Genomic DNA, 144,179 nt, shown 5'->3' on the forward strand with positions numbered 1-144,179 from the left:
TCCCCTATTGCACGACAACTTTCTCACGAATGCATTTACGTAGTTTTAATAAAATATCACATCCTCACTTTCGTATGTCCTCCATTCACTCTCTCAGCCTCTCCAAAACACTCACACAAGCAAAACACGATGAAACAACGATTTTCGAATGTACCGGTACTATTAATTAATCAGATAACTGTGGTAATGAAACTAAAGAAAATTCCAGAAAATTAGATTATGTGAAACTATCCTCTTGGCTGTAGTTTCAGTTGATACTAAAGATGAATACATTACAAGCCCTAACTCCGTTTCACAATGCCAGATTGGTTATTATGTGTTTTAGGTAAAAATTTATATTACTGACAGTATTGAAATTATTGATTTGAAATTTTAACAGTAGGGTTGTGTTATCCATAAAAATTTGGTATGTAAAGTATGAAAAAGATTGAATGTGAAGAAATACTGTTAAATATGAATCATTGAGAGTACGTGTAATGTACTGCATGCAGCATTAGTCAAGCACACCGTTCGCCCTGGCCAGTAGTCAGCGTCAGCTGTGAGAGAGTGAGAACAAAAATTTGCTCTCCTATTGGCTCCTCAGCAAGCTACGCTTCAATGGAAATGACAACTCGTAATCACTCTCTGTGTTACACCTTGTTTGATATGGAGAGAGTCTTAGTGGGAGCAAGACCTTCTGGGGATGACCAGCACCGAAACAGTGGTCGTGTACATGGCTGCAATACGAGGTGTGACGGTAAAGTAATGAGACTGATTTTCTTTGCAAGATGTGGCAACCCTGCAGGCTTGCGTAGGCACAATAGCTTTGACCTTGGTCTATAAGTTGCTTCTAGTCCAACTGGCACATCATCAATGCAACCGCTCAGTCGTGAGTTGTGCTGTAATAAGTTAACACGTGTTTGTGTCTCTCATCAGGGAAATGGAACCGCATAATATTGAGCAACGGTATGCCATTTCTTTTTGCGTTAAATTGGGTGAAAACGTGACAACAGCTTACGGTAAGCTTCAGAAGGCTTTTGGAGAGGAGGTTATGTCAAGAGTTCTTCGTTGGCTTAAAATGTTCAGTGAAGGCAGAACGAATGTTGAAGATGAAGACCGCAGTGGACGACCATCAACCTCACGGAGAGATGTCAACTTGGCCAGGGTGCATGAACTCGTACGATCTGATCGAAGATTATCCGTGAAAATGATTGCAGAAGAACTGAACATCAATCGAGAAACGGTTCGTCTAATAATAACTGAAGATCTAGGTATGAGAAAGATTTGTGTAACGGAAAAATGTGGCAGCCGATCTGTTAGATCAAACGGAAATCAATCCAGAATTGTCGAGCCGTGTTACCAGTTGGTCTTTTCAGTACGATCCAGAGACAAAACGCCAAAGTTCGAAATGGTGCTCAAAGGGATCACCCAGACCAAAAAAAGCTCGCATGTCAAAGTCAAAAGTGAAATGCATGCTTGTATGTATCTTTGATTCCAAGAGAACGGTTCATAAAGAGTGGATGCCTCCTGGGCAAACAGTTAACCAATATTACTACAAAGAAATTTTAGGAAGACTTTGTAAAAGACTTCTTCGTGTCCGTGCCAACATTGCTGATAATTGGATTGTGCATCACGATAATGCGCCATCCCATACTGCTCTGTCACTACAGCAATTTTTAACGTCAAAACAAATTTCAGTACTGTCATAGCCACCTTATTCACCAGATATCTCTGCGTGTGACTTTTTTCTATTGCCAAGAGTCAAAACGGCGGTCAAGGGACACCATTTTCAAACAACACAAGATGTCCAAAAAGCTGTGACGAGGGTCTTGGAAGATATTACAGGAGATGAGTTCCAGAAATGTTAGCATCAATGGCAGAAGCGCTGGAAAAAGTGTGTGCAATTAGAAGGGAACTACTTTGAAGGAGACAACGCTAAACTTGACTAAAACGGTAAGCAACTTTTTTTTTCACATCAGTCTCATTACTTTATTGTCGCACCTCGTACAACGAATCAAAGCTCTCGGTCTCTTCGTAATGGAACGCCTAGACATATGTTACGGCAGTTGTGTGGAAACACTCCACAATGCCAAGAACTTTTCCAGTTTTCATATGTTGAGATGTCTCCACATTTTTGTCAATAAGAAACAGTGGCTCTGTCTTTTATTTCAGTCATCCTGTGTATTGTGGGAGCAGCATAGTTTACACCATGTGATGTCCAGCATTCTGTGACAACCAACTAATCGAAAGGTCTTAATGCTGGATTAGCACCTGACACAGTCCTTGAAGTCGAGGTAGAGAAAGAAAACGTATGGTGGTGTACAGAGCTATAGTCATACACTTCTTGGATGAATTACAGCAGAAAAAACAATGTATCAAACTGCTTACGTAAAAACAATGCAGGGACCCTTTCTTGTGATTGATAGTGTGTGGGATATGGTCCTCCTACAGTACGGGTGATGAAACTTTACACTGGTTTGTGCAAGCAATATGGATCACTGGCCACCTGTTCCACTGGACCAATACCTGCATTAGAAACGCCACTTATGCTCGATATCAGAAACCAGAGGGTATTTGTTTTCGATAAATCAGGGAGAGGGATGCGGTAATATCTTACCAAGTTCTCTGCCGGGTAATGTAGCAAGTTTTTATAGTTTTTAGTTTTTCTCTATTGGATGGTACAAGATAAAGAGCATAAACGGAATGTTTGAGTGACACATGAATGTACCCTGAGGGACACAGACCTCTTTTGGACTGCAGTAGCGGTATGTAGTTCGCAGACGCACCGCAATGCAATAGCAGAATCCTCGTCCTTCCTGTATCATGTGGAGTCTTCCCACTTTTCACCATAAGAAATATCACCGTAATTGCTGGTACTGTCTTTTCTACTACCTTGTGTTGCAGGAGAAAGCTTCGTTTGGCGCTGGCTCAAATGGTTCAAATGGCTCCGAGCACTATGGGACTTAACTTCTGAAGTGATCAGTCCCCTGCAACTTAGAACTACTTAAGCCCAACTAACCTAAGGACATCACACACATCCATGCCCGAGGCAGGATTGGAACCGCACGACCGCTATGGTCGCAGGTTGGAGACTGTAGCGCCTAGAACCGCTCGCCCACTTCGGCCGGCTTCTCGCTGGCCTTACACGTTGTATTCAGTTGGTGGAGCTATGCTGATTTCCACCAAGTGGTCAAAACATCGTCATGTTGCATTACCTCAGCTCACCCTGTTTCTCCACAGAAAGCAGAAGGTATTAGATATTGTGCTCTCGGACTTCTGCACAATTCTGACTTAAATTGGACCAATAACTTGGACAAAGCTGCAGGGAGAGCAGGGCAGACATTGAGGAACAGTTGCAAGATGCAGAGAGACTGTGAAAAACCACGCTGGAGTTTTTCGAGTCTGTCTGCTAAGGATCCCATACAGCAAAAGGCGACTCAATTCGAGACATGAGAATGCCAAGACATGATTCATCAGTGGCTATAATCATTAAAAGATATCTCCATAGGATTCAATGCAAGTATGTCATTCAGTGACGAGACTCGATTCCATATCGCTGGCAGCATTTCTCCTAGAAAACATAACACTGCAGATCTGAAAAGCCAGTGCATTGGTCATACGATTTTATACATTTCTAACGACTTCAATTTAGCGTTGCATTTTTTAAGTGATTCCTAACATAGCATACCATCAACTGTGTGTGATCATTCTCAATCAACCATCATCATCCCGCGCCTATAGGCCCGTGGATATATCACAGAACCTTTGTTAGACTGTCTACATGGTATCGAGATAGAATGTGTTACAAATACTGTTTTTACAAATACTGTAGTGTGGGAAACACCTAGCAGCAACAACAGGGAGTTACAAACATCGGCTTAATGGCATGTTCCTTAGCCGAATCACTTTCTAAATTTAGTGATACAAGTGAATTTATTATGAGCTTACACTGTTGAGGACATGCACCCACCTTTTCGGTCTGTTAAATACACATCTCGTGATCACCGTCTGTATTCAAAGTTGTGGTATTTGTGTGGAAGACAACTTTATTAAGAAACAATACTATTGCCCGATTTATAAAACATGTATAGTTTTTAACATGGATGTTGTTAGTGATACTTGTGTGTGCCTGTAGAAACAAGACCGCATTTTACACAAAGTGACAGTGACATGGTCGTTGTGATCATGTTTTTAATAGCTCGTCGCTTATAAGGCGATTGATCTCTCTTCCTAAGGCACGCTGGTACCAATCGCAAGAAAAACAGATAACACATGTCGATCAGTTGCGGATATGCGCTAAGTATTCATTGGTGCCACCAGAGTTCAGTTATTGACAAAGTATTATATTTAGTAGGGGATGTGTGATAGATTTGCTGTGATCGGCATGCTTGTAAAGTTTGTGTTGGGGCGTAACGTTACTGTGGTCATTGTTACGACATGTGCGAAGAAAATGACTATGTCTGGTCTTAAAGGGAGGTATGGATTTGACTTGGGAAATGGTGACAGCCGTAAGAGGGATGAAGGATATTATGTTGAAAGTTATGTCCACTCACAGGAGGGATACAGATATTGATATTTTCAGTTAAAATGGAGAGAAAATATTTCCAGATTTTTATTTAAATGGAAATATGATTGATTCTCGAAAGAAACATAATTTCATTATTTCTGAGAGTGTGACAATTTTAAAATGAATTGTTACCTTGGTATGCAAGTTATGGAATGATATTTTAGCGTGGTAGCGATGTAGGGAAGTTACCTCTGATTAACGTCGTCAATTAAACAAGAGTGTAAACATTATATCTCTGAAAGTGTGACGTAAAATAAATATTATTTAAAAATACAGACAAGCCCAATGCAGTTTGCTGGTTCTGCGCAGTCCGATTGTGGTTTCCAATTGGAGAGACATGTGGTATAATTCATAACGGCGACTGGTATTTATTTTTCAATAAAAGTTTCAATATTGTTGTTAGGCCGTTGTTTAACGAGGTTCACTGTTGTGTAATAGAGATATATACTGGAAGATTTAATTTGTGGCAGTGAGTTGTGAGATAGAGTCTCTGATTTTCTGTCCAACGTATACTATAGTTTATAGTACACCGCTGGCCACCGTAAATGCAACACCAAGGAAGACAAGAGGTAGCACAACAAAATTTATTCTGTAGATAATATGTTGACCAAGTATCAAATGATTACGTTAACAGACGTCTGTGACATGTGGTTCCTGCCAGAATCACCGCTGCCACATTGAGTCAAAGAGACGTTGGATGTGTTCCTGGGGTACAGCAGTCCAAGCAGCTTCCACACGTTGCCAAAGATCATCTGGTGTGGCAGCTGGGGATGTAATCTGGGTCACTCGTTGAGCAACCATGGACCACATGTTTTCTATCGACGAAAGATCCGGAGAGCGAGCCGGCCAGGGAAGCACTTCAATCTGGTTATTGACGAAGAACCTTTGGACAATGCGTGCCACGTGTGGTCGCGCATTATTCTGTTGAAATATGGCTGTGGCCGAGCCCTGAAGGTAAGGAAGGACAACTGGCTCCAGCGCCTCGGATATGTAGCGCCGGCTATTTAAAGTACCGGCAATGCGTACTAGAGGCGTGCGAGAGTAATATCCAATACCGCCCCATACCATAATACCCGGTGCAAGACCAGTGTGGCGGTGCATAATGCAGCTGTCCAGCATCCTCTCTCCACGGTGTCTCCACACTCGAATCCGACCATCGTGGTGCTGCAGACAGAAGCGTGCGTCGTCAGTAAAGACAACGTCATTCCATTCTGCCGTCCACATCCGTCTGTCATCACACCATTGGCGACGGAGACGTCTGTGGTTCTGCGTCAATGGTAGACGAAGCAATGGACGTCTTGCGGACAGACCACTCTGCTGTAAACGGCGTCGAATGGTACGCGCAGACACTGGATGATGCGTTACAGACGCAATGTCCTGTGCCTATGGTTCGGGATGTCACTGAGCGATCCGTCACTGCCATGCGCACAATTTGCCTGTCAGCACGTGCAGTGGTGCACCGAGGTGAATGCGATCGACCACGTCGGTCCGTCGTACCCTCCTGCATCCAACGGTCACATATCCGCATTACAGTTGTTTGGTTTCGTCCAACACGACTAGCGATTTCTCTGTATGATAATCCACAATCTCGGTAAGCTACTATCCTTCCTCTGTCCAACTCGGATACTTGATCAAAAGATGTTCGCTGTGTTCCACGAGGCATAACTGATCGTCTTGTGAAACAACCACAAGGTAAACACACGTGCCGAACGTACACTCGTCGAAATCGCCAAGCCTTAAATGGCGCTATGAGGTGGCGCCACAGGCGCGCGTGATGTGCGTCTGCGCTGAAATTCTAATCAGTTGCATATCTCATCGCTGCAAACGCATGGTGTAAATTTCACTTGATCCGGATGCTTCCTTCAGAGTGTTGCATTTACGGTGGCCAGCAGTGTATTTTCCACTGATGCTGAGATCTTCTTCGGTGGTAGTGATACGTACGCACTGTGTTGCCAGATGCATTATTAATTCATTCTCATCATATTCCAGTTGCTACCACTAGCCCGTCAAACCGCAAATAGTGTCCGTGGAAATTCTGTAGCTCACATTTTCGTAGTGGTACGTAGCGTGGCCTGTATCGTGGGAATTTCAACATACAAGTTAAAGTACCGACGTTGTAAGTAGACAGACGCTATATCCAATACAGAAGTTAAGGTCCGTTGGTTATCTTAAGCGAAGTCTTACCTGTTAAGTCGAGTGACGTACTTCCGCAATAGAGCTGACAGCAGATTCTTGTGTTGTGCTTTCTTAGTACAACTGAGCGAAACTGAGGTGCTGGTTGCTGCTGTGCGTCGTCGTTCTCCCCTTACTTGCCACTGCGCATGTGTAGTGTCTAATCGTTTTGTTATTTCTATTAGGGTGGTCGTGTCTATAGGGTGGCGTAGTACAAGTTGCGTCTCTTCTCCGAAGAGATGAGCTTGTACTATTCCCTCTCTAGACAGGCAATAACATTATTGCCACGTAGTTAATGCCAGTGGTTGTAAATACGTATTTCATAATTTACATAGCAGCGGCAAGCGTCCACAGAAAATACCCCTACCATAATTATTACTGAGTGGCTGGTTATTAATACGACTGAGTATAAAGTCTTTTTGGTTTATTGAGTTATGTCTTACCTTCTCTCAAAACAGGATAGAGCACTATTCACTCTTTTGTGAAAATTGTGTAGGTAGTTCCTTTTTCTAGCAAATCATTCCACTCTAAAATCTTCCATATTTTATATCTGACATATCTTCTTCCGTAATTTCATTCTTTCTTTCTAAATTTCGTAATATTTGGAATAAACTATCCATACACGATCCACGAGATTGTATAGTTCTGTATCCAAATATCGCAACTCTGATAAGGCTCCCAGTTACTTAGCGAGAGTTAAGCAGTCTGTGCGATTTTGAGTGAAGTTACGGATTGTTCAGACTCTTCGTTACGTGTGAGGCAAACATAAAGCGGTAGCTTTAGATGGCCAGAACTCTTTTTTTATCGCAGTTCAGTTAAAATAATACAGAGTAACTGAAATTCACGTGAACATTAGTTAATCCGAACGTCGGCTACGTTTTACTACCACAGGTGACCCATTTCCTTCCAAAGAGGGTAATGGTGACTGAATGAGGCGGATATTATTGACGACTATTAATACATCCGGAAACGGGCGTTATCGTGTATTTTACTGCCTGTGCGCATGACGCACCCACTGTTTCCTTGCTTTTGTCACTTGACGCCTTTGGGCGATCAGCGGTAGCCGGTCCTGCGCGAAGAGAAGTTCGTAATGTAGTAAAGTGAGGCAGCTGCAGCCGTCGTTTTGATGTCATTTTATTACACTGCAGCCAGTTCGGTGACTCCGTACACCACCTTCAGACCTTAACTGAAGGTGAGGCGTTGAACTTCAGTAGTTTAAGCGATCCCATCAGTGGCGAACATCTATGAACTGGCTTCCGTACAATACTGTAAAAGCGATGTTGTATCTCTAGCCGTCATCTATCAGGTCAACTTGAATTGTTCGTTGACGGTTGCAGATACAACATCGGTTTTACAGTGTTGTACGGAAGCCAGTTCATAGATGTTTGTCACTGATGAGGTCGCTTAAACTACTGAAGTTCAACGCCTCAGCTTCAGTTAAGGCCTGAAGATAGTGTAATGAGTCACCGAACTGGCTGCAGTTTGATAAAATAACGTCAAATCGATGGCTGCAAGTGTTTTATTTCATAATATAAGTGAACGACTAAAGTACCGCATATCGTCAATCGCAAGGAGATACACACAAGAACTAGAAGTTCGTAAGGTTGTAATACTTCCAGGCGCCAAAGCTGCGCGTGTAAACTGAGTGGTTTTGGATAAGCTGGCGGAGGGTGATGTAGCTCAACGTTTGTGTCGATTATAGATAGTCAGTGAAACATTTGAAAAAGGTTTGCTCCTATTTTATGGAACCTTGTTTCATGATAATAGTGAAAAAACACAATGGGTTAATACCAACAATAGCTTTATTTCACCATCTATCTCATATATTTAGCAGGAAGAGTTTTTGTTCTGAATATCTCCTCTAAAAATCTACTAGATGCCTTGGGAGTCCTCTTCCGATCCGGATCAGTGATATCCACGTAGTGAAGTCCAAATCTCGTCCTTGAAACACAAAAAAACACAGTTTCAGTACATTATACAAAATTTGTCTTTCTGATCAAATAGTTTGTTCTGTGTGTTAGTGAATTTACCAGTTTCAAATTTACTAAAACAGCACAATCCTCTCACCGCTATGTAAACTTTTAGCGCTATTTAGGTAACAATGTTCCTTAATATTTAGAAATTAATTAACTTATATAAATCCCGATGAGGATCACGCTGAACATAATGTTAGTTGCAATCAGTAGTCTAAGATAGCTTACGTGAAACCGGTGCCCCACTCGAAGTTGTCCAGAAGACTCCAGGCGGTGTAGCCTATTACAGGGACGCCGTCCTCATTCATAGCGTTCAGCATCTCCGCCAAGTAGGCCTGGCGAAAAGAGAAACAGTTAAATGTAGGTGATTTGCCCCGCTTGGCTAACGAATGTTTGCTGTATAGTTTGGAAGTGCGAGAGAATCTACATCTGATGTAATTTATATTCCAAGCTCTTGACATCAAGTGTGAGGAGAGAATCGTAAATTTTTCCTGGTGTCTTATAAATGTTTACTGGGCTATCCAAGCCATCCATCCTCACAGCTTGGCCAGTACCTCATCTGCTTGCTTCCAGGAATGTTGATTCTGGAGTTACGCAGGAGAACGTCTGTGAAATTTGGAATTAAAGAGAGAGGTAACGGTCGAACTGAAGCTTTGGGGGAGTATTGTGGGTTGTGCTTGGATAGCAGAGCCGCTGAAGCCATTGAGGTCTCCGGTTCGAGTTCCACCCCGGTACACAGCTTTGGCCTGCCCTTAAGTTTGAGATCAGCGCACACTCCGCTGCAGGATGGAAATTCATTCCGTCACGCACTATGATGCGTTTACTGCAGTTGGGACATGCGTTATCAGCGAATAATTATCCACAACATACTACCATTCACGTATCATCACTGATGGAGTAGCCATCATAAAGTTGGTAGATGAACAAGCTGCAGCAAGAGAGCTTTCCTTAATGTAACAGACGAAAACTGTTTTTGCAGTTATCAGTAGGTCTCTCTGCGATGCAACGTCAGCAGCCGCTACAGTATGGGACTATTCTGAGTCACCTTAAGAAAAGAAAGGAATGAAATTTTCACTCTACAGCGGAGTGTGCGCTGATATGAAACTTCCTGGCAGATTAAAACTGTGTGCCGGAACGAGACTCGAACTCGGGATCTTTGCCTGGTGGAATTAAAGCTGTAAGGACGGGGCGTGAGTTGTGCTTGGGTAGCTTAGTCGGTAGAGCACTTGCCCGCGAAAGGTAAAGGTCCCGAGTATGAGTCTCGGTCGGGCACACAGTTTTAATCTGCCAGGAAGTTTCAAAAGAAAGGAAGTTGCTCACCGTCTCTCTTTATGAGGATTGGATCACTCATCAGGTTTATAGTGCTTTCCTGATGTTGGAGTATTTGTAAAAGACATAAACATATATTCATTCGATCGAAACAAGTGTTTGGCTTCCACAGTACAACAGGGTTTGGTGCAGTTGAGAATTAGAGTTCAGATCGTTCTGAATACTCGTATGGGGTGTAAAGAACGCTGCATGGAACAATTTCCGATGCAGTTGCATACATCAAGCCGAAACAAAAATGCTGGCATAAAACTGGTGTCGACGCAATGATTCAAAAAGCTCCACCATGCCGCAAATATACAATTTTCGCTTAGCAAGATAACAAAAAAATAACATACAGTGTATTTCACAATTCATGTCACACACTTCTAAAGGCTGTAGAGGGCAGTTACTAGATTAAGTTTTACATGGGAACCCATGTTCACAAACGCCCTCCAGCCTGGTTACAATGGCTCTGAGCACTATGGGACTTAACATCTGAGGTCATCAGTCCCCTAGAACTTAGGACTACTTAAACCTAACTAACCTAAGGACATCACACACATCCATGCCCGTGGCAGGATTCGAACCTGCGACCGTAGCAGCAGCGCGGTTCCGGACTGAAGCACCTAGAACCGCTCGGCCACAGCGGCCGGCGGCAGGCTGGTAAAACAGGACAGGCGGCGAACTGTGTCGGAACTAACATCAAACTTGAATACTGGTCAGAGCACAAGTCTGTCTGTACACACAGTGCACCGAATACTCCTAATTATGGGCCTACGCAGACGACGACCAGTGCATGTGCCAATGTTGACACCATGACGTCGGCAACTACGACAGAAATGGGCACGTGACCATCGGCACTGGATGTTGGCGCACAGGCAAAGCGTTGCATGGTCTGGTGAATCCCGATCTCCTTGACACCTGTACAGCGGGACGGAGACAAGTTGGTGGGGGCTCCATTATGCTCTGGGGAAAACTGACGTGGGCATCCAGGGTCCAGTGGCACTCACAAGGTATCGTGACGACCTAAGAGTATCGTACACTGGTTGCAGACAACTTATATCCCTTAATGACGATGTTGTTTCCCGACGGCAGTGGTATTTTTCAACAAGATAATGCCACAAGGCCGAGAGTGTGATGGAGTGGTTCGAAAAACAAACTAGCGCGTTCCAATTGATATGCTGGCACCACATCTCCCTAGTTATGAACCCGATCGAACCCACCTGGCACGTGGTTGAACGTGGCGTCAGAGCTGATCGGCCGGCCGGTGTGGCCGAGCGGTTCTAGGCGCTCCAGTCTGGAACCGCGCGACCGCTACGGTCGCAGGTTCGAATCCTGCCTCGGGCATGGATGTGTGTGATGTCCTTAGGTTAGTTAGGTTTAAGTAGTTCTAAGTCCTACGGGACTGATGACCTCAGAAGTTAAGTCCCATAGTGCTCAGAGGCATTTGAACCATTTGAAGAGCTGATCGACTCCCTCCCTGGAGTTCACGGGAATTATGTGACTTGCGTGTGCACATGTGGTGCGAGCTCCCTCCAGCGAGCTACCAAGGCCTCACCCCTTCCATGCCAAGACGCGTCGCCGCTGTCATCTGTGCCAAAGAAGGACGTAGCGGCTATTAGGTAGGTGGGCATAATGTTCTCGTTGATGAGTTTATAGACAGGGCAATTCCTTGATGACCTCATAAACTTTGAAGGACGATGGAGACGGATAAATTCATCACTTAGAAGTAAGAGTCCCTGGTTCGGAAAGTTGCAAGTGAAAATCATTGTGATACCTCTAACAGTGGAATACTTGTACGGGTACTGTAGTGCTGAGAATGTAGGGTAGACAGCTTTTAGAGGTGTGGCTAGGGCCTCCCGACGGTTGGACCGTTAGGCGGGTGCAAGTCTCTCGATTTGACGCCACTTCGGCGCCTTGTGCGTCGATGGGTTGTAAATGATGATGATTAGGACAACACAACACCTAGTCACTGAGCGGAGAAAATCTCCGACCCAGCCGGGAATCGAACTCGGGCCCTTAGGATTGACATTCTGTCGCGCTGACCACTCACCTACCGGGGGTGGATACTTTTAGAGGTGGTATCACGGACCAAGACAAGGAAAAACGTCTAGTAGACATGGGCACTAAAATGCATGCATGAGTAGCTATGAGCACTCGTTCATCTGCGCTAGTGTGAAACACGTCTCCTCCATTGAACAAGGGCTCATAGCTCCTCAGGTAGGCATTTTAGGGTCCATGTTACCAGACGTTTCTTCTTGTCTTAGTCCATACTACCACTTCTGAAATTTGCCTACCCTACGTACATTCTTAGCAACAACAATACCGGTACATGTATTCCACTGTAGGAGGTACCACAATGATTTCCGCTTGTCACTTTCACCTCGTTTGTTTCCGAACCAAGGACTCTCACCTCAAATTGATATATTTATCCTTGAGAGTTTTTAGCGTCATCACGGAATAACCCCTATATACATACATTTACAGGCGCTGACGTCTGTAAGTTCTGCGCTCTGTAGCGTCGCTGGATCACGTTTCTGGACTTGGGTTCCTATGTGAAACTTGATGTACTAAGTCCCCTCTACAACCTCTAAAAGTATGTAACATGAGCCGGCCGCGGTGGCCGTGCGGTTCTAGGCGTTTCAGTCTGGAACCGCGGGACTGCTACGATCGCAGGTTCGAATCCTGCCTCGGGCATGGATGTGTGTGATGTCCTTAGGTTAGTTAGGTTTAAGTAGTTTTAAGTTCTAGGGGACTGATGACCTAAGATGTTAAGTCCCATTGAGCTCAGAGCCATTTTTTTGTAACATGAATTGTGAAAAGCCCTGTGGAATGTGTGCGGAATCTCTACCTATTTTCATGATTTTTTTTTCTATGGAAATATGAATATAGTCTCCCCCGTTTTTCTTCGGCCTAGTACATCGATTGTGCATCTTTCTCGTGTGGATGGTTAGAGATCTGAAAGAAAAACTGACGGTAAAATCTGGTGACCTGCAGTTGCCTCCTCCTGTCGAAAAGCAAAAAACTGAGCTTATCATCTCCGTCGGGCTAGGCTATCGCTTGTACTCCTCATTATTCGGGACACTGCAGAGAGATTTGGGGCAACGCCGACTAATAGTTTGCTGGACGACACCATCTCTCAATTCCCTTCCGACCAAGAACTGAGGATTAAATTTGTTTCCACAAGAAAGAATCGAACCGGCTTCTCTCGAGTCACCCACCACTGCTTCCTTCACGGAGCTTTCCTTCAGAAGTGACTATTTCTGTACTTGCTGGTTGCAAGGAGGATATACTCGTCGTGACATAACTGTTAACTGTACTTCAGCGAGACCTACAACGAATACGTATCTGCAGGTTTCAATCTATACACAATTCGCAGAATCATCGCTGTTACCCACTGATATTCTGAAAAATTACGTAACTCCGAAAAAATGATAATGCAAACCATTATCTAATTAAAAAAAATGCTCTTTAGCGGCCATTGAATGGGGTACGTTGATAGTACTTTTTGCGAGTTATGGACAAATACGTCGAGAAACATAGACAACAGTACAAAATTGTTAAGGCTTTCGTGGCCACTTGTTGACAAACTGCCTATTGGCTCTTGTCTCGGGTTCTTCGGCCGACGTTCATCTAATGATTTTTCTGACGTTTCACCAGCACGAGTGGCTGGCATTGTCAAAGCTTCACACTCCATTGCCGGTGGTGAACTGGAGCCGAGCTCGCGGCCGCAGACTATATGTACCTGGCGCGCCAACGTCCGAGGGCTTCTCCGCGGTCATTTCCGGTGCGGTTCTCCTCTTGCTACCTGCGACGGTCGTTAGCTGCAGTACGGGAAGCCAGGATCCGTTTACCTTAAGGCTTTCCTCTTTCTTGTTCAAACTGTTCGCGTGTTTTTGTATTTCTACAGCTTCTCTGAACAAGCGCGTGTGATAGTGCTTTTCTACAGCCAGAGCCAAACACTCGGCGAAGTAACGAACGAGAAAAAGAAATGTCGTGTACGGCCTTTCTGCCATACATTCCCAGAGTGACGGACAGAATCGGCCGTATATTGCGCAAACATGGCGTAAAGACGATTTTCAAACCGACAAGGAAGATCAAAGAGAGTCTTAGATGGGCGAAGGAGAAAAGAGACCCACTTGCAATGTCGGGAATATACCGTATACCACGCACATGCGGAAACGTTTATGTCGGAATGACTGGACGATCAGTTAACACCGGGATCAAAGAGCATAAACAACATTGCAGGTTGGGGCAGGTGGAGAAATCGGCCATGGCAGAGCACGCACTGAATGAGACCGACCACGTAATAAAATTCGCCGACACGTAAGTTCTGGCTGTAGAGAAGCACTATCACAAGCGCTTGTTCAGAGAAGCTGTAGAAATACAAAAACACGCGAACAGTTTGAACAAGAAAGAGGAAAGCCTTAAGGTAAACGGATCCTGGCTTCCCGTACTGCAGCGAACGACCGTCGCAGGTAGCAAGAGGAGAACCGCAACGGAAATGACCGCGGAGAAGCCCTCGGACGTTGGCGCGCCAGGTACATATAGTCTGCGGCCGCGAGCTCGGCTCCAGTTCACCACCGGCAATGGAGGGTGAAGCTTTGACAATGCCAGCCACTCGTGCTGGCGAAACGTCAGAAAAATCATTAGATGAACGTCGGCCGAAGAACCCGAGACAGAAGCCAATAGGCAGTTTGTCATAGACAAAAGTGCCTGCTGATGATATCATCAAGCAGCCACTGTGGTCCATGCCGCCGAAAGTTGCATCATTTTGTCAAAAGTGATCACATCGCCAGCGAATACAGCAGCTGAACCAGCTAGGAGAAGCATTCTGCAGAGGAGGCGACTAGCAGCACCGCAAGAGATAGCGATAAGGCTCAGCGATTTTTCTGTTTTCAACAACAAAAGATTCAGGAACGGCGAATTGGAAATCGATGAAACACGCAACAACACACGGGGTGTTAATTTTCTCCAAAAAAGCCTTCCTCCATGCGAGAACACGTATCAATGGAAAGAGACATGGTTTTCTAAGATTACTCAGTATACAAGGCGAAAGGTATCAGCGTCTCCGCTCTCAGAAGAGGCCTGGAGTACGGTTGAGATATTACAGTCACCTCCCAGTTCCAAAAAGAATTTGTGGTAGTACTAGATTGCCGTGCAACTCATAAACCACTGCATTGAACTCATCCATCTGTAGCTTTTACCACCTCCAAAGGACTACATATGACATTTTGCCCCGTTGCTGATAAGCTATCCACCTCCATGTACCTCAGATCTACACTGTGCTGTGACATCTTCTTTCTGTGCTATACGTAGAGGTTTTATACGACATGAAGCCTCGTACTATGAGTTTAGGAGAAGAACCTCCCGTCATTTTGACCCACAAGGGTCCACTGCTGTAAGTAGCGTTCCGCAGCTGTCGGTCGCTTCTGTCACGGTGGGCGACAAAAGTGACTAAGATCCACTGGTCATTCCAGTGATGTGAAACGTGTCGTTGTGGCGCCTGTAACAACGTAATGCGTGTTAACCTTACACACGTACCGCATTTTTTTTATGTGACGAACCGAGAATTACGGTTTCTTCAGTGAGTTATCATTCACCTCTCAGTATTAGTTTCTCGAATTATGAATTCTGTAAACTGAGAGCGCTGGCCAAGTTCCTGTAAGCCATGCCGTTCTAACAAGCTGAAAGTGATCAATATCTCGCATGATGAGATATTACAACGAAGTGAAGCTCCTATCTCAGTCATGTTCGAAATGAAGCGAGAGAAGGTATTAATGTATCAAATGCCACGGTCTCAATGAACTTAGTATTTTTTGTATGAATTACTGATAACCATGCAATACGTAAATTATTGCATTGAAGTTCGTCACGATGAGTGAGGAGAGGAATAACATGAAAAATTAACAACACTGTCGCAGAAAGTAGGGCGTGTGTCGCCGAAGATCGACGCCACGTCGTTATGTCGCCACGAAACTAGAGGCAAGTGGTTTCGCGTGTACGTCGAAATGCGCGTCAGCTTGAGGCACTTACACCGTAGTAGTCTATCCGCCCCTGGTCGTCCAGCTCTCCCGTGTCGGACCAGCCGTTCTCCATGACGAAGATGGGGTACCCTGGGTACTGCTGGACCAGCCAGTTGAGCGTCTTGCGGAAGCCCCACGGCACGCTCTGCAAAAAGACAAACCACACCTAAGTACACAGGCTAGTGATTGGCTGTCATCATCATTTGGCGTGGAAATTCAACGTATATTGTCAGTTACAGTCTACACAAATTAAGGGGCTCCGGAAAGGCTCAAAATCATGAAAAATTCAATTTTTACGTTTTTGCGTTTTCTGAATCTGCAGACTATTACCTTTTAATAGATATATAATTTATTCAATTCCGAAGACAACTATTTTTAAATTTTTTTTGAAATGTGTTCTACATGGGCGTGACCCACTGTGGCGCTGTGCGATATGTTAATTACCTTTGTGACGGTGATTCTAAAAGTTTCGAACATGTTCAAGGACTGAAGCCCTATGGTGATGATGTTGTAGTGCAGAAATTTGAGTGTATTGGACACGTACAGAAGCGAATGGGAACAAGAATTCGGCTACTGAAAGCTTCGTACAAAAAACTAAACTCAGTGATGGTAAAGGGTTGGACGGGAAGGGAAGGTTAACTGGCAGTGTAATTGACAAAATACAGAACTATTATGGAATGGCTATTAGGCAAAATACACAAAGTGTCGACGAAATGAAGAAGGCTGTTTGGGCTCTTTTTTTTTCATACTTCTTCAACCGATGAAAATCCCCAACATAGCTTGTGTCCCAAAGAAGAAGATGTGATGATGACGATGTTTGGTTTGTGGGGCGCTCAACAGCGCGGTTATCAGCGCCCGTACAATTTCCCAACCTTTGCTCAGTCCAATTTCGCCACTTTCCTGGATGATGATGAAATGATGAGGACAACACAAACACCCAGTCATCTCGAGGCAGGTGAAAATCCCTGACCCCGCCGGGAATCGAACCCGGGACCCCGTGCTCGGGAAGCGAGAAGGCTACCGCGAGACCACGAGCGGCGGACCCAAAGAAGAAGACAGTTGCTGTAAATATAACAAAGGATTGCTAACTGGTGAAGTGTACACTCATAAGCATAGTCTGCCTCATGCAATAATGGAGGTGATAATACCTATTTTCAGAGACTTAGCAGCACCTGAACTGTTGAAAAAGTGTATTCACGGAAAAACTCAAACCCCCAATGAAAGTGTAAATAGTGTTATATGGTCGTGAATCCCCAAGACGGTATTTGTTGGAATAGAAACACCTCACTTTGGTGTGTATGCTGCTGGTGCGACTTTCAATGATGGCAACATTGTAAGGTGCATGGTATTTAGAAATATGGGAATGAAGATGGGTTCTAACATGGTACGAGCGATGCTTGCTTTAGACAAGGAACGCCTTCGGGCTGCAGACAGGGCTGTAAAGAGTCTTGAAATACAAGCAAGAGTAAAGAGGAGGAGGAACAAGAGGAAGCTGGAGGAGGAGTTTGCAGAGGATGAAGATAATCCATCCTATGGACCTGGAATGCACTAAAAAGTTAATCCAATCTTTGTCGCTCGATTCCCAAAACTTTTATTTTCTCATACTAATTACATGTTTTCTAAGGATCTTCCAAACATATTTGTTTCAAACTTTCAGTAAATGTTACGCAGTACCTTCTGCATAATTTAACACAGCCTTTTTCCAAAAAACTGTGCATTTTTGAATATATAAATAAAAATTGAAAAAAAAAATTTGTGAATTTTCATTACAATTGAAAAAAAAATCATATTTAATAACTGAACTAAAATTTTGTAAAATTCCTGTGTTAAGTTGTAGCCCATATTCCAATAAATAATCTGTAGAAAGTTCAACTTCCTACCTCAAATACTTTGTGAGGAAAGATGTAATTTATAAGCGTTATTTTAACATTGCAAGTATAGGGCGTTCCGGAGCCCCTTAATAAGTAGCTGAAGAGAACGTGCTACAAATAATTTCCAGTAAAAGATCTACTGAAACAAAGCTTCAATTTTAAATGGCTACAGAAATGTTTAACGCTTTCGACTCTGACGCTCTTCCGAGAGAGATCACCAGCGCATGCGACTATTCTTCCTCACTGCATTCGTGAGGCGTAGTTCACTTTCAAGAAAGGCAGCGAATTGTTGCGCACTGTGGGTCAAAGTCGCCCAGAGGACAGAATTCCAGGATACAAAGAAACACAGAAGAAGAAAGAAAGTACTAACCTGACTGTAGGAGATGAAAGTGACCACCTGACGCTCTTGGGAGCTGGTCAGAAAATTGCCGAAGGCGGATGGACGCTGGACTGCTGGCATTGCTGCAGTCTCATCCGAAATGTCCTGCTGCAGGCCTTGAAGACTATGAGGGTTGTTCCGATACAACTTAGACTTGGGGGCTCCCGGCAGAAAGTAGTCGCACGCTGACGTGACCTGTGTGGCCACCGGACTGACCTTTGACACAGTCTTCACGCCTGACACAGTTAGCAAAGTGCTACAAGGTTCGGCCGGTTGTATGGGCAGTTGCTCCATCCTGTTGCAGATAACTGTAGGTCTTTTCCTTCTCCGTTAATGCTGCCACAAATGATCGTCCAATCGTATCCTGGCCACTTTTATTTGCCCCACCCTGCATTTTCTAAATTGGGGGGACGGGGTACTAGTTCATTAATGTTTTCATGAAAGACTATCACGATCACTACATGAAAGACTATTCACTGTCACTGTGAAGAATACCTTAGACCGTTTTATAACCACAGGCGATTGGAGCTTTCTCACATTTCTAACAGACTGCCGGATCTCGGTGCTCTTCGTGTTGTCCATTAATCTTGTGGCGCTGCCGAAGCATAAAAACGTAAGTCGAGATTGAACAGGTCGCTAGTTTTCAACCGAAAGAAAGTAGTCTTAAGTCACGTGGCCGAGCGGTTAAAGGCGCTACAGTCTGGAACCGCACGACCGTTACGGTCGCAGGTTCGAATCCTGCCTCGGGCATGGATGTGTGTGATGTCCTTAGGTTTGTTAGGTTTAAGTAGTTCTAAGTTCTAGGGGACTTATGACCGCAGCAGTTGAGTCCCATAGTGCTCAGAGCCATTTGAACCATTTTTTTCGTAAGTCACGTATGTGAAGCGTTTAAACTTTGGCTGACTTTAATTACCGCATAACAGCATTAGGCACATACAGGGCTTTCATAAGTATCGACTGTGCTGATGAAGAGATGAAGACTTTCTAGTCGGTTTCAGAAGTAGCAGGTCTCATATAACGTTGATGCTTACTTGAATCACTTGACGCGAACGGCAAAATGTCTTTTAAAACGCTTAACGCCCATCTTCCTTATCACTGTCCAATGGGGCCAGAGCGCTGGTTCCAGTCTTCCCAGCAACGCGTTAGACTACAGTGGTGTGTTGAACATCGTGACCGCGACCATCGGCCGGTGTACATGGTGATTCTGTGACATCAGTGCCGAGCGACGGGATGCTCAGCGAATGCTACTACAGTAAAACTTAAACTCCGCCCAAACAGGTCCAACGGTACCGACCGGCCGCCATGTCATCCTCAGGGGCCCTATTCTGTATCGCTCATGCCGATCGGTGTAGCAGGTTAGTCTCGGTAGTGACGTCATTTTCGGTTCTTTATCGAAATATCCTATTCAGTAAGCTTCTCAGACTTGTTACCGGACAGTCCTCCCACCGATTTTAAGACAATTGTACCGAGAGGTTTTGAATTTCGGTCTGGCACTGTCGATCAGTGAGCTGTGGTTTATGTACACCTATAATTTGTTATTTTGAACATATTTAGCGGTTTTAGCTTTGGATTTAGTGATTGTGTTACTTTCCAACCGGATGCGTCCTCTGGTGATTCTTTAGTGAGTTCATAATTGACTATTTTCCTTTGTTAGAAATATGGTTAGGTTAGGTTGTTACTGTGAATGATTACAGCCAAAAAAACAAAACTTTTCGGTCAATATTTTCTCAAAATACGTGTTATCTTTATGCAAATAAGAGTTTAAACATAATTAAATATCAAGACATCGGCTCTGCTTACGTATATTACATGAGTGTGAACTGACGTTACTAGTGCCTTTGTGTACTTTTCCCCACAATTGGGTTAGTTAGTAATTATCGAAACGTGTTTACAACTTTCAAGTAACAATAGAAAGCAAATATGTGAAGCCTGATATTGGAAACCTTCCAAACTATCACGCATTTATGACTTACGCAGCACCGTTTGGCAACGAAGTCAGCCTACGTTCTTCTACACAATACAACATGAATTGACCACTACGTGTCTGTTGGTTGGCGTGGCCAAGTGGTTAGCGCGCGGGACTGCGATACGAAAGGACATGGGTTCGTAGATGCAAAAGTTTTTTGTTTTTTTTTTCCTCTTCATATATGCGACAAGTTCTGAGGCATTGTCATTCGAGTAAGTTAAGATTTTTCTGCAGTATTCGTTATTACGTACATGTAAGAGCGCACTTCTTCTACATCTACATCTACATCTACATTTATACTCCGCAAGCCACCCAACGGTGTGTGGCGGAGGGCACTTTACGTGCCACTGTCATTACCTCCCTTTCCTGTTCCAGTCGCGTATGGTTCGCGGGAAGAACGACTGTCTGAAAGCCTCTGTGCGCGCTCTAATCTCTCTAATTTTACATTCGTGATCTCCTCGGGAGGTATAAGTAGGGGGAAGCAATATATTCGATACCTCATCCAGAAACGCACCCTTTCGAAACCTGGCGAGCAAGCTACACCGCGATGCAGAGCGCCTCTCTTGCAGAGTCTGCCACTTGAGTTTGTTAAACATCTCCGTAACGCTATCACGGTTACCAAATAACCCTGTGACGAAACGCGCCGCTCTTCTTTGGATCTTCTCTATCTCCTCCGTCAACCCGATCTGGTGCGGATCCCACACTGATGAGCAATACTCAAGTATAAGTCGAACGAGTGTTTTGTAAGCCACCTCCTTTGTTGATGGACTACATTTTCTAAGCACTCTCCCAATGAATCTCAACCTGGTACCCGCCTTACCAACAATTAATTTTATATGATCATTCCACTTCAAATCGTTCCGCACGCATACTCCCAGATATTTTACAGAAGTAACTGCTACCAGTGTTTGTTCCGCTATCATATAATCATACAATAAAGGATCCTTCTTTCTATGTATTCGCAATACATTACATTTGTCTATGTTAAGGGTCAGTTGCCATTCCCTGCACCAAGTGCCTATCCGCTGCAGATCTTCCTGCATTTCGCTACAATTTTCTAATGCTGCAACTTCTCTGTATACTACAGCATCATCCGCGAAAAGCCGCATGGAACTTCCGACACTATCTACTAGATCATTTATATATATTGTGAAAAGCAATGGTCCCATAACACTCCCCTGTGGCACGCCAGAGGTTACTTTAACGTCTGTAGACGTCTCTCCGTTGATAACAACATGCTGTGTTCTGTTTGCTAAAAACTCTTCAATCGAGCCACACAGCTGGTCTGATATTCCGTAGGCTCTTACTTTGTTTATCAGGCGACAGTGCGGAACTGTATCGAACGTCTTCCGGAAGTCAAGAAAAATAGCATCTACCTGGGAGCCTGTATCTAATATTTTCTGGGTCTCATGAACAAATAGAGCGAGTTGGGTCTCACACGATCGCTGTTTCCGGAATCCATGTTGATTCCTACATAGTAGATTCTGAGTTTCCAAAAACGACATGATACTCGAGCAACTTCAGTAATGATTGCGTGATTTCTGTATGTTTAAAATACGAAATATGAAATTGTTGGAGATGAAATTTCTGTGAGTGAAGCAGCCGACAGTGACCTTTATATTTTTTCTTGTCAGAAATAATTCACCATTTTTTCCGAATATGTAGCGATTTCCGAGTATGCGGTTAGACTAAGAGCACAACTTAAATTACTGGGAAAGTAACTAGAAGCAGTCATCTTCATAATCTTGCTTGTAACAAGTATTTATCTGCGATCGAATCCTCAACCACTGTAGACGGAGATGAAAGATCTCTGCCGTAATATTGTCAGACTGTAGCACTATATACGAAACATTTTCATTCATGAGATGCATGTTATAAAGTTCAACGAACTGCAGGAACTCTCGAAAATGCGTTTTTTTTTTCAATTTTGTTTTTAAGACCCAAACAGTCGACGCATCATATAGGGAAGTGGGCTGCTTAATCATTTGGATATCTAGGAGCGTGTTATAACCACATTGTTTATCTTCCTATTCTTTGAAACTCTCAGAATCAGTTTTTCGGGTGTTTTTATAGATGTATTAGTACAATGTGGTACTACACACTATTCCTAACTCATTCACACTGACATCGTGTTTTGAATTTTACGTTTCAGAAAATAAGATGATATAATGCTGCATTTACGACAATCTGCAGAATACAGTCAAGTACGCTATCGTTATTATGCATGCATGGAAACATACGGTCAGAGAAACTGTAAAAATTTTTATGCATTTCAGCTGAGAATCATGGAAATGGATATACTGCGCCTGATACTGTTAAGGAGGAGGCAAGGGCGATGATGGCGGGCACGTGAGCTCGATGTAATGCGGCGTCATGCGTTATGGGAACGTAAACGCAATTTTCAGTACTTGGAAGAATAGCGCGCCTGTGTCGTCTGCTAACCGCTTTGTGGTGGTGGCGCTGTGCGCGCTGCAGTGCGCATGCGCGGATCTGCCGCCGCCTGCTTTTGATTGGCTTGCGCGACACGAACCGACAACAGCGCTTCGGTTCTCTAGGCCCGAACGGTATCGCTACCGAAATGCATACTGAATAACGCAGAGACTTTAATTCGAGTACTAGACCGTTCGGTGGTATTGAGTACCGAAATGGGCACAATGGCGGAAAGATACAGAATAGGCACCCAATTCACAGGCGTCACTGGAAGTGGATATGGAGGGGCATGTGGTCAGTACACCTCTCTCCCGGCCATATGTCAGTTTATGAGACCGGAGCTGCTACTTCTCAACCAAGCGGCTCCTCAGTTTGTCTCACAAGGGCTGAGTGCACTGCTCTTACCAACAGCGCTCGGCATACTGGATGGCCACCCATTCAAGTGCCAGCCCAGCCCGACAGCGCTTAACTTCCGTGAAATGACGGGAACCGGTGTTACCAGTGCGGCAAAGCCGTTATGCTATTACCGTACTGTGCTTTTTTTCTGTATTACTTAAATTATCTGAGCGATACCTTTAGCAAGAATTCGTATGTCCAGGAGAGAATCTCACTTACAGTTTGTCAGGAAGTCGCATTACGCTAAGAAGTATGTTGAAGAGTAACAATACTTATTCTTTAATGATATGACGTAGGTGAAGTTTTGCTATTCGTTCTCAATATAACGAATTTTGCTTTTGATTTTTCTAATATTTACGTCGTCGGAAAATCTCCTTTGAAGTAAAAGAGACCAAAGTTATACATTTACAAGCACTATAATGAGTCTCCAAAAAAATTGGGAACTGCATTTTATTGCTGTGTAATTTATCTTGCGCAAAAAGAGGTAAATTACTTTAACACCGGAGTTCAGCTGACAATTTCATGTTAGCCTGTATTCTTGCTTTTCTTCTGCAACTTTTAGTAATTTTCATCCAGTACTCAAATTTTTTAAGTGGAGTAATTCTTCTCTAATATTATTTGTCTGCAAGGTCGATAAATAATTCGTCTGTATTCCTTACCTAACTGCTGTAGATTGTGAACTGAAGAGACAGTAACTAGTATAAAAGAAGCAAGGGATGCTGATCTGGGTGCCTTTAGTCAATGTAAACTTCTTTGATTTTCCAAATATCTTATTTACTGAAACGTTTCTGTATATTAAGCAATGAAAGCTGCATAAGACTCATAGATACCGTTGTTGTTGTTGTTGTTGTTGTTGTGGTCTTCAGTCCAGAGATTGGTTTGATGCAGCTCTCCATGCTACTCTATCCTGTGCAAGCTTCTTCATCTCCAAGTTACTACTGCACCCTACATCTTTCTGAATCTGCTTAGTGTTTCATCTCTTGGTCTCCCTCTACGATTTTTACCCTCCACGCTGCCCTTCAGTACTAAATTGGTGATCCCTTCATGCCTCAGAACATGTCATACCAACCTATCCTTTCTTCTAGTCAAGTTGTGCCACAAATTCCTTTTCTCCTCAATTCTACTCAGCACCTCCTCATTAGTTATGTGATGTATTCCTCTAATATTCAGCATTCTTCTGTAGCACCACCTATTCTCTTCTGGTCTAAGCTGTTTATCGTCCATGTTTCACATGCATACATCGCTACACTAATTTTAGAAAAGACTTCTTCAGAAACGCTTTTCTTGCCATAGCCAGTCTACATTTCATATCCTCTCTACTGCGACCATCATCAGTTATTTTGCTCTTCAAATAGAAAAACTCCTCTATTACTTTAATTGTCTCATTTCCTAATCTAATTCCCTCTGCATCACCTGATTTAATCAGACTACACTCCATTATCCTTGTTTTGTTTACGTTGATGTTCATCTTATATCCTTTCAACATACTGCCTGTTCCTTTCAACTGCTCTTCCTGGTCCTCTGCTGTCTCTGACAGAATTACAGTATCAATGGCAAACTTCAAAGTTTTTATTTCTCCTCCAGGGTTTTTAATTTCTAGCCCAATTTTTTTTTTATTTCCTTCACTGCTTGCTCAGTATATAGATTGAATAACATCGGGGATAGGCTACAACCCTGTCTCACTCCCTTCCCAACTACTACTTCCCTTTCATGCCCCTCGAGTTTTATAACTGTTACCTGGTTTGTGTACAAATTGTAAATAGCCCTTCGTTCCCTGTATTTGACCCCTTGCCACCTTCAGAATTTGAAAGAGAGTCTGCCAGTCAAAATTGTCAAAAGTTTTCTCTGAGTCTGCAAATGCTAGAAACATATGTTTACCTATCTTCTAAGAGGAGACGTAGTGTCGGTATTGCCTCACGTGTTCCTACATTTCTACTGAATACAAACTAAAGTCGGTTTCTACCACTTTTTTCCATTCGTCTGTGAAGAATTCGTGATACTATTTTGCAACCGTGACTTATTAAGCTGATAGGTGTTGGCAGGTGTGAAAATTACCGAACTGTTTTCTTTGAAATTTGAATTATTATGTTCTTCTTGAAGTCTGAGGGTATTTCGCCTGTCTCATACATCTTGCTCACCACATGGTAGAATTTTGTCAGGGTTGGCTCTCAGAATGCTATCAGTAGTTGTAATGGAATGTTGTCTACTCCCGGGGCCTTGTTTCGACTTAGGTCTTTCAGTGCTCTGTCTCATTCTTCACGCAGTATCATATCTCCCATATCATCTTTACTTACGTCCTCTTCGATTTCCGTAATATCCGTACATCTCCCTTGTATAGAGCTTCTATATACTCCTTCCATCTTTCTGCTTTCCCTTCTTTGCTTAGAACTGATTTTCCACCTGAGCTCTTGATATTCATACAAATGGTTCTCTTTTCTCCAAAGGTCTCTTCAATTTTCCTGTAGGCATTATCTGTCGTACACCTAGTAATATATGCCTCTACATCCTTACATTTGCCTTCTAGCCATTCCTGCTTAGCCATTTTGCACTTCCTGTCGATCTCATTTTTGAGACGTTTGTATTGCTTTTTGCCTGCTTCAGATACTGTTAGAAAAACTTAAATCGCCCGAGAGATCTGTGTCTCGCTGCTATTCAACATTTATTTTGCGTTATCTCCGTCGGAAGCGACCTAAGGAGTCCAAAGCGGACACAACGTCGACACCTGACACAATGGAGAGACAGTAAGGAAAGATTTCGGCGGGGGTGTAGGTGTAGACTTATGGTAGAGTACGGACCCTGAGCCAGGAAGAGGCAGCGAGCGGATAGTCCGTGTAGTCGCCGGCCACGGCGCCAGCGTCTAGGTCCATGGACGGGTTGGAGCCGCTGACGCCCTCGGTGGTGGGGTAGCTGGTGTAGTGGTTCAGCCCGAAGAAGTCCGCCGTCCCTGCGACAGGGTGAGAAACATTCAGGAGGGACTAGCGAGCATTTGGCTGAAGCGTAAGTGCAAGATTACAATAAATAAAATTACTGTGTGATACAATGCTAAGAAACTCACCGCATTTTCATACGTCTTAGGCAACAAAATTCAGTTCTGAAGCTACATAAGATACATTTTCCACCACTACACAAAATTACCTGATACTGTCTGTCCTTTTTCATATCACGCCCTTTTCTTACATTTACTTTATCAGTTTTCTCCCTATGGTTAAAGTTTTTTGTATTTGGTTCCTGTCTTAGAAATTATACCCAGCTTTAATAATGTGTGTTGTAAGTAAGAAACATCTTTTATCCGCAAAGGCTTATAGGAAACAATTACAGTTTTGTAATCCTCTGATAGAACGGCGTCCTTTGGTGTACATCCCAATAATATACACTACTGGCCATTAAAATAGCTACACTTCGAACATGACGTGCTACAGACGCGAAATTTAACCGACAGGAGGAAGATGCTGTGATATGCAAATGATTAGCTTTTGAGAGCATTCACACAATGTTGGCGCCGGTGGCGACACCTACAACGTGCTGACATGAGGAAAGTTTCCAGCCGTCTTCTCATACACAAACAGCAGTTGACCGGCGTTCCGTGGTAAAATGTTGTTGTGATGCCTCGTGTAAGGAGGAGAAATGCGAACCATCACGTTTCCGACTTTGATAAAGGTCGGATTGTAGCCTATCGCGATTGTGCTGGATCCCAAGAGGCTCGTATCACTAGCAGTCGAGATGATAGTCATTTTATCCGCATGCTGTAACGGATCGTGCCGCCACGTCTCTATCCCTGATTCAACAGATTGGTACGTTTGCAAGACAACAACCATCTGCATGAACAGTTCGACGACGTTTGCAGCAGCATGGAGTATCAGCTCGGAGACCATGCCTGCGGTTACCCTTGACGCTGCATGACACACAGGAGCGCCTGCGGTGGCGCACTCAACGACGAACCTGATTGCACGAATGGCAAAACGTCATTTTTTCAGATGAATCCAGGTTCGTTCTGTTTACAGCATCATGATGGTCGCATCCGTGTTTGGCGACATCGCGTTGAACGCATGTCTGAAGCGTTTATTCGTCATCGCCATACTGGCGTATCACCCAGCGTGATGGTATGGGGTGCCATTGGTTACACGTCTCGGTCACCTCTTGTTCGCATTGACGGCACTTTGAGCAGTGGACGTTACATTGCAGATGTGTTACGGCCCGTGGCTCTACCCTTCATTCGATCCCTACGAAACCGTACATTTCTGCAGGATAATGCACGACCACATGTTGCAGGTCCTGTACGGGCCTTTCTGGATACAGAAAATGTTCGACTGCTGCCCTGGCCAGCACATTCTCCAGATCTCTCACCAATTGAAAACGTCTGGTCAATGGTGGCCGAGCAACTAGCTCGTCACAATACGCCAGTCACTACTCTTGATGAATTGTGGTATGGTGTTGAAGCTGCATGGGCAGCCATCCAAGCTCTGTTTGATTCAATGCCCAGGCGTATCAAGGTCGTTATTGCGGCCAGAGGTGGTTGTTCTGGGTACTGATGGCTCAGGATCTATGCAGCCAAATTGCGTGAATATGTAATCACATGTCAGTTCTAGTGTAATATATTTGTCCAATGAATGCCCGTTTATATCTGTATTTCTTCTTGGTGTAGCAATTTTAATGGCCAGTAGTGTACTTAGATTTTTATTCTGGCACTTTTTTAATGTGATTCGTTTTAGCCTCTTTCCATTCCGTTCAACCCTGTTCAGTCACAGCGTTCGAAATTAACGACGATACGAAACTGCAGTGTCTGTTTTGTTAAGAAGAACGATGCAGTGTTTCTTCGGACATGCGTGCATCTCGGAAGGAACGTTGCAACTCTGTTCTTAACAACACAGGTATTGAAATATCATATTTATCCGCCGTTGTCGGGCAGCGACTTTCAATTAAAGTGTCCTCTCCTGTATGGGACTTCATAATGTGTCCACGAGTGCAGCTAAGTCGTGCTCGGGTAGCCAACAGGCCACACTTAGCAGCGTTGGGGAGCGGACGTCAGTTTGCGTGCGGTCAGCGGAGCTGCGCGCGGACACCTGTTTACTTCGAGTGGCCGTCGCGAGTCTTTAGGCACACGTCCTAAATACTGCACAACGATCCAAGTCACTTTTCAACAGGATGACGCCAGACCACGCGCGCATGACGTCGAACGATTCCTTCGAGACGATCTCCTCCTGGATCCTATGCCCATCGTGGGCATCCACCTCTCAGTTACGGCTAGCGTCGTTTACATCAAGATGACAAATGCCGAGTTGTGCACACCTGTGGTGAACCAATGCGCGAACTCATTTGAGTTGTAACACTCCATTCGTCACACGAGCGCGGCCACAGCGGACGACGCGGGCCTGGCCTCGCGCACATTCAGAGTCTTTCAACTCCCCTTTGAGGTGCCAACCGACGTCGTAAGTGCAGCTTCCCGACCGTACGGCAGCGTCATCAGCAATGTGCCCGAGAAACGTTTGGGTTTTGTAGGGTGTATGATGGTACCGTCAACTAAAAATCGAACTGAAGAAACACGTCCCGTTCCTACCTGAGCATCGGTGTTTGCCACGCGTTAGTAATGTACGATGGCCAATCGCGCAAGTGTTCTGACTGTGGTCAGTGTATTCGACGCCGGCCGACGCGAACACCGACCGGAGCATCGGCGCCACCGGCGGAGGAGACAGTCGTCCTCGTCTACTGAATCAAAGTGGCGAAGGCGTCCCCTGTGGACGAAGAAGCCACTGATCATCTGCGGCCTGCCGCGGTGGCCGAGCTGTTCTAGGCTCTTCAGCCTGGAACCGCGCGACTGCTACGGTCGCAGGTTCGAATCCTGCCTCGGGCATGGATGTGTGTGATGTCCTTAGGCCTAAGTAGTTCTAAGTTGTAGGGGACTGATGACCTCAGATGTTAAGTCCCATAGTGCTCAGAGCCATCGAGCCATTGATCATCTGCGGCTGCAGACGTCCTCTGAGGCCCTCCAGCGAGGACACGACCCAGCTCACGACACCACCCCATGCTACAAAAATACTGCTACGTCCAGAACCGCCGTCAACGGGCGAACTTCAAGAAAATGGTGGACGTCGACAACAGGTTCGCGCCGGTCTCGGCCGTCCTTAGTGTAGTGGACTGACAAGACAGCCAGTCCACAGTGACGGGTAACAGAAAGGCACGCGTACACACACGCCGACTGGCGTGAAGTCTGGAACAGGATATGTTATGAATGCACTAAAGAAAAGTACGTAGCGTCTGTTTACTTAACTTTAATTCATCCTTGTGGTACATCGCTCTTGACTATACAAATGAGACTCTCTCCAGATATGGTTAATGGCGCCTTGCTAGGTCGTAGCCATGGACTTAGCTGAAGGCTATTCTAACTGTCTCTCGGCAAATGAGAGAAAGGCTTCGTCAGTGTAGTCGCTAGCAAAGTCGTCGTACAACTGGGGCGAGTGCTAGTACGTCTTTCTAGACCTGCCATGTGGTGGCGCTAGGTCTGCAAATACTGACTGTGGCGACACGCGGGCCCGACATGTACTAACGGACCGCGGCCGATTTAAAGCTACCACCTAGCAAATGTGGTGTCTGGCGGTGACACCACACTTAGTGAGGGAGCGATGGCGGCCGATCAGCATTCATACTCTGACACGGAAACTCAAGCCTGTAAGCAGCGATCGCCTCGCAAACGTAAAAGGCGATGGCACGCACCTTCCGAAGATTGCCTCCTCTGGACAACGGAACAGGAAAGTGACAGCACTGCGGAGGGCACCGAGGACGCGCGCGTGCACACGAGCGCTTGCCCACAGAGTGTACCAAATACTCACGGAGCAGAAAAGGTCGTGACGAGCCCTGGGGCACGCTGTCCACACGGAGGGTGGTAGACGTCTCAACGAACAATGGGATTTATCCAAGGCCTTTCATGACGATTATGCTCAACTGTATTCGGCGTGGTAAACCAGATCCGGCGGTCGTTACAGACGTCTCAGGGTTGATCCACGCCCCCGTACCTTACGCACTGGAAGCAGCTTGATTGGGGACGTGTCTGAAAACGGGGTGCCTGCTGCCATCGCCATAGGAGCTGCCAACAAGAGCTCGGGACCAGACGGCCTCCCGTTGCAGTTTTATTGGGCCTTCAAGCAGCTGTTGGTGCCATGCTGGACAGAGATTTGCCAAGATTTGATGTCTACAGATGTACCACTTCCTCTAAACTTCTTAGAAGGAGTAATACTGCCTGTTCATAAACCGAATGGGGAGTCCCGTATCCACGGTTACCGGCGCTTGAATCTGCTGAAGAGTAACATGAAAATTTTCACCAGGCTAACGGCTAAGCGTTTCAGGAATACAACACAGTATGTAATTTCGCAGGATCAAGCTATGTGTCGATACAGGGAGTTGACACCACTGGCGACTTTGGTCAAGCATCTGACCGAGTTGACCACTCATTCTTGACCGCAGTTCTCTGGAGCATGGGCACCCACACTGCTTTATCGGAGTGGTGTGCGCCTACTGCGCAATGCGTCATCAAAGATGCTCGTTAACGGACGTTTAACAGCAGCCATCCAGATTCACCGCTTGGTGCGCCAAAGCTGCCCATTATCGACGATATTATAAGCGTTGGCCACAGAATCCTTGTTATGCGGCCTACCGGCTCGAAGAATGTTCGATGCTGCGACGTTCCGATGCACGGCATATGTGAACGTCTTGATGCTGGTACTTTGCAGCGGTGATGATATGAGAGACGCCATGGAATGGATGACGACATACGGGGCTGCCCCTGGTGGTCTATTTAACGTCGAAAGTCACTAGCCATGCGAATATGGACGGGATTACCACCCGACAGCGTCACCCCCTTACGTATCAGCGACCAGATGAGGTGCTTGGGTTTAGATGAACGATAAACGCCGCACGACGACCCGAAATTATAGGCGCTTCCTGCGAAAATGGTTCAAATGGCTCTGAGCACTATGGGACTTAACTTCTAAGGTAATCAGTCCCCTATAACTCAGAACTACTTAAACCTAACTAAACTAAGGACATCAGACACATACATGCCCGACGCAGGATTCGAACGTGCGACCGTAGCGGTCGCGCGGTTCGACTGTAGTGCCTAGAACTGCTCGGCCACTCCGGCAGGTAACGCTTCCTGCACCAAATTAGAGCAGGGATAGCAAATCACCACCTGCAGACTTCGAACATCCTCCAGAAAACACAGTATGCCAATGTTTACCTAGCGCCGCCCACCCTGCATGTCGCACAAGCACTTCAAGCATTATGGCGACTCTCGGCTACTTCACCCTCCCCCCAAGGACAGGGGAAGAGTAGGGCTGGTAAACGTTTACAATAGAGCGGTGGTCATGTTCGTTAGTTCACATTTAGGGTTCTGGCATTGCTGTCCCACCAGCCTTAGGAGCTTTGGCGCCAGCCTCCCTCGCGTCCCCAGTGTCACTGCAAAACATCCCAGCACCGTTCTTCTACCTTGGCGGTTATTATTTGGAACTTACTTTGGCAACGGCGATGGAGATCTACTGCGTCATGCAATGCATACGGCATCCGAATGTGGTGGAAACGATACACCCCATCATGCAATGGCGTATCGTGTGGCGGACAGTTCACACAGCCTTACTCGCCTCTAATGTCCGGTCCAATTGATACGTGACAGTCAACATGAAACACATCACACAGGTACAGCTACATAAGATCCACATGGCAGAATCCCCCAACAATGTGCAGTGCAATGTGACTGACACAGACGAATGCCGCCTTATCTGAGCAGAGGCTGTGCTTCGTCAAACCAGTGTTGGGTTTCCTACTGACGGCAACACTGACACATGTCACCAGTCAAAGTCTTCTTCATCCAGACGAAACATACTATCTGAGGACCAGAAGCAACGCCGTCTCGTTGATCCGAGGCCATGCAGTCCATTACTTATTCAGTGATGGCCCAAACGATGTACTCGATTTCTGGAACTACACTCCTGGAAATTGAAATAAGAACACCGTGAATTCATTGTCCCAGGAAGGAGAAACTTTATTGACACATTCCTGGGGTCAGATACATCACATGATCACACTGACAGAACCACAGGCACATAGACACAGGCAACAGAGCATGCACAATGTCGGCACTAGTACAGTGTATATCCACCTTTCGCAGCAATGCAGGCTGCTATTCTCCCATGGAGACGATCGTAGAGATGCTGGATGTAGTCCTGCGGAACGGCTTGCCATGCCATTTCCACCTGGCGCCTCAGTTGGACCAGCGTTCGTGCTGGACGTGCAGACCGCGTGAGACGACGCTTCATCCAGTCCCAAACATGCTCAATGGGGGACAGATCCGGAGATCTTGCTGGCCAGGGTAGTTGACTTACACCTTCTAGAGCACGTTGGGTGGCACGGGATACATGCGGACGTGCATTGTCCTGTTGGAACAGCAAGTTCCCTTGCCGGTCTAGGAATGGTAGAACGATGGGTTCGATGACGGTTTGGATGTACCGTGCACTATTCAGTATCCCCTCGACGATCACCAGTGGTGTACGGCCAGTGTAGGAGATCGCTCCCCACACCATGATGCCGGGTGTTGGCCCTGTGTGCCTCGGTCGTATGCAGTCCTGATTGTGGCGCTCACCTGCACGGCGCCAAACACGCATACGACCATCATTGGCACCAAGGCAGAAGCGACTCTCATCGCTGAAGACGACACGTCTCCATTCGTCCCTCCATTCACGCCTGTCGCGACACCACTGGAGGCGGGCTGCACGATGTTGGGGCGTGAGCGGAAGACGGCCTAACGGTGTGCGGGACCGTAGCCCAGCTTCATGGAGACGGTTGCGAATGGTCCTCGCCGATACCCCAGGAGCAACAGTGTCCCTAATTTGCTGGGAAGTGGCGGTGCGGTCCCCTACGGCACTGCATAGGATCCTACGGTCTTGGCGTGCATCCGTGCGTCGCTGCGGTCCGGTACCAGGTCGACGGGCACGTGTACCTTCCGCCGACCACTGGCGACAACATCGATGTACTGTGGAGACCTCACGCCCCACGTGTTGAGCAATTCGGCGGTACGTCCACCCGGCCTCCCGCATGCCCACTATACGCCCTCGCTCAAAGTCCGTCAACTGCACATACGGTTCACGTCCACGCTGTCACGGCATGCTACCAGTGTTAAAGACTGCGATGGAGCTCCGTATGCCACGGCAAACTGGCTGACACTGACGGCGGCGGTGCACAAATGCTGCGCAGCTAGCGCCATTCGACAGCCAACACCGCGGTTCCTGGTGTGTCCGCTGTGCCGTGCGTGTGATCATTGCTTGTACAGCCCTCTCGCAGTGTCCGGAGCAAGTATGGTGGGTCTGACACACCGGTGTCAATGTGTTCTTTTTTACATTTCCAGGGGTATATATTATTAGGAACTCCAACTATAGACATTAGTTTTCGAACTACTGTACGTCTGGAGTGCACTACACAGTCTGCCGTGTAGCTGGATCATTCATTGCGAGAGACGATGAACATGTTGAAATGCAGGTGACTTTGAAACAAACAACGATACCCAACAAAAGATATGAGAAGACATGCTGCGATGACCAGGCAAACACGAGGGTCGTAGTTGCAACTAGTAGTGGAGTGACTGCTCGCTTTTTTTCAATCGGAGTGTGGACCTCCCTTTTCTTTTCCATTACAATAATAATAAAAAACCATTTAAGAAAAGCGGATAAGATGGCCGCTCGTGTAAAGCGGGAAATCCGGTTCGAGTCTCGATCCGGCACGAATACAGCTCACAGTTATTCGTATTGGTAACTGCGAATAAGTTTCATGGGTTTCGTAAGGGCTGTAGTCGCCGCAGTGGCCGTTCCTTTGGGCGTGTATGCGTGTTGGAAGGGACACTGCATCGCTCTTCTTAGCAACACAGGCACTGCAATATCGTATTTACCCGCTGCTACCAAGCAGTGATTTTCAATTAAAATGTCCTCCCCTGCATGGGAATTACGTAATGTGTCTATTGTAAGTAGGCTGTTTAGTTTTTTATGTTGGTAACGCCACGTAGCGCTCTGTATGAAAATCACCGACTGTGCTATGTGCAGTCTGTGGCTGGTTCGCATTGTTGGAATATTTGCTATTGCAGTGTTGGGCAGTTGGATGTGAACAGCGCGTAGCGTTGCGCAGTTGGAGGTGAGCCGCCAGCAGTGGTGGATGTGGGGAGAGAGACGGCAGAATTTTGAGAGCGGACGACCTAGACGTGTGTCTATCAGAAAGAGTAAATTTGTAATATTGGACTTTTGAACATTATTAAGGTAAATACATTGTTTGTTCTCTATCAAAATATTTCATTTGCTAACTATACCTATCAGTAGTTAGGGCCTTCAGTAGTTAGAATCTTTTATTCAGCTGGCAGTGTTGGCGCACGCTGTGTTGCAGTAGTTTGAGTAACGAAGATTTTTGTGAGGTAAGTGTTTCATGAAAGGTATAGGTTATAGTTAGTCAGGGCCATTCTTTTGTAGCGATTATTTAAAGTCAGATTGCGTTGCGCTAAAAAAATATTGTGTGTCAGTTTAGTGATGATCAGAATAAGTAAAGAGAGAAATGTCTGAGTACGTTCAGCTTTGCTCAGCTGTTTGAAAATCAAATGACGTGGAGGTTTTCCAGCACTGTCATTTATAAAATTTTTCTAAGGGGATGTTTCATTATGAGAACAGTTCGTGACACAGGGAACGACAACACGTGGGCCTTTGAGTCTGGCTGTGAGTCGTGCATGGATAGCCAAAGTAGTTAGCCGACGGTTCGCCTAATGCGGGTTATCCGTGTTCGAGTCCCGGTCTGGCAGAAATTTTCACTGTCGTGCGTCCATACACAGATGACGGTTGTTCGTATTCGCCGCTGTGAATACATTTCACGGGTTTCGTAACAGCTTTAGTCGGCGTAGTGTCTATTGCTTTGGGCACGCATGCATGTAAACTCAGGCAGCCTCTAGTGCAGTTTTCATTTCTTATGAACAGTCAGCTACATAGCTCCATGCGCATCAGCGTCAATTGCTGTCACATCAGAAGGGTAGCAAGTTGCATGTCTAGCATTATGTCTGATTTTAAAGTTTACTTCTTCGGTTAGCCTTGCTATGATGGGCAGGATGTATCAAAGCTGTGCGCAGACGCAAGAGAAACTCGCCGCTGTTCACGAACAGCCGAATGCTCATTTGGCTACGGTCAGCCACCTTCCGACTGCTTCCTTGGGACGTAGCGGTGGCAGGTAATCTGGCGCATTGCAGGGGCACAAAGCTGTCGTTTGTTTCGCTCGTGGACTCTGCTGCCGAGGCACCTCATAAAGTACCCGACACGGTGGATCTGCCCTCACAGCAGAAAGAGTGGCGGGTGGTAACGCATTTGCGTCACTTGATGCGGCCGGCCCATTTAGAGACTGGACGGGTGACCTCGCCAATTCACCATGTGATTGGACAGGTAGCTGCTCCTCCAGCAGGGTTCGGGAAGGCAGGGATTTACAGGTACTAGCTATTAGGAGCTCCACTTTAGGTGCGTTATAAAGTCCCTTTGGGAGATAGCGTTCAGGGCTGGAAAGAAAGCCAATGTGCAGTCGGTATGTGTGCCGAAAGTGAGGGGAAGGGGGGGGGCGGGGGTGGCTCATCCGAGATGTGCGACGTCTCCTGCAGCTATCGGGCGCGCAGGGTGCAGTCATCTGCAATGTGTGACTCACGTTGCACCTACGACACCTGGGCTGTCGACAGGTCATACAGCGACTGGTGGAAGTGGTGAAGACTGCTGGCCTCAGATGTAAGGTGCAAGCAGAGCTCGCAGAATGCAGCGTTGTTACCAGAGTAGAGCGGCGATCCTGTGGTTTGGAGCCAAAGCACTTATCAACTCTGGATGGTCGGCTGCAAAAGTCTAGACCTGTATTATCGGGCGAGGATTTGTAGAAATCCCTTTGATAGATTATGGGTGCGCTACATAAAACGAGCAGCTACTCAGATAGCAGAGTACTTGTGAAGTGCACATGGTTTTTTTTTTAGTCTAGGCGATAATTTAAGGTACTCTGATGAACACTTGCCAGTCATTACGCAACGGAGGAAGTCACACCATACTCGAGACTAAAGACACTTAAACTGTAAAAAATTTATCAGTAAATTGTCGAAATATTCGTAACAGTTCCTGAATTTACTACCTTCCGGAAATGTTCTCACGCTCAAATTATTCTCGGGACTGAAAGCTGGCTGATACACGAAGTGGAAAGCTCTGAGATATTTAGCAAGTCATGGAACGTATTTCGGAAAGACAGCTTAGGGGTCATAGGAGGGGGAGTGTCCATTGCTGTTGACAAAAGTGTTGTCTCGGAGTTGTGTCGGAGGCGAGTGTGACAGTAAAGTTATCCTGTCAAGTATAACAGGGCTTAGAGAAACCATGTTAATGGGTGGATGTTCTTACGAGGCACGCAATTCTGCTGGGACAGTTCTAGAGTTATTCAAAGACTGGCTGACTGGGTGACTGGCTGACCGATGTGGCAGCTCATAAATACCCAGCTCATGCAATGGTAGTTGGAGGCGACTTTAAGCTATCGAGTATAGACTGGGATGTCTACGGGTTCATTGCAGGGGTACAGACAGGCAATCGTACGAAGTACTTTTGAACATTTTTTTCTGAAAACTGTCTTGAGCAGCTAGTTCGGCAGCCCACAAGCAGTGAAAATATCTTATACCTTGTACAAACAGGCCGGACCTTATCGACAATGCCAGTATACAAACGGGGATCAGTGATCATGATGTCATTATAGCAACTATGGTTACGAAACTTAGTCGAGAAGGCATGGAGAGTGTTTCCGCTAAAAAGAGCAGATAAGCAGTTGTCAGCATCTCAATTAGACAGTCAACTGACTTCACTTAGTTACAGTGGAATGGACGTAGAGGAATTATGGACAAAGTTTAAGCAGATTGTAAATCGTGATCTGGAGAATGGTGTACCCAGTAAGTGGATAAAGGATGGAAAAGACCCACCATGGTTTCATAACGAGATTCGGAAAATGCAGAGGGAGCAGAGGCTGTTGCTCTCTCGTTTCAAGAGAGAACGCACAAAGGACGAAAAGCAAGGGTTAGCAGAGATTCGTGGGTCTGTGAAAAGTTCTGTGCGCGAGACACACAAGTCACCACCGCCATACCTTAGCGAAACATATGGCAGAGAACCCGAGGAAATTCTGGTCCTATGTGAAATCGCTAGGTGGGTCTAAGGCTTCCATCCAGTCACTTGTTGACCAGTCTGGTGTGACAGTTGAAGACTTAAAACGAAAACAAAAGTTTTAAATTTCACATTCAAGAAAACGTTCAAGCGGGAGGAAAGCGCAAACATACCGTTGTTTGACCATCGAACAGACTCCAGTGTGGACGGCATAGCAATAAGTATCCCTGGCGTACAGAACGAAGTGATAGGTTTGAAAACAAATAAGTCAACAGGTCCGCATGGAATTCCAGTTCGGTTTTTCAACGAAAGCTCTACGACATTGTCCCCTTACCTAGCAGCAAAAAAAAAAAAAAAAAAAAAACGTAACATCAGTTTGCTGCAGATTCATTGAACTCATTCGCAGATCGAATATAAATTTTCTTGAGACCGAGAAGTTTATGTTCATGAGACAAGCTTATCCTCAGGAGTGCTCCCAGGGAAGTGTTTTAGGACCACTCTTATTGTGTATATACATAAATGATTTGGCGGGCAAGGTGGACAGCAATCAGCGGTTGTTTGCTGATGATGTTGTGGTGTAGGGGATGGTATCAAAGTTGAGTGACTGTAGGAGGAGACATGATGACTTAGACAAAATATGAAGTTGATGTGACTCATGGCAGCTAGCTCTAAGTGTAGAAAATTTTAGTTAATGTGGATGAGTAGGAAAAACAAATACATAATGTTTTTACACCATTAGTAGTGTCCTGCTGGACACTGTTCAAATGTGTGTGAAATCTTATGGGACTTAACTGCTAAGGTCATCAGTCCCTAAGCTTACACACTACTTAACCTAAATTAACCTAAGGGCAAACACACACACCCATGCCCGAGGGAGAACTCGAACCTCCGCCGGGACCAGCCGCACAGTCCATGACTGCAGGCTGGACACAGTCCTGTCGTTCAAATATATGGGTGTAACGTTTCAAAATGATATGAAATTAAACGTGCATGTGATGATTTTGGGAGAGGAGGCGAATGGTCGACTCCGGTTTATTGGAAGATTTGTAGGGCAATGTGGTTAGACTGTAAAGAAACTCGCATGCCAATGCCACCTGTTCGTGAGTACTGCTCGAGTGCTTGGCATCCGTACCAGGTCTGATTGAAGAAAGACATCGGAGCAATTCAGAGGCGGGCTGCTAGATTTGTTCAAATAGCTCTGAGCACTATGGGACTTAACATCTGAGGTCATCAGTCCCCTAGAAGTTAGAACTACTTAAACCTAACTAACCTAAGGACATCACACACATCCATACCCGAGGCAGGATTCGAACCTGCGACCGTAGCAGTCGCTCGGTTCCGGGCTGAAGCGCCTAGAACCGCTCGGTCACTGCGGCCGGCGCTAGATTTGTTACTGATACGTTCCCTGGAGGGAAGGCGACATTCTTTTTGAGGAACACTACTGAGAAAATTTAGAGAACGGCATTTGGAACTGACTGCACAACAGTTGTACTGCCTCCACCATTCATTGTGTGTAAGGGCCACGAAGATATGATACGAGAAATTAGGAATCATACGGAGGCGTGTAGACAGTCGTTTTTCCCTCGCTCAGTTTGCGAGTAGAACAGAAAAAGAAACGGCTAATAGTGGTACGGAACACCCTCCGTCACGCACCGATCATGGATTGTAGAATATCTATGTAGAAGTAGATGTAGATGCATGTCGGAAGGAACACTGCATCGTTCTTCTTAACAATACAGGCACTGCAATGTGGTACTTATTCGCCGTTAGCAGGTAACCACTTTAAATGAAAATGTCCTCTCCTGTACTGGAATTGCGTGATGTGTGTACGGGTACAGTCTGTGACGCAGGGACGACGGCATTGGCAGTTTTCATGTGGCCGAGAGTTGTACAGCAGTTACCAAATGTAAGGAAGGCTTTTGGCTGTTACTTACCTCGTAGCATATGAAAAGGGTAGTTGCTACTTACGAAATGGCGGAGGTGCTGTGTTGCAGACAGGCACAACAAAAAGATTGTCAGACAACGAGCTTTCGATCAACAAGGCCTTCGTCTGAGACAGAACACACACACACACACACACACACACACACACACACACACACACACATAACACCTCACACACACATGACAGCAGCCAGGGACTACGGTCACGTGAGTGTTCGTTGCTTTTGAGTGAGTGTGAATGTGTATGTTCTGTCTTCGACGAAGCTTTGTCGGCTAAAAGTTAGTTTTCTGACAATCTCTTTGTTGTGCCTATCTGCGACTCGGCATCTCCGCTATGTGATAAGTAACAACTATCCGTTTCATAATATTGTTATTCCCGAACACCAAAAGCAATGTTGTCAATTTGCTCATGGGACACCCAGTCCATTACATCCACGCAGCAGTTACCAAATGTAAGGAATACTTTTGGCTATATCTTACCTCATAGTATCACAAATTATCGAAGATAAAAAATATAAGCAGACATAAGCTAATTATTTGAAATATACATGTAATATTGAATCACCACTTGTGTTGCACCTGGTCTGGCACACATTTTAGCTTATCGCTGCTGATTCCGCATTATGTCACGGTGCAGTAGACATCAATAGTTCCTTTCCTTTCATTTCTCCCCCTCCACCTACAATTTACGTAAGAATTTACTTGTATTGCAGTATATGCTGCCTGTGATTAGGTATGAAATATGATATTAGTCGGATGCCCATCACCACGGCGCAGTCACAGTCTAGTTCTTTTGATACTGTCATCCGCAACTTTTCGGTATACTCGCACCATTAGTTCTGAAATTACATGCTACATTTCGCTCTGCAGCTCTGAGTGTGATCGTAGCTTGTTGGCGTGCACACGAGATTTTTTTAAATACTCCCTCAGAAAGAAATCACGTGGTATCAAATCACAAGATCTAAGTCGCCATTTCACGTCACTATTGCGAGGAGTCACCTCGCTGGGGAATCTCTCTTGTAATAGGTCGACTGTCGCAACCTTGTAGAAATCAGACCTCTCCAGCATTCGGAAGGTCCATCTCAGGCCACAATAACTCCTTTAACATATTGCGGTAGTGTTCGCCGTCCTCTGTTAATGCATATCCGTCACCATCTTCGAAGAAGAAGTACGGTCCAGTGACGCCCTCGGACCAAATTCACACTACCCGGTTCTAGGCGCTTCAGTCCGGAACCGCGCGACTGCTACGGTCGCAGGTTCGAATCCTGCCTCGGATATGGATATGTGTGATGTCCTTAGGTTAGTTAGGTTTAAGTAGTTCTAAGTTCTAGGGGACTGATGACCTCAGATGTTAAGTCCCATAGTGCTCAGAGCCATTTGAACCATTTTTCACACTACCAGCTTAGTCGATATGGATGTAATGGCTGTTCCATATTTACTCGAGTATTTTCTGCGCCCTAAGTCCTGCAAATCTGCTTGTGTGCGAAGTCATTCTACAGAAAGTTTGCATTGTGTTGAACATTATTTTCTTGATGAAATTCTTGTCCTCTCTTTGATTAGTAAGCATCCAATGGGCAAATGCTCAGCGTTTTTCATGGTCGTTTGGCTTCCGTTCTTACGTCAGTTGGGTTTTGTAGGCTCAAAAGTGCAGACCGCGTTTCAGAATTCGTTGCTTTCTGGTTCTGGGAATATCTAGTTTTTGGGATATTCAGCGAATGGGTTTCACCAGACTTGCATTAATGCTATTACTTACGATGGCGCTTTTTCCGCGTATGACACCCCGAGGTTTTATTGTCCACAACCTGAATGGATTTCTCAGATTTAGCAACCAGTCCCATAACAGTGGACTTATACGGTACATTACGTTGGCAATACTTTCCACGGAGTTTGTGAACGGTCTCTGGACAAAATTGACCACGAGTGTAATACATTTTCACTAGGGCAACACACTGTTCCGTCGTGAAGCGCTCTGTTGCTAACCACTAAGGAAAGAGATGAAAATCGTGCAATCGCCTGCGCTGCCGACTTACTAGAACAGGAATGACCGGCATTTCAAAAGTTTCTCCGTTCATAGGACACCTTTTAGTTTGAGTCTGTATGTAAGAAACCACGTTCCTGAGTGGTGTGCGGTACTCAGATAGAGGCGGATGGGACGGGCGTTGCGAGAAGAGTTTCGTGTTAGAGAGAAGGGTAGGTCAGTCCAGGTGTAAGTTTCCCACTTATTACATACTAACCTTCCTTCCTTGGATTACTCAGCAAGTGGTTTCCCTACCAATTCCCGCCACCACTCGATATTGTCAGCAACATTGTTTGCTAAGATGTGTGTGTATTTTCAGCAGCAACTGCCACCTGTTCTTGTTGCTGAGCCACAAGCCACACGTATTTAGCAGCAAGCGATGCCGCTATACTCTTGTCGTCTTAAGTTTCGCAATTTCTCACATCAATTTGACAGTAAAATTTTCATAATGTGCCTGTCGGAATCACATATCGCATGTTGCTCTCCATCGGGATGTTCAAAGAGGAATTAGTAGTCCTCACGAGTTGATGGACGTCGACGACTTCTGCTGTGAAGAGCGCTACTACAACAACAGGGGTAAGAAGGGATGAGGCAGAGTATGTAATACACAGTTTCCACTCTGCGCTAAAGTAACTGTTCCAACCTTTCTACAGTACTATCAGAGACTTGGCAACGGAACCTCACACAAAATCTAGCACGTGATAGCGGGAATCTTACGTTCGCCTGTCACTTTCGATGTTGTGACTCATTGTCATGGATGTCACCTACATCTAATACACCGAAACAGTGAGGTTGCGACCCCCTTTGTTACCTTAGTATAGAGAGTGCAGCTGGTATCCGCGTCATGTTGACGCGTTGCACCTCACATTTTAGCTTGAGTTTTAGTTATTTTTATAACCATCTTGAAGATCAACGCTTCACTGTGAGATAGGTAACCATCAAATTACTGAACATGGGACCACCGTCTGAGATAGGTAAATACCGACAGCATCATTATTAGGAGACGAATGATGGCATCCTTTGCTTGGAATGATTGCAAAATAAATTAAAATGATCGGGCTGTTATCTCATGGTTGCTGACTGCTATGGACAAGTACAAAGTCTGTTGACAACGATCTGTCGACTTCACCTGAATCCTTTGGGAGGAGAAAAAAAAAACAATTCGGAGGAGGTAAATTTAAAATAATTACAAAAGTTCTTAACAGATACATCTAATTACTCTAAAACCAGCAAACAAAAACATTGTAACGCAACGTACACAGCATGTCTTCAAGCTATGACAAACTAGGAAAGAGAGGCACGGTAACTGAGTCTGACTCGCGCTCCTTTTCAGATACATGAAACATTTTTCCCTACTCTATTATGTTTCGGGAACAGGCCATTTCAGTATCGCTGATTATCGATAAATCTCCACTACGGTGTCACAGAATAGAGTTATTATTACACACAGACTGTTACAGACAAAAAAACGCATGTAAGGGAGCCTGGCTGTTTACAAACATGAACGAAAATATGTGGTTCATCCAATAAGTAACATTTTAATGTGCATTACGGAATTGAGGAATGAACGTTAGTACGCAATGTTTCTTTGGAGTTAAACGTATTAGAGGATATGCTGGTGCTGGACAAGCATTGGGGAGTTTTACGTAAATGATCATATCTACAATTCCGTGTAGTGATCTTTAGATAGCCCGGAATGTAATTTGCGTGACCAAATGCGGATATGTACCGTTATTAACCAGAAGTAGTTATCGTTTCCTATTTGATTATTTGTTGAAGAGTACGTGCAGCCGACTGAACAGTTTACGAAATAATTAAAAAAATTGTTTTTGCCACGAACAGATTTTCACATTACGGAATTTGTCGTAAGAAACTATTTCCTTAATTATCACTACGCGTCGAATAAGTCTTAACCTGGATGCAGTGCTGTGATACGGCAAATAGTACAGTGCAGCGTGCAGTGGTGGGTGCGTTTAGCACAAGTCTCGTTCCAGCACGAGATTCATTCCACAACTAAGTTTACAGTTTCTTTTCAAATGGAAAGATAAGGTGAAGTACTGAGCCGACAACTTTAAATTACAGTCATTTTAAAGTAATAGTATCGGATTTTACACCCTGACTGTTTTATGTTGCCAGCATTGTCTGTAAGTTACCTAAGTTCAGCAGATATTGTCCCGGTTTTATGCAGTTCCAACTATAAGATTTTTTTTTAAGTCAGCACTGACACTAAAGCAGGAATACCTCTGTGCAATGATTATTAAAAATACTGCAAAAATATTTTACGTATTTCTAGGACAAACTGTGAGGAGTTTTGACTACTGTTTGGGAATCGCATGGGCGGATCGTGACAACCCACTCATTAAGGGAGCTATGAACACGAACCCGGATGATTTCAACATTCTCGGTGACTGCAATGCTGCCATTTCTTCTACATCTTCATGATGAGTGTTCTATAGACACTCTTGTCTTCCAAGATGACAACAGTCATTTGACATGGCTGCATCCGTACGTCCTGGTATGGCGAACACTCAAGCACCCTATTCCATCCCGACTGATGCTTTAAATCACCTCATCACCTAGCCTAAGGTCTCATAGAAAATGTTTGGCAGCATTTGCGACTGGAGCTCCATGCGATCTGATATCGTCAGCGAGTGGCTCTGGCCGGTTGTAGTGTACCTGAACAAACTTGAGGACTGTTTTGCTCGTCATATTGGGTTCGTAATCAAGGCTGGTCACACGATGTTACCGTTATTTCTCCTGGGACGACAAAAGTATTTTTTTCCGTTGTGTTGGTTACACTTTCATTAACACGACATTGTCATTGTTGTTTTTACAGTTTTATTACGCCCATTAACCTTGTAGAACTGAAGTGTCAGAAGCAGTTTTTCTTCACTTAACTAATACATGGAATAAGTCCGCTGCTGAAAGGAATTCACGTTATTCACGGACGTTGTAACTTAAGTGTTTCGTAGAATGCTGCGAAAGCGCACACTACTCACCTTTGATGTACTCGACTTCCTCCGGCGTGAACTCAATGAGGCGGGACCTGGGGTACCCCTCAGCCTGACTGTTCTCCGCCACCCTCTGCTTCACGACAGCTGGGTAGTCACCCTCTGACGTGAAGATTGGGTGACCGTACAGCCCGGCCTAAAACACGATTAAATTATCACAGATGACTAATGATTAGACGTCGGATTATAGGCAAAAACCTATTTTGTTTCTCATTAAATAAAGACAACAGAAGTTGTACATACACAAATTACGCCAATTTATGATCGAAAACGCTAGTTTTATAGCACCTAAAAATACCTAATTTCAGGTGAGTTCCTGATTGTATCTAAATTTTAAAAATCCAATAAAATGAAATTTTTTATGACTAACATTCTCTCGTGGTGTTCCCAGCTAATAATTAATGCAAATATTTTATCGAAAATTGTAATTTTATAGTTCCTTAAATACCTAATATCATGTTAGAACCTGATTGTACCTCATTTTTATAAAATGTTCTACCAATGTTACTACAAGATGTTTCACTGCATGACAGAATGGCGATGTACTTCCAACATCATGGATGTCCGGCAAATAGCTCGCGTGCGGTTGAAACGATATTGAATAGCATATTTCATGGCAGCTGGACTGGTCGTCGAAGCACCATACCATGGCCCGCACGTTCACCGGATCTGACGCCCCCGGATTTCTTTCCGTGGGGAAAGTTGAAGGATATTTGCTATCGTGATCCACCGACAACGTCTGGCAACATGTGTCAGCGCATTGTCAATGCATGTCTGAACTTTACGGAAGGCGAACTACTCGCTGTTGAGAGGAATGTCGTTACACGTATTGCCAAATGCATTGATGTTGAGGGACATCATTTTGAGCATTTATTGCCTTAATGTGGTATTTATAGGTAATCACGCTGTAACAGCATGCGTTCTCAGAAATGATAAGTTCACAAAGGTACATGTATCACATTGGAACAACCGAAGTAAAATGTTCAAACATACCTACCTTCTGTATTTTAATTTAAAAAAACTACCTGTTACCAATTGTTCGTCTAAAATTGTGAGCCATATGTTTGTGACTATTACAGCGGCATCTATCACAAAGCGAAAAAAGTGGTCCAACTAAAACATTCATATTTCTTTACATACTACACGAATATGTAATAAAAAATTGGGGTTCCTATTTAAAAAAACGCAGTTGATATCCGTTTGACCTTTGGCAGCGCCATCTAGCGGGCCAACCATAGCGCCATCTGAAACTTCCTGGCAGATTAAAACTGTGTGCCCGACCGAGGCTCGAACTCGGGACCTTTGCCTTTCGCGGGCAAGTGCTCTACCATCTGAGCTACCGAAGCACGACTCATGCCCGGTCCTCACAGCTTTACTTGTGCCAGTATCTCGTCTCCTACCTTTCAAACTTTACAGCTCTCCTGCGAACCTTGCAGAACTAGCACTCCTGAAAGAAAGGATACTGCGGAGACATGGCTTAGCCACAGCCTGGGGGATGTTTCCAGAAAAAAAAATATGTCGAAGCGAGCAAAGGCAACGATTGATAACACTCTAATCACAGTCTACTATCTCCATGAGCGAGGCTACCCGCTAAAGGAAAAACTTGTAATAGACGTCGCTGATATTTCTCCCTCAGCCGCACAGGATGGTAAAGTCCGCAGAAGACCATCATAACTGCAAACAAATGACGCGATCCACTTGGACTTCCACCGATTACGGTGTCGTCGAGCGTTTCGATCTAATTTAGATCGTCATCTAGCAGCCGCAGCGCACTGCAAGCTGCGTGAAACGTTGAATGTTCAGCGTCATTTTCAGTCCTCCGAAACATGCGCCTTTTACTACACACTGTTCGGAGAGCCACAAGTAAAACAGCATTCACTGTGTACACTCTACCTAATGCAGCGTCCTGATAAACGCCTAGAAAACCCTTCCATTCACTGACCGCGTCGGCGTCTGCTGAATACGCATCATTGTTTGTCATAAATATAGTAGGATGGCAATCGTTGTACATAAGAGCTGGAGCAATACTATCTTCCTGACAGAGATTAGTGTGGCACGGAGAGGATTTTCTAAAGGTTCCTGTAGTGAAATGAAATAGTTGACTGTTTTCTAGCCGCGCGGGATTAGCCGAGCGGTCGCCGGCACGGTAACTCAGCGTGATCGGTCAGAGGGTTGGCTGCCCTTTGTAATTAAAAAAAAAAAAAAAAAAAAAAAACGCGTTATTGGATCAACGACGAACTGAAACGGGTGTCTTGCGACGTCCGTACCGAGCAGATGCAACGAATGAAAACGAAAAAAATGAGACTTAAGCCGGCTGCTGTAGCCAAGCGGTTCTAGGCGCGTCAGTCTGGAACCGCGAGACCGCTACGGTCGCAGGTTCGAATCCTGCCTCGGGCATGGATGTGTGTGATGTCCTTAGGTGAGTTAGGTTTAAGTAGTTCTAAGTCTAGGGGACTGCTGACCTTAGGTGTTAAGTCCCATAGTGCTCAGAGCCTTTTTTTTAGGGCTTAAAAAAAGGGGCCTAAGCGCTGCAGTCATGGACGGTGCGGCTGGTCCCGGCGGAGGTTCGAGTCTTCCCTCGGGCATGTGTGTGTGTGTGTGTGTGTGTGTGTGTGTGTGTGTGTGTGTGTGTGTGTGTGTGTGTGTGTGTGTTTGTCCTTAGGATAATTTAGGTTAAGTAGTGTGTAAGCTTAGGAACTGATGAGTAGACTACGGATTTTTAGGTCGTAAAAAAGTGTGTTTTAGGCACCTAAAATAGGCTCCTTCAGTAGTTCATTTAGGCCATATAAAAGCTAAAATAGGCTCTATTAAAAATGATGCAGAGAAAATAAAAATAAATTAAAATACACAGTGGTGACAGTATGAACATCTTACTAGTCATTAAAACAAGGAGAATGCTGTGCTCTGTAACTGTCTAAATATTCAATCTACAACATTAATGTTGAACATAACTCTAAATATTTTTGAGTTCCTGCAAGATAAAGATCTCCGTAAAAAACGCTGTGGCAATGGTTTAATTAATACACTCGTAGTTTCACATATTCTGACCATAGTTGGCTTCACAATAAATAACCAAAATCTTTTCTAGGTTTTCTAGTGAAAAACTGTGGCGCTTGTCAGTCAGAATCAACTTATACGCAGATTAAGAACGTTCTACATCAACAGATGTGACAGGGGCGTACTTCATTTTCGGCACATGTTGGACAGGAATGCTGCAGTCAGGAGTGCTGGATTTTCCATTAAGTATGTCGGCAGCTGCACACAACTCCTTCAGGCCATTGTTCTTCTGCAAAACCGTTTGCATTTTTGCCCGTACTTTTCCCCCTACCTCACCTGGCGCTTCATTAATTTTCATTTTGACTTCTTCAAGCAAAGAAATATTGTCGTAGATAGGTCTCCCTCAGCCTTATAATTGTGAAATTATTCTTGCCATAAATGTGTAGTGGGCCGTAATGTAAGATAAGTCCCGTTTTAAAGAAGAATTTTTGAGTAACTCCATTGCTGCAGTTACGGATGCAGCATGCTCCGGTATATTTTCAACCATCTTCTGGACAGCTGAGAGATGCGTACTCTAGTATTCTGCTGCTATCAGCCACGTGCCCCAGCTGGTGACAGGCTCTGGCGGCTATGGGACATCTGGAAGCTGTTCTTTGAGTGCCTGTATTCTTGATGGTACATTAACAAAAATTTTCTTCACCATAGATATTACTTTATTTACTTTAGGAAATTTTAGCCTTACTTGCTCTGCTATGCGGTTGATCCCATGCACTGCACAAGTTAAGTGCAGCATCAATAGTAGAATACTTTTAATAGTTGAAACGGTGCTATCACATATGCAGCAGCATCAGTGACGGCCAGAAGCACCTTATTCTCATTCACTCCGTTTGGGTATAGCATCTTAAGCCCATTGTTCACAAACTGTGCTATTGTTTGTTAGTTACTTTTTGCAAGCTGTTTTGAGTAAATCAAATGAGTCCTGGCTGGAGCATCTCGATCTAGCTTGCCAATAATCAGGTTTGCAATGTAACGGCCAAGACTGTCAGTAGTTTCATCCACAGAACTCGACATGCAAGATTCTCCAACATCTTCTCGGATTGTGTGCAATGCAGCATTGTAAGCTGAATCCACATAATTCTTACGTAAAGTTGACTCTGCAGGAATAGACTGATGGCAGTACTTCTCAAGAAAACCTCTGAAAATAGGGTTTTCTAGTTTCCGAAAGGGGATGTTTGCTGCCACAAGTGCATGACACAAATCACTGCAGAGCTTGTTTTTTTCGGAGGATTCACCAGATTTATTGGTTAAAAGAGTTTGCTTCAATTTTGACTTTCGTTCAACATTAGCTTTATGTGCGATTCCATCTGCATGCTGAGTTAAGTGAGATTTCTTAACACTCGAAACCTAATACGAGAGAAAAGGGAAATGCAGTTAGAATCGCATATAAAGAGTATTTCGTATTACTAAAGGATAGCGATAAAAAATAATCCTAAGTGATAGGAAAATAAGAAGTCTAAGAAAAACATCAAAAACTTTGTTGCATGCTCGGTAGAAAATAATTTTCCCACCTGTTGTATAGGCTAATGCGGAAAATCTTGCAGCCACTGCCTTATATGAGTAGACTTTGAACTACCTGTTTTCGGCATGGCGTAGTAATCTCACACGGAAACTTTAGTTTAGTCATGAAACGCGTAAGTACCAACTTATATGCAAATTGGAGCTTAGGAAAAAAATAGGTTTTAACCTAAAGATCCGTGATCTATTTTTTATATATGAATAATAAAACACCTATAAAGAGTATTTGGTATTAACAGGGATAGCGATATAAAAAAATAAAAAAAGACGTGTTAGGCAAATACGAAGCATGAGCGCATATCAACTAGCCACCTTGCTGCACGCTGGGCAGAAAATATTTTTTTTCCATCTGTCGTATAGTGTGGAAAAACTTGGAGCCACTGTCTTATATGATGAAATAGGCACTTTTTTAGGATATTAAAGCCGAAATAGGCAAAAATAGGCACTAACGTCGAAATAGGCTTTTTAGGTCCTATAGAATTAACGCTATTAAGTGTAAATAGTCATGAAACGCAAAAGTACAAATTTTTATGTAAATAGGAACTCAGGAACAAAATAGGTTTTTACCTAAAATCCGCGATCTACTGATGACCTTAGCAGTTAAGACCCATAAGATTTCACACACATTTTTTGAACTGTTTTCTAAACGAACATCCGAGTGCACAACGGTAGGGTATCGTTCGTGAAAAGACAAACGCCAGACTGCTTACGAGGTACTATTATAGCGACCTAACTGATCTTTGGTCACTTAGTAACGCTCAACACTCTGAAAACCAAACGTCTCCTGGTGGCTTCCCTCATTCACGTGTTTGCAAATGTATTTGATCGATTCTATGCCAGTGCAATATTCGACATTCAGGTGAGCTTCAAATGCACGTGAAAGTACTGGTGAGTATTGTGCTACCAACAGATTGTCTACTGCAATACTTTCACCGCGGCAATTTCAGGCGCACGTCCGCGATACACCGGACAAATGTTCCCAGTAGCAAAATGTTCACCAGTAAAAATTTCGCTAACGAATTTTTTCGGAAACCTCTTCCGGCAACGGTCTTCTTTCTTGCTAGGTGTACTGGTATATAATGAGCCACATGGACCATGTATCATATTGGTTTTGACAATGCTGTGCAGAATCGGATCTGTGTCGGGATTTGGTATTTCGGCGCTAATAACTTGATCAATGTCATTGGACCTAATCTTCTCTTCGAACTACAAAAGGTTGTGCGAATGAGGCAAAGCAAGCTTTTGTCATTCTGTCGAATACATATAGCACCGTACTGCTCCAGATAACTTTTCTTTAGTAAGCGGGTCTATCAGGCGATTTTGTTTTAAACGAAATACTGGAGAAATCAAGTCGTGCCTGTCGTTGGATGCCTGGCCAGCAAGTTAATTCGATCTCTATTTCGGGCCACTTTGGATAGTTGGTCTAGTAATAAACAAATATGCGCCGCCGTATTTTCTAACATAGCAAAACGTACGCTCTGCCATATTCCTGGGAGCACCAGTAAATGTGGAAGAGAGAATCACCATCTTATCGAAATTTTCAGCATCAGAATCTTGCTATAAAGTGTCTCTATGGTCAATGAAATTTTCCGCACTTCATTGTCTCTGATCAGCGCCGATGAGTACTGATCGTTCAGTTCCAATTTTTGCATATACGTCTACTAAAAATTGGTTAAAAAGGCCTCGAAATCGGTGTAAGTAGGTACGTCGGTACTTACTTAGCTGGATTAAAAAACTGTAGAACTTCGTTGCAGAAGGTTTCTGTTAAAATTAGGAGAACCCGTGGGAGGATCAATACTATACACAGCAAAATTGTAGCCGTCTTCACCTCGGCAAGACACTGAAGGCTACTGTAACGAATCATAAGCGCGATGTGTTTCTCTGAAGTGGATCATCATGAGTTCGTAACACAACGTCTCTTCAGTCACATTCCTGCTCGACTAACAGGATAGTGAGTTCATTTGTAATTGGTGCATTATTACGACCCGAGTGAGATTTTCTGGGTCATATGCAGCTGTAACTACAAACTTGTAATTATTGCGCTAGTCATTTGGAACTGATTGAAGTGCCGCTTTAAAGCTGTTGACATACGGGTTCACACTGTGTAGCATATTCTGCACACTTCTTATCAAACCTGAATTTAATTAGGAATACTTTGTTGCCTAACATTTGCCTGGTCTTGTTAATTAGCTACAAAATAAATTTGTGAAAACCTTGGAATATCTGTTGGCAACAAAGATCCAGTCAAATGTTAAAGCCGCGCGGCCCTCGCGGCTCCGCCCGTCTGAGGTTCGAGTCTTCAAAAACGTTCAAATGTGTGTGAAATCTTATGGGACTTCACTGGTAAGGTCATCAGTCCCTAAGCTTACACACTGCTTAATCTAAATTATCCTAAGGAGAAACACACACACACCCTTGCCCGAGAGAGGACTCGAACCTCCGCTATGACCAGCCGCACAGTCCATGACTGCAGCGCCCTAGACCGCTCGGTTCAAGACTTCCCTCGGGCGTGGGTGTGTGTGACGTCCTTAACACACGTTAGTTGAAGTTATATTAAGTAGTGCGTAAGTTTAGGGACCTATGACCTCAGAATTTTGGTCCCATAAGACCTTACCACAAATTTCCAAAAATGGTACACGTGGCACTGTACCTTAAGAGTAGGCATAAAAGCCCCTTCAGTGATCCGATTCGGCCGTCAGGAGTGGCCGAGTGGTTCTAGGCGCTACAGTCTGGAGCCACGCGACCGCTATGGTTCAAATGTTCAAATGTGTGTGAAATCTTATGGGACTTAACTGCTAAGGTCATCAGTTCCTAAGCTTACACACTACTTAACCTAAATTATCCTAAGGACAAACACACACACACACACACCCATGCCCGAGGGAGGACTCGAACCTCCGCCGGGACCAGCCGCACAGTCCATGACTGTAGCGCCCGAGACCGCTCGGCTGATCCCGCGCGGTACCGCTATGGTCGCAGGTTCGAATCCTGCCTCGGGCATGGATGTGCGTGATGTCCTTCGGTTAGTTACGTTTAAGTAGTTCTAAGCTCTAGGGGACTGATGACCTCAGATGTTAAGTCCCATTGTGCTCAGAGCCATTTGAACCATTTTTTTTTTTTTTTGAGTGATCCAATGCGCACGAAAAGAAGTCATTTGGAAAGCGCTGTTGTAGGCCCTTAAATTCTCCAAAATGTGTTTAAACAGCAGATGTTCTGCATTTAATAAATCTTTCAATGGCCCTAGCGGGTCTTGTAGTGTTTCTTAGGAGAACGTTGCCACATGAACCACACATTCCCTTGAGTTCTCCGTGACAATTCAAAGCACGGTAATGCGAGCATATTTCGTGCAGTGAGTCAAGTAGAGAATAATCGACATATTTTATTACGGAATCTTAGTCAGATCCACTTTTTTCTTCTTTTTCTAACCACTGTAGGTCCTCAGTATTGCATACCGTCGGCTCGTCATCACTACTGACTGACAGCCTAAAAACGGCATGTCGCACCCGGTCTGCCTCCAACTACGTCATTCGGGTCTCATTGGATTGTGTTTGCCGCACTTCCTTTAAAGGACCGCTGTCCTGTTCCAGGTGATGGACGGTTGCCTCGTCTCTATCAGGGTAGCGGCTCCTAGCAACAAACGAAGCTCATGCCACTTCTCTGTCTCCAACAGCCGCGAAATTTCATTACGGCTACCATAAGCGGATAAACGTGCTTCTCTTTCATGGTGCGTTTCTAGAGAAAACGAGATTTCGTGACGGGTGCGGTCATCGGCCAAACGCATTTCTCGTTCGGAATTCGTATCTACCGATCGGGAAGTCTCGTTACGCCTACGATCAAAGGATAACCGAATCTCACCCTCTTCGTGAGGTTCTGCTCTTCGGGCTGCAGCGTGACGAAGTTCTCTCTAGAGACCGTGACACAGCGTTACGGTGTGTGTCAGGATTCAAACGTGATTCGTGTTCACAAGAAGTCTCTTGAGATCGGGACGAAGCAGTGCTAGCACGCTGCAGTGCTAAACGCTCTTCACACTCCGGTTCACTTTCTGTTAATCTTCGCAATTGTGCTCGTTTGGCTTGAGCAGATACAGAAGAAAAAATGGTTCATATGGCTCTGAGCACTATGGGACTTAACATCTGAGGTAATCAGTCCCCTAGAACTTAGAACTAGTTAAACCTAACTAACCTAAAGACATCACACACATACATGGCCGGCCGGTGTGGCCGAGCGGTTCTTGGCGCTACAGTCTGGAACCGCGGGACCGCTACGGCCGCAGGTTCGAATCCTGCCTCGGGCGTGGATGTGTGTGCTGTTCTTAGTTAGGTTTAAGTAGTTTTAAGTTCTAGGGGACTGATAATCTCAGATGTTAAGTCCCACAGTGCTCAGAGCCATTTGAACCATTTTTTAAGACATCCATGCCCGAGGCAGGATTCGAACCTGCAACCGCAGCAGCAGCGCAGTTCCGGACTGAAGCGCCTAGAACCGCTCGGCCACATTGGCCGGCTTACAGAAGAAAGGTCAAGATCGTTTCGGGAAGGCATTATTAGTCATCGAAAAACTTATCACCGGTAACAGGTATACCCGCTGAAGAATTAATTCAAGAATATAAGAAGCTAAAGGAACGAAGACGCTAATACGAAATCACAATAATTGTGTCACTTCACTTATACCGATAACACCCGATGAAACTCTCTGAGGAAATGTACGTATAAACGATAATAGTTGTACAGATTCAAGAATCAGTTCCAGAATGTCTTTCTATAACCTGATTAAACTGTTAACATTGTTGTTATTATTATTATTATGATAAAACGTTCCAAAATACTACTTTTTACGGATTCTATCATTTCTATTCTGGTTCATTTGGTTTGGTTTTATAAAATTTCTGCTGTTCCGATCTTTTCCTTCCAATATAATGACAGGATCCTTACACGAAACTGAGTCGATATACATAAAATTTTTTTTGTCAGTTTTACTCATTACATGAACAACTCTCGCTTGACCAAAATTTTGATTATGAAAAAATTGTTTTCACAAAAGTGAACCTAAAGGTTCCCAAGACAGTTTCTCTGTATCTCCTGTAGATTCAGAATTTCCCTTGCTGACGCAGTTAAAGGAAGCCCTCTGTATATATAGATAATTCTGCTACTAGGCGTTGTATCAAGATGAAACATGCGTCAGAATTGAAGTTAGACCTCCAACAACGCAAACGCGAAAACCACATCCAAGTTCATGCAAACGTGATGCGCGTACTAGCATATGGACAGACAGACAACAAACAAAAATTCTAAAAATAATTGTTTTGGCTTCTACTGCTATTAAAAAGAGCCCTCATATTACGTTTTCTTAAATACCCCCTATGTATAGACATCGGCCAATTACAATTTCTTTATATCTGTAGATGAGCCAAAACATTATAATCACCTACTTAAAAGCGTGTTCGTCCATTTCTGGAACGCAATAAAACACTGATCATGCGTGTCATGGATTCGACAAGTACTTGCTAGGTTTGCAGAGGTTTGTGGCACCGGATGCCAACGAGAAGGTCACACACTTGCCGTAACTTACGGGCGGTTGGTTTGTGGGCACGATAGCGTCCGAGTTGGGTTTCATCGGACTCAGATAAGCCGAGTTTGATGACCAGGATATCAACGTGAGTTCACTAGCATGCTCCTCAAACAACTGTAGTACCATTTTCGCCTTGTGATAAGCACAGTTTCCCTGCTGGAACATGCCATCGCAGTTGGGGGGCTGTCTAGGGTAAGGGATTACAAGTGCTTCACAATAATGTTCAAAAAATGCCTCTGAGCACTATAGGACTTAACATCCGAGGTCATCAGTCCCCTAGAACTTAGAACTACTTAAACCTAACTAACCTAAGGACATCACACACATCCATGCCCGAGGCAGGCTTCGAACCTGCGACCGTACAGTCACTCGGTTCCGGACTGAAGCGCCTAGAACCGCTCGGCCACCGTGGCCGGCTAATAATGCTCACCTATACCACGGGTGTCACGGTGCCCTCAATTACTACCGCAGGTCCCATGCAAAACCAGGGGAACGTTCCCCATAACATAATACTTGCTCCTACCGTCCGTGGCGCGCTGCATGTCTCGAGCAGTCTGGATGACGGCATATCTGGACACGGCCATCGATATTGCTCAAGTCGGCGGATTTCCGCATTTGCGCCACTTGTCTTCCCTAGAATGTTTTCCCATTCGTCTCCGCTCCGCTCGTGTACTTCTCTTACCTCGCCACGTGCCCCCAGCGCCAGCAGGCTTCATACAACTTTGCGGTGGGCAGTAGTCGTAATATGTTGGTTCATCATTGTAGATTTTGCTAAACGGAAAATGTATCGTGGTACTTTCCATAAGACCAGCTGAGTGCCAAGCGTTGGCCGGGTATCCACTACTTCTAAATCTATTAGTCTAACCCCAACTTGCCTCCCTCCTCTCGTTCTGTCCATCACCCCCTGCCGCTCTCTCTGTAGATCTCCTCTTTTCCCCCTCTCTATCTGTCCATCACTTCCTTCTCTTTTCACTCCACGGTATCACCCCCATCCTAATAGAAGTGTGCTTGTGCTTAACTCCACAGTATTTCTTTCCAGATAGTAAGTGGTATATGTACAGCGTTTCGTTGCAATCGATCCAGGATATTAGGAGGAGATTTTTACTCGCAGCTTTGCCCGCATACACACACGTCACATATACCGAACCTATTTCACACATATTTATACACATATTTTACCTGTATCTCTAGCGAATTTAACCCTGCAGTTTAGTTTTCAAGGAACTCAATGTTTATGACGCCATGTCTCCTGATATATGTGTCGCAAAACGAAATTTGGAGATACATTCTCTGGTATAAGTAAATGCTGTCTGCTAAGCGTGTTGCGATTACAGTTATTAGTAAAGAAGTAGTGCCCTAATAGTTCTTGCGTGATATGGCAGTTTTACTGCCTGAACTGCGAAAATGTAGAAACCGATAAACTGTTTTCGTTTCATCATTTCGTAGGGGTGTGAGCGAGAATAAACATCGAAAAGGCTTGAAAGTGTATTTCGTTGCAAATTACAAAGTTCTCTCATTCTTAAATATTGGATTAACATAGTCTGGCTATTTGCTACACTTCTTCTTCATCGCCATCCCTACTTCTTTGGAGGTAGGTGGTTCTTATCCCCACAGGGGTTCTTTACATGCGGTAAGTGACGTTTTACCAAGTTTGGTTGTAATCGATCCAGTGGTTTAGGGTAAACGTACTTACAGTTTTATAGTATGTATGCTTCTGCTACATAAAAGACTAACGGTAGTGTGCCAGCACATAACCTACTGTAGTCTGTTCAATATTTTGTAGCAACTGTAGTAAACTACACTCGCTACACCTCATCGGAAAAATTTATCCGTTTCATTACCATGTTTCTATCGTTATTACCTTGTTTGTGTTATGAGTAACAGACAGTTTCTCAGTTTATGTAAAATTTTGTAAGGGTTCAGGTGTCGACCGAGCCATTTATTGCAGAATGAACTATTTTCTACACCTTGAACGGCATAAAAGACTTTTTATTTTTTTAAGTTAATTAATATTAAAAGTCATTGAAGTTTTGCAGAAAATTACCAGAGGAGAGGAGAGGAGAGTGTTTCCTAAAACTCATTCGCGAGGCTCTTAAGCGATACACACCACCCAAAGTGTGTTCTAGTGACACGTAATAGATCGAATGACCAGCTCAAGTCGCAAGCACGACTTTATAACTGAGCTGACAAAGGTCTGTGTCCCGGCATAGTTTAGCAAGTCGACGTGTCGTGGACTCAACAAGTCGTTGGAAGGCCCTTGTAGAAATATTGAGCCATGTTGCCTCTATAGCTGTGCGTAATTGCGAAACTGTTGCCGGCGCAGGGTTTTGTGCACGAACTGACCCCGCGACTTTGTCCCGTAAATGTTCGACAGGATTCATGTCAGACGATCTGTGCGCCCAAATCATTCGCTCCAATGGTCCACAATGTTCTTCAAACAGCCGGCGGCGGTGGCCGAGCGGTTCTGGCCGGCTCAGTTCGGAACCGCGCTGCTGCTACGGTCGCAGGTTCGAATCCTGCCTCGCTCATGGATGTGTGTGATGTCCGTAGGTTAGTTAGGTTAAAGTAGCTCTAAGTCTAAGTCCCATAGTGCTCAGGGCCATTTGTACCATTTGATTTTGTTCTTCAAACGAATGACGAACAATTGTGGCCCTATGACATGATATCATTTCTTGGGAATATGAAATCCATGAATGGCTGCTAATGGTTTCCAAGTAGCTGAACATAAAAATTTCCAGTCAGTGATTGGTTCAGTTTCACCAGAGAACCCGGTCCTTTCCATGTGAACACAGGCCACACCATTGTGGGGCCACTTCCTGCTTGTACAGTGCCATGTTGTCATCCTGGGTCCTTGCCATCGTGGGATCTGGGCGACACTCGAACCCTACCGTCAGCTCTTACCACTTGAAATCGGGACTTATCTGACCAGGCCACGGTTTTCCAGTTGTCTAGGATCCAATCGATGTGGTCACGAACACAAAAGAAGCGCTTTCGGCGATGTCGCGCTGTTAGGAAAAGCACTCGCGCCGGTCGGCTGCTGCCATAGCACACTAACCCCAAATTTCGCCGCACTGTCCTAACGGCTACATTTGCCGTACGTCCCACATTGATTTCCGTTGTTATTTCGTGCAGTATTGATTGTCTGTTAGCGCTCTAAGCAAACGCTGCTGCTCTCGATCGTTAATTGAAGGATGTCTGCCACTGCGTTGTCCGTGGTGAGAGGTAATGCCCAAAATTTGGTATTCACTGTGGATTTTGGAATATTGAATTGCCCAACAAGTTCCGGAATAAAATGTGCAATGCGTCTAATTCCAACTGGTATTCCGCGTTCAACGTCTGTTAATACCCCTCGTGCAGCCTTAATCTCTTCGGAAACCTCTTCCTAAGCACGAATGACTTCTCCGCCAATGCGGTGCCCTTTTATGCCCCGTGTACGCGGTACTACCGCCATCTGTATATCACCATACTGCTATCCCATGATTCTTTTTCACGTCAGTATACAACAGCTCGAGAAAGACCAGTAGCAGGGTGATACGACTTGTCCTGCTGCGAACGGTCTGGTGCAGCAGTTGTCGTTTGCTCGAGGTCAAAAATACACTCCTGGAAATTGAAATAAGAACACCGTGAATTCATTGTCCCAGGAAGGGGAAACTTTACTGACACATTCCTGGGGTCAGATACATCACATGATCACACTGACAGAACCACAGGCACATAGACACAGGCAACAGAGCATGCACAATGTCGGCACTAGTACAGTGTATATCCACCTTTCGCAGCAGTGCAGGCTGCTATTCTCCCATGGAGACGATCGTAGAGATGCTGGATGTAGTCCTGTGGAACGGCTTGCCATGCCATTTCCACCTGGCGCCTCAGTTGGACCAGCGTTCGTACTGGACGTGCAGACCGCGTGAGACGACGCTTCATCCAGTCCCAAACATGCTCAATGGGGGACAGATCCGGAGATCTTGCTGGCCAGGGTAGTTGACTTACACCTTCTAGAGCACGTTGGGTGGCACGGGATACATGCAGACGTGCATTGTCCTGTTGGAACAGCAAGTTCTCTTGCCGGTCTAGGAATGGTAGAACGATGGGTTCGATGACGGTTTGGATGTACCGTGCACTATTCAGTGTCCCTTCGACGATCACCAGTGGTGTACGGCCAGTGTAGGAGATCGCTCCCCACACCATGATGCCGGGTGTTGGCCCTGTGTGCCTCGGTCGTATGCAGTCCTGATTGTGGCGCTCACCTGCACGGCGCCAAACACGCATACGACCATCATTGGCACCAAGGCAGAAGCGACTCTCATCGCTGAAGACGACACGTCTCCATTCGTCCCACGATGTTGGGGCGTAAGCGGAAGACGGCCTAACGGTGTGCGGGACCGTAGCCCAGCTTCATGGAGACGGTTGCGAATGGTCCTCGCCGATACCCCAGGAGCTACAGTGTCCCTAATTTGCTGGGAAGTGGCGGTGCGGTCCCCTACGGCACTGCGTAGGATCCTACGGTCTTGGCGTGCATCCGTGCGTCGCTGCGGTCCGGTCCCAGGTCGACGGGCACGTGCGCCTTCCGCCGACCACTGGCGACAACATCGATGTACTGTGGAGACCTCACGCCCCACGTGTTGAGCAATTCGGCGGTACGTCCACCCGGCCTCCCGCATGCCCACTATACGCCCTCGCTCAAAGTCCGTCAACTGCACATACGGTTCACGTCCACGCTGTCGCGGCATGCTACCAGTGTTAAAGACTGCGATGGAGCTCCGTATGCCACGGCAAACTGGCTGACACTGACGGCGGCGGTGCACAAATGCTGCGCAGCTAGCGCCATTCGACGCCCAACACCGCGGTTCCTGGTGTGTCCGCTGTGCCGTGCGTGTGATCATTGCTTGTACAGCCCTCTCGCAGTGTCCGGAGCAAGTATGGTGGGTGTGACACACCGGTGTCAATGTGTTCTTTTTTCCATTTCCAGGAGTGTATGTCTCGGAAACCAAGAAATTCTGAGCTCACTTTGATGTAAGATTGTAGTTTTATTTCTATATGATAAATTGACTTTTCAGTTATTATGTGTTCAAATGGAGTAATTGATGTACGACGATTTTTGATGAATGAGGAAATCATGCAGTGTTACTAAAACCAAAAAGGAATGGATATTGAGTAGAAGCAACGAATGTTTGTGGCTAGCTACAGTGTGTTAAGACCGACGTAAAAGAATAGCACATTATGGCAGTGAAAGATGGATAATGCAGGAATCCACACTCACGTAGAACTGATTCTTGCGTTCAGCTGCGTCGATGTCGGCTTGAGCGTCCGTGGCGGGTTCATACCACATTACGTTGATTGTGATGCCCACCTTCCCTGAAACACGTAAAACAGCGTTCATCAGTCAGCTGTTGAAGTTGTCAAGGAATTCACCTCTACTAAAACCGAACTGGAACATAGCAACAGTACCACGTACGAGAAACTGAGGAAAATAACAGTATGGCAGTAAAAGTTATCACAGTTAACTCATAAACAAAACTAGGTTAAAAATTAGTATATGTGCACTAAGTAGGAATTATATCAAAATGTTAGAAATAGTCACAGTGAGTTGCAGTAGCCCATTACAAACAGTACCTTAAGTTGCTTCACAATGTCATTAAGGAGACAAAAATTTGTGGTATGCAAATAGAATAGCTAATTTTCAAAGTGTAATTAAAACGATGTGGTCAATCGTGAATTTTGCCAACAGCACAAGGTCGAGGATACGAAGCCAATGTGTAATAAAAAGGTTTTTATTACTAGTTAGTTAGATATATTTATATTATTTAAGTACCACTTTGGGAACATAGTATGTAAATTAAATAAAAACTTCGTTTCTGAAGGGAATCCTATAACTGTCTTACAAAATGGCTTTCCAAAATTGCTATCTGAGATACACCTCCGCGATTCTGACAAGGGGGAGACGGAGTCCCTAAAGACTGAGGATTATCAGGGATACAGTGACGTCTGCAGCACGATACTGAGTGTTACCGCTGTACTGCATCTGTCAGCCCTGTACTTTGCCTTTCCGTTAGGAGTGGTCAGTTTCTTGAACCATTAAAGTACGTAACAGAGAAACTAATTTATAAAACAGCATAAAGGAGTGATACAGACAATTTAGACCTATTTCTATACTATCGGTATTTGCAAAATTTATTGACAAGGCTGTATAGGAATTGAACATTTACGTTCACATAATTTGCCGTCAAACGTACAGTTTGGTTCAAAAAGTGCTTTAGTAAGTGAAAACGCTATATTCTATTTTCAGTGCGAGGCACTCTACGGGTGAAATACTTCATCATCTTTGATTTAACAAAGGCGTTTGATTATGTTGACCACAAATATTACTGCAGAAATCGGACCATTACGAAATAAGAGGAGTAGCTTACAATTCGTACCTCTCATACTTTAAGAACAGAAAGAAGGGAGTCATTCTCTGTATTAATGAGAATGGTTATGAGGTGGCGTTCTGAAGGGGACAGTGTAAAGTTGGAGGTTGATCGATGTCAGTTTCTGTTTGTTATGTGGATAATGATGTATTTCTGTTTGTTGAAGACACTAGCTTGGTAGTGGAGGATGTTGAGTGCAACACGGGCAATGTAGCAAATAGTACAGTTCAAGACATCAGTTCGTGGCTTGTAGAAAATGAACTGATGCTAAATGACATTAAGATTTTTTAAAATATCAAATACGCAATTAATTACTGATATTTTGATTACACGGAACTGGGATATGACTAGCGCGTCTGAAGAATCCGTATTCCTAGGCGTTTGGATACATGGTAAGGTGTCTTGTAAAGCCAATGTTGTACATTATGTGTGGTTCGTGCCTATCTCAAACGTGGCCAGAGGAAAGATTAGGTGTAATCTATCTTGCAGAGGAAACTGTAACTAGAAAGCAGCGCATCGGCGGGTAGAAGGGACTGTCATGAATAAATAAGCCGGGGACACACTGTGGCTGGATATTAATATCAGTCTCATCAACAAAATATGTATAAGTATGAAAGGAAGAAGTACTTGTTGTTGATGTGCGTTTTCTGACTGGCCTAAAAGGGAACGCATGTGGATCCACATAGCTTCCCAAAATGACTATAAATTATCTGAATGAACATCAATTACATATATCAGTTTAGTATCACAAAAGAAAACATATTTTACATGTTATGTAATAAACGAATTGTCAAACTGCAATGGTGATACGACTGTGGAATAGCGAACTGAATCTGAACGATCATCATGAACCCATAGATGGGGCTTGTTCACATTTGAATTGTCACGTTACAATAGACATGTGAATTAAAACTTGGCTGGTTCCCACTAGTAATGTATCGTAGAATAACTTGCATATGGTAGAGGTATATACTGTTATTAAGGCAATGTTTTCCGTGGGTAACCACCGCTAATGCTGCGGGCGTCACTGTGTATCTGGACCGAGGAACGTACGAAAACATCCTGCATTAGGACACCCATTCATAGACTCATTCAGAATAGCTACTCTATTATAACACTACGGCATGCAGTGTTGCAGCACGTAGAGAGGGAGGGCGTACCACATCACCGAGAACAGAGTTCCAAGTTTACAAAAACTGTTTCCTCTGAGAAAACCAGTATTTTCATCATCTGGTACTATTGTGCATGGTAAGTAACTACGAGGAAAGAGGCTTTTATTTCACCATTGGTGCTGTGGATGCCAGGAATTGTCGGAGAGGCGTGAGACTGGGCATCAGTGTACTAACAAGAAAATCAATTAAAACCCTGATACAGAAGGCATAGTAACTCGCGTAATATGTAATATGAACGAGTAACGCATACAAAGGCATGTGGATCCAGAATTCTGAAGTTCAGTAGCACAAAAATGGCTATAAAGTGGGAAACTAGCGTGAAGCGCATTGATTCACGATAATTATTCCTCGAAACTGATAAATGGTTTGTAGTTATAACCGTTGTCCTTTGTATAGTCGGTCCGCGTGGCCCCGATGTTCCTCTGCGTAAAGTAGTGATGCTAATAAACGAAAGTACTTCTAAACGTCTGATTTTCGTGTATCTCAAACCTGGAACTTCAACAGAAATATATTCATTAAAAATATAACCGATTAAACAGCCTAATAACGGGCTAAACTGGAAATCTGAACATCTACATAACACAAAATCTAAAGTGGAGCGTGTCCACGTCTGCCTCATCTGATGCCTGGCCCGCCAGTGCTTCCCCAGGTGATATCCGCTCCACCTGCCACAAGTTGCTGTTGAGGGAGAAAGCACACCGAGCCCTTACCAACTTATAGAAAACATCCTTTGTCTACATCCCGAACCAGCCGTACAGCTCTGTGGCCACGCAGCACTATTTTAGTATTGCCAAACCTGCATTAGCAGACACGCTACTATTCACCCAAAGAACAGACTCAAACTCGTTTTAGAATACTTCATTTTCCCGAATAAATAGGCAGTTGAAAGTAGAAGTAAACATTTATTAACGCTATCATTCACATTTATTCACTCTATCCTTCGTTGAAACTGGCTTACACTCCACATGGATAGGAAGAGGACTAATGCTGAAACACATTGATATACTTCTCCCTCCTCGGGGTCTGCTGCAGACGCTACGAAGTAGTGAGGGCCAGTAATGATGGACATGTTAACTACTATGAAAGAGATCTAATCGAACCCTTTCAAAATCAGAGTCAAACACGAAATTTAGTCAACAGTGCATATTGTCATTCGCCTATGACAACTCATTTTATTCACAAAGGATATTTTTGGCTCAGCGAGGGGCAGTTCGAGCAATACGTAGCTTAAGTTTGCGAACCTACAATTTCACCTGTTGTGGTCACGCGTCTAGAAAACCTGACAGTGGTCTCTCAATGTGTATTTGGTTTAATGCCGTTTGATTTTAACAATATGAGCTCATTCCCAAGAAATAGCAGCTTTCACTCAGCTAGTACTAAGCTAAAGTCCAATCCGTGTTTGGGTCGCACCTCCTTGAATACTTGTGCGCAGAGTCGCAGGAGAGGGTGGGGTAAAACCGACTGGGAGGGTCAGAACGACCCATGGAAGATATCCCGTTAGGTGCTGCTATCACGCGGCTACGTTATGAACTAGTGAAGAGGCAGCGATTATGAGCAGTTCGAGCTCCGTTTGGTTCCTGTGCTGGCCGTCGTTCGGATGGTGCGAATTTTTAAAATTCCAAACAGTTTCTTTTCCTATTTGCCCAAAGTTTGTTCATGGTTATGAGAATTACTACACCATCTTTACCCAGCGATGAAGTACTGAAGAAAAAGTGGCTGAAAAAAATTGCCACTGAATTCTCAAAACTAAAGAAGCCTGTAATATGCACAAAACAGTTTATAAACTATGGAAAAGTATTCCTCTCCCCCTTCCTCCCTCCCCCCTATCTCCCCTGCCCGTGGCATCTCTGCTCTCCCCTCTCGCTCTCCCACTCCCCTTCCTCCTCCTCCTCTCTTGGCAGGTCCCCGGACTCGCACACGCATAGTGAACATTCGCGCGCCGGAGATCATCGCCTTCTGTGTCTCGTGTGTGTGACGTCGTTTAGTGCTTTAGGTGTCCGCCGTCCCACTACTACGTTCACTTGTGCCGTCGGATTCATCAGTGTTCTGTGCGCCGTGCCAACGTGTTTTCAGTGTTGTTATCGTCACATGTGAAAGACTCCGTGTTTTTTGTGTCTCTGTGACCTCCCGTCACTATGTTCATTATCATTCTCCGTTCTTATACTATTGTACACACTATGGCTGAAGAGCGGCGTAGTGTGCCGCTGCCAGCCTACCTGATTTGTACAGGTATTAAAATAACAATAAAGTTAAAAAAATGGAAAAGTAAAAACATTTGTAAGGAGTTACTCAAAATTGAAACTAGATGCAGTCATATTAATGCCTTAATTTTCCACGATACTTGACAACAGCTGGAGCCTCTTGCAAATGCAGAAAAAGGAAATTTCGAAAAAGTGCTGGTAAGAAGCCTGGGAGATGGATAGGCAGTACAAAATGCAGAATGCTATTCATAATGTGGAAGACAAGCACATATACACTCAATGTTCAGAAGAAAAACACAATATGTTGAACTACTAGAGATAGGACGTTCATATTCATAGGACATATACGTAGAATGTTCTGCAGAAATGATTTGCATTTGAACCACGGCAACCAGCGGGTTCAAGGTCAACATCGATATCGCGGCGCAACACCACCTGCCGATGAAATGCGTCTGCGGCTCTCGTTGTCGCTGTAAACGAACGGCAGTGGATCAGTGTGGCTCCTCAAGTCGCGCAGGCTGCCTCGATGACGTATGCACAAACCGTATCATCAAATAAGTGAGTGCGAAAGAGGGTGCCTTATTAGCATGAGAGAATGTGATGCATCCATCCGGGAAATTGCTGCTCGTGTGGGGCGAAGTGTTCTGGTAGTGCAACAGGTGTGTGTCCTATGAATGGTTCACGGAAGGCTGTGGAACTTGGAACATGAAGAGACTGATCAGATCGCATCGCCAGACCCCACCCCCCCCCCTCCTCATCTGATAATGAGGTTGAATTATCTATCCCAAGGGACTTCGTTGCAGAATGAACCCTGGAAGGTTGACACTTCCCACTGACAAAGTTATTGTTGTGACTACTATTGCTTGGTTAATGTTGAAACATACTGTATATTGGATGTGTGTTCAAGTACTTTCATTGGTGATTTAAATCATCGTTCTGTTTTGTGCAAAATGTGTAGTCTAAAGCTTGAGAGCTGTGATATTGTTGAGGGTGAGACCCGTAAATGCCAGAGAAGTGTGAGCGATGTATTGCAAAACATCAATTCCCAATCATGCAAGGTAGTGATAAATAATTTGACTAAGAATGTCAGTGACACTGTCGCCAGCAAACTTAAGTGGCAGGCAGTTAAAAATAGTAATGACAACACAGAATATTTTGTAAATAAATATATAAATGCTATATTTTCTGCATATTTTACTGTAGTTTTGAGTAAATACATACGTAAATGCTATATTTTTCAATCATTCCATCTCACTTCCCATTTATGAAAATTTCGGACTATAAAGTTTGAAGAATCCTAGAAACAAAAGAAAAAATTTCAGTTTTAAGTGTGTGTGTGTGTGTGTGTGTGTGTGTGTGTGTGTGTGTGTGTGTGTGTGAGCTGTAAGTTTTTTTTTTTTTTTAATTACAAATGAAACAGTACCATCATTTGTTTCAGTGAGGACACAGGTTTCAGATACTTCACAGTTAAAGCAGTTAATGAAAGCGCTGTGCTTTTTGCTCTGAGAGTAAATAATAATTAACAAACAGTTATGTCATTTATATATTCTTTAGAGCAGGGGTTCCCAACAAAACTTTCTCGAGGACCCCCTTATCGTGCTTGATTGGTACCTTGTCGTATCACAGTATCAAGTACCTAAAAAAGCCAAATTAAAAGTCTTTTTATATGTTTTCTATTTTTGGTACTTAGAGTCATTATTGAAAAAATATTGAGCTTAAAACTTTTTCAATTTAGCCATCATTGTTATTGTTAAATTTTTGATTATTACTTAAAATCTTTGTCTTCAAATCTGGCTGTTTAGTATAAGAAACTCATTAAAAAATAAAAATTGAGTGTGAACTGAAAATGACAGGAAAAAATTGAAACTGAGTGTATTGGTCTGTCAAGTGTACTACACTTGAGATTGCATTGAGTAGACATGTGTGAAAAATAAGAAAACACAAATTTCATGCAAGGTGTGCTAGTGTCAGTTGGCTCTAGGAAGACGCTATACGCAGAAGTTAGCGTTCGAAAAAGCTCTGATCACGCAGGAAGCAGCCAAAACAAAAAAATCTCGTATCATACGAAATAATTTAACATATTTTTTTATTCTAATAGCATCTTGCGGACCCCTCTGGCATAGCTCGCGGACCGCTGTCGGGAACCACTGGTTTAAAGCAACACGAGAGGCAAGTGTGCGACGTTGTGCACAGCTCTGGCCACGAACCGCCAGCGGGCGTCGTCAAGCCGTAACTCTGCTCGCGGCTGATGGAGCTACTTTGCTGACGTCACCAGTGTGGCGCGCCAGACCAGCGTTTCTAGTCGGCCGTGAGGCACCCCAGGCCCATTTTCACTTCGCCCTCAGTCGCGGAGTGACCCTGCTGCCGCTCCGGGAAGAGCACACTTGGACGTGGAGTGGGGGAAACGGTTGCCTACCTTGCTGGCTGGCACGGTACTGCTCGTCGTAGAGGCGGTAGGCGGCGGCGTGCGCCTTGAGCAACGTGTAGGCGGCCATGTAGTCGCCCACGCCCGAGGAGTTGATGGCCGGCGCTATGTCGGTGTTGCCCGAGTAGCCGGCCACGAAACTGGCCGGCTCGTTGAACGTCTGCCACCACTTCACCTGCAACCAGCAGCACGGTGTGTCGCGTGAGATGTGGAGATCGTGCGCTCTTAATCACTGCTACTTTATTATCCACGTTCTTTCTTCGGAGGATCTACCAATGTATACACGGCGTTTCCTGCTTGTTTCTCAGCTTTCTGCAAACATCGAAAAGTTTCTGTCACAGGGCGTTGCTGCAGCGTATACGCTGTAAGTAGGCTGTTTAGGTTTTAAATTGGTAACGCCACGTAGCGCTCTGTATGAAAATCACTGGCTGTGCTGTGTGCAGTCTGTGGCTGGTTTGCATTGTTGGAATATTCTAGTGTTGGGCAGTTGGATGTGAACAGCGAGTAGCGTTGCGCAGTTGGAGGTGAGCCGCCAGCAGTGGTGGATGGCAGAGTTTTGAGAGCGGATGATCTGGATGTGTGTCCGCCATAAAGAGTATATTTGTAAGACTGGGTTTCATGAACTGATATAGATATTATGACTTTTGAACACTATTAAGGTAAATACATTGTTTGTTCTCTACCAAAATCTTTCATTTGCTAACTATGCCTGTTAGCAGTTAGTGACTTCAGTAGTTAGAATCTTTTATTTAGCTGGCAGTATTCGCGATCGCTGTATTACAGTAGTTCGAGTAACGAATATTTTTGTGAGGTAAGTGATTCATGAAAGGTACAGGTTATTCTTAGTCAGGACCATTCTTTTCTAGAGATTATTGAAAGCCAGATTGCGTTGCACTAAAAATATTGTGTGTCAGTTTACTATTGATCAGAATAAGTAGAGAGCGAAATGTCTAAGTACGTTCAGTTCTGCTCAGCTGTTTGAAAATCAAATAACGTAAGAGGTTTACCAGCACAATCATTTATAAGTTTTTCTAAGGGGACGTTTCAACGCAACGTAACCCAGATGCAAGTATGTATACACCAACGTGGTGTGGTTCAAATGGGTCTGAGCACTATGGGACTTAACATCTGTGGTCATCAGTCCCCTAGAACTTAGAACTACTTAAACCTAACTAACCTAAGGACATCACGCACATCCATGCCCGAGGCAGGATTCGAACCTGCGACCGTAGCAGTCACGCGGTTCCAGACTGAAGCGCCTAGAACCGCACTGCCACGCCGGCCTGCGACTGGTGTGGCATTCGCGGCTTTTGATGTGCGCACGGTAAATGGGGAAACGTCAACTATGGCAACGTTATTACCAAATACATCCAAATAGGGCCAACATGCTGTTATTACTTTCTTGGCTGCCAAAGGACAAGCACTGATAGACATCCTTCACAAAGTGAAGAATGTGTATGGAGCAGCATGCCTATCGAAAACCAGTCTGGGAAAACTGCGACGAGCAGTGCTGCTGCTTCATAATAACGCCCTCACCGTATCGCAGGTGTCGTAACGTAGAAGCTGCGTCGAATCAAGTGGGAGACACCAGCGTATCCGGCCGATAATCCTCCTCTCGCCCTGCAGTCCCTTAAGAAAGGCCTTCACGTGTCGTCAAGTTCTGTCAGACGAAATGGCTCTGAGCACTATGGGACTCAACATCTTAGGTCATAAGTCCCCTAGAACTTAGAACTACTTAAACCTAACTAACCTAAGGACATCACACACACCCATGCCCGAGGCAGGATTCGAACCTGCGACCGTAGCAGTCCCGCGGTTCCGGACTGCAGCGCCAGAACCGCTAGACCACCGCGGCCGGCCAGACCTATATCATTGACGTCGGTTTGCAGTACGGTTTTGGAGCATATATTGTATTCAAACATTATGAATCACCTCGAAGGGAACGATCTATTGATACGTAATTAGCATGGTTTCAGAAAACATCGTTCTTGTGCAACGCAGCTAACTTCTTATTCGCACGAAGTAATGGCCGCTATCGACAGGGGATTAGAAATACGGAATCAACTTGAAGATTTCCGGAAAGCTTTTGACACCGTTCCTCACAAGCGACTTCTAATCAAGCTGCGGGCCTATGGGGTATCGTCTCAGTTGTGCGACTGGATTCGTGATTTCCTGTCAGGAAGGTCGCAGTTCGTAATAATAGACGGCAAATCATCGAGTAAAACTGAAGTGATATCAGGTGTTCCCCAGGGAAGCGTCCTGAGACCTCTGCTGTTCCTGATCTATGTAAATGACCTGGGTGACAATCTGAGCAATTCTCTTAGGTTGTTCGCAGATGATGCTGTAATTTACCGTCTAGCAAGGTCATCCGAAGACCAGTATCAGTTGCAAAGCGATTTAGAAAAGATTGATGTATGGTGTGGCAAGTGGCAGTTGACGCTAAATAACGAAAACTGTCAGACGAGGATGTGCAGTAGGCAATTAAGAACTTCTTCACACCGCAGAGCCGGCCGGGTGGCCGAGCGGTTCTAGGCAATACAGTCTGGAACCACACGACCGCTACGGTCGCAGGTTCGAATCCTGCCTCGGGCATGGATGTGTGTGATGTCCTTAGGTTAGTTAGGTTTAAGTAGTTCTAAGTTCTAGGGGACTTATGACCTAAGATGTTAAGTCCCATAGTGCTCAGAGCCACTTTTTTTATCACACCGTAGAGCACAGTGTCTTACGAAAGGGGTATCTTCAACCTGGTGCGTAGGTGGGTTGATTGCCTCAGTATTCACGGCGATTTTGCCTGATTGGCATACCGATTCTCCACTGGGAATTACCAGTATCAAAGTGAAGCCTTCAGTACTGTTTATACCACATAACGTTTTAACATGTACTCGAGCTACTCATTCCATCACATCTCTTTTATTTACGTGTCTTCGACCGGCCAGTCTCAGTCCCCTTGTCGACGTCGACCGGATCAATTGTAATTGCGGTACACACGTGAATTTTATACTATAATAAGTTTTCTGAGAGCTGACATTTTATTAGTGACACACCTTACCGCTAGATCTTTGCTTTATCGTCGAGGAATACAGTCATCACTCTAGCGACATGAAACGGGCTCGCCATTGGTGTACTGGAAAGCAGTGTGGTTTCACGTTAGCCTGCCTATCCTCTGAATGGATGTAGCCTCATAGTGGTGTAGGGTCGTTCACAATTTGATCCCGACCAACGATCGCCTTCATCGCACTGGTCGTAGTCCGACTGATCTTTGCGACGCTTGTCATCTACCTGATACGTTACGTCACACACTCTTCTCTTGTGGACGGGAACACGCACCGGATTCGCAGACAACTGGCTTCTCTTACCATGTCAGCTGAAAGTGCTTTCTCGGTTGAACTTGTCTGTCCGGACTTTCCCATTTTCCATCCGGCGAAGAGTAATTCGATCGTATGGCTACTCGGACACCAGACCCACTACGTAATCGGGTGTGAGAACGATCAAAATACCAGTGCTTTTCAACAATAAATGGTGAACGCCCATTGGCTTGCGCGTTATTGTGCCGTATTTGCAAATACAAGGGTTGGAACGTTAATACACTCCTGGAAATGGAAAAAAGAACACATTGACACCGGTGTGTCAGACCCACCATACTTGCTCCGGACACTGCGAGAGGGCTGTACAAGCAATGATCACACGCACGGCACAGCGGACACACCAGGAACCGCGGTGTTGGCCGTCGAATGGCGCTAGCTGCGCAGCATTTGTGCACCGCCGCCGTCAGTGTCAGCCAGTTTGCCGTGGCATACGGAGCTCCATCGCAGTCTTTAACACTGGTAGCATGCCGCGACAGCGTGGACGTGAACTGTATGTGCAGTTTGACGGACTTTGAGCGAGGGCGTATAGTGGGCATGCGGGAGGCCGGGTGGACGTACCGCCGAATTGCTCAACACGTGGGGCGTGAGGTCTCCACAGTACATCGATGTTGTCGCCAGTGGTCGGCGGAAGGTGCACGTGCCCGTCGACCTGGGACCGGACCGCAGCGACGCACGGATGCACGCCAAGACCATAGGATCCTACGCAGTGCCGTAGGGGACCGCACCGCCACTTCCCAGCAAATTAGGGACACTGTTGCTCCTGGGGTATCGGCGAGGACCATTCGCAACCGTCCCGCACACCGTTAGGCCGTCTTCCGCTCACGCCCCAACATCGTGCAGCCCGCCTCCAGTGGTGTCGCGACAGGCGTGAATGGAGGGACGAATGGAGTCGTGTCGTCTTCAGCGATGAGAGTCGCTTCTGCCTTGGTGCCAATGATGGTCGTATGCGTGTTTGGCGCCGTCCAGGTGAGCGCCACAATCAGGACTGCATACGACCGAGGCACACAGGGCCAACACCCGGCATCATGGTGTGGGGAGCGATCTCCTACACTGGCCGTACACCACTGGTGATCGTCGAGGGGACACTGAATAGTGCACGGTACATCCAAACCGTCATCGAACCCATCGTTCTACCATTCCTAGACCGGCAAGGGAACTTGCTGTTCCAACAGGACAATGCACGTCCGCATGTATCCCGTGCCACCCAACGTGCTCTAGAAGGTGTAAGTCAACTACCCTGGCCAGCCAGATCTCCGGATCTGTCCCCCATTGAGCATGTTTGGGACTGGATGAAGCGTCGTCTCACGCGGTCTGCACGTCCAGCACGAACGCTGGTCCAACTGAGGCGCCAGGTGGAAATGGCATGGCAAGCCGTTCCACAGGACTACATCCAGTATCTCTACGATCGTCTCCATGGGAGAATAGCAGCCTGCATTGCTGCGAAAGGTGGATATACACAGTACTAGTGCCGACATTGTGCACGCTCTGTTGCCTGTGTCTATGTGCCTGTGGTTCTGTCAGTGTGATCATGTGATGTATCTGACCCCAGGAATGTGTCAATAAAGTTTCCCCTTCCTGGGACAATGAATTCACGGTGTTCTTAATTCAATTTCCAGGAGTGTAGTTTCAACTATTTATTTACAGCTCGTACAAAATAGATACGTGTTTCAAAGTATCACTGACCTTCAGAGTAGTCACCAACATTGTTTTTAAGCCGTTGACAGCGTGTCGTAGGATACTCTTAGCAGTGCCAGTTGTGTTGACTGTTCAAGCGGAGCGGTCTTTTGCCTGACGAATTTGTAGCAGTTCTGCAGCGAATGCCGTGAAGAGTTTCCTTCAGTTTAGAAATCGAGTTGACCTCACGAGCGCGTAAGTCAGGGGAGCGCAGTACGTGGTATAGCACTTAGCAGTCAAACAAACCAGTGACAGCTTGCACTGTACGTTCTTGAGCATTGTACAGCAAAATGATGGTCAGGTCCGGCAGAAACTGTCACCACTTCTGTCTGTAAGCTGGTCGTAAGTTGTGTTCTAAAAATGAACAGCATAGAGACAGTTGTGAAGACACTTTCTTCAGGACCTGACCATCATTTTGCAGGACAATGTTCAAGCACGTACAGTGCAAGTTGTTACTGGTTTGTTTGAATGATGGGGCTGCTAAGTCCTATACCACCTACTGCACTCCCCTAACTTAAGCCCTTGTGAGTTCAACTCGATTTCTAAACTGAAGGAAACCATCATTTGCGACGTCAGTGGTGTCGAGCGAGAGGTCACTCGAGGGCAGGATGCAGGTCTGTTGTGTTGTCTGGTGAGAGCTGGTTCTGCCTCGGTGCCAGTGAAGGCCGCGTGTTGGGTCGGAGGAGGCCGGTTGAGTTCCTGGAACCAGCCTGTCTGCGTGCTGGACACACTGGACCCACGCCTGGAGTTATGCTCTGGGATGCGATTTCGTATGACAGCAGGAGCACTCTTGCGATTTCCTACGCACCTTGACCGCAAATTTGTGCGTCAGTCTGGTGATCCGACTTGTTTTGCTGCCATTCGTGAACAGCATTCCAGGATCTGTTTTCCAAGAGGATAACGCCAGCCCACATACCGCTGTTGCAGCCCTACATGCTCTGTACAGTGTCGACATGCTACTATGGCCTGCTCGATCATAAGATCTGTTTCCAATTGAGGATATATGGGACGTCATTGGACAACCGTTCCAGCGTCATCCACAACCAGAATAAACCGTCTCTGTATTGATCAACCTAATGCAACAGACATGAAGCTGTATGCCACAAACTGTCATCCGACGCCTTTAAAAGACAATGGATGCACGTTTCAACGCTTGTGTTCAACATTCTAGAGGTTAAACCGGCCATTAATGTACAAGCACTTCACACTTGTAATGTCTTATCTCGCGCTTACATTAACCCATTATATTCCATGGTATGATTTATCATACGCTTGCTCTTCTCAGGCATATTTGTTTTCAGAAGCTCTTTGTCAACAACTGAAATATTTACGTTTTATTCTTAGTATGAAAGTCCATTGTTGAAACTGGTAGTAGGAGCGGAGATCAGGATTGTTTATTTCCTAGTGGAAAGCATCTGTTCTAGTGCTATTGACTCTGCTGCTTCTCGTAATTATAAAATTATGATGTGCAGGTTCATAATTTCGCTCATGTTATTACAGATTAGTAATCTGAATACTTAAATGCAGTTTATAAGCACAAATTGGAAAATAGTACGTTATCTGCTTCGTTGTGGTTTCTGGCTTTACGTATGAACCGTGGGGTAATTTTCTCGCAGTTCGTCCGATTCATTTAAGATGTAATGTATCCTGTGATCCTACACCTGATATAATAGAACATCTCTGCACATCAAACTCGACTCCAATAGGTCTTTTTCGTAAAGTTTTTGATGCTGATTTGGTTGAGATTCTGACGAGAGAGACAGTAAAATATGCTGCTCAAAAGGGACACAACGTACAAGTAAGTCATGATGACATCTACAAATAAATCGCTATTTTGCTGTTATCTGGATATTGTAAGATCATGCATAGACGTATGTCCTGGGAGATCAGACCTGACACAAACAATGTCCTTGTTTCGGATTCTATGTCCAGAAATACTTTGGCAAAATTCATAGCATCTTCCATGACAATGATAATGACATCATTGAAAAAGAAGATAGATAAAGTTTATAAGGTTCTGTAATTAATTTCATATCTAAATAAGAAATTTCAAGACACCACAGAACCTCTGCTGTCAAACTTCTCCTTGGATGAGGCCATGGAGCCTTATTATGGCCACCACTTTGTGAAACGGCTGATAAGAGACACGCCAATTCGCTATGGTTTCAAATGGTGGTGTTTAGCCACATCTAATGGATATCTCATCAAATATGTCATTTGTCCTTTATTATTATAATGTCTTAGTTTATTAATGTAACGCAGTACAGCTATTTTGTTGATTCCACTATACGAATTTGCCATTTATACTTGATGTTTAAAAATATAATGGAACCTTATAACATAAATAAAATAAACGTTACAAGTCCTGGCAATTATTATTGTAATTTTTCTTCATTTATTCGTCTAATAAATGATAATAACAAAAAATTCAACATATTACTTGTGGCAAAATTGTGTAAGGAATTCTACCCCTTACTGCCCATGGTATGATATATCATACGTTAATAAAATTATAAATTTAAGACCGTCATCATATATTAATATTCATAATGTGATTGTTAATCCATGTCGGTAGTGGATCTGAAATCAAAATCTAAGGAAATTTCACTACTCTACATTAATCATTTTTTAGGGGTCGCTATTTTTTTCGTGAGAGTACTTTCACAATATGATCCATCGCACTACAAATTTTCATGGACGGGATAAGTGAGGGGTGCCACTAATTTCTATTAATGTTGCTGATTTCAATACCTCGTTTATTGTGGACTGAAGTGTGCTCTTCCATTTTTCAGAGAGGCAAAGAAAAAAACACGAAGGTCGTACTGGAAAAAGGAGAAGAATCGTCATTTTCATGATGGCACCAGAAACTCCCTCCCTCTCTCTCTCTCTCTCTCTCTCTCTCTCTCTCTCTCTCTCTCTGTGTGTGTGTGTGTGTGTGTGTGTGTGTGTGTGTGTGTGTGTGTGTGCGGCCGGCTGAGGTTCTAGGCGCTTCAGTCTGGAACCGGGCGACCGCTACGGTCGCAGGTTCGAATGCTGCCTCGGGCATGGATGTGTGTGATGTCTTTAGGTTAGTTAGGTTTAAATAGTTCTAAGTTCTAGGGGACTGATGACCTGAGAAGTCCCATAGTGCTCAGAGCCATTTGAAACATTTGTGTGTGTGTGTGTGTGTGTGTGTGTGTGTGTGCGTGCAACGACCTATGGGTAATTATAGGCCTGTTGAATGAATTGGTAGATTTGTGTGAAATCAATTTGTTTGGCACACATTATACTGCAGAACCATGTTGATGGATAAACAAACCACTGCTTGCAGGCTAATGCTCCTAGCAGTCCCAACACTCACACGGAAGTGGCCGACAGTGGGCAACTAAAAACTGGTAACTGTGCCAACAGTGCACTGGGCTCTCCGCGTACAGCACAACCTCACGGCATCCAAATTACGCACTACATGAAATACATCTCTCTTTGTTGCTCCTTTGGGTCAGCGCTACTCCCAAATTCTCCGGTCTCGACGGGCGCCGCGTATCGCTGGCGATCTATCTACTCACCCTGTCTCCGTAGTTTTCGTAGAGCACTCGTGCGTACTCGACGAAGTAGTCGGCCAGCCTGGGGTTGGGCCATCCGCCGATGTCCTGCAGCGTCTGTGGGAGGTCCCAGTGGAACATGGTCACCTGGAACACACACACACTCACTCACACTGTGGTGTTTACGCTCGGCAGAAACATCGCCCTACTGCCACACTGCACTGCTGCCGACATTCAGTCTCCGTTCTCTCGTTAACGGTGGTTATTTTCGTACTCAGAATAACATACAGGGTGATTCAAAAAGAATACCACAACTTTAAAAATGTGTATTTAATGAAAGAAACATAATATAACCTTCTGTTATACATCATTACAAACACTATTTAAAAAGGTTTTTTTCACTCAAAAACAAGTTCAGAGATGTTCAATATGGCCCCCTCCAGACACTCGAGCAATATTAACCCAATACTCCAACTCGTTCCACACTCTCTGTAGCATATCAGGCGTAACAGTTTGGATAGCTGCTGTTATTTCTCGTTTCAAATCATCAATGGTGGCTGGGAGAGGTGGCCGAAACACCATATCCTTAACATACCCGCATAAGAAAAAATAGCAGGGGGTAAGATCAGGGCTTCTTGGAGGCCAGTGATGAAGTGCTCTGTCACGGGCTGCCTGGCGGCCGATCCATCGCCTCGGGTAGTTGATGTTCAGGTAGTTACGGACAGATAAGTGCCAATGTGGTGGCGCTCCATCCTGCTGAAATACGAATTGTTGTGCTTCTTGTTCGAGCTGGGGGAACAGCCAATTCTCTAACATCTCCAGATACTGTAGTCCAGTTACAGTAGCACCTTCGAAGAAAAAGGGACCAAAAACTTTATTGGCTGAAATGGCACAGAAAACGTTCACCTTAGGCGAGTCACGTTCATACTGAGTTGTTTCCCGCGGATTCTCAGTGCCCCACATACAGACATCGTGACGGTTGACTTTCCCGTTAGTGTGGAAAGTTGCTTCGTCACTAAACACAATCTTTGAAACGAAAGATTCATCTGTTTCCATTTGAGCAAGGATAAAATCACAGAAATCGATTCTTTTAATCTTATCAGCTGCAGACAGTGCTTGAACCAATTTCAGACAATAAGGTTTCATAACTAACATTTTTCGTAAAACTCTCCATACAGTTGATTGTGGAATTTGCAGCTCTCTGCTAGCTCTGCGAGTCGATTTTCCTGGGCTGCGAACAAAGGCTTGCTGGATGCGTGCTACATTTTCAGAACTTTTCCCTTTGCACAAACACCCATTCTCTGTAAACTGTTTATATCAACGTTTAATACACCACCTATCAGGAGGTTTAACACCATACTTCGTTCAAAATGCACGATGAACAACTGTCGTCGATTCACTTCTGCCGTACTCAATAACACAAAAAGCTTTCTGTTGAGCGGTCGCCATCTTAGCATCAACTGACGCTGACGCCTAATCAACAGCGCCTCAAGCGAACAAATGTACAACTAAATGAAACTTTATAGCTCCCTTAATTCGCCGACAGATAGTGCTTAGCCCTGCCTTTTGTCGTTGCAGAGTTTTAGATTCCTAAAGTTGTGGTATTCTTTTTGAATCACCCTGTATAATTATTATCTGCTAACCATTCTTAGAAGAGAACATTTTTAAGAAATTTGCATCGCTTTGCATAAAAGCTAGTCGAGAATATTTACTTGAAAGCCGGTATTTGTTATCTCTATTCAATTTACTGTCTTCAGAAGCAAAGTACAAAAATAGTTTGTGACTAATTCAGGGTGGGAACGTTTCTATCGTCGGAGCTTCTCCTAATCTAAGCAAGAGCGCAATAGCACGCTTACTATTCTTCTCTCACGGAGTGACGCGGTCAGCAGTGAAATTCTCGATTCGTATTCTAGAGGGCGGAGGCTCAATTCTCCGTCCAGGGATCCAGATTTAAGTTCCCCTTGATTTCCTTAAATCTGTTAAGACGAAATCCGATAAATTCTTGTAAGGTGTTCGCCGATTTCTTTCCACATTTTCTTGAATTTGCTATTGTGATCTGTCTTTAATGGTCACCTGAACGTTAAATATCAGTCTTACTTTCTTCTCTCTGAATTCTGAATTTTTCGAGTGGACAAATCTTGTTAATTTCCGAATGTCAAGAGGTATCACAGTTGACAATGCCACCGAAAGCAAGCGACACATGTTCACAACACTCATATACTGTAGACAATAAAGCCTGATTCTTACCACGGGCTCGATGTCATTTGCCAACAGTCCATCGATGACGTTGTTGTAGTAATCGATGCCCTCCTGGTTGATGTTGTTTATGTCCCCAGTTGGGAGGATCCTGGCCCACGCTATAGACAAGCGGTAGACATCCACCTGCAACAGCACTGACACGTCACTAAAACTATAAAACTACGTACTTTATCTTATGCTGAACAGACAGTTTTGTACCTCTCATCATATGGATTGTTAAAAATTGCTATCCCTTTAGTACATGTGCATAAAACTTTACATATTCTGATGTAAAAGTTGTGTAGCATTATTAGCTGGAATATCCCACTGGGTGGACTTAGGCTCGTGTTAAAAAGGGTATTCTTTCTCCGCGGACGACGGCCCCTTTCCTTGTGGATGCATCTACATCGAAATAAACACGATTACTCTGCAGTTCGCAATTAAATGCTGTGGCGGACGGTTCATCGAACCACCTTAAAGCTCTGACTCTACCTTTTCTCTCTCGAACAGCGCACGGGAATTAGGAACACTTAAATGTTTCCGTGCGAGCTCTGATTTCTCTTATTTTATGAACATGACCATTTCTCCCTGCATAGGTGGGCACCAACAAAATATTTTCACATCCTGAGGAGAATGTTGGTGGTTGGAGTTTCGTGAGGAGATACCACCACAACGAAAAACGCCTTTGTTTTAATGACTGCCACCCCATTTCGCGTATCATATCCGTGATTACCTCCCTCCTATTCGCGATAATACGAAACGAGCTACCTTCTTTGAACTTTTTCGATTTCCTCCGTCAGTCCTATCTGACGCGCATCCCACACCGCACAGCAATAGTCCAGAAGAGGGCGGACGAACGTAGTGTAAGCAAACCCTTTAGTAGACCTGATGCATTCTCTAACTGTTCTGCACAAAAATCGCAATTTGCTTTCCCCACAACGTTATCTGTATGAGTATTTGAATTTAAATTATTCGTAATTGTAATCCTTAAGTACCGGTACTTAGTTAAATTTACAGCCTTTAAATTTGTGTGTATTATCCTGTAGCCGAAATTTAGCCGACTGATTTTCGTACTCATGTGGATTGCTTCACACTCTTCGTTAATTACAGTCAATTGCCACTTTTGTCACCATACAGAGAATTTTGTCGTATGCGTTTCTGTAGATTGTAGTTCAGTGTATTCGGTGTGTGTACAATGCAGCGTTATGTTTGTGCTGTGTGATGATGAGGAGATGTGGGACAGGCTGAAACCTGATGCCGGTACATAGCCTGCTCCCCACCTACACCAACATCTGTGTACTTCTGCTAGCCACCTTACGGTTCTTGGCGGAGGCTGCTTTATGTTCCAGTTGCATATGGTTTGCGGGAACAACGACTGTTGGTAAACCTCCGTGAGGGCTAGAGCCTACCTATTCCTCTCTAACAGGACAAGAGGGCCGCCGAGCGTAACGTCCACACCTGATGGGGGTGGGGGGGGGTCACCATCAACAGTGTCGCATGACTTCACCTGATGAATCACCTCGGAGATATTTTGAATTTAACCCAGTGCATTTGCGCAGAGACTGCCGCTCAGGAACTGTACGCCACCAAGTCTCTTCCCAACGCTGGACAAATACTGTCACAGAAAATTTACCAGCTTGCACCTTCTTGTCTTATCTTTCACATTATAATACACTCCTGGAAATGGAAAAAAGAACACATTGACACCGGTGTGTCAGACCCACCATACTTGCTCCGGACACTGCGAGAGGGCTGTACAAGCAATGATCACACGCACGGCACAGCGGACACACCAGGAACCGCGGTGTTGGCCGTCGAATGGCGCTAGCTGCGCAGCATTTATGCACCGCCACCGTCAGTGTCAGCCAGTTTGCCGTGGCATACGGAGCTCCATCGCAGTCTTTAACACTGGTAGCATGCCGCGACAGTGTGGACGTGAACGGTATGTGCAGTTGACGGACTTTGAGCGAGGGCGTATAGTGGGCATGCGAGAGGCCGGGTGGACGTACCGCCGAATTGCTCAACACGTGGGGCGTGAGGTCTCCACAGTACATCGATGTTGTCGCCAGTGGTCGGCGGAAGGTGCACGTGCCCGTCGACCTGGGACCGGACCGCAGCGACGCACGGATGCACGCCAAGACCGTAGGATCCTACGCAGTGCCGTAGGGGACCGCACCGCCACATCCCAGCAAATTAGGGACACTGTTGCTCCTGGGGTATCGGTGAGGACCATTCGCAACCGTCTCCATGAAGCTGGGCTACGGTCCCGCACACCGTTAGGCCGTCTTCCGCTCACGCCCCAACATCGTGCAGCCCGCCTCCAGTGGTGTCGCGACAGGCGTGAATGGAGGGACGAATGGAGACGTGTCGTCTTCAGCGATGAGAGTCGCTTCTGCCTTGGTGCCAATGATGGTCGTATGCGTGTTTGGCGCCGTGCAGGTGAGCGCCACAATCAGGACTGCATACGACCGAGGCACACAGGGCCAACACCCGGCATCATGGTGTGGGGAGCGATCTCCTACACTGGCCGTACACCACTGGTGATCGTCGAGGGGACACTGAATAGTGCACGGTACATCCAAGCCGTCATCGAACCTATCGTTCTACCATTCCTAGACCGGCAAGGGAACTTGCTGTTCCAACAGGACAATGCACGTCCGCATGTATCCCGTGCCACCCAACGTGCTCTGGAAGGTGTAAGTCAACTACCCTGGCCAGCAAGATCTCCGGATCTGTCCCCCATTGAGCAGTTTGGGACTGGATGAAGCGTCGTCTCACGCGGTCTGCACGTCCAGCACGAACGCTGGTCCAACTGAGGCGCCAGGTGGAAATGGCATGGCAAGTCGTTCCACAGGACTACATCCAGTATCTCTACGATCGTCTCCATGGGAGAATAGCAGCCTGCATTGCTGCGAAAGGTGGATATACACTGTACTAGTGCCGACATTGTGCATGCTCTGTTGCCTGTGTCTATGTGCCTGTGGTTCTGTCAGTGTGATCATGTGATGTATCTGACCCCAGGAATGTGTCAATAAAGTTTCCCCTTCCTGGGACAATGTATTCACGGTGTTCTTATTTCAATTTCCAGGAGTGTATTTCTTTTCACTCAGAGACGACGTAACCAAATAATATTTTCTTTGCTCCGGTAAATAACAAAATATACAGGGTTTGCTTAATACAAACAAACAATGCGGAAGGCGGTATTTATATTATTAAGAATTTATTTATGAAGAGGTAAAATTAAAATTAAAATTCAGAACGTATCAAAATATGTATATAATGCATCCTTTTTGTATGACGTCCAAAAAACGAAAGATGACTATCTCGAGTCCATCCAATAAAAGAAGAAAACGGCAGCAACGAAGGAGCTGCTCTGAGATAGCGTCCTACCCGTGAGAGAGATCATGATGAATCAACGTTATCTCCCGCGAAACAAAACAGAAGACTGCTGTTGCTGATGTGGGAGATTTGTATATGACAATCACTAAGTTGCTACCTGTTAGAAGTTACCCTGCTGGCGGTTAAAGATGCCGTTTTAAGCACCGTAATTCGAGCACTTATCTAGTCGCTTTAGTCGGGCGCAGCAAGCCACAAAAAATCACTCCGATTGCTCCCGTCTCCACGAGATGATAGACGAACCAGCGTTTCAGACACTTTGTCTTATACTCTGCTTCGACACGGGGTGGTCAAAAACGTGGAAACACAAAACACGAAACACAGTGTCCAGTGCGGTGTAGAAAAACTGTTGCCATTCAAAATATAGCTTCCCGCCGTCTCGGAATGAATAAATGCAGAAGGTGAATGGTTTTCAAAGGTATCTTCCACCATTCATCCCGAAAAATAGCAACAAGTTTAAGTAACGATGATGAAGGAAGATACCAACCACACTTCTCTCTAAAGTAAACACGTAAGGCTGAGTAGTATTGAGATCTGATGACTGTGGCGCGCAGGGGAGACTCGACAATTCATCCTGGTGCACTCAAAACCCGGGTCGGTGCAAGCTGTGTGAACAAGGGCCTTGGCGTCTCGGAACACAGCATCACCACTGCGAAACAAAGACTGTACCACGGCATGGACTTGACAAGCCAAAATGGTCACCCACTCCTTGATGGTAAAAAGGAAATGATCGTATGGCATTGTTGGCCGGGAGGCCCCGTGCGGGGAAGTTCGGCCACCGTATTGGAAGTCCTTTTTAGTTAACAGCACTTCGGCGTCTTGCGAGTCAATGATGATGAGGAGCACACAACAGCCAGTCAACACGAGGCAGAGAAAATCTCTGACCCCGCCGGGAATCGAACCCGGGACCCCGTGCGCGGGAAGCGAGAACGTTACCGCCAGACCACGAGGTGCGGACTCCTTGGTGGTTATATGACCTTTTAGAGTAACCGTGGGGACCACAAAGTACCACGATAATGGGTGCCTAAATAATTGCCGAAACCCCGCAATGTTTCATTCTTGGCACGTAAAATTGGTCAGAAGTTGGACACAGTGCGAAACATAACTAATCGGACTAAATGACTTTTTTACATTTCTGCCTTGTCCAGGTATTACAGCTTCGGCACCACGATATCCTGTTACGGACATTAGCATTGCTAATGAGCGGTTTTGGAATTCCAGCTATCCCCGCAGTTCCCCATTTACGGAGACCCTTCGTGTTGTTTTGGTGCTGACAGGATGTGCGGGTGGCATTCAGTTCTTCAGTGACTTTTGCAGCTTTCGTAATCTTCTTTTTAGTGATTATTCTCTTCAATGACCGTCCGTCGCGTTCAGTGAAGATACATTTCCATCCGCGTTGTCACTTAAGTTCTTCCGCTTTACCTGTATGCGGTATACATCTTCGATACGGTGCCTCTCGAAAGACCAGCCATTCCGGCTACCTTGCTTACGGATTCACCCACTATACGAGACCCAACAACTTGCCAGTGCTCCGAGCTTAGACATATTGCAGTCCCAACTACGCAGAACACTGTCCTGAACACGACTAACGCCTGTAACACATCGAGGGCATTCCACAGATGGCGTTCGTGGTGAGACGCAACATCGCAGGCTTCAGGCTTGGCTAGCATCTCATCTACCTTTACACTGATCAGCCGGAACATTACGACCAACTACCTGACAACTGATATGTCCGCTTTTGACACAGATAACAGCGGCGACGCGTCGTGGCATGGACGCAGTGAGGTCTTGGTAGATCACTGGAGGCAGTTGGTACCACATCTGCGCACACAAGTCATCTAATTTCCGTAAATTCGGGGAGGCGGGCGATGAGCTCTGACGTCACACTCGATCACGTCCTTTTTGTGTTCCATCGGGTTCAGATCTGGTGAGTTGGGGGGCCAACACATCAGTTGGAACTTGCCACTGTATTCCTGAACTACTCCATCACATCCTTGGCTTTGTGATATGACGAATTATCTTGTTGAAAAATGCTATTGCCATCGGCTAACATGAAGGGATGTACGTGATCCCTAACTAGTGTACGATACTCCTTGGCCGTCATGGTGCCTTGCACGAACTCCACTGAACCCATGGCTGCCAACGTAAATGTTCCCCAGAGCATAAGGGAGACGCCGCCAGCTTGTCTCCGTCCGGCAGTACACGTGTTAAGGAGCTGTTGCCCTGGAAGACGACGGATTCGCGCCCTCTCATCGGCACGATGAAGGAGGTCTCGGGATTCATCAGACCACGCAACGCTCTGTCACTGCGCCAAGGTCCACAGTGTCGATGGTCACGTGCTCGTTTCAGTCTTACTTGCCGATGTCGTGGTGTTAACATTGGCACATGCGTGGGTCGTCGATCGCGGGAGCACATCGTTATGAGTGTTCGGTGCACTGTGTGTTCAAACACACTTAAGTCTGATTTCCGGCACAGTTCACCGCCTGTCCTGTTTTACCAGTCTGCCCAGCATATGACGTCCGACATCCTTCATGAGTTGTGACCGCCCAACTTCCCGACGTCTGGACGTGGTTTCACCGCGCGTTGAAGACACTCACCACAGCGCTCCTCGAACACCCGACAGGACACGCAATTTTCGAAATGCTCCCTCCGAGCCTCCGGGTCATCACAGTCTGCACTCGGTCAATCTCAGATAAATGGCGCGCCTTCCAATTCTAGACACTGACACCACGCTCACGCTTCGCATCATACACGGTGTTTCAAAAATGACCGGTATATTTGAAACAGCAATAAAAACTAAACGAACAGCGATAGAAATACACCGTTTGTTGCAATATGCTTGGGACAACAGTACATTTTCAGGCGGACAAACTTTCGAAATTACAGTAGTTACAATTTTCAACAACAGATGGCGCTGCAAGTGATGTGAAAGATATAGAAGACAACGCAGTCTGTGGGTGCGCCATTCTGTACGTCGTCTTTCTGCTGTAAGCGTGTGCTGTTCAGAACGTGCACGTGTGCTGTAGACAACATGGTTTATTCCTTAGAACAGAGGATTTTTCTGGTGTTGGAATTCCACCGCCTAGAACACAGTGTTGTTGCAACAAGACGAAGTTTTCAACGGAGGTTTAATGTAACCAAAGGACCGAAAAGCGATACAATAAAGGATCTGTTTGAAAACCTTCAACGGACTGGGAACGTGACGGATGAACGTGCCGGAAAGGTAGGGCGACCGCGTACGGCAACCACAGAGGGCAACGCGCAGCTAGTGCAGCAGGTGATCCGACAGCGGCCTCGGGTTTCCGTTCGCCGTGTTGCAGCTGCGGTCCAAATGACGCCAACGTCAGCGTATCGTCTCATGCGCCAGAGTTTACACCTCTATCCATACAAAATTCAAACGCGGCAACCCCTCAGCGCCGCTACCATTGCTGCACGAGAGACATTCGCTAACAATATAGTGCACAGGATTGATGATGGCGATATGCATGTGGGCAGCATTTGGTTTACTGACGAAGCTTATTTTTACCTGGACGGCTTCGTCAATAAACAGAACTGGCGCATATGGGGAACCGAAAAGCCCCATGTTGCAGTCCCATCATCCCTGCATCCTCAAAAAGTACTGGTCTGGGCCGCCATTTCTTCCAAAGGAATCATTGGCCCATTTTTCAGATCCGAAACGATAACTGCATCACGCTATCTGGACATTCTTCGTGAATTTGTGGCGGTACAAACTGCCTTAGACGACACTGCGAACACCTCGTGGTTTATGCAAGATGGTGCCCAGCCACATCGCACGGCCGACGTCTTTAATTTCCTGAATGAATATTTCGATGATCGTGTGATTGCTTTGGGCTATCCGAAACATACAGGAGGCGGCGTGGATTGGCCTCTCTATTCGCCAGACATGAACCCCTGTGACTTCTTTCTGTGGGGCCACGTGAAAGACCAGGTGTACCGCCAGAATCCAGAAACAATTGAACAGCTGAAGCAGTACATCTCATCTGCATGTGAAGCCATTCCGCCAGACACGTTGTCAAAGGTTTCGGGTAATTTCATTCAGAGACTACGCCATATTATTGCTACGCATGGTGGATATGTGGAAAATATCGTACTATAGAGTTTCCCAGACCGCAGCGCCATCTGTTGTTGAAAATTGTAACTACTGTAATTTCGAAAGTTTGTCTGCCTGAAAATGTACTGTTGTCCCAAGCATATTGCAACAAACGGTGTATTTCTATCGCTGCTCGTTTAGTTTTTACTGCCGTTACAAATACACCGGTCATTTTTGAAACACCCTGTACGTTTGAGTCACTAACGAAAACTTTCACTATTATTATTCGTCCAACTGCCGCCTACTCCTTGTTTAAGAGGGGCGCGTAAATGTTCCATTTGCTTCCGGTACGAACTTGCAACCACCAGACACTGATTCTAACCGTTTTGCAGGCAGCTCAGGCTTTATTGCGGAACTAGTGCATTTTTCGTGGGCCCAACACTTCCGCAGCTATCTTTATTGCTTGCGCTAATTATAGAGGGAACCTTAAGTCACACTCTGGCAGAATTGTGACTGCGAATTTGTAATAAACTGGTGATCGCGTGCCTTGAACTTCTGTCGTAACATGTTCAAGGGCCGACTGGTGATTCAATGTGTGTACTGGCTGTTATGGATGTACGTGTTTCTTGAGTTCCTTCTTCATAAAGTACTGTATTTTTTCTACATGTGTTTTATCGTTGCTTTTGTTATACTGATTACTCTGTATGTTCGTGTAGATCGTATCTCAGTAGCACAGTGTTGTAGACTGTATGTCATTAACACATCATCACACATTGTGAGCCTTCAGCTGTTGGCCACGTGCTCTTGCATTCATGAAACTTCCTGGCAGTCCTGCCGGACTGAGACTCGAACTCGGGACCTTTGTCTTTCTCGGGCATGTGTTCTAGCTACTTTTTTCAAAGCATTTATTGAAGGAACAATATAACACATTCAAAATACGTACTAAGTACATGTACAAACCATGCACACATGTTATACATGAAATGATTTAAACAAAAAGAGTCTGATCATTGCAATTATGCCGATGTTAAAGAAATACAACGGAAGATTGTGTTACTGACTAAATTACCAGAAAGAATTAATCAGAATATGAAGAAAAGTTTTTTTAAAGTCATTCATACTTCTTCTAACATGAATAAATAAAAAAACTGCTATTTGAATTTCTTGTGCTCCAATCTTTACAGAAGCAGTAATAGGATTTACCAGCAAGTTTGTCGGATAATTTTTAATATATTGATGTACACACAAGGAAATCGTCTCCGTGAGAGACAGGTTAAGGGAAGAAACCGATCTTTAACCTTCTCAGATCAGTCAGATTAGTTATGAGCATTTCACACAATTGTAGGGAAGTTATCAAAACTTATACAGAATATGGAAGATTTATGCCCGTGGCACATAAAAACAATTTAATAATCATATTAGGCAATCTCTTAAATACTTTAGAATGGTGGAAAAGAGATGTTATAAAGAGGACTAGCCTTCCAACTACACTTTCTGAACATTAATGGATTGTTAATTATCTGTAGTGATCATACCTATATAACAGATCTTTCACTGAAAAACTGATTGACGCATCACAGTGTAAAAATGAACTGGGCAATTTGTCAGCCATTGAATATTACACTGTATCTTATGGTTTTAACCAATCGATAAAGACGTTTCCATAAAAACTGTCAGTTTTCATATTTATGCTATAAACCAATAATACAGCTTTAATGATTTGTGTTTTGACACTATTAGACACACAATATGACTGTCACATAAGTTCTGTACATTAGCTTATAAAATTTCAAAAACTGCTTTCTGGAGTAGAAAAATCACACACTAAAAATTTAGCGTAAAATGTAAATAACATCCTTAAGGTAACTACAGTACATCACTGTCAACACAGTCTTCTTTTTGATATTAACCAATGCCCATACGTTCAAATATAATTTTTAACGTATTTTTACGTATTTTTACGTATTTTTACGTATTTTAACGTATTTTTAACGTATTACCGAACTTATTCTTGTGACTTGAATACCTTCTACTGTTGTGGTACTCACACAGCATGTGTACCTTGAACTCTATGTTGCTGTCGGATCCTAGTTTGTTAATGATGTAATTAACAAAATTTCCCAGCAACCAGTACAGAGCGTTATTTTTTGCCTCTGGGAAACAGCGTGCTTCCGGCCTGTGGCTCAATGACAGCGATATACTCTCAGGGGATGTCGTAATCAGAGCTTTTCGATCTCGGACCCACTTCCAACTATTCATGTGACCGCTGCAATCGGCACTTACATAACTGAACTCAATACAGAAAACCCTCACATGCGCTAAACGAGTATTCTGCGCATCAATCGGGGGAAGCAGGCTTCGAGGTTTAATGATCTCGAAAAGTTGTCTGGTTACGCATTCTCACGATTCTCTTATTAAATTAACTTGATAAAAAGCGCAGAGGCTTCACCCTTTATATCAGTTAATCCTAGTCCACCATTTTAAAGTGGCTACTTTAGCACTTGCTCTGAACGCTTTACTTTTCCTCAAAAAGTTTGTGATTCTGGACGTTATTCTCCTCGCTATCATACTCGGTATTGGAAACAGCTGGGCCGTATAGTAAGCTTCAGCAAGGATGCGTAAGTTGATATACTTTGTTCCTCGAACTTGGTTCATATATCGAGTTAAATTCTCTATAATGGCTCCTTGCACTTTCCAATTTAAAGCCGTCATTTTCATGCGGTATGCTGTCAGGGTGATCCCAAGTGTTTTATGTTGTCGGACTAATTTTGCCCACTCGACGTTGATATTATCAGACTGTTTTTGTTTAAATCATTATCTGAGATTTAACATCTTACTTTTTTTCGTTTGCATTGGCTCCAGACGCTCTACAGTACGTATCAATCACTGTTGCTAGCGTCGTTACCTTTTCATTATTCCTTATAATGACCCCTATATCATCAGCATAGGATCTTATAACTGTATTATTTGTTGATAATGTTAAGCCTTTTAATCTAGCATGGATACGTCGGAAGAAAGATTCAAGTGAAATGGCGAAGAGCGACATGGACAGAGAACTTCCTTGAGGAACACCTCGTTTTATTGTTGACAGTTCACCGCTGTTTTGGCATTTATCCCAGTTGCTATGTTCTTTATCAACTGTATGACCCTATCGTTTAAACCTATTTTCCTAAATGTCTGTAGAAAATATTCGTGATTTACCACATCGAAGGCTTATAAAAACCTAAAAAAACCATAAAGCACACTTTATAATTGTTACAGAAGTTATTGCAAAGATATCCCTGAATTCTGCTGGATTATGAAAAGTGGTTCTGCCTTGCGCACAGTTCTGATGTTTACTAATAATTTTATCTGCAAGGCATGAAATTCTCTTGTTTACTATTCTACCTATTAATTTATAATTATAATTCAGCAGTGAAACTGGACGAAAATTATTTAAATCTTTGTTTCCATTATGTTTTGGCACGAGAAAAATTTTACTCTCCTTAAACTCAGTCGGAATCATTTTACCCTGAATAACTTCATTTACAATATCCGTGATTTTTGCACCCACTATTTGCCAGTTACGGATGTAAAACTGCTGGCAGACCATCCGGTCCTGGGAATTTTTTTGGTGGTGAGGCGCACAGAGTCTGATACACGTCCTTTTCACTGACTACATTGAGTAAATTTTCGTTGTTATCTTCTGTCAGCTGCGGGGCTAGGATGTCAATAAATTCTTCCAAGGATGCATCACTACGTTGATCTACAGAATATAGCTCGCAATAATAGCGATAAATCTCGTCCGTGATATCCTGCTAGATTCTGAGAATCGTTTTGTTCGAACTTCATCTATAAGTCCTTCTTCCGTTTTTCGTATGCTTCACTAAATGATATGGGGAAGTAGTTCCGCCTTCTGACACCGAATTTGCCATCGATTTTGTTTTCAAAAACTCGATTTGATTTCTCTTGATATTAAGTAACTTGGCTTTGACTTTTTTGAGGTCTGCTATCCGACGTAAGGAACCTGCTGAGACCTTATCATATAGATCTCTCAAAACAGAATAGTAATATTCTATAGTGCATTTCATTTCTCTTGCGCTCTGGGCACTGTATTGAATAAGAACCTTCCTCAACTTTGGCTTCGCCGTTTCAACCCACCAGTCGATAGCAGTGGCATATCTACTCCGAGCACGCAGGCATATTGCCCATATTTCTTTAATCAGGTCTTCTAAATGATGACTTACTAAGCAGGAAATGTTCAAATTCCTCTGATTCTTGAATCGGCGAACTGGCTATCTTGTTACATCTATGCGAGCTAAGACACTTGAATGGTCTGAAAAGTACGTACTATTGTCACAGAAGTTTCAAGATTTTTAGAAATATATAATCAATCAATTCTGAAACGAGATGTTGCTGTGACATAAGTGAACTCAAAAATGGAGGGGTATTTGATTTCCCATACATCCTTTAATTCTAAACCAGTAACTAGTTGTTTTAGTTCATTTGAGAAATTAAAATTAGGTAACGGAACTTTTCGATTTAAAACACAATTAAAATCACCTACAAGTAATAACTATCTTGGATTTTTCCTTAACAAGTATATCAGTTCATCTTTGAAGAAACGTGCCCTGTCAGCTCGGTGAGAACTTCCTGAAGGGGCATACAAGTTGATGATAGTCACATCATAAATATTTAGTCCTATTCCCTTCCGGATTCCAGTCGTTCCACCTCACTTACTGGAATCCCTTCCCTCACCAAAACAGCTGTTCCAACACTTGTTTCGTGAGGCACGTTAATGTAACTGACATAACCGGGAATGACTAAATCCGACGTTAGAACTTTTTGTAACAGGGCAATATCAGTCGCGGATTCGTACAAAAACTCCTTAAGTGCCGATATTTCAAACCAGACGTGATCTTATTTATGTTTACAGTGGTGACAGAATAAGACTGCGTCATTGCGCTGTCACTATATAGTTATTTATCGTATGACAACAACAGCAAACACTGACAGGTACATAAAGTTTAATTTTACGTGCCTATCTAGTTAAATATTTACGTATAGTTTAGTTTTACTTTTGGCACAAATTTTACACACTTTTTTAAATTGTGAAAATTACTAACTTAATATTATTGCATACTTTAACTGATATAATTGCAAGTTAAAAATAAGACAGATACATTTAATCATAGTTCAATATCTAACGATTGAATCCAACTAACAGCAGAGGGAGTAGCATTAATGAAGTCACTATATGGTCCAGGGTACTTCCTCTGAGGACAGTCTCTAACAATATGTTGAACAATTTGTTCTTGGGTCCCACAATCACAGGCTGGAGAATCTCGGAGTCCTCACTTGTGCATCTGGCGTGGCCAGTTCTTATTCTGTTCAGTCTTATCCAGTCACTACTCTGCAGATGAAATCCTGGTAGGCTGGCTGTTGGGTCTGTTGTTGCAGCATTCCACCTCTTACACCACTCTTCTTTAATGTCGAACTTCTCATCGTTCCTTCCATTATGCCACAGTGGATTGCGAGATTTTAAGCGGTCTGAGGGAGGGTTGTTTAAGACTATATGAACTGGGAGGTCTTGTGGGTAGTCGGGGTGGTGTAGTTTCCTCCATTCTCGGTTGGTTGCTTCTTAAGGTCGTAATTCAGTGGGTGCGTCGTTGCTGACGGTGTGCAGCCAGGGGATCGGGGTGGATTTTAATGTGCCGGTAATAATCCTCATTCACTTGTTCAGCTGTACGTCCAGTTAGCTCGTGTGGGCACCATGTTGCCACACTGGAGCACAGTATTCGGCAACTGGGCACACCAGCGTAAGTACCGTAGTACGTAGAGTCGATGCGTCGGCACCCCATGTTGTACCAGCCAGTTTCTTTACTATGTTGTTTCGGGTCTTTAGTTTTTGGCTTGTTTTTTCTGTTTTTTATACATCAGAAACCGATCTAATGTGGCACCAAGGTATTTAGGCTGCAAATTATATCGAACCTTTTGTCGGCGGAAGCTCACATCCAGCTGCTGGTTTGCAATTCTGTTGTTTAGATGGAATGAGCTGACTTTTGTCTCTGCTGCATTTCGCTAGAGTCTCCGTGCTTTGTAGTATGTATTGAGAGTTTCTAAGTCTCTAGGTAACATAGTTCCTCCTTCCTCATGTGTGCTGGTTTGTATGGCTATAGCAAGGTCGTCGGCATATCAATACTTTTCACTAGCAGCGTTTGGAAAGTCACTGGTGTGCAGATTGAAAAGTAGGGATGCAAGGATGGACCCTTGGGGGAGCCCATTTTTCAAGGAAAATGACTTGCTCTGTTTTTGTCCAACGCTAACCTTGAAATAACGGTTGTTTAACATATTTCCCATAAGTGTCGTCAGTTTCTTATTTGGGACATGCTTTTTTAACTTCAGCAGGAGTCCATCTAGCCACCCTGTGTCACATGTTGCTGACAGATCAACAAAAGGCACTAACGTCCTTAGTTTATTTTGGAATCTAGCCTCAATGTAGGATGTCAATGCTAGGACGTCCTCACAGCAGCTCCTCTTGTTTCTCGATCCAGCATGATATGTTGGGGTTTTGTTGTTTACTATTCCTTGTACTCTGTTATGGATGAGTCGTTCCAGTAGTTTGAAGCACACGCTCAGCAGTGCAATTGGCCGGTAATTTGAGGGGTCATGTACTGACTTTCCAGATTCGAGAATTGCTAATGTGTGTGCGATCTTGAACTGTTGAGGCACCATTCCGGTCTTCAGTATATCATTGTAGAACTTCTTAAGCCAAGTGCTTCCATGTTCCTCTATGTGTATTATAAATTCAGGGAATATGCCGTCCAGTCCTGCGGCTTTTCTCATTTTCAGTATTTTGATGGCATCATTTCTGTCTCTTTCAGAAAAGGGGTCTGATAGTGTGGCGCCATATGTAAGTGCCTATTGACTTCATTCAGTTTGTTCTTTACTTTTTTCTTTCATGGTTGTGTCTACAGGGACCTTCTATTGATTTTATGTGTAGTGCCAGTCCTGATGGCGTTATCTTGGGTTGCTGATTACAGACGTTGTTTGCAGTGACAAGTTTTCTTAATTATCCCTATGCCTCTTTGCTTGAATGAGTGAAATTTAAGCTAGACGTCAAGTCCATCCATTATTGCTTCATTTAGCTGTTATAGTATTCTTCTACCAGTATCAGGGTTTTCAGTTTGTTGGTATTCTGCATATAAGTTTTCTATTGAGTGGGCCCAGCAAGAGATGTATTGTTTCCTGAGCCCTCGAGGTATATTACGTTTGGCTGCACCAATTATGATTCCTACGAACATTTTGTAGTGCGACGTGTAGACAACCTCCAAGGTGGTGTACCCCGGACAACGGACTGCTAAGGCAGGACTTCGATTAAGTCTATACTACCGGCAACAATACTAGACCAGTCTCTCATGGCAACTCAAGACGACAGAACAAGAAAACAAACTACAACAAAGGCTCTTCTAAGAGAGTATGAAGAATTTTGGACAAAATAATAGTATGTTACAAATCATTATATAGTTGTTTTGATGAACTAATTTGGTGTCCTGTGTTTCACGGTTCAGTTAAACTATTAACAGTTTTCTCGAAAGACTGAACAAGGAATAACACTTCAATCAGTATACTAGTTACTGTCTCGTTTTTTTTTTTCCTACTTCTGAGGTTTTCTCTTGTATCGCTAGCAGACTGATTTCCTAGTAAACTTTCTGATTTTTCCTCGAATGATTCGTGTAGGACCGAACCGTACCGAACATTCTGTGGGCTTGGGTCGCCCTTTCCGGATTTTCCCTTCCCTTGGTTACGAGCTACATTCACATTTCGTTGCGTTTTGATTTTACTTCGCGGTTCATCTGGGGCAGTGGCAGACGCTTTCGCAATTTCTGTTGCTGGCGCCTGCCCCGCGGTGTTGCCTGTAATTTCATTTTGGCCACCACTTCCTTGTCGTTTATTAATATCATTTACTTCCTGATCGAGGGAAACAAATGGAGACGGCAGTTTTACAACCTCTCCTTGAATTTATTTACTAAAAGATAGCTGCTGATCTTTGCAGTCTGCTACTTCACCTGTTGTTTCTTCCAAATTAAGACCGACTACACCCACTTCATTTTCTGGTACCATATGGTTATTACCTTTCTGTTCATCAGTTTCCATTCGCATTCTGCCTTCCGGTTCTTCTGCCTCCTCATCGCACTGTTTTTGCTTGCGAACTGAAGGAGTTGTAGAGGACAGCTCGTCCTCTGAACAACTATCGGTTGTCTCCAGAAGTCGTTTTTTTGGTTGCATTTCATTTTCACTAGTAGTGGTGACAGGGTTCCCCTTTGTTGTTAACGGGGGAAATTGACTGTTATCGTGAAGGGAGACATCAGCTTGGCCCGCTGCGTTAACATCCTCAACCAGTTGATCCGGGCTATTCTTTGGTAACAGATCATTTAAGGTAAGTTTCTGACGCCGTATCAAATCACGTTTAAGAACAACAGTTTGTCACGGACATTCCTGCCTGCAGTGGCCTGTTTCGCTACATATGTGTGTGACATGTAGCTTCCTGACCTGTATAAAAAATTTGTGGCTTACACCCACAAAAAGTTCTGTGAGACGGAATATTTGTCTTAACGTTCATCGCTACACAGCTGACCCCGTTGTAACATTGCAGTTTAAAGCGAGGCGACCATCTTTCATTTGCAATTGATTACACGTCTCCGTAGTTTGAAAGATCTTCCTTAATCTCATCATTTTCAATTTCAATGGTAAGATTCAAGACACCAACGGTTTTGTAATCAATGTCAGCTCTGTAGATAGAAACCTTACTTTTATAACAATTTCTATGCACAAAATCTACTTCATAGCCGCACTTTCGTAATACTTTATCAACAGTCGCAGCACTGAATAACTTGACAGAAACGCAGTATTTTTCCTGATCCAGTTGCCAGGTATGGACGGTTTCAGAAATGAGACCAATTACCTGTGTAATCCAGTCATCTGTTTCCAGGGATGCCGTCTGAACAGGAAGGGATTCCTTGTCAAAAGCAAATACCAGAATATTGTTCCTGAGGTTTGTAGCCCTGGTTAATCCAGCGAAGAAATTTCGGTTAAACAACCGAAATTCCAATTAGGAGCAGCACGACCAGCAGGAGCGATCAGATCACGAGGAATAAGAACGAACACGGAGATTAACGGACGGACAGCACTCGGCGAAGCACAAGTACAGAGATGTAAACACAAAAGTGCACCGAAACAGTAAACGACGTCAACTCGCTAGCGCGGCTGGAACGGAACTGTGACTGAGCTACCCAAGCACGACTCACGACCCGTCCTCACAGCTTAATTCTGCCAGTACCTCGTCTCTTACCTCCCAAACTTCACAAAAGCTCCTCTGCGAACCTCGCAGAACTAGCACTTCTGGTAGAAAGGATATTGCGCAGACATAGCTTAGCCACAGCCTGGGGGAATGTTTCCAGAATGAAATTTTCGTTCAGCAGCGGAATGTGCACTCATATGAAACCTCCTAGCACACCGTTTTCATCTGCCAGGAAGTTTCATAACAGTGCACACTCCGCTGCTGACGAAAATTACATTCTACTTGCATTCATATCTAGAAGTTGAAGTGCATTATCTCTGCTATTCTTGTACATTTTAATATCATAGCGCTCTATTTATCTTGACCATCCAATTTTTGTTTTCTGGAAGGAAAGTGAGAAACACTATGGGGACGCTAACCAGCATGGATGCATTTCTTGGAACTTCGTTCGCTACGTAACTAATGAACAGAGGCAGGTCTTTTTAAACAGAAGCGTTCTTTCCTTATTCGGTATGCACTTTCCTCTCCTCAAGACGTATCCAAAAACTTATCAATATGATAAACATAACACAAGATCCTCCCCTCCCCCCCATGAACCATGGACCTTGCCGTTGGTGGGGAGGCTTGCGTGCCTCAGCGATACAGATAGCCGTACCGTAGGTGCAACCACAACGGAGGGGTATCTGTTGAGAGGCCAGACAAACGTGTGGTTCCTGAAGAGGGGCAGCAGCCTTTTCAGTAGTTGCAGGGGCAACAGTCTGGATGATTGACTGATCTGGCCTTGTAACACTAACCAAAACGGCCTCGCTGTGCTGGTACTGCGAACGGCTGAAAGCAAGGGGAAACTACAGCTGTGATTTTTCCCTAGGGCATGCAGTTTTACTGTATGATTAAATGATGATCGCATCCTCTTGGGTAAAATATTCCGGAGGTAAAATAGTCCCCCATTCGGATCTCCAGGCGGGGACTACTCAAGAGGACGTCGTTATCAGGAGAAAGAAAACTGGCGTTCTACGGATCGGAGCGTGAAATGTCAGATCCCTTAATCAAGCAGGTAGATTAGAAAATTTAAAAATGAAAATGGATAGGCTAAAGTTAGATATAGTGGGAATTAGTGAGGTTCGGTGGCAGCAGGAACAAGACTTTTGGTCAGATGAATACAGGGTTATAAATACAAAACAAATAGGGGTAATGCAGGAGTCGGTTTAATAATGAATAAAAAAAATAGGAGTGCGGGTAAGCTACTACTAACAGCATAGTGAACGCATTATTGTGGCCGAGATAAACACGAAGCCCACGTCTACTACAATAGTATTTAATTGATGAAAGGAGAAAATATAAAAATGCAGTAAGAGAGGCAGGCAAAAACGAATACAAACGGCTCAAAAATGAGATCGACAGGATGTGCAAAATGGCTAAGCAGGGATGGCTAGAGGACAAATGTAAGGATGTAGAGGCTTATCTCACTAGGGGTAAGGTATATACTGCCTACAGGAAAATTAAAGAGACCTTTGGAGAAAAGAGAACCACTTGTATGAATATCAAGAGCTCAGATGGAAACCCAGTTCTAAGCAAAGAAGGAAAGAAGAAAGCTGGAAGGAGTATATAGAGGGTCTATACAAGGGTGATGTAGTTGAGCACAATAGTATGGAAATGGAAGAGGATGTAGATGAAGTTGAAATGGGAGATATGATACTGCGTGAAGAGTTTGACAGAGCACTGAAAGACCTGAGTCGAAACAAGGCCCCGGGAGTAAACAACATTCCATTAGAACTACTGACAGCCTTGGGAGAGCCAGTCCTGACAAAACTCTACCATCTGGTGAGCAAGATGTATGACACAGGCGAAATACCCTGAGACTTCAAGAAGAATGTAATAATTCCAATCCCAAAGAATGCAAGTGTTGACAGATGTGAAAATAACCAAACTATCAGTTTTTAATAAGTCATGATTGCACAATACTAAAGCGAATTCTTTACAGAGGATTGGAAAAACAAGTAGAAGCCGACCTCGGGGAAGATCAGCTTGCATTCCGTAGAAATGTTGGAACACGTGAGGCAGTACTGACACTACGACTTATATTAGAAAATAGATTAAGGAAAGGGAAACCTACGTTTCTAGCGTTTGTAGACTTAGGGAAAGCTTTTGACAATGTTGACTGGAATACTCTCTTTCAAATTCTGATGGTGGCAGGGGTAAAATACAGGGAGCTAAAGGCTATTTACAATTTGTACAGATACCAGATGGCAGTTATAAGAGTCGAGGGACATGAAAGGGAAGCAATGGTTGGGAAGGGAGTGTGACAGGGCTGTAGCATCTCCCCGATGTTATTCAATCTGTACATTGAGCAAGCAGTAAAGGAAACAAAAGAAAAACTCGGAGTAGGTATCAAAATCCATGGAGAAGAAATAAAAACTTTGAGGTTTGCCGATGACATTGTAATTCTGTCAGGGACAGCAAAGGACTTGGAAGAGCAGTTGAACGGAATGGACAGTATCTTGAAAGGAGTATATAAGATGAACATTAACAACAGCAAAACGAGGATAATGGAATGTAGTCAAATTAAGTCGGGTGATGCTGACGGAATTAGATTAGGAAATGAGACACTTAAAGTAGTGAAGGAGTTTTGCTATTTGGGGAGCAAAATAACTGATGATGGTCGAAATAGAGAGGATATAAAATGTAGACTGCCAATTGCAAGGAAAGCGTTTCTGAAGAAGAGAAATTTGTTAACATCGAGTTTAGATGTAAGTGTCAGGAAGCCTTTTCTGAAAGTTTTTGTATGGAGTGTAGCCATGTATGGAAGTGAAACATGGACGATAAATAGTCTGGACGAGACGAGAATAGAAGCTTTCGAAATGTGGTGCTACAGAAGAATGCTGAAGATTAGATGGGTAGATCACATAATTAATGAGGAGGTATTGAACAGAATTGGGGAGAAGAGGAGTTTGTGGCACAACTTGACTAGGAGAAGGGATCGGTTGGTAGGACATGTTCTGAGGCATCAAGGGATCACAAATTTAGCATTGGAGGGCAGTGCGGAGAGTAAAAATCGTAGAGGGAGACCAAGAGATGAATACACTAAGCAGTTTCAGAAGGATGTAGGCTGCAGTAGGTACTGGGAGATGAAGAAGCTTGTACTGGTTAGAGTAGCATGGAGAGCTGCATCAAACCAGTCTCAGGACTGAAGACCACAACAACAACACAAAATCGACTTTCATTCTCCTGTACTACTACACAGTAAAGGTGGCGGGAGTAATGCAACTCGTCTTGGTTTGTTTGGCAGCTATTTTATTTTTAAAACTTTAATTTAATTTTATATTTTGAGACATCAGTCTTCTCTGCCAACCGCTTCATATTAGAACAGCCCTTGCATACAACGCCCAACGATCTCAATTATTTGTTTGATTTATTCCAATCTCTGCCTTCCGCTACAGTTTTTACTCTCAAAAGCTCGCTTTGCTGCCGTGGAGTTATTCTCTGATGTCTTAACATACGTGCTGTCACCGTGTCCCTTATTCTTGTCAGTGTTTTTGAAATGTTCCTTTCTTCGCCGATTCTGCAGAGAAGCTCCTCATCCCTTATCTTATCAGTCCACGTGAGAGTAAACAAGTGGGAACACCAAATTTACATTTGTATCTTATCTTCGTCGGTGCACATTGTACTAACCTTCGGCTGAACGCGGTTGACTGAATGACCTGTGGGCATTTCCCTGTCGTTCCCAAGATCACAGTCTCGCCTTTATGCAACGTGTTAAGCTTCGTATACTGCACGTACAGGTGCACGCACGTTTTCTCTTCCCGCTTGCTGCAGTATAAGTTGATTTTCGTAAGTGAATCTATCATGTCTTACAGAAGCCTTAGAGTGAGAGGTGCGATGTCGGAGCCCATACTTACACTCATGTTTTTTGCGAGCTCGATGTCCGTCTCGTACTTGTGGTAGGAGTCGCAGGCCACGTCGCCGTTGGTGCCGTCCGTCGTTAAGTTGGGAGTGGTGTGGAACATGTGGTCGAAGATGTTCTCGCCCTTGCCTGCAACACCGTCAACCGGTACTTAGCAATGAATCCATTTTCCATGCGAATAGAACTACGTTTCTCTGGCCTTGACATACTTCGGTTACTATCTGCGATTTACAAAGATTCTCTTTCATTAGCTCTGATCTCAGAACGATTGAGAAAGAATAAGTATGACGTTTGTCCTCCAAAACACTTTTCGTTAGAACAAATCGATTTAAGTTTCTATTCCAGTTTCCACACGTTAAAGTAATTTAATTTCAGTTACATAAGATGGTCTGAAGAAAAAGTGTCCAATGTATATTTTCATGTCAAAAGAGTAAGATCCATATCATAACCAGGGTTAGGGAATTCAGTTTCAGTTGTAGAAATGTGCTAATTTAGGTTATCGAAAATGAGATCTGTTGCGAAGGTGTACATGTGGGAGGCTAGAAAATGTGAAAATTCTAACGTCTGGATTGAAATTCACGATCTGACGGGCTGACAAACAAATACGTATGAAATTTTGTAAAAATAATGTTGCGTTACCACAACTTGTTGATTTTGGCGTTTTGAGAAACTGAGAGAAATGAGGGGTTGTGCCTGTCATCGCTTCCCTTACCTTCAGTTTAAAATGACCTTATCTTATATTTTTCTTCTTCGTGAACCGTTGAGACATTAGACAACCTTCCCTAAAAAGGGAAATCGTTGCCAAAATTATTAATTCGATTACTGAAGGGAACAGGAGGAGACCATACACCAGCAGAAGGAAGAGAAATGTAATTAAACCAGTTATATTCTATATAAAACACAGAAATGCCAGGCAGTTTTGCCACAAAAAATGGAAATCTGCCAACCCACATTTTTTAGTTAATCGGCGATCCGCTAGCTTGCTGTGGGTCAAGGAAATGTACGTAAAAAGAAGTACGACTACTTGCACAACAACGGTGACTTATCCATTCCCTACGATAACTACTGGTTAGAATAACAGAGACGAATGTTAGGGATTTATAATAGCAGACGTAATAACGAGCTGTGACTAATTAACGTAATTCGACGACCAGACAGGGGCAGTGGGACACAATTTACTGCTCAGACACTGATGGAACCACAACGCTGTTGCCTCGCGGTAAAAATTGCACGTTGTTGTTGTGGTCTTCAGTCCTGAGACTGGTTTGATGCAGCTCTCCATGCTACTCTATCCTGTGCAAGCTTCTTCATCTCCCAGTACCCACTGCAACCTACATCCTTCTGAATCTGTTTAGTGTATTCATCTCTTGGTCTCCCTCTACGATTTTTACCCTCCACGCTGCCTTCCAATACTAAATTGGTGATCCCTTGATGCCTCAGAATATTGCATATTTGAATCTTAATCACGGACAAAATTGCTATGAGCTTTCCACCGTGAATGTCTTCACTAAAGCTGAATATAACCCTACACGGTTGCTTCCAAGACAGTGGAAGCCAAGGGAAATGACAGCAACTACCGCGCAATTACTCATGACGAAGTGAAGCCTGTTAAGAACAGCAACCAGCTGGGCTGAGGGAGCGTCAAAAACAATGGTTCAAATGGCTCTGAGCACTATGGGACTTAACATCTGAGGTCATCAGTCCCCTAGAACTTGGAACTACTTAAACCTAACTAACCTAAGGACACCACACACATCTATGCCCGAGGCAGGATTTGAACCTACGACCTTAGCGGTCGCGCGGTTCCAAACTGACGCGCCTAGAACCTCTCGGCCACTTTGACCGGCGAGGGAGCGTCTATTAGTAATTTTGTTTACTCAGACGCAGCACAAAAGGTTTCTTCCTCTAATAGCAAACAGGTTCCCGCAGCCAACCAGACTGGAGATGGCAATGCAGACTGTAGCTGCAGTCCGCAGCTCGTGGTCGTGCGGTAGCGTTCTCGTTTCCCACGCCCGGGGTCCCGGGTTCGATTCCCGGCGGGGTCAGGGATTTTCTTAGCCTCGTGATGACTGGGTGTTGTGTGATGTCCTTAGGTTAGTTAGGTTTAAGTAGTTCTAAGTTCTAGGGGACTGATGACCATAGATGTTAAGTCCCATAGTGCTCAGAGCCATTTGAACCATCTGAAATGTTGTTGCAGTTTTGGGCAGAGGCGGCAGACCGCCCACACAACGCGCAGGTTTGTGCATCTGTGGCGACACCACGCCGATACCGTGCGTTGACTTTCAAATTAATGGCCCCTGGAACTTTTGCGGATTTTCGCCGTCTTGTTTATTTTATGAATTACAGGATTGGTGATCATGAAAACTGCTCCAACGTCTCCCTTCCCCGTCCCTCCACCCCATTACCACTACCATTCGATAGTACTCTACATAGACGAGCTAACCGTTGTTACAGCTGACTGGAGAAAATTGATTGTAATGTATAAACAAGCAGATTAAAGTTCCTGAGTTTTTAATTAATTAATTTGCAGGCCCAAACTGTCTACCATTGAACTTGTAATTTCGCAAGCAATACAAGTCTATGATTTGAAACGCTATTAAAATTTTATTTAAGTCTCTTCCTTTGTGCTGGGAAAGCTGATGAGATTTCGTCACGTGCACGTGCCTTAAAAGTCTCCGAAAAGTGTCTGGGTTACATACTGAGTGGCAAATACACGACCTGGAATACAGTCACAATAGGTATAAGCGAGGAGACGTCTGCTCAATATTCGCGAAAAGTTAAAACAGTGGAAAGTATCAAACATCAAGAGACTCCGAGAACTTCCTCCAACAGGATTTAAACCGAAAACATTCCCAGTGCATATCCCCTTGTGAAGTGTCTCCCTTCCTTTCTATCGTGCGTAAGTGAGACAGCCTCGCATGTTTCTAGATTCACCAAAATTTATATTTCCTGCTAGGGTTAGAGTTCTTTTACAGAGTGTAGTTGTCTTATTTGAACGACACGCAGTGTAACCTAAGAAGTTAGCAGTGGGGGGAGGGTGAATAAAGGAGGAAAGGAATGAAAGGGCATCGGAGAGGGGGAGATAACCAAGGTAGTCTGAACGTAGATAATTATTCCCTTAGAGAATGTACGTTAGGGTAATGTCTGGTAATTTGAGCCACAAGATAATTATGCCTGTTGTTAAGTTTGTTTTATAATTAACAAGAAGAACAGATGTAACTTTGACAAAGTGGATAGTGATACTGTGTTCACAGACGCCAAGTTCGTCAACAACTTGCTCACACTTCGTGATTCGACTACAAATGTTCTTTCTGATTCGCAATCAACATTTTTTTTATTGCTGGGTCTACACAGTCAGTGAAGATTTTAAAACTCAAACGTTTCAAAACATCCTGGGAAACAATCATCATTTTACTGTTATCAGAGAGAGGTCGAAAGTTAATTAAATGGTTCAAATGGCTCTGAGCACTATGGGACTCAACATCTATGTTCATCAGTCCCCTAGAACTTAGAACTACTTAAACCTAACGAACCTAAGGACATCACACAACACCCAGTCATCACGAGGCAGAGAAAATTCCTGACCCCGCCGGGAATCGAACCCGGGAACCCGGGCGCGGGAAGCGAGAACGCTACCGCACGACCACGAGCTGCGGACAAAGTTAATTAAACTGTCATTTAAATCAGTGGATGGAAGTCCATATGAACAACACCTGGCTATCTAAACAGGTTGCAATAAGTTTATCGACATAGATAACAATCTGTTAAAATTGAAATTACGACTGCAGTCTCTTCACGTCGTATCAATGTGAAACTATTAACGAAAATCAGTGTTTCATATTGCCCAAAAAATTCTCGGTATCATAGAAAAATGTATTTCATTACGGGCAGCACAGCATCTACATGTGCAAGAGCATAACTAGATGATCAGACGATATCTGTTTTGACAATATTGATAAAATGTTGTTTCCAGAGTAAAATCATTTACGACCAAAAAAAATGGCATGTGTTGTTCCTGCCCCTAGCGAAACAATAAAGAATTGATAATGGATGGCCACCGAATGTTGGTCGGAGTTTCTAAAACTATCTGCTCTCGCCGCACTGTTTATAACACTGGGAGGAGTGGGGTTCGAATCTCCTTCAAGCTGCCGTGATCTAGGTATTACGTCCTTCCTCTAAATCGATTGTGATTGATACTGGTATTGTCGTTTCCAGAGGCATACCATCAGTACTCTTAACACTGAGTTGACTCCGTACTTAATTACTTCAAAGCTCTCCCACGTTCAGGTTTCCGAATTTCGTGGCAGAAGATAGAACTTTGTGACTTCGGAATCGAACGCAATTAAATTTAAAACCCAAAAATATGGCTGTAAGGATATACAAATAAACAGAGAATAAATAGCATTTATTCTGGCCGGTGATTATGACACCCTATTCCTAAATTTCGCTAAATAAGACACAAATTACGAACTGAAATGGTTGCAGTTATTTAATTGAGTGAAATGGAGCTTAAATCTTGCAGAAATGGAAAATCCATTTGTTTCCTCAAAAAGAAGAAAGAAGTTCAGTGTTCTATAACCCGTCGACGATGCGGTCATTAGAGATGGACTACAAGCTCGAATAAAGCAAGGATGAAGAAGGAAATCGGTCGTGTCTTCTCCAAAGTAACCAAACCAGCCTTTGCCTTGAAGCAATTAGGGAACCCGTGGAAAGACTGACAATAACTGTTTTGCGTCTATATTATTTTTCAGAATGTAGATCGTGGCGATAGACTTATTTGTAGCATTGCGCGGGGTCTAGGTTAGACTGAAAGGTGACGGCTTCGTCGCGAGTCGGCCAATCCAAAGTATACGAAAGCGAAGTCTTAGTTCTCCTGATATACTGACCTGTCGCCTAGCCTGGGATCCAGATTGGCTCGAGAGGTGACAGTTTGGTTGTATTTTGATGGAGCGGTATCGAAGGCTTTACTTGAATCGTCTTTTTTCTTTACGTTTGCGCATGGATGACTTCATAATCCCGTTGTCAGAACTTCACGGGTCAAAGCCGACGTCCGGTATCAGTAAGTTCAGTTGATCTTCTCCCAACCAGGATAAATACAAAACAAAAAAAAGAAAGCATATAGGTGAGACCAAATGACACATCAATGAAGGATCTATTGGTAATTTAGTCAGGAACACGTCCACTTACACAATGCTCAGATTGCATTTTTTTTACGCGGATGTCAGTGTACCACCTACAGTGCACCGCTATAAGTTGCTTGACTCAGGTTTATCAGTAACTTTAGGAACTGACCTCGGACTGGACCGCGTTTCACTTTTTTGAAGGTTAAGATATGAACAGTGAATCAGGTGTTAGCACTAAGTGGGCGTCTGATCTATCTTGTCAGTTATCTTAGGAAGATATCATATACGTTACCGAACCTCACTGTTTTCTTAACAACAGGTGTGTTGCCCCACGATAAGCCGAATTAATATCACGTAAATAACACAATGAAAGTTTCTGAAATGTTTCACGTTCGCATTATCTTATAAGAAATCGAAATCACGTTCTTCGCGGCTTTGTGCTGACTTTCACTGCTATTACACAGCAGGACGATGCTAGAGATACTAAGTAAAAGAGACGAACCGAAGAGTGGAGTTCGTAAGTAATCAAGTACTTGTGCAATATGCAATTCCGTTCAGATACCTGTGTTACTGTTATTAAGTAACCCTTTTTTACTACTTTCTGTGCAGAACTGGCTGCCCACCAAAGTACACCTAACACTTACATCTATTGACTTACGTAAGTCAGTACCCTTTTTTTATAAACGGAAAGATGTTGCTTTCCTGTACAGAGATCGAAATACCATGATGTGAGTGATACAGCCAATATTTATCTGTGGAGATGGATTTCTCTCAGTATCCAAGGAAGAAAAATTATATGAAAAATTATACAACGTGTTAGAGATATAGATGTAAGTGCAGATATTGCTATCATTGGTTTCTTAATATGTATTCACTTCAGTGTGTTAGTTCTTTCTTCTCTGCGTATAGCAGTCTTCCCTCAAACACGTCGCATAGTTTACTGCCTGATGCTTTCTGCACGATCGTACCTGCACCAATAAATGGTTTGCGCCTCTCAGTACTGACTAATGTTTTGCGTGTACGTGTCCTCACTTCAACACTTAACCTACTGCCCAGGGGAAAATACGGACAAATGACTTGCTCTTGCCATATGTACTTGGAGCTACTAACCAACCTAAAAGCATACTGGTCCCGGTAGCTATATTTATTAGTCTGCAAATGAAGTAAATACTGACGTAATGTTATTCAGTACATTTCCTCACTCACCAATAAATCTACAGTTGTACCATAACATCCTGTATGTATAAAGTATGAAAAAGAATGTAATTTTTCAGTATTGTACTGGTCGCTGTTCCACCTACAGTATGTTAAGAGTACGTAATAACGAAGGAAATCGCTAAGCACGCGAAAGAAGCTAGATGGAGTACCCGTCTTGAAGTTTACGCTTCTGTTAAATGAAACTTTGATGTCGATCGCACACTATACCTTCATTCCACACGAATTACGAAAGGCAGCATTAAAACTGTTCTTCGTGTTCTCCTGGAAGTATGCAAGTAAATTCTAATCTTTGAGCAAAGGTTACACTTGGAAATGTGGTAGTCAAGAAACTACATACAGAGTGCAACTGAACTCTGTTGGAAAACTCTCGGAGGCCATGTCACGAGTAACTGCAGAGATAAAACAGTGACGGCAGCAGAGGATTAAAGTGACGAAACGACAGTCTAACGGAATTTAATTAACAAGAGGAGAAAATATAAAAAGGCCGCAAATGAAGCAGGCAAAATTGGAATGCAGTTACAGCACAGAAAAGTAAGGGTTTGAGAATTGGAACATTTTAATAAAACTCGTTCACCTTGCTACAAGCAAAGCACGGTCAGAAACAGACCCAGAACCAGGAAATAAGCGGTATGTCACAGGCTTCGGCACGTTACAACACAGCGCCGAGGGAGAGGTACAAGCTCAGCAGAAAACACACCGGGGCAGAAAACCAAAACACAAAAGTGACACCCGTATTCGTTATCTCGTAGAAGATTCCGAAAGAAACTATACTTTTTTAATAAGAACCAGTATGAGAGGACCTACACAGCACTAAATAGCCTGTGAAGCGAATATAACAGGATAGGGAGGACAAATGCGGTCATTGCGAACAGAGTATCGCGTCATAGCCTCACCTTAGCTCCCTTTAATCACTTGAGCTCTGCAGCTCTCAAGACACTCATCACTGCAATCGAAGGCGTCGGCAGCAACAGTACTCGATTCCATGATTACGATACTGCAGCGAACCTACGTCCTAGGTATTCCAGAACGGTCTACGAACCGTATCTGAAATGACGATCTTCGCCTGATGAACTTCGTACAGTTGGCCGCCTACCATTTTTGACGTAGAATCTGACAGTCCTCTGACAACACCACGTCGCGGGGTGCTGACAGCACCGAACTTCAGCGCGGAAACCGGCAGCAGGGCCACGTGGGGTCCACGTTGCTGTTGAACACGGTGTGGGATCCTTACCAGGTGGGATTGACGGAGGACATCGAAAGGGTGCAAAAAAGGGCAGCTCGTTTTGTATTATCACGTGATAGGGGAGAGAGTGTGGCAGATATGATACGCGGATTGGGATGGAAGTCATTAAAGCAAAGACGTTTTTCGTCACGGCGAGATCTATTTACGAAATTTCAGTCACCAACTTTCTCTTCCGAATGCGAAAATATTTTGTTGAGCCCAACCTACATAGGTAGGAATGATCATCAAAATAAAATAAGAGAAATCAGAGCTCGAACAGAAAGGTTTAGGTGTTCGTTTTTCCCGCGCGCTGTTCGGGAGTGGAATGGTAGAGAGATAGTATGATTGTGGTTCGATGAACCCTCTGCCAAACACTTAAAAATGTGAATTGCAGATAATCATGTAGATGTAGATGTCATACAACAAGAATGACAGCGAGACAGTTATCAAAGTATACAACTGAAACAAAGATAGTGCCACAAAATGATGAAACAAAAAATGTATTTTTTCAAAGGATACAGCTCATATACATGTAACTGCCGTTAGATTCAGAAGACAAAATTTGTCACTCTGTCTTGTTTATAGCGATACAACATCGTAATCTTATTGGAAAATGCTAAGATATTGTGGTATTAATGTAAAAGAATCATCTATAGAGGGGAAAACCCAAGAATTTATATATTTACACACACACTAAATGATAAGGAGAGAGGGTGACTGAGCATGGACGAGGCAGGTTCAGAAAGTGAGTCTACTGGCTCAAATGGCTCTGAGCACTATGGGACTAAACTACTGAGGTCATCAGTCCCCTAGAACTTAGAACTACTTAAACCTAACTAACCTAAGGACATCACACACATCCATGCCCGAGGCAGGATTCGAACCTGCGACCGTAGCGGTCACGCGGTTCCAAACTGACGCGCTTAGAACCGCACGGCCACACCGGCCGGCTGAGTCTACTGCGATTATAATGAGATACTGGTTTCTCTTTTTTAGGTTTGGCAACACTGAGAGGTAGAGGGCGTTTCCTTGGCCAAAGCGAGCATCGCAAGAACACGGTAGTAAACACACGTTGTAGAATCCAGTCGCGTGAGAGATGTCAGTAAGAAATCCAGCCAAGTGCGAGCCACGTGCCCGCCTCCTACTCGCGGATGGAATAACACCAATCGCAAATTTTTCGGGAATCGAAACAGTTTACGGCGATAGTGTTACGAACAGAATGAGTCCGTTTAAGTGATGTAGGGAGTTCAGTGGAGGCAGAACAAATGTGCATGACGAACAAAGGAGTGGAAGATATTCCATTTTGACTAATAAGTTGGTGCAAAAATTCGGGGGACTGTTCATGAAGACCGCCGATTGGCGGTGGACGAAATTTCTGCGATGTTTTCATAACTGTCGAGGACTCTTTTACACGAGACACGCACAGAAACGCTGCGATGCCGGAGAAGGTGCTCAGGATGATTCCCGAAAGAGCTGCTAGAACAGCATAAGAGAGATCGGATCAGTGGCACCCGTAAGTTTCTTCAGCCATTTCAATAGGAAGGTGGGGATTTTCTGAGCTCTTTTATGACTGGAGATGAAACGTGGCTGGGTCGTTACACGCGTCAGACAAAAAGACAGTCGCCACAGTGGCGTCACACCAATTCCAGATCTGCGAAAAAATTCAAGACCACAATTTCGAGCAAAAGAAAAAAAAAATCATTGGCTCAGTGGTATGGGACTGAAAAGCAAGATTCTGGTCAAATTTCTGCTTCATGTGGGGACCATAATGCAAAACGATATTGTGAGACCATGCGTGCTGCACGACAGCGCCCGTCCTCACACAACCTCAGCCACCAAGGCGCTGTTCCACTCATTTGGTTGGGATGTTTTGAACTACTCTCTATGTTCCTCTGTCTTACCCCTTCATTTTCTCATCTTTCGACCTCCTTGGAGGGATACATGAGTGGAATTAAATTTTCAACCTAGGAATAAGTGCCGAAAGAGGTTCTAAAGTAGGGGAAGGAGCTGGCGGGAGAGGCCTTCGAGGAGGGCATAAAGAAGTCCGATGGCTCACCAGATGTGCTGAACGGGATGGCGAGAACGTGGAATAATAGTCTACAAGTGTACCGACAATATCCTGTAATTTTTTTCAAGTATACTTTTTTTAAAAAAGATATAAAAGTCTAGTACACTCCATCTGAACACGCCTGTATAGAAAAATAAAGTGTTTTTGGGAGAAGTTTTCGATACGTGCAAACCCATTCATAGCCGGACACTGGTCTTAGTGTCTGGCGCTACCTATCCGATATTGTACACTATAGTGGATGTGAGGTGGTAGCTTTTCTGTTTGATGAGGGAGATATTGAGAGGTGCCAGTCTGTTTCTGACCTGACACATCTCATTTTATTCCGCGAAATCCATGTATGTACAGATCGAGTTACGTTTATGGCTAAATACAGTAATGATGCCAGTGATTGTAATAGACAGGCCATCTCTTCCTGTGAAGACGTCAGTGATTGTAAATAACAAGTCAGTTTTCCGAGAGATTAACTGTCCCTATTCTGACTGGGAGTTCTTGTGTGTGGACTTGGGCTGACGTTTGAGGGACGTGCAAATAGCAGAAGAGGTTCTGGGACACAGATACTCAGCCAGCCAACAACGATCTGATCCTTCATCCAGCACAGGTTCTGCTAAAAGCCCTAATAACAACAAGTCACTATGAGTCTCGCACGTAGTGAATAAATGGTCGTTATACTACTAGACTCAGCTCGGTCAAAATGTGCTTTCCAGAAGGCATTTTACTCAGCTCGGTGGCTTCTCGGGAGGCCGGTAGAGTGGAGAACACTTTGAACAGATCCCTGTCGCCTGTCCTTCCGAAGAAAGTGGTGCTTTCTTTACTGAATTTCTTTACTCCCAGAGACTGTGATATCCGTTAACCACATGCTACTCGCCGTGGCATGAGGAATTCTTCCACCAAAGGGTGTGAGCCGTCCTCATGACGCGTTGTTAGAAAATATACCGTAGAGTATGAGGCTAGGTGGCCACCCGCTAGGGTAGCAGAGAGCACTAATACGCTGCTTCCTGGACCTGGGTAGGCGCGCAAGCCCCGAATCCAATCCGCCCGGCGGACTAACGACGAGGGCCAGTGTGCCGGCCAGCCTGGATGTGGTTTTTAGGCGGTTTTCCACATCCCGCCAGGTGAATACCGGGCTGGTCCCGACATCCCGCGTTAGTTACACGACTCGCAGACATTTGAAAAACGTTCGCACTATTTCATGGCTTACACTAGACGCATGGTGTGACCTGTGATGGGCCTTAAGGGGCTTATCAAGGCACCATTAGTTCACGAGCGTTTTCTTAGGAAACCATATGACCACGATTTCTGTACCATTTTTTCGCTCCAAAGCCGAACTGTGGATTCGAAGACGGCTATCGACAGGAAATGGCTGAAATTTTTACCATATATTCCTAAGATCACTACCTTGAAAATTTTCTTGATATCTTTATCCTTTTCCGAGTTACAGAGATACTGAAGCACGCACAAAGTTTTATGCACTCAAAAGCCGGTCTGAGGTGTAAATTAGTTTTCAGTTCTTTCAATATGACATAAGTAAATTACCAAAATTTTGTTATTCCATGAAGTTCTTTTCATAGGAGTGACAGCCCCTGCTGTGGCAGAGAAAAGAAGGGAATAAGCGGAAAAATACTCCTATCAGAGCACAAATAAGGCGAATACGCTCTGTTTAAAAGATGAAAAGCGGGATACCAGCTACCTCATTTACCTTGCTACCTGTAAAAATCTTTCTCAAAATTTAGGTATGCGAACATATTTGCGCTTTTTTACTGAGAGCAAAGGACGCAGTGGCAGTGGGAAGCATGCGGAAAAGTAATATATGTTGGAAGATACACTCCTGGAAATGGAAAAAAGAACACATTGACACCGGTGTGTCAGACCCACCATACTTGCTCCGGACACTGCGAGAGGGCTGTACAAGCAATGATCACACGCACGGCACAACGGACACACCAGGAACCGCGGTGTTGGCCGTCGAATGGCGCTAGCTGCGCAGCATTTGTGCACCGCTGCCGTCAGTGTCAGCCAGTTTGCCGTGGCATACGGAGCTCCATCGCAGTCTTTAACACTGGTAGCATGCCGCAACAGCGTGGACGTGAACCGTATGTGCAGTTGACGGACTTTGAGCGAGGGCGTATAGTGGGCATGCGGGAGGCCGGGTGGACGTACCGCCGAATTGCTCAACACGTGGGGCGTGAGGTCTCCACGGTACATCGATGTTGTCGCCAGTGGTCGGCGGAAGGTGCACGTGCCCGTCGACCTGGGACCAGACCGCAGCGACGCACGGATGCACTCCAAGACCGTAGGATCCTACGCAGTGCCGTAGGGGACCGCACCGCCACTTCCCAGCAAATTAGGGACACTGTTGCTCCTGGGGTATCGGCGAGGACCATTCGCAACCGTCTCCATGAAGCTGGGCTACGGTCCCGCACACCGTTAGGCCGTCTTCCACTCACGCCCCAACATCGTGCAGCCCGCCTCCAGTGGTGTCGCGACAGGCGTGAATGGAGGGACGAATGGAGACGTGTCGTCTTCAGCGATGAGAGTCGCTTCTGCCTTGGTGCCAATGATGGTCGTATGCGTGTTTGGCGCCGTGCAGGTGAGCGCCACAATCAGGACTGCATACGACCGAGGCACACAGGGCCAACACCCGGCACCATGGTGTGGGGAGCGATCTCCTATACTGGCCGTACACCACTGGTGATCGTCGAGGGGACACTGAATAGTGCACGGTACATCCAAACCGTCATCGAACCCATCGTTCTACCATTCCTAGACCGGCAAGGGAACTTGCTGTTCCAACAGGACAATGCACGTCCGCATGTATCCCGTGCCACCCAACGTGCTCTAGAAGGTGTAAGTCAACTACCCTGGCCAGCAAGATCTCCGGATCTGTCCCCCATTGAGCATGTTTGGGACTGGATGAAGCGTCGTCTCACGCGGTCTGCACGTCCAGCACGAACGCTGGTCCAACTGAGGCGCCAGGTGGAAATGGCATGGCAAGCCGTTCCACAGGACTACATCCAGCATCTCTACGATCGTCTCCATGGGAGAATAGCAGCCTGCATTGCTGCGAAAGGTGGATATACACTGTACTAGTGCCGACATTGTGCATGCTCTGTTGCCTGTGTCTATGTGCCTGTGGTTCTGTCAGTGTGATCATGTGATGTATCTGACCCAAGGAATGTGTCAATAAAGTTTCCCCTTCCTGGGACAATGAATTCACGGTGTTCTTATTTCAATTTCCAGGAGTGTAGTAGAAAGTGGTTGTGGTACAGTAAGAGTGAAGGAGACAACGGCAGTGTCAGAGAAAGCAAAGTACACATTGGCAGTGGAACATATTTGACAGTAATATAAAAATGCTGGGAAAAGACAGTGGAACATACTTGACAGTAATAGAAAAGTGCTGGGAAAAGGGTGAAGGAGACAGTGCCCGTGGGTTAGGAATAAAGAGAAGGAGAAAGTTGAAGTGGGTGGGAGCCAGTGATACAAGAGACAGTAGCAGTGGGAAGGAATGAATGAGACAGTAGCAGTAAGAGAAAACAAGATGGAGATGGTGACTGTGAGTGGAGATGGTAGGAGTAGTAGGACAGACTGTGGCTACGAGACAGGAAACAGCGATAGTTAGAGAGACACAAAGAAATAATGACAAAAACGGGGGTGAATAAGTGAGGGAAAACGGGCAAGTGGGGGTGGATGGGTATGAGCGACTTACACCGATGGACCAGTGGGTGTGAGCGAGGTACAGTTAGGGGAGCTTGCGAGAGTGAGACGCGAGTTGCGTATTAAAAATAGTGCGAATACGTTCGCATGCAAAAATTTTTTGGAGAATGTTTGAAGTTGCCGTCGAAGGTAAAATAAATATATGGAAACCCTCTTTCCAGTCGTAATCTTGAAAACGGGAGTGTATTCGACTTCTTGTGCTCCGACAAAAGCGTTTTTTTTTCATCTAATCAAATGTTGTTTCGGTTGTGTGCTTAATTAAGATCCATATTAATGTCATTATTTCGCTTGTGCACCCTGAGAAAGATTGTAACAGACTTAGATTCACTTGGACCAATATTTAAATTCCAGAGCTAGTGACCTCCTTTTTCACGCATTCTCCTGTTAATGACCCTGTGAAGCCCAGCACCCAGGGCTCATTTACTAGGGCCGCCCCTTTAATATCATTAAACTCGTCGCGCTCAGTTCTTAATTCAGTACTGGCTCGCGTTAGGTTCGGCCGGTGTGGCCGAGCGGTTCTAGGCGCTTCAGTCTGGAACCGCGCAACCGATACGGTCGCAGGTTCGAATCCTGCCTCGGGCATGGAAGTGTGGGATGTCCTTAGGTTAGTTAGGTTTAAGTAGTTCTAAGTTCTAGGGGACGATGACCTCAGATGTTAAGTCCCACAGTGCTCAGAGCTATTTGAACCATTTCGCGTTCGGTTGGCGCTTTGCAGTACGATGACGTTTGGTTTGTGGGCGTTTAACTGCGCAGTCGTCAGCGCCCTTACGAAGTACATTCCAATTTCTTACATATTACAATCTAGCCACTGTCACAAATGATGATGAAATGATGTGAGGACAACACAAACACCCAGCTCCCAGGCAGAGCAAATCGCCAACCCGGCCGGGAATCGAACTCGGGACCCCGTGATACAGCTGCATCAACGCTATCCACTAGACCACGAGCTGCGGACGTTTTGCAGTGTTTATGAGTGTTTGGAGTGGTCGCTGTCACGCTGTGGTGTTGAGCGAGACATCATCCCTGTATTTATCTTCAGTGTGTATTTCAAGGGGAAAAATTCGGTGTTTATCTGTACTCTTCTCGATCCTTTACGAATATTCTTGAATGTCAACAGACGTTTTACAAATTTCTAAAGTATTCTCAAATGAAACTTCCTGGCAGATTAAAACTGTGTGCCGTGCCGAGACTCAAACTCGGGACCTTTGCCTTTCACGGGCAAGTGCTCTACCAAACGTTCTAGAATACTCCAGAGTGTTCTGCATCATCCCGGAGGGTTCGTTAAAGTTTTCTAATGTTCTTGAACGTTTCATAATGTTCAAAAATGTTCTCCGGATTCTGTAAAGAAGTGAATGAGTGACAGTGTATTTCACTTCAAATTAAGGTATTTTTGAATACTTAAATGGATTTACGAGTATTTTTGAGCAGTCAGGGTTATTTCTGAGCGTGAAATGCGAACAGTTTTACAGTTTTCTGAATGTTCGTTCTTACTAAGTTCCCGAATGTTCTCGAGTGATCTGGAACGTTCTCAGAAAAGAAATCAAACCAAAACCGCGCGAAGCTGGTCTGTTCCACAAATGAAAACAGGTGAGGAGGAACTCACAGAGTCCTCGTGGGAGCCGACAAGGCTTAAATTCACTTTAGTGTAACGGCTGCCACAAATCTGTTGGTGGCAGTCGCGGCTTGCGAGGAAAATACCAGCTGAATAAGGGCGCCTAAGAACACGTGTTCCGTGATGAATAAGTGAAACGGCCACCCACATTGTGGTGGAAAAGAGCACACGAATTCCGGCTCAGTCAGCCTGACCATATTTTCCATCAACTGCCGGCTCTGTGACATTTCGTTCAGTGTGGATGCACTAATACCGTCCCAACTCCTACGGGAATCAATAATTAGCGAAAAGGGGTTTAATGGGCGAGGGATAAGTTGGAAATGTGAGCCGGGCAGGGATCATATCCTCACGGCCGGAACGGTTAAGGCAACAACTGCCCACGACAAGCAGTAAATCCAGTTCGACAGCCGGTGCAGCACATATTTTCAGCTTTCGCCATTGCATTTCCACTGTGCCCCGGGCGGCTGGAGGCCAATAGTTTTTCTCCAACCCTTTCCCTTACCATTCCTCTTATTCATACACAAAGTCACGCAATTCGCAGATAGGGCTGACACGACTTCCCTCGCTCCGGTAACTGCCAACTGTGGAGATAGGAAGTGCATCCGACCGCAGACGTGGATAAAGGAAAATTTTCCAAATCTCGAGTACATCGGAGCCCGTACTGGACGGGATTAACGAGAAGAAAAAGAAGTGTATGCTTATCCAGGACAGGTGCGTGCTGCTGTTCGGGTGCTGGTGGTCGAGCGTTTACCTCCCTCGTTCCAGGCGCCTTCTATCTGGTACGACGCCGTGGCCACGCCGAACAGGAAGTCCGCCGGGAACTGCCCGGCGTCCTGGGCGAGCCCCAGGGCGGCGGTCGAAGCCACCAGCAGCAGCAGGCAGTGGGCGCGGGTCGCTGACGTCATCTTCACCGTGGTTCGCATCGCGCGGCCCGCGCCACGTCCCTTTATACGCAGCGCCCCCGACCTATCGGTGCGAGAGTGCGGCTCCTTATCTGGGCGGCTGCCAATGATTGCGATAACTCCGCCGAAGGGAACGTGCGCCAGCAGTTGGGTTCGGCCGTGCTTAGCTACACATCTAACGGTGAACTGATAAGTCCGATGAATGTCCGTGAAAGAGAACGGCTTGTTGTTATCTGGCAACATAGGTTCCAGCGTTACTTCTTTCGCTTAAGCGACTGGCGCTATTAGTTTAGATGCGAGCGGATGAGAAACATTTGAGTCTGGTGTATCAGCTGAGCCGCCTTTGCACCCGAGCGAACGCGCATTCGCAGACAGTTCGCAAGCGTTCGCTAGCATTCGCTTGTATCTGTTCACAGAGCGTTTACACTAGAGGACAACACGAGATAACGGCCGTGGCTTATGAACGCTGCGTTACTGAATTTTATCGCTTGCAATCGGTACACCGGACATCGACAGTGACCGGGTCAAATATCTCACGAAATAAGCGTCAAACGAAAAAACTACAAAGAACGAAACTTGTCTAGCTTGAAGGGGGAAACCAGATGGCGCTATGGTTGGCCCGCTAGATGGCACTGCCATAGGTCACACGTATGTTGATGTTCTTATGGCCCTCAGCCCAGAGACTGGATTGATGCTGCTCTCCATGCTACTCTATCCTGTGCAAGATTCTTCGTCTCCCAGTACCTACTGCAATCTACATCCTTCTGAATCTGTTTAGTGTATTCATCTTTTGGTCTCCCTCTACGATTTTTACCCTCCGTGCTGCCCTCCAACACTAAATCGGAGATCCCTTTATGTCTCAGAATATGTCCTACCAACCGATCCCTTCTTCTACTCAAGTCGTGCCACTAATTTCTCTTCTCCCCTATTCTATTCAATACCTCCTCATTAGTTATGTGATCTACCCATCTAATCTTCAGGATCCTTCTGTAGCACCACATTTCGAAAGCTTCTGTTATTTTTTTGTCTAAACTATTTATCGTCCACGTTTCACTTCTATACATGGCTACACTCCATACAAATACTTTCAGAAAAGGCTTCCTGACAGTTAAATCTATACTCGATGTTAACAAATTTCTCTTCTTCAGAAACGCTTTCCTTGCCATTGCCACTCTACATTTTATATCCTCTCTACTTCGACCATCATCAGTTATTTTGCTCCCCAAATAGGGTCAAACGGATATCAACTGCGTTTTCTAAATAGGGACCCCCGTTTTTATTACATATTCGTGTAGTACGTAAAGAAATATGAATGTTTTAGTTGGACCACTTTTTTCAATTTGTAACAGATGGCGCTGTAATAGTCACAAATGTATAAGTACGTGGTATCACGTAACATTCCGCCAGTGCGGATGGTATTTGCTTCGTGATACATTACCCCTGTTAAAATGGACCGTTTACCATTTGCGGAAAAGGTTGATATCGTGTTGATGTATGGCTATTGTGATCAAAGTGGTATGTATGCTGCTCGGTATCCTCGACGACATCATCCAAGTCTCCGGACCGTTCGCCGGATAGTTACACTATTTAAGGAAACAGGAAGTGTTCAGCCACATGTGAAACGTCAACCACAACCTGCAACAAATCATTATCCTGAAGTAGGTGTTTTAGCTGCTGTCGCGGCTAATCCGCACATCAGTAGCACACAAATTGCGCGAGAATCTGCAATCTCAAAAACGTCGGTGTTGAGATTGCTACATCAACATCGATTGCACCCGTACCATATTTCTATGCACCAGAAATTGCATGGAGACGACTTTGAACGTCATGCACAGTTCTGCCACTGGGCACAAGAGAAATAACGGGACGATGAAAAGATTTTTTGCACGCGTTGTATTTAGCGACGAAGCGTCATTGACCAACAGCGGTAACGTAAACCGGCATAATATACACAATTGGGCAAGGGAAAATCCACGATGGCTGCGACAAGTGGAGCATCAGCGACCTTGGCGAGTTAATGTATGGTGCGGCATTATGGGAGGAAGGATAATTGGCCCCCATTTTATCGATGGCAATCTAAATGGTGCAATGTTTGCTGATCTCCTACGTAATTTTCTACTGATGTTACTGCAAGAAGTTTCACTGCATGACAGAATGGCGATGTACTTTCAACATGATGGATGTCCGGCACATAGTTCGCGTGCGGTTGAAGCGGTATTGAATAGCATATTTCATGACAGGTGGATTGGTCGTCGAAGCACATTACCATGGCCCGCACGTTCACCGGATCTGACGTCCCCGGATTTCTTTGTGTGGGGAAAGTTGCAGGATATTTGCTGTAGTGATCCACCGACAACGCCTGACAACATGCGTCAGCGCATTGTCAATGCATGTGCGAACATTACGGAAGGCGAACCACTCGCTCTTGAGAGGAATGTCGTTACACGTATTGCCAAATGCACTGATTTTTACGGACATCATTTTGAACATTTTTTGCATTAATGTGGTATTTACAGGTAATCACGCTGTAACAGGATGTGTTCTCAGAAATGGTAAGTGCACAAAGGTACATGTATCACATTGGAACAACCGAAATAAAATGTTCAAACATAGCTACGTTCTGTATTTTAATTTAAAAAACCTACCTGTTACCAACTGTTCGTCTAAAATTGTGAGCCATATGTTTGTGACTAATACAGCGCCATCTATCACAAAGCGAAAATAGTGGTGCAACTAAAACACACACATTTCTTTACGCACTACACGAATATGTAATAAAAATGGGGTTCCCTGTTTTTAAAGATGCAGTTGATATCCGTTTGACTTATGGCAGCACCACCTAGCGGGCCAACCATAGCGCCGTCTGGTTTCCCCCTTCAAGCTAGATAAGTTTCATTCTTTGTAGGTTTTTCGTTTGACACTTATTTCGTGAGATATTGGCCCGGTCACGATCAATGGACCACCCTGTATAGTGACAATGCAAAATGTTGATATTAACAGAGAATTATTTCGCATGGCGAGTAAACTATTTTGGGCGAAGCAAGCGAAGTGGGGTGGAACCAAAAGAATTTACGTGTCTGAATTTGTACGTAAGCGTGGAACACATTGAAGTGCAGCTGCAACTCTGCTGAGGGTTGTTACAAAACTTCCAACACAGGTCGCTTGACGCTATTCGCTTGCTTCTCACTACAACTCAGGAGGAAATTTAAACGTAGTCCACTAATTACCGATTGCCAATATAAGCAACAGAGCACTCTAGATGTTAGAAACTGAAAACATTTACGTAAGTGATACTGCCGAGTGTCGGTATCTCCTCTATCGCAGATACTTTCTTATGTTTGCAGTGAAACGTGCGAGGCGCTTGAAGGCTTTACGTATAAAGTGCGTACAACTAACATAATGCCAATAAAATGTGATTAATGAAATATCCTTCCGATCTGTTACATAGGCTACTTGATAAAATCTGCTATATACAGTGTGTTATAAAAAGATCCGGCCAAACTTTCTGGAAACATTCCTAACACAAAAATAAAGAAAAGATGTTATGTGGACATGTGTCCGGAAACGCTTAAGTTCCATGTTAGAGCTCATTTTAGTTTCGTCAGTATGTACTGTACTTCTTCGATTCACCGCCAGTTGGCCCAATTCAAGGAAGGTAATGTTGACTTCGGTGCTTGTGTTGACATGCGACTCATTGCTCTACAGTACTAGCATCAAGCACATCAGTACGTACCATCAACAGGTTAGTGTTCATCACGAACGTGGTTTTGCAGTCAGGGCAATGTTTACAAATGCGGAGTTGGCAGATGCCCATTTGATGTATGGATTAGCACGGGGCAATAGCCGTGGCGCGGTACGTTTGTATCGAGACAGATTTCCAGAACGAAGGTGTCCCGACAGGAAGACGTTCGAAGCAATTGATCGGCGTCTTAGGGAGCACGGAACATTCCAGCCTATGACTCGCGACTGGGGAAGACCTAGAACGACGAGGACATCTGCAATGGACGAGGCAATTCTTCGTGCTGTTGACGATAACCCTAATGTCAGCGTCAGAGAAGTTGCTGATGTACAATGTAACGTTGACCACGTCACTGTATGGAGAGTGCTACGGGAGAACCAGTTGTTTCCGTACCATGTACAGTGTGTGCAGGCACTATCAGCAGCTGATTGGCCTCCACGGGTACACTTCTGTGAATGGTTCATCCAACAATGTGTCAATCCTCATTTCTGTGCAAATGTTCTGTTTACGGATGAGGCTTCATTCAAACGTGATCAAATTGTAAATTGCACGCAATTGTGCAATCACGTAATCAACACAGATTTTCTGTAAGCGTTTGGGCAGGCATTGTTGGTGATGTCTTGATTGGGCCCCATGTTCTTCCACCTACGCTCAATGGAGCACGTTATCATGATTTCATACGGGATACTCTACCTGTGCTGCTACAACATGTGCCTTTACAAGCACGACACAACGTGTGGCTCATGCACGATGGAGCTCCTGCACATTTCAGTCGAAGTGTTCGTACGCTTCTCAACAACAGATTCGCTGATCGATGGATTGGTTGAGGCGGACCAATTCCATGGCCTCCACGCCCTCCTGACCTCAACCCTCTTGACTTTCATTTATAGGGGCATTTGAAAGATCTTGTCTACGCAACCCCGGTACCAAATGTAGAGACTCTTTGTGCTCGTATTGTGGACGTCTGTGATACAATACAACATTCTCCAGGGCTGCATCAGCGCATCAGGGATTCCATCCGACGGAGGTTGGATGCATGTATCCTCGCTAACGGAGGACATTTTGAACATTTCCTGTAACAAAGTGTCTGAAGTCACGCTGTTACGTTCTGTTGCTGTGTGTTTCCATTCCATGATTAATGTGATTTGAAGAGAAGTAATAAAATGAGCTCTAACTTGGAAAGTAAGCGTTTCCGGACACATGTCCACATAACATATTTTCTTACTTTGTGTGTGAGGAATGTTTCCTGAACGTTTGGCAGTACCTGTTTGTAACACCCTGTATAGGGTGACCCAAAAGTCCATTAACATTTAAAAATTCAGTATTTCACGAAGTAGTAACACGTAAAATTGACACACATGCTTGAAGTAACATGAGGTTCTATTGAAAAAAAAAGATAAAATGATCAACAGACAGAACTTAATATGATAAAAAGCTATAAATATCGTAACAATTGGCTGTTAGCAAAGACGATGTTCTTTATAACAAATGCTCAACATGTCCACCGCCATTTGTCAACACCTGTAGTCGAGGGACAATGTTGTGAACAGCAGTGTAGCAATAAGTATGGTGAGAAACTCCCTAATGAGATGGTACGATCGAGTTAGACTTGAGACTTTAGCTAAGCCCACAACCAATAATCACCCGGATTGTGGTCTGGGGACCTGGGAGGCCAAGCGGCTCAGCACGCGATCCCCACCAAACAATGTGCGCAAGAGGTGCCTCACACGTGCCGCAGTATGGGGTGGAGCGCCATCCTGCGTAGACGTTGTACCTTCCAGCAGGTGTTTATCTGCCAGGTTAGGGTTGATCTGACTCCTTCTCTTTTTTTTTCTTTATTGTTATTTTAAACACCTTGTACAATGGTGGGCTGGCAGCAGCAGAGTACGCTGCTCTTCAGCCGAGAGTGGTACAATAAATGACATAAAGGAGGTACATACAATAAAAATGGCGGGCAAAAACTGTAGACAAGAAAAGCAATATACACGAAGCCGTTCACGCTGGACAAGAAAACAACACTAAAACCTGTTGACACGGCGCACAAAACACGGACGACTGTGACGGCACATGTGAACGGTGGTGGCATGACAGCGAAAGAACACTAAACACAAACACGAAGGCACACACACAAGACACTGATGGCGATGATCTCCGGCGTGTGAATATCCACTGAGCGTGTATGAGTCCGAGGAGATGCTGGTGGATGCGTCGGGTGAGGATGGATTCCAGGACCTTGCTGAAGACCGAGGTAAGGCTGATGGGACGGCAGGAGGAGACGGCGGACGGCGGTTTTCCACAGGTCGGGGTAGTTGCCGGTGGACAGGACTACGTTGTAGAGCCTGGCCAGGGTGGAGAGGAAAGAGACAGGAGCTTCAGGAAGGTGGCGGTAGGTGACACTATCGTGACCAGGAGCGGTGTTGCGTTTTGTGCGGAGTGTAGCAATGAGATCCTGTGTAGTGATAGTGGCATTGAGTTCCGTGTCTGCAGTGTTGTCCAAGTACTGGAAACCAGGTGCGAGAGGAGGGAAAGAGGTGTCAGTTCGATCGCGGATAACCGGGAAGAGGGAGTAATCGAACTGGGGATCGTCGGGGATGGAAAAGACATCAGAGAGGTAGGAGGCAAAGTGATTGGCCTTACTAAGGGTGTCAGGGAAGGGGTGTAACCTCTCCCTCGCTTATCGACCTTAATGACAGTGAAAAATTAAACTGCGTGTACCTAATGGAAATTTGGGAAAAGCAATCGTCACCGAAGTTAATCTGTCGGTAAAGTGGGAGGAAAGGGTTACATCTAAATGAAAGGAAAAATGCAAATGAAACTGGTGGAAATTAATTACCGCTAGTTAATTGTTAACGTAACGGCCGCACATTTACTTTCTTCATTAACTTTACCCCTTTTCAAAATTAAATATTTCAGATTTGGTGGAAACTACGGTCGCCAGTCCTAAGGACAATTACTATAGTAACTGAAAAAGAAAGGTTATTACACATATAATTAGCACTAGAAGCGTGGCAACTGAAGGTTGACACGTGTAGTGTGAAAACTGAAAGTTTGTCAGAAGTAATAAATTTCGCTACACTCTGACTTAATTTAGCAAAAGAATTAATAAAACCGGAAAATCGAAAGTTAATTTAGTGACTGAAGTTAATAGTGAGCTTTCTTTCTGAAGCACATCGAAATTCAGTAAAATACGGTTAGTCTTGGACTACCTCAACAATCATTTCAAAAGCTACTTGAATCAACGCAATTTAGAAATAAGAGATTTAACTTTGAACTTGAATTAAATGATTCTGAACAATTAACAATAGTAAAATTTCGTACGTACCAAGCTGAGCTGCAGTCACAGGTAAGCTAAAATACGGTAACAAAACTCGCACTCTTAATTTGTGCTTGTGTAATCTAAATATTGTAGCCAGCTATGAATACCTTAACTGAACTTTGAAATTAAAGCAGTGAAATCGAATGATGCTGGCGTTTGAATTTCAACGACACTCGGGTTCATTCCGGAAAAGGAAGGGAGCATGCTTGGTAATGCAATTGGGGCAATGAGCAACAAAGGTTCATGCTACGTTGCTGTAATTTAGTTATGAAAATGGAACAGTTTGAAAAGCTGAGGTCTGCCATACAGTTCTAAAACTTTACGTGCTTCCAGTCTTCCTTGTTGGTTGATTGAAGGTTTGAAGCCGTCGATCGAGGAGGTGGCGACAGTCACTCATTGTCGGCAGTCGCTGTTGCAGAAGCTGGATGTTGGCGCGCCTTCTTCTCGACACGGTCACCAGGCGAAACGGGCTCTTGATGTGCGCCAGCTAATGCTTCCCGTCCGCGACACTGTGTCAGAAACTATCATCGCAAGTCGAGCGCAATTACATGCTGCCCAACCCCAAAAGCGCGGCAACTCGCGGGAGCATCAGACAACACACCTGCTCCACTGCACCACCCCAGCCAGACTCCCCTCTGCCCGCGCTCCATGCGACAGAGTTAAAACTACCAAAGATCCTAAACACTTTGGTTCTCCACACGACCTATCGATGTATTCGTTCGATAGCATAGTTTTCTCTAGGCCAGACCCAGCGTATAAATACAAATAATATTCACAAAACAAACCAAAATAAATGCATAAATATATATATACAAACAGTAAAACAATTACAATATATAAAGACACAGAAATGTCATATCTTCAGGTAACAAAATAAGGAAAAAAATTTATAGTGCAGCAGATGGAAATAGGAGGATTTGCATTTCCGGCGTTACAGGGGTGATCATCATGGAGGAGAGGATAGTAGGGGGAGGATTAAGTTCCAGTAAGGTGACGGAAGGCTGACCAGAACTTGGACGAGTTTATAGGTAGGGTAGCATTTAAACGGGTGACTCCCTCTCCCACTATAGCTCGTTTTATATACGATTCCCACTGATGTCTTGCTGTCCAGCGCCATTTGTTGGCCAGTTTTTGCACCCGTTTTGGTTACAATAGAAACTCATGTCATTTCAGGCATTTGTGTCAATATGTACGTTATTCCGCGAGAATTATTTGATTTTTGAATTCTAACGGAATTTCGCTGGATGGCAGATACCATGGTCCCTAGTAAATCGTTTTTATGTATCATCAAAAATCTCTAAGATAACAATCATTCGTGAGCCATGTAATTACAGGTACCGTGAACGTAAACAATGTCAAAGATGATTTTAATTTTAATCAGTGTAATATATGTATTTTTTCTTGTCTTCTTGCAAAGAAATTTCTTTTAATAAAATTTCTTTTAATAAAATAAGTAGAAAGCTTGCGCTTTTCCCTCCCCGCATGATGTTTGCATATACGATAATGGAGTTCCCGCCTTTTTCGCATCCACACTAGGGCTTTAGAGTGTGTCTCGTGTCCTTCAGCCAAAAAAATGTCGCCCGAAGAAGTCGGGACAGAAGCCAACAGGCAGTTTCTGGACAAGTGTCCACGAAAGCCTCAACAATTTTGTATGTGTTACTTTTTCTTCGGTATTTATGCTGTGGATCTCCTGTATCCCTGAAAGAAGTACAGAGGCTGCACTAAAATATGGGAAGACTGAGAGAAATACTTGCTTCACCATCAATGCAGATTTTTACCAAGAGTGGGCTGTTGTATCTGACCACAAAGGACACCCACATGCAATGTCTTCAACACGTTCCGTGGTCCGAACAGCGTTCTGTGTAGTTTTTACTGTATTGTGTAAGAGCTAAGCGAATTCTAACGTGGACAAATTGTTGGTGCTCCCATGTGGGCACTTCCGTAACCAAGGTATTCGCAGAGCATGGTGTTTCAAGAGGCATTGTATAGAAAATTTGTACAGCTTGCACGGAAAGCGGGAAAACATCTTCCGCTAAGTTGGGACTCAGCCTAAGGTGTACATCTCGAGACGACTGGAAGCTGTTTTGAATGACAGAGATTTAAGCATGCTGATGTGTTGTGTTTGTGATACTTTCACATTTTCGTTCTCCCCTATATTATACCCACATTAGTTAGTCAGTAACATCACAATGCCTTCAGACTGGTCTTAGCCCATATTTCTGCAGCAGACGTCCTAACTTACAGCTAGTTGCTCCATAGTATGGCAGGAATACAGTCCGTTTGGCCTCTTCTACTGATTCACCAGGTGTCTTTCGTCGGCGGCCCTTGAAAGCGTTTGCGATGTCTCTTTTGCCGTATCCATTTTCCCCGAAAACACGTTTTAAGTTCTGCAATTCAGACTGTAGGTGGTCGTCGTCAGAGATAATCTTGGCTCTATGAACCTACGTGTTCAGGACAGCTTTCTTGTGTACAGGGTGTGGCGTTCAAGTACCGATCAGTGTGTGTTGGTTTCCGATACACTGAATGACCAAGCTGGCCTCCTGCCTTCCGCTCAGCCAAAACATCAAAGAATGGTAGTTTGCCGTGCTTCTCCATCTCGACAGTAAATTTAATGTTGCGATGGACACCATTCATGTGATCGACGAACTGCTGAAGTGTATCTTCACCACGAGGATATATCAGGAAGGTGTCATCAACGTATCGTAGAAAGCAAGACGGCCGTAATGTCGCAGTTTGCAGAGCCTGCTCCTCAAAGTGCTCCATGAAGAAATTTGCGACTGCTGGAGACAGTGGAGATCCCATGGCTGTACCGTCCGTCATCTCATAATATTCATCGCAGTACAAAAAGTACGTTGTCGTTAGGACGTGACGGAACAACTTAATGATTTCAGATGGAAAATGTTGGGACAAAAGATCCAGCGTATCTTGTATTGGCACCCTCGAAAAAGTGACACAACGTCCAGGCTAACCATTAGGTCCTTTGGGCCTATCTTCATTCTCTTGAGTGTCTCAACAAACTTATGCGGGTTGACAACATGGTGTTTGCAATGTCCCAATTTTGGTGCTAATAATCCTGCCAGATGTTTAGCAAGTCTGTAGGTGGGCGAACTGATTGCACTAACAATGGGCCTCAGAGGAACACTTTGCTTGTGTATCTTTGGGTAATCCACAAAGCCTGGGAGGTCTGGCGGCACGAGGCATTAGTTTCTTTACCAGATGAAGTGGTGAAGAATCCTTTAGTAACTTCCCTGTCTCTCTGACAGTGGCCTGTGTGGGATCACGACTAAGCTTGCGGTACGGGGCGTCTTCTAATAAATGTAGCATCTTCAGGTGGTAGTCTGCAGAGTTCAGAACCACAGTGGCATTCCCTTTGTCGGCCCCTCTATGGCCCACTGTTAGTACGAGGGCAGTTCAATGAGTAATGTAACACATTTTTTTTCTGAAACAGGGGTTGTTTTATTCAGCATTGAAATACACCAGGTTATTCCCCAATCTTTTAGCTACACAACACTATTTTTCAACGTAATCTCCATTCAATGCTACGGCCTTACGCCACCCTGAAATGAAGGCCTGTATGCCTGCACGGTACCATTCCACTGGTCGATGTCGGAGCCAACGTCGTACTGCATCAATAACTTCATCATCCGCGTAGTGCCTCCCACTGATTGCGTCCTTCATTGGGCCAAACATATGGAAATCCGACGGTGCGAGATCGGGGCTGTAGGGTGCATGAGGAAGAACAGTCCACTGAAGTTTTGTGAGCTCCTCTCGGGTGCGAAGACTTGTGTGAGGGCTTGCGTTGTCATGAAAAAGGAGAAGTTCGTTCAGATTTTTGTGCCTACGAACACGCTGAAGTAGTTTCTTCAATTTCTAAAGAGTAGCACAATACACTTCAGAGTTGATCGTTTGACCATGGGGAAGGACATCGAACAGAATAACCCCTTCAGCGTCCCAGAAGACTGTAATCATGACTTTACCGGCTGAGGGTATGGCTTTAAACTTTTTCTTGGTATGGGAGTGGGTGTGGCGCCACTCCACTGATTGCCGTTTTGTTTCAGGTTCGAAGTGATGAACCCATGTTTCATCGCCTGTAACAATCTTTGACAAGAAATTGTCACCCTCAGCCACATGACGAGCAAGCAATTCCGCACAGATGGTTCTCCTTTGCTCTTTATGGTGTTCGGTTAGACAACGAGGGACCCAGCGGGAACAAACCTTTGAATATCCCAACTGGTGAACAATTGTGACAGCACTACCAACAGAGATGTCAAGTTGAGCACTGAGTTGTTTGATGGTGATCCGTCGATCATCTTGAACGAGTGTGTTCGCACGCTCCGCCATTGCAGGAGTCACAGCTGTGCACGGCCGGCCTGCACGCGGGAGATCAGACAGTCTTGCTTGACCTTGCGGCGATGATGACACACGCTTTGCCCAACGACTCACCGTGCTTTTGTCCACTGCCAGATCACCGTAGACATTCTGCAAGCGCCTATGAATATTTGAGATGCCCTGGTTTTCCGCCAAAAGAAACTCGATCACTGCCCGTTGTTTGCAACGCACATCCGTTACAGACGCCATTTTGACAGCTCCGTACAGCGCTGCCACCTGTCGGAAGTCAATGAAACTATACGAGACGAAGCGGGAATGTTTGAAAATATTCCACAAGAAATTTCTGGTTTTTTCAACCAAAATTGGCCGAGAAAAGAAATGTGTTGCATTACTTATTGAACTGCCCTCGTATAATCAGTTCGCCCACCTACAGACATGCCCTTTTGTGTGCCACAGAGTACCAGCTTTTACCCCAAGGTGTAGGGTATATAACCGTATGTTGCACAGCGCTGAGGAATATTAAATATAATCTGCAGCACGTGAAATAAGTCCTCATAGTTCATATACGTCTTTCACGTCTTGTTTATCTTTCACCGAAATAAATTTGAAGTTCCAACAATAAAAATTTCCATCCTTAGCTACCAGATTAGTCACCAACTTCCTCTACTAGAAATACCACCCTCAGCGTTTGTTCGCATCTTTGAAGAGGATTAGCCCCAGCCGCGGCAGATGAGGCCTTCCATACTGATTCCTGTTCTCATAAACTCCGCTGCTTTCAGCTGCCCAGCAGCCAAACTCGGCAACTTGTCCTAAACGTCTGCAACCGCCTGTTTAGGACTTCCGCAACTAGCGACAGACTTGTGGTTTTCTGTTGATCACTCTCCGCAACACATCAGTAACGCATATTCTACGAGTGTAGCAATATTAATCTAATGAATATTATTACATTTTTATCACAAAACTTACAAAAAGGTAAATCATTGTCTTCATTACTTTAACGGACAGAATGATAACGAAAAACTTTAAATGAAAGAAAGTTTTTGCTAACGACAACCAATTGCAAGTAGCCTTATCAGAAGGTATGCTTACGCTAACGAAGACATTTGAAATTTGTACGAAACACACTTGAAAGAATGCTGTATGTTCATTAGCCATTTTTCCGCTAAAAAATTTTATTCTGAGTGAATACCTGTATTTCTTTGGTTTTTGGTACGGATCTTTAACCGAACCCATTTAGACAAGTGTAAGTGTGTGTTTGTACTATTCTCAAGCTACAAAACTGAAAATGTTCGAGTGACCGATTGAAAAAAGTATTAAAACAAAATTAGAAACACTTGCAAGTTTTTGTTGTTCTTCAAACATCGCTCGATTCGTCTGGCCGGAAGATGTTCTTTAAATCAAAAATGCATCTGATACGTCCTCATGGGTCAAGCAACGTTATTTCATTGTGTTTGTTAGCAATTTTCCTGCCTTCAATATCGCTATGCTACATGTCTAACAGTACTTTGCTTCCTCGGAAACTGTGCTCGTCTCTACCACCAGCTACAAGCTACGTGGCGCTAGGGTAAGGTTACCGGATGCATCTGTTTTGCAGAAAACGTGCTCGGCTAACTGACAAGGGAACCTCCCCATCGCACCCCCCTCAGATTTAGTTATAAGTTGGCACAGTGGATAGTACTCGAAAAACTGAACACAGATCAATCAAGAAAACAGGAAGAAGTTGTGTGGAACTATGAAAAAGTAAGCAAAATATACAAACTGAGTAGTCCATGTGCAAGATAGGCAACATGAAAGATAGTGTAAGCGTAGGAGCACCGTGGTCACGTGGTTAGCGTGAGCCACTGTGGAACTAGAGGTCCTTGGTTCATGTCTTCCCTCGAGTGAAAATTTTACTTTCTTTATTTTCGCAAAGTTATGATCTGTCCGTTCGTTCACTGACGTCTCTGTTCACTGTAATAAGTTTAGCGCCTGTGTTTTGCGACCGCACCGCAAAACCGTGCGATTGTTATTGAAGTCGCGAGCTATATTTGCTGGATTCATATTGCCCCCGGAATACATCTCACGTATTTAATGCACTCTCGTCCAAAGTAGCGAACAGTCAACTGCCAGCCAGGGAGCCTCGTTAGCAGCAATACTCTCTCTTCCGTGCGCTGTAGTCGACTGACGTCGTCTGTTTCGATGTTTGTTTAGGTGTGGCGTCCCCATACTACGGCGCACTTACCTCGCATCGGACGGACGGACAGATAATAATTGTCTGAAAATAAAAATATTAAACTTTTGACTCGAGGGAAGACTTGAACCAAAGACTTCTCGTTCCGCAGCTGCTCACGCTAACCACGGGACCACGGCGCTCTAGAGCTCACATTGTCCCTGATGTTGGCTATATTGCGCATGGACTACTCAGTTTGTATATTTTGCTTATTTTTTCATAGTTCCACACAACTTCTTCCTGTTTTCTCGATTGATCTGGATTCAGTCTGAGTAGGGTGCGATAGGGAGGTTCCTTTGTGAGTGGCAAATTACGGACTTCGCAAAGGGGGACTAGTGCGCCTTTCTCCGATTGCGGTGGGATGGTTTTTTTCGTCCATTACTTGTGTGTGTGTGTGTGTGTGTGTGTGTGTGTGTGTGTGTGTGTAGTGTGCTGCGCTGAAGAGATCATCCTTGATGACTTATTCTTCTAGTATGGGATGTAAGGATAAAAGGTAAACACTTTATTTATTATGTGGCCTCGGAGTCTTTCGCGACGGCATACATGAATAAAACGTTCTCGGTTTTCAGGCGTGAAGGCGTTTCATTGTCATTTTCAAAACGGCTGTTTGTCTCACACGTCTTCAGGCTCTTCTGAGTCTTTTTTATGGTCTAGACCGGGAGTTCTAGAATTTTTTTTTATTAATTTGCCACGAAGATACTTTCGTTGCAACGAGTTCGTTTTTGTAGGGAGACTCCGTGATCACATCGCATTTCCCTCCCCACCTGGTTGATGATGGTCTCTCGTAATGAGGAACGGACTTTACACTCTCCGGTGATACAGTGGCTGAAGACTGTGTCTGCACAGCGGTCGACGGACCAGGATGTGGAGAAGAAGCGGTAACCAACTCTGTTGTGTTCTCCGAACCTGGCATCATGCTTTCTGCTGTGTCTCAAGATGCAAACTCCTCTTCGTCATATGCATTTGCATTAAGCTGGAAAATACCTGTCTTTTAGAACACAAATAGTCATTTTGCATTGGTGCTGCTCTAGTGCATGCAAGTCCGAACAACTGAGCTATTTGCTACTGGGTTGCCACTCTTCCCGAATGGCTGTTAACGCGTGTCTTAATTTACTAACTGTATAGAGTGCTTAATGGTCTCATCTCAAATGAGATTACACCTCTTCGATAAGGGATAAGTAATCACATTATTAGTGACAAAATAATGTAAAATTTGTGCAAAATAATTATAAACTGTGTATGTAATTGTTGTTGTTAAAATGTGTACACAGAAGTGGCTTACCATTAAAAGCATGTACATGTTACGTCACATATAAGTCATATGTAACGAAGTCATGGAGTAATATCTGCTAGTTCCGGTTTTACCCCGTTTCTTCTACCAGATTTTACACCAACTGTACCTTAACTGTGAAATTACTTCTGTTTAAGAATGAAGGTAAGGAATAATATAGTCTTCAAAGTCTCTTCGGGTTTGCTGCCGGATCCTAAAATCAACTTGACTCGATATTTCGGCGATCCAACTGTTCGCCATCTTCAGGAAATGCTGCTTCTGCTGATGAGTCCCGCTGAGAACTGATGCAAGATTGCAATTCGACGTCCTATATACGCCACCGTTCAGTACACGGCGCATGCGCCGCCCATCACGGTTCTGGCTTCCAAAACAGGGAGGTGGCGCCGCCCTTAGTGAAACACTGCTGGCAATGATATATCGCAATCAAGGCCACATCGAAGAACGTTCAGTTTTGATGCGAGATAATACAGGATTCCACGTTTTGCTAAGAGGAAACCCATTGTCCCTGTTGATTAAATTATCAGCCAACCTAATTGAAATTAGGTTGGCTGATAATTTAATCAATTAGGTTGGCTGATAATTTAATCAACAGGGACAATGGGTTTCCTCTTAGCAAAACGTGGAATCCTGTATTATCTCGCATCAAAACTGAACGTTCTTCGATGTGGCCTTGATTGCGATATATCGTTGCCAGCAGTGTTTCACTAAGGGCGGCGCCACCTCCCTGTTTTGGAAGCCAGAACCGTGATGGGCGGCGCATGCGCCGTGTACTGAACGGTGGCGTATATAGGACGTCGAATTGCAATCTTGCGTCATTCTCCCTTACTGTCTGCGCACGTCCTGTCCGTCTCACCCCCACCCTCACCTACCTTGGCCTCACCATTGACCGTCACCTCACCTGGATCCCTCATCTCCGATCCATCCAATCCAAAGCCCACAACCGCCTCCGCCTCCTCAAACTCCTCTCTGGCCGGACATGGGGGTTGCACCCCTCTACCATCCTCCACACCTACAAATCCTTAATCCGTCCCATCCTCTGTTATGCCAGTCCTGCCTGGATATCTGCCCCCCCCCCCCAAATTCTATCAGTCCCTCCAGATCCTTGAGCGTCATGCACTCCGCCTCACCTTCCGTATCCGCCTCCCGTCCCCCACGCGGATCCTCTATGATCTCATTCCTTTCCCCCATCTGCTCCTCTTCCTCGAACATATCCGCATCCTCTACACCTCCCGCCGTCTTGAACCCCCTCACCCCCTGGTTGCTCCTCTCCTCTCCCATCCTCGCCCCCTGCCCCGTCTTCACCGTTGTGTCCCCCCTACCCTCCATCTCTACACCCTCCATCTCCTTTCCCAAGGTGGGTTCCGTCAACTCCCCCTCCCGGATGATGCCCTCTCTCCCTCCATTTATCCTTCCTATCAACTCTGATCCTCCCTCCCCCTCCTTTCCTCTGTCCTTTCCCTGGGCTCCCTCTTCCCCCCCCCCTTCCGTCCTGTTTCCTCCCCACTACACCTCTCCCTACCTCCCTTCTCCCCCCAGTCCTTTTGTATTCCCCTCCTCTGCCTACCCCCCTCCCTGTCGCGTCTGCCCCCCACCCCTCTTATGGGTCCTCATCCTCCATCCGCTCCTTTCCCGGTTCCCCCCCCCCTTCGCTTTTACTCTCCTTTCCCCCCCTTTTTGTTTTCCCATCTCCTGTCCAGTTTCCCCCCACCTGCTCTCGACTGTGGTGTCACCTTTGCCGCCTTTTTCGTGCTGTGTTCTAGTGACTATTCAGTGTTGTGTTGCGAACAGAAACCATGCTGTCGCTGGGTGTGCATTTTATATATTTTGCGAACAGAATCCAGACTGTCGCCGTGTTTTTTTTAATTGTCTATTGTTTCCCCTGTCTGCTCCGTATGTATTTTTATTCGCTTCATCATCACTCTGTTGTTTGTTTTAATTTCCCCATTTTCTTTTCTCCTTGTTACTCACTAAGTCCCTGATTTTATCGCCTGTTTTTTATTATTATTTATTCTCCTGCTCTTTGTCAGAAAATCTGTAGGCTGCAGAGCGGCGTCCTAAGCTGCTGCCAGCCCGCCCCCTTCGGGGGGAATTGAAATTCAATAAAGGAAAAAAAAAAAAATCTTGCGTCAGTTCTCAGCGGGACTCATCAGCAGAAGCAGCATTTCCTGAAGATGGTGAACAGTTGGATCGCCGAAATATCGAGTCAAGTTGATTTTAGGATCCGGCAGCAAACCCGAAGAGACTTTGAAGACTTATTACGCCGGGAAAGCCTACGTAGTCACAAGGAATAATATAACATGCCATATGCTTTTTTTGTTTTGGTTCTAATAAAACCCCACGTCTACATTATTCTGTGGTTTATTAAGTTTTCAAAATTATCCTGACGTTTTGGTCACCCGGTACATAAGCAGAGCCGATGTTTGATATTTAATGATGTTTAAACTCTTATTTGCATAAAAATAACACGTATTTTGAGACAATATTGACCGAAAAAGTTTTTTTTATGTAATCATTCACAGTAACAACCTAAGCTAACCATATTTCTAACAAAGGAAAATAGTCTATTACGAACTCATTTTCCAACTGGCTGCGTCCTCTGGTTCAAAAATGGCTCTGAGAACTATGGGACTTAACTTCTGAGGTCATCAGTCCCCTAGAATTTAGATCTACTTAAACCTAACTAACCTAAGGACATCACACACATCCATGCCCGAGGCAGGATTCGAACCTGCGACTGTAGCAGTTGCACGGTTCCAGACTGTAGCGCATAGAACCGCTCGGCCACCCCGGCCGGCCGTCCTCTGGTGATTCTTTAGTAACACAATCACTAAATCCAAAGTTAAGGCCGCTAAATATGTTTAAAATAACAAATAATAGGTGCACATTAATCCCAGCTGACCGATTGACAGGGCCAGACCGAAATCCAAAACCTCTCGGTACAATTGTCGTAAAATCAGTGGGAGAACCGTTCGGTAACATGTCTCAGAAGCTTACTGAATAGGATATTTCGATAAGGAACTGAAAATGATGTCACTACCGAGACTAACCTATTACACCGATCGATATGAACGATACGGAATAGGGCCGCTCAGGATGCGAACCGTGGCTGGTCTCGCTTGCCGCCTGGGTTCAATCCCTTCTTAGAGGTGTCTGGACAACGTAGCGAAGTTTGCTTACAGCGGAGCGGCTCTCCACACTTGCGTTTAATCAGCACAAACCGTCACAAATGCGTCTGCCAAATACATGAAATCTTTTCGAGTATCTTTATCGTATTACACGGGACTGGCGGCCTCTCCCGGCTTCCCAAGGGCACCACTAGATGTCTACGGCACGGCAACTTCTCTCGCGTAGCAGTAATCAATATATAGGGTGATTTTTTTGCATGGTTTACAAACACTAGGGATTGATCGATGACAGGATACGGAACAAAAAAAAGGTCTAATGAACTCATGTCCGGAAATTCACGGTTTCCATGGTAGAGACCATTTATTCAATCTCTGTTACAGAGACTGCGGTCTAATACTCGCTGTACCATGCAGCCACAGTTACAGTATGCATGGTTTCCTCCTAGAGGCTGGTGCTGTTCCTCATACGTCATGCCCTAGCGCCCTCTCCTGCCATTGTAATTGGTAATGTTGTGTCCGATTCACTTCTCTTGCTGACTCGCCTTGTAGTGGATGTGATACAGCGTTGTACATAATAGTTCCTTACTCGAATCAAGAGCTTGCCGACACGGTGTTTACTTACGGAAAGGCAAATGGCAATAGGCGGCAGGCATCAGGTTAGCATCGGGAGACCTATCCCCGCCGATAGAGCACAGCATTCACATAAAAAGCTGAAGTACCGTGGCGCCACGTTACTTAGCTGAGGAACAGCCCCGGCCCCACTTCGTGGAAGGCAGTCGGTTAGCCGCGGACGCTACGTTGGAAATCTCGACATGGTACCACGGTAATTTAGCGTTTTATGTTTGACTGTGACTTATTCTGGCATGTATTAATTTATTTTATGCTTCTGAAGAAGGCTAGATTACTCTAGCTGAAACCTGGGTAAAGACCAGTAATATTTAGCAACTGAGGCGGATTTTTGAGGTATTCATTTATCACAATTGCTGACAGGACTCCAAAATTTTAAAAATTCTTAAAGAAAAATAAGCTCGAGGTAGTAGCTTTTTTAGTAAGACTGGCGAGTCCTGTGGGGGGGGGGGGGGGGGGGGGGGGAGAGAAAGCTTCCAAAAATGGCTCTGAGCACTATGGGACTTAACAGCCGTGGTCATCAGTCCCCTAGAACTTAGAACTACTTAAACCTAACTACCCTAAGGACATCACACACAGCCATGCCCGAGGCAGGATTCGAACCTGCGACCGTAGCAGTCGCACGGTTCCGGACTGCGCGCCTACATCCGCGAGACCACCGCGGCCGGCAGAAAGCTTCCCTTTCACTGGCTACACCCTTGTTTATTATTGTTTACGGTCTACTTTGACACTTTAGGTTATAACTCTGAAACATCAACATAATAAAGCACCGCCTGATGGAAGTCGCAACTTCAGTGTTCATGTTCTGTGCACTTGACCATGCCAGGCCGACGAATGTCTTCCCAAAAGTAAATACTTAGGTAAGTATCCGCAGCCAAGTTGCAAGAAATACACTAACACACATATTTACAAAGATGCATTTGATACAGCTTTCAAGTCCATGACACTCCGATTAAAGGAATATCACGTAATCGTGTTTCTGGCCCATGAATAGACGAATATTCGTTTTCTACATGACTGAAGACGACACGAATTAAAATCACACGGAAATTAAGTTTTAATATATTTCTTCAAAGAAAGAGTTAGGTCTGCAATTTCTGTGGTCAAAATATGGAAGGTGGTTCACATGTAATCGGACTTACGCTCAGTAAAGTAGTTGCAGTGACCGTATTAGATAATATAACAGAGGCAATTTCTACTAATTTTTAGACTAAGACAAAAGAATTTCATGCTTAAACTCAAGAACACTGCCAAAAGAAGGGAGATTAAGATCTACATTCCCAGTAACGTTGGAAACACTGCCAAGTTGCTCAAAGCTGAGAATAGTAATCCGCCTTTTCCTCTTTAGTGGTACAATCCTATTATTCGACTCAGTTTCAGGAAACTGTTGGATTTAAAGCTTACATTCTTAATCTGTACATAAAAAGAAAGTTTTAAGTTTAGACCCATAGTAACGTTGACGTCACTGTTGTACGGGACCGGCAAAAGTAATCAGAGCCGTTTCCTTGATCAAGGTACTATCCTATCCGCCACTCGCCTCACTTAATATCAGACTTGTCCCACAGGTATTCGGAACTGTCACCTCCCGAAGCCTACTTCAGTTCCTTCCTCGTCATTTTGTCACCTCGCCCGACACAGAATAATTGCAGGCTGAAATTTGAGTGTGTCACCGTTATTTATTTACGACGTTTTTGTGTATTAAAAGCATCAACTCATAAAAATGTAAATGTATGATGTGCGAGGGTACCCCACCGACGTCTAGATAGGAAGAGAGCTAACAAGCTGGATGGAGGCGTGTTGGTTCAAATGGCTCTGAGCACTATGGGACTCAACTTCTGAGGTCATCAGTCCCCTAGAACTTAGAACTAGTTAAACCTAACTAACCTAAGGACATCACACACATCCATGCCCGAGGCAGGATTCGAACCTGCCACTGTAGCGCTTTCGCGGTTCCAGACTGCAGCGCCTAGAACCGCTCGGCCACTTCGGCCGGCCGATGGAGGCGGGTGCGTGTCGCTGCAGCTGTAGTGTTTCTACTATTCGAAGGTAGCACAGTGTGTCATCACCTTTACCTCTGACGGTTTCTTTACATGTATGATACCTTAACTTTATTTACAAGTTAGGGAGACCTCAACAGGAAAATAAATCCCAACGCCTTAATACTTTCAAACGAACCACCAAGTTTTGCGGATTGTAGGAAAAGCAGTTTCCATCTTGATAATGTTTTCTTCTTTTTAGGTTGGCAACTCCAAATTTCTATGACTAGTTTGAGAGCCATTATCCGCAGACTGGGCTACCTCCTGTAATTTTTAATTCATTCCTTCATTTTCAGCTGCTGCTTTTAAAATTAACGAAATCATCCTTGTAGTGTTAAACTGATTTTTGGAGACCGATGTGTGGTTGCATGGTCCATATGCACTTTCACTTCGTATCTTCCTTCTAATTTCCTTTAGATTCAAGTTCATTTAGTGCATGTTTTTTTAGCAATGCCAATTGCTTGGTAGTTTTGTGTTTCTTTGTGAGCTGTGGTGAGGCGTGGTGCTTTATGTCGCTCCTGTCTGGAGCCTGTATATCGGGAAAACGACACATGCGTGCACAATGACAGATGGTCTGAAGCGGGTTCAGTCGAGTACGTAGTTCTAATTTTCATTCACCAGAATACAGTAGAGAACAGAGACTTTCAAGAAACAGGTCAAGAAAAGGTTTTTATGAATTGTTTTGTTTATTTCTTCAAGGCTTTTTTATTTACGTTTGTACAGTTTTTTATGTGCTTTTAGTAGTGTGAATGATGCTTGAATGTGGTCTAAGGTAAATATGTAGATCCTCGTTCTACTAATGAACGCTCTAATGTGAGAAAGTTGTAAGACAGTGTGAATGCAGACGACGGGGAATTTTGTATCATAATACACACATAAAAAGAAGTGTTGCATTACCTCGACTCCAAGAGTTCCGGAACCTGTACAGAAAATTGGAATAGAGAGCCACGTAAACATCACTTCCACCCCTTTTATTGCTCATGAAAGCCACACATTGCATGTTGTGCCACCATACCGCCAGACCTCCAGATGTGGTGGTCCGGACTGCTCTACACACCGGTACCTCTAATATCCAGTACCACGTCCTCTTGCATGCCTGTATTTGTCGTGGCATAGTGTTCACAAGTTCATCAAGGCACTGTTGGTCCAGACTGTCCCACTCCTCAACGGCGATTCGGCGTAGATCCGTCAGAGTGGTTGGTGGGTCACGCCGTCCATAAACAGCCCCTTTCAGTCTATTCCAGGCATGTTCGATACGGTTCATGTCTGGTGAACATGCTGGCCACTCTAGTTGCGCGATGTTGTTACCCTGAAGGAAGTCATTCACAAGATGTGCACGAGGGGGGCGCGAACTATCATCCATGAAGATGAATGCCTCGCCGATATGCTGCCGATATAGTTGTACTATCGGTCGGAGGATGGCATTCACGTATCGTAGAGCCGTTACGGCGCCTTCCATGTCCACCAGCGGCGTACGTCGGCCCCACATAATGCCACCCCAAAACAGCAGGGAACCTCCACCTTGCTGCATTGGGGTTGGGGGGGGGGGTTGGGGTTGTTTTGGGGGAAGAGACCAAACTGCGAGGTCATCGGTCTCATCGGATTAGGGAAGGACGGGGAAGGAAGTCGGCCGTGGCCTTTCAAAGGAACCATCCCGGCATTTGCCTGGAGCGATTTATGGAAATCACGGAAAACCTAAATCAGGATGGCCGGACGCGGGAGTGAACCGTTGTCATCCCGAATGCGAGTCCAGTGAGCTAACTACTGCGCCACCTCGCTCGGTTTGCTGCATTCGTTGGACAGTGTGTCCAAGGCGTTCAGCCTGACCGGGTTATCTCCAAAAACGTCTCCGACGATTTTCTGGTTGAAGGCATATGCGACACTCATCGGTAAAGAGAACGTGATGCCAATCCTTTGCGGTCCATTCGGCTTGTTCTCGGGCCCATCTGTAACGCACTGCATGGTGTTATGATTGCAAAGATTGACCTCGACATGGACGTCAGGAGTGAAGTTGCACATCATGGAGCCTACTGCGCATAGTTTGAGTCCTAACAAGACGTCCTGTGGCTGCACGAAGAGCATTATTCAACATGATGGCGTTGCCGTCAGAGTTCCTCCGAGCCATAATCCGTAGGTAGCGGTCATCCACTGCAGTAGTAGCCCTTGGGCGGCCTGAGCGAGGCATGTCATCGACAGTTCCTGTCTCTCTGTATCTCCTCCATGTCCGAACAACATCGCTCTGGTTCACTCCGAGACGACTGTACACTTCCCTCGTTGAGAGCTCTTCCTAGCACAATGTAACAATGCGGACGCGATCGAATCGCGGTACTGACCGTCTAGGCATGGTTGAACTACAGGCAACACGAGCCGTGTACCTCGTTCCTGGTGGACTGACTGGAACTGATCGGCTGTCGGACCCCCTCCGTCTAATAGGCGCTGCTCTTGCATGGTTGTTTACTTCGTTGGGCAGCTTCAGTGACATCTCTGAATAGTCAAAAGGACTGTGTCTGTGATAAAATGTCCACAGTTAACGTGTATCTTCAGGACTTCTGGGAACTGGGGTGATGCAAAACTTTTTTTGATGTGTGTATGTTAAGAAACTTTCTGGTAAAAGGGAAGCTAATTCGAGTGTAAATTAAAATAGTTAATAACGTAAAGTATAAACAAAATACCAGAATATTAAATATTTATTTCGGGAAAAAGTACAGTTCTAAAGTGTGTTATTTGTTGATTGGTTAGTCATGAAAAGCGCGGACTAATGCGGGAGAATAATGTTTTTCTATTGGCCTTAAAGAATACTGACCAATCAGAACGGAGTATTCTTCGCACGTCTTCTCTCTTGGAAATAGAGAATGCTTATAAGTAGTCGGAGCCCAGCCTTTCAGTGGTACAGTCGTGTGTAGTATGAGCTCCATAGGAAGTTATAGTTTGCCGGTTTTATTTGTGCTACATGCCTCAAAAGTGCCTGGAAGTGAAGGCATATTTATTCGAGAGTGTCTTTTAGAAAGTACGAATTTTTTAAGTTATTTTGTGTATCAGGAAAGGCAGTATTGAGCAGATCGGTGACCAAAAACCAGAGTGCATTAGACACCGATAAACTTAATAGTGTGGCAAGCATTTTCATTTAAGAACAATCCGTGCTTAGTAGCTGTCTACATTTCGGGAAATACGTTACCATAAACTTGCTAACGTGAATGAAAGGGTTTTTGCATGGCTGTTAGGATTAGCACCAGCTTGCCAGTGAACTTGTAATTCTCAGCTTCAGAATATACCGAAGTTTTGCCAGTAGTTCCACCTTTCATTCAGAATTACGACCTTTTCCCATATCCTAGACAGTTACGTTGTATGCAGCCTGGTGCGAGTTGCAGTACGGTAGGCTTCTGCTCGGCGTTCCTACTGGCGATCTGCTACAACGGGTTCACAGGTAGGTGCAGGACAAAATGAACCGCGCCGTCGCAGTGGGAAGAAGTGGAAGAGGCAAGAGGGAAGTCGGTCGTAGTTCCCTGTCAGCCATCCTGAAAAGAAGTTTCTTAGCGCAGCAATCGTTTGTCGGCTTAGAGTCAACATCTGAAGCTGAACATTCCATTAGCAGGTACCGGGATGGCACTGTCTGGGGCACCTCAGTTCCACAAGATAGCAGTGCCTGTGGGTGTGGGGCTCTCTCAACAAACGTACAGGCGGACAACGCTTGCGTCTGGGCTGGGCCATATACAGGGTGTTACAAAAAGGTACGGCCAAACTTTCAGGAAACATTCCTCACACACAAAGAAAGAAAATATGTTATGTGGACATGTGTCCGGAAACGCTTACTTTCCATGTTAGAGCTCATTTTATTACTTCTATTCAAATCACATTAAGCATGAAATGGAAAAACACCACAACAGAACGTACCAGCCTGACTTCAAACACTTTGTTACAGGAAATGTTGAAAATGTCCTCCGTTAGCGAGGGTACATGCATCCACCCTCCGTCGCATGGAATCCCTGATGCGCTGATGCAGCCCTGGAGAATGGCGTATTGTATCACAGCCGTCCACAATACGAGCACGAAGGGTCTCTACATGTTGTACCGGGATTGCGTAGACAAGAGCTTTCAAATGCCCCCATAAATGAAAGTCACGAGGGTTAGGTCAGGAGAGCGTGGAGGCCATGGAATTGGTCCGCCTCTACCAATCTGTCGGTCACCGAATCTGTTGTTGAGAAGCGTACGAACACTTCGACTGAAATGTGCAGCAGCTCCATCGTGCATGAACCACATGTTGTGTCGCACTTGTAAAGGCACATGTTCTAGCAGCACAGGTAGAGTATCCCGTATGAAATCATGATAACGTGCTCCATTGAGCGTAGGTGGAAGAACATACTGACGAAACTAAAATGAGCTCTAACAAGGAAATTAAGCGTTTCGGGACACATGTCCACATAACATCTTTTCTTTATTTGTGTGTGAGGAATGTTTCCTGAGAGTTTGGCCGTACCTTTTTGTAACATCCTGTATAGTCTTTTTCAGCGAATGCCCTCCGGTCTCTCAAGATACGAAATCAGTTTTGCTTTGAAATGGCGCGTTCCTGCAAATGCTTTCACTAGGATAGCATCTTTGTACGTTGCGTGGGAAGCAGTCGCTGCTTTGGGCTATTCTTTGTTCCCGTTGTTTTAGGAGCGGAAGGAACAGTGCCGAGCCTGGGAAAAGATTTGACGACTCATTTCTCTGTAAGCAAGAATGCAGCACATACCTTCAATCATAAAATTTCCATGGGTGGTTTTGTATCCCGCCTGGACGGCGGCGCGTGGGTAAGGAACAGGAACAGGAAAAGGTACTAATCTCTCGGTACTGCAGATACTGTTAAGGCACCTTTACTAGCGGATAACATATGCAAACATATTACATAACTTGCAGGGTGGTGCGAAGTTGAAGCGAAGTGTCCTGGCTGGCTGCACCTGATGAAATGGGGAGGATCTGTAGCGGAGCTCGCAGAGCTGCACAGCACCAGCTAGAAGGCGCTGCCGTCAGTGTGTCGTGGTAGTGGCAACCTTTGGAACTATGTGGCATCGTTACTATCGATATCACAGGTGGGAGATGTAACTTAGCGGTCTAGGGCGCTGCAGTGATAGACTGTGCGGCTTGTTCCGGCGGAGGTTCGAGTCCTCCCTCGGGATAATTAGGTTAAGTAGTGTGTAAGCAGATGGAAACGGTCGATAGGCAGCACAGCTACACCAAAATGAGTTAAGTCCCATAAGATTCCACACACATTTGAACATTTTTAGATGTAACTTACATATTTCACTTGCCATTGCACCTAGGCCTCCAATTGTCGGAGGAAGGTGCATGAAATTACAATATCGCTCTCTGGAGTGGAGAAGCGGGGGCATTATTTGGTAGGCACACTTAGAGTGCTCTCTTAAGCACTTTTCGCACTCCTTAGGCTAGTTAGGTTTAAGTAGCTCTAAGTGTAGGGGACTGATGACATCAGATGTTAAGTCCCATAGTGATTAGGGCCATTTGAACCATCTGATTGTCCGAGAAGCTGTAGTTACCAAACTTTTAATAAAATTTGTCATCAACTAGTATGTAGCTAGGGGTATTCATTTCATTGCAATTTCATTCTAACGAGCTGCATGATCACCGATGGTATCTGTTCTTTCGGAAATGTCCGAAAGAACAGTTACCGTCTTCACATATATATAAGGCTCACCGGCCATTTGACCATCTTCTTCTGTCCGGATGCACAAACAGTGCCCGAACTCTTACGGGAATCGGCAAAAATGCCGCAAGTAAAGAGTATAATGGGCAGGGGCACTATGAATATAGTGCGGGACAATAAGTTGGGAATGTGGGTCTCACCGGAGGCGTGCCGGAGATAAGTACTTGCAGTCGCACTATCCTCTGTGTCCTCGGTGGTTCAGATGGATAGACGTCCGACCCCGGTAGCTGAGTGGTCAGCGCGACAGACCGTCAATCCTCAGGGCCCGGGTTCGATTGCCGGCTGGGTCGGAGATTTTCTTCGCTCAGGGACTGGGTGTTGTGTTGTCCTAATCAACCTCTTTTGGCCGGCATGGTAGCTCAGCGTGTTCGGTCAGAGGGTTTAGCTACCCTCTGTAATAAAAAAAACTGAGTGAACGGGTCAACGAACAACCTGAACGAGTGTCATCAGACGTCCGCCACGAATAAATTCAACGAACAATATACACTCCTGGAAATGGAAAAAAGAACACATTGACACCGGTGTGTCAGACCCACCATACTTGCTCCGGACACTGCGAGAGGGCTGTACAAGCAATGATCACACGCACGGCACAGCGGACACACCAGGAACCGCGGTGTTGGCCGTCGAATGGCGCTAGCTGCGCAGCATTTGTGCACCGCCGCCGTCAGTGTCAGCCAGTTTGCCGTGGCATACGGAGCTCCATCGCAGTCTTTAACACTGGTAGCATGCCGCGACAGCGTGGACGTGAACCGTATGTGCAGTTGACGGACTTTGAGCGAGGGCGTATAGTGGGCATGCGGGAGGCCGGGTGGACGTACCGCCGAATTGCTCAACACGTGGGGCGTGAGGTCTCCACAGTACATCGATGTTGTCGCCAGTGGTCGGCGGAAGGTGCACGTGCCCGTCGACCTGGGACCGGACCGCAGCGACGCACGGATGCACGCCAAGACCGTAGGATCCTACGCAGTGCCGTAGGGGACCGCACCGCCACTTCCCAGCAAATTAGGGACACTGTTGCTCCTGGGGTATCGGCGAGGACCATTCGCAACCGTCTCCATGAAGCTGGGCTACGGTTCCGCACACCGTTAGGCCGTCTTCCGCTCACGCCCCAACATCGTGCAGCCCGCCTCCAGTGGTGTCGCGACAGGCGTGAATGGAGGGACGAATGGAGACGTGTCGTCTTCAGCGATGAGAGTCGCTTCTGCCTTGGTGCCAATGATGGTCGTATGCGTGTTTGGCGCCGTGCAGGTGAGCGCCACAATCAGGATTGCATACGACCGAGGCACACAGGGCCAACACCCGGCATCATGGTGTGGGGAGCGATCTCCTACACTGGCCGTACACCACTGGTGATCGTCGAGGGGACACTGAATAGTGCACGGTACATCCAAACCGTCATGAAACCCATCGTTCTACCATTCCTAGACCGGCAGGGGAACTTGCTGTTCCAACAGGACAATGCACGTCCGCATGTATTGAAAGGTGACTACACTGAGCCACAGCGCCAGAGAGTATTGTTCCGCCGCCTCCACTGGCAGTGCTTATTGAGACGTAGCGGCAGGCAGTTCTTACCGAGAAGTTGTGGTGGACACTGCTTGTCGTGAAGTCAGAGTGAGATGTGGTAGTGGAGAGTGTTGTTCCATGTTTTATGCAGTGGTTTGATTGGAGAGATAGCAGATGTTGTTCTAATGGAGATATTGTAATGGTCAGAGTGCATTTCGTCAATATATATGGAGGTATTTTCTTTTATTCTTTCAGTGACCTGAATAATGTGTCATTACAGGTTCAGTCAACAAAGCATCTGGCGTGTGTTCTTGTATTAGAGTGTAATTCTGATTTTCTTGCGCAATTATAGTATTTCTAATTTTCTTTTATAACGTCAGTATAATTGGTATTTAAAAATTCTTGTCTTGTTGAAGAAGAACCGTGCCAGATGTGCGTTGAGTCATACTACCACATACAGAACAGCTACACTTGTGTTTGTTGTTTCGTAGGTTTTATAGTTGCTGGGGACTTAATTAATTAATTGTGCTAACAGAAATTTCCTTACATTCTTTGTTGTCATTCTAAGCAGTCAGATTGCGTACTAAAACTAGACAGGGCCAGCCGTTTACGAAACAGCGTAATCGGACATACAGCGACAGAAAATTAAAAAGTATTTGCATTGCATTCTTATATCTTTATTATAATAAAGCCCCCATGCACGTGGCGACCGCTGCTTCGGATCGTCCCTTGGAAATCTTCTGATTGTAAAAATAGTAGACCGTAGTATTGTTGTAGTAATTTGAGTTAGTAATTGTAGTCTATATTGCTTGTGTAGATTTGGTAATTGGTATTCTTCTAATGGTATTTTTCAAAATTTATTTATTTTTTGTTGTCTTGTCCACGGGTTTGATAATTTAGTGCAATTATTTCAATGGTTCGTTAATCGTGTTTGAGGGAAGCATATCGTGTGAATGGTATTGTTGGTGATAACGTGTTAAATTCTCCGTAATTTTCGTATTGTGACGAGTTTTGTATGTCTTGCAAATGATTACGCGATCGATGAAAAAGGCGAAAATGATAGATAGTCAGAATGACGAAATTGTTGACCTGGCGAACTCGCCAACACAGGACAACAGTATCATGAATAATGGAGTTGAAAACAATTTAATAAGTCGGGAAGACAGTCCGGAACCAGTTCAAGATTTTTCTCAATCAGAAAATTCACAGAATACGAGATTAACGATAGAAGATTCTGGAATAGTATCGAACACAGATAGCTTTACAGCCATGACGAAGGAAGCTGGTTTTGTGGGAAATGTTAGGGGCGAAAGGAATCTCGAACAAGTTAATATGGAGCAGTTGATGAGTGCAATATTAAATTTTCGATCTGAATTTAAAACTGAGATGGGAGCAATGGGATCACAGTTACGATCTGAATTAAAAACAGATATGGGAACAATGGCAACACGGTTAGACTCTCTGGGATCACAGTTACGATCTGAATTAAAAACAGATAGGGGAACAATGGAAAAACGGTTAGACTCACTGGGATCACAAATGGGAACAATGGAAACACGGATAGATTCACGAATAGGGACATGTTTCAAAAATATGAAAGATGAATTAAAGAAAGAAATCAGAGAAGAAGTACAACCGATTTTGAATGCTCACAATAATAGATTAGTTGCAGTAGAGATTAGACAAAGGGAACAGGATAGAGAACAGGAGGAAAGAGATCGCGTAACAGTACAGAAATTTTCAGAGTTAAATTTACAACGTGCACACGATAAGAAAGAAATATTTGAGAGAATCGAGGAATCCGTACCAAATGACAGATTAAATAACTTAACACAACAATATGAACAGTTAACTACCAAATGTGTCAATACTGAAACCCGAGTCGCGACACTTACGGAAGACGTAAATAAACAGAAAGAACAAATAGGTGATTTATCGGAAAGAGTTGAGGAAATTTCAGACAAATTGACAAATCTTAGTTTAAATGGGGACAGAGATTCAGATGATACAGCACCATTGCCATTTGCAGAAACCGAAGAGTACCAGAACATAAATAAGCATGTTGAAAATCAGGGAAAATTTAATGAACGCGTTAAAAGGGAAGTTGAGGCATTACGAAAGCAAGTCAAACAGATTGAAGGCGAAATCGTAGGAAAAGACGGCACAAGAAATTTAGAATCACAGATACCAGAGGGGTTTGAAGAAAATAATTTGTTTCATTTACGGGATGCAACAAGAGAGCGCCAGGCGCGTGAATTTAACAATAATCGTCATTGTGACTGGGACAGACGCGGTAGGTCTTTGTCGCCACGAGGCGAAAACTTTGACTATAAACACTTTTTGACTGTTCGGAAATTTAAGATCTTCCGCAACTCGAAGAATGACATACATCCATGTGCATGGTTAGATCAATTTATGTACGCACTCCCACCAAATTGGCCACTAAGTCACAAACTGGAATTTATGTGTGGA

General features: G+C 44.7%; 1 protein-coding gene across 1 annotated transcript; it reads right to left on the bottom strand.

Moving 5' to 3' along the window:
* Positions 1 to 8,515: 8,515 nt before the first annotated feature.
* On the bottom strand, positions 8,516 to 113,834 carry LOC126094948 (myrosinase 1-like). Its single transcript, XM_049909601.1, has 11 exons — positions 113,681 to 113,834; positions 97,971 to 98,104; positions 77,357 to 77,491; positions 75,134 to 75,256; positions 66,541 to 66,724; positions 59,605 to 59,699; positions 44,193 to 44,340; positions 25,863 to 26,011; positions 16,036 to 16,170; positions 8,920 to 9,026; positions 8,516 to 8,659 (listed from the first exon to the last, which is right to left on the bottom strand). Exons 1-11 carry the CDS (start codon positions 113,832 to 113,834, stop codon positions 8,533 to 8,535), a joined length of 1,491 nt encoding a protein of 496 aa, XP_049765558.1. The 3' UTR covers positions 8,516 to 8,532.
* Positions 113,835 to 144,179: the final 30,345 nt, after the last annotated feature.

This window comes from Schistocerca cancellata, chromosome 8 (genome assembly GCF_023864275.1).
Source record: "Schistocerca cancellata isolate TAMUIC-IGC-003103 chromosome 8, iqSchCanc2.1, whole genome shotgun sequence".
Lineage (NCBI taxonomy): Eukaryota > Metazoa > Arthropoda > Insecta > Orthoptera > Acrididae > Schistocerca > Schistocerca cancellata.

Bases quoted from the DNA above. Each gene is read 5' to 3' on its own strand.
- LOC126094948 (XM_049909601.1), bottom strand. From the start codon at position 113,834: ATGACGTCAGCGACCCGCGCCCACTGCCTGCTGCTGCTGGTGGCTTCG. The intron at 26,012-44,192 runs GTGAGTAGTGTG...ACCCTGTCGCAG, and splicing joins GGAAGTCGAGTACATCAAAG to GGACGGCGGACTTCTTCGGG. The intron at 8,660-8,919 runs GTAAGCTATCTT...TTGTGTTTCAAG, and splicing joins GAGTGGGGCACCGGTTTCAC to GACGAGATTTGGACTTCACT.